Genomic DNA, 127,756 nt, shown 5'->3' on the forward strand with positions numbered 1-127,756 from the left:
CCTGTTCTCCAATTGGAGTGCTCGCAAGCTAGTGTTTCCCAGTTGTTAGCATTTATACTATATTTCTTCTAGATTTGCCTTGAGAGAGTCTTTGAACCTCTTTTGTTGACCACCAGCATTACGCTTTTCATTTTTAAGTTTTGAAAAGAGTAATTGCTTTGGAAGCCGATAATCAGGCATCTGCACATGACCGGTCCAACAAAGTTGATGTTGAAGAATCATTGCTTTGACACTGGTGATCGTTGCTTCTTCCAGTACACTGGCATTAGTTCGCCTGTCTTCCCAGGTGATGTGTAAAATTTGTCGGAGACACTGTTGATGGAATCTTTCGAGGAGTTGGAGATGGTGTCTATAAGTGGTCCATGTTTCACAAGCATACAGTAAGGTTGCTAGTACAATAGCTTTGTAAACAAGCATTTTGGTTTCCCTGCGAATGTCCCAGTCCTCAAACACTCTGTACTTCAATAGGGAGAAAGCTACTAGTGTTCTGCTGATGACATCTATGAAAGAACAAAGTACCAGTAATTGACAGCCCCTCCTTGCTCTGGCTCTTTCAATGCATCTCAGAGCTATTCTCCTCTAACTTTCCTCTCCACAACACCAGTGCTGTCAAGACTTCTTTGCCCCTGCTTGTTTTCTCTGTGATGCTGGAAACACAAGGAGCCGAAGATTGCTTGCTGGCATGAGAAAGGGAGTATAGTACCAGGGGAAACAGCATGATAGGAGGAAGTGCTCATTGCACCTGCATACTAAGAAGGAGGAAATGTTCAATGCCCTAAATGAATGAATTCAGAATTAAGACTTGGATGTGTCTCATAGCACCCAAGATGTAACTTTCATTTAAACAGGAATGGGCATGTGTGCAGAACCATAACCAGAAGTAATACTCAACACAAGTCAGATGAATATTAATAGGCCATTCCTCCTATACCCTACTGCAGTGCTTCTCAAACTTTTTTCTCTGGGCCACACTTTCAGAAGAATTTTTTTCTCACGCTACACCCGTTTTTTAATTGATAATAATAAATACAATAGAAAACAAAAAGAAATGACTCCCAGTAGTGCTTGATTTATAACTCAGAACACAACTACTTTAAAATATGATCACGGGACATCCAGAAAGTATACCAATGCAGCTGCATAAGAAGATGAATCATTCCCAAAATATAATTAGAAACAAGCCTCTTACATATGTACCTTAAGTATGTATACAGGCTCAATGAAAGGTGCGAACTTGCTTTTACCAGGTAATCTCATTTATATTAGGTCTCACTTGAGACAAACTCTTATCTCCTCATCAACACAAAGAAGCCTTTCTCTTTTCTGATATTTCATATTTGTCAGAGAATTTTCTGTTCACAACAATACGTCATAGAAGAATAGCCGATGCTCTTGAAGAAATATATATATATATATATATTATATGTGTGTATATATATATATGTGTGTGTGTGTGTGTGTGTATAGGTAAAGGTAAAGGTACCCCTGCCCATACGGGCCAGTCGTGTCCGACTCTAGGGTTGTGCGCCCATCTCACTTAAGAGGCTGAGGCCAGCGCTGTCCGGAGACACTTCCGGGTCATGTGGCCAGCGTGATGAAGCTGCTCTGGCGAGCCAGCACCAGCGCAGCACACGGAAACGCCACTTACCTTCCCACTATAAAGCGGTACCTATTTATCTACTTGCACTTAGGGGTGCTTTCGAACTGTACTGTACTATACTACACTGAAATGTTTAAATGTTTATTTGATTGTCCTTGAAACTTCCTGGCCCTCTGGCATACCACACCCTTTGAGAACTACTGTGCTAGTGATTTTTTCCCCACTGCCAGGCTGACTGCACCTTTCTCTGGCTCGTTTGATGAAATTAATTCTGCAAAGAGATTGATTTGGTTTGTGGCTTGGGCACCACATGTTGAGCATGTGGAGAAAAAACTTAAACACGTTGCAGAGTTCCCAAAAATAGACCAGAGGCAATTGTACTTCATCCCTCAGAGCTTTACTGCTACTGAAGGCAAATGAGCATAATGGCCACAAATCCAATACATTCTGGCTTGGCACAGTCCATAAAAAATCCAGTTTGCAGCAGACTTATCTTAAACTAACGAGAACTTGTAATAAGACTAAAACTGAACACTAAATACAGAACAGAACACCACACCAGAACAAAGAGAGAGAAAGAGTAATTGAAACCCAGGCTCCTTCTGGCCTGACTATTATAATCTGCATGATCTTGACTGAAAGATAACAGAATCAGTTTAAACCAGCTGTACTCAGCTTCTCAGAAGGAATAACCCAAAAAAGAACCTTCTTCCACACAGAGTAGAAACCTTTCAGAACCCTCTTGAACTAAGCAGAACAGGAAAGATCTCTATACATTAGATCAATACTTTCTGTACTAAGAAGAAGAAGAAGAGTTTGGATTTGATATCCCGCCTTTCACTCCCCTTCAGGAGTCTCAAAGCGGCTAACATTCTCCTTTCCCTTCCTCCCCCACAACAAACACTCTGTGAGGTGAGTGGGGCTGAGAGACTTCAGAGAAGTGTGACTGGCCCAAGGTCACCCAGCAGCTGCATGTGGAGGAGCGGAGACGTGAACCCGGTTCCCCAGATTACGAGACTACTGCTCTTTACCACTACACCAAACTGACATCACAGTCCTCAAAGAATGGGGATTTAGTTGGTTTTGGATGGACTAAACTGGCTCATATACATGCAATCTGCTCTAGCTTTGATTAGGCTTTAGACTAGGTGTGCCAGTTTAGGGGGTGAAATTAATTTATGCAAATTTCTTCAGCGAGCAGTCTTAAAAATATGTTTTTGAGTGTGAGGAATTCAAACATGCTATTATTTTTGTGGCTGGACAACATTTAACTTGGTAAGTCTACATTTGACGAAGAAGCACAAAAAATACTTTCGTATAGCCCCAAAATTTTAATGTTACCTTCTGAAAATGTCAGGTGATGATAAGTAACAACAACAACAATTAATATCAATAATATATCTACAAGTACCGAGCAATCATTTTTAATGATTTACTATGTGCAATATTACACACATTGTCATGAACTGGCAGGACAAAGAGTTGGGACGCAAGCAGGGGATGGGGAAGGAAGTACTCACAGGTGATGGAGAATTGCGAGGGGATGGAGGTCACTGCACAGGAACTAGAGCAGCAGAACCCACCACCAAAGCCAGAGGGACCTCTCTCAGTGTGGTGTAGTGGTTAAAAGCGGTAGTCTCATAATCTGGGGAACCGGGTTTGCGTCTCCGCTCCTCCACATGCAGCTGCTGGGTGACCTTGGGCTAGTCACACTTCTCTGAAGTCTCTCAGCCTCACTCACCTCACAGAGTGTTTGTTGTGGGGGAGGAAGGGAAAAGAGAATGTTAGCTGCTTTGAGACTCCTTCGGGTAGTGATAAAGCGGGATATCAAATCCAAATCCAAACCATAAACACGGAGGGCTCTGAGGCATAGGGAGCAGTGGGAGGGCCACTCTAGGAGGCTGAGGCAGGCAAGGTCCCACAGCTTAGTTCCCTAACTGACCAGATGGGACTTTCTAGCTCTGGGAGAAGGTGTGTGATTCTTCAGATGGAGTAGGCTTGGAACAGTTGAGGGCCACCTGCCTCCTCAAGCCCAGATGCTGCAATAAGAATGGAAAGTACAAGAGGGAAGCAGAGCTGAGGTGCTGTGTCTGCGCAACTGCCCATGTTGATGGATCTTGCCTTGGATGTTCTGGCACCTCAATGGGATTGTGTTTTGGGTTTGAATCTGGACTGTATCCTGACTGCTGGACTTCAGACTTGGCTACTTGGATTGACCCTGGACTGCATTTCCTGACCTTTGGACTTTGTTTGTGTGGATTGACACTTTTAACTTTGGGCTCGGCATACTGACTTGCTGCCAGTTAGGCCAGGCGTTCAGGACACACATCTTACTTGCCAAGCAAAGCTAAATTATATCAATCTAACTAAAATATCTTCCACATTCCCAAGTCACGTTACAACATTTTAGCACCCATCGTTTCTGGTATTTGAAAGCTGAAAGAGTGTGATTCTTGGCAAACACCTTGTGTTTTTTGCTCACAGAAATGTAGAACTTAGCATGCCGGAACAAGTCCCCAGTAAATAGACCTCTACTGCTGAGTCTCCCACAGGGCTCAGTGCCAGGGATTTCATATGACTCTGTAAAGCCCACACACTCTTCAGCTGTAACACAGCAGGAGCTCGCTTTCATCTTGACACCAGCAGCTCAGGTTTTTCTATTTTGACATCTTCTGGCAACCATGCTACTTTCTCTTTTCTTCTCAGCAAGAGCTCGTGTTGGTTCTCTTAAAAGAAAAACACTCCCAAAATGAGACTGGCAAAGCCATTTCTTACCTTGGGAAGAGAGGGTGTTGCGGGCTTCCCCCTCCCACACATGCGGGGGCTGGCCTTTTGCCCCCACGAGAATAAGGAATCCCTGGGCGTGACTTCGACCCAGCCCGCCAATCCGCGGGCTGGTGAGGCAGGGCCTAGCCTATTTAAGGCCAGTCACGCCCGGGGACCGCCCTCTTTCCCCCCCTTTCCAGCTGAGCGGTTTTTCTTTTCCCACCCCACCCACCCTTTAGGCTTAGCTAGCTATGACCTTGCTATGGACTTTGGTTGGTCGCCGCAAGGGGCCTGGTAGGAATTTTTCCAATTTGGCGCACTTCTAGCCTTTTGGTTTTTTCGCCTACCTCGTAGCAAACATCACAACTTCTGCGGTGTTGGCGGTTAGACATTGGCAGGGGGTTGATTGTTATGCAAATGAAGGGGGGAAGGAAGCGCCATCACCTTCCCCCAATGAAAAAAGGGGTAGTCTGGTAGAGGACTCCGGGGGGGTGTTGCCTTGTCCGAAACCTAGGGAGGTAAGGGCCTCCGGCACGCCCCCGAGCGGTGACACCCGTGGGATCCTAGTTGGCGTACTTCAACAGGACTCCCACGGCTTGTGGATAACCCTTCCCCGGTCTCCATGCCGGGTAGTCGATAGGAGCCAATGCCTAAGGCCAATACCTTTCAATTCTGTAATCAATAAAGTTGTGGCCTTTTTTATGCCCATTAACCTTAAATAATGTGTCCAGTGTCTTCATTTCACATGGGGGAGGGGATTTGCCACGCAATTCACATTTTAAAAAATTCATTATATTGGGATAATGGAGTTAGGCCAGGAAGGGAGAGAAGCACACTCTGGCTTCCATCAGGAGATGGATGGCCACTGGGTTGCTGTGTCTGCATGAAGGGGAAAGCTAGTCTGGATCTAGGACTGGCCTGCCCGTGAGGTATGGTGAGGCAATTGCCTCAGGCTTGTAAGTTACAGGGAACCAGGCAGAGGGCCTTCTCGGCAGAATTTCTTCCCTACACCTATATTGGGCAACCCTGTTTCCTTGGAGATACACTTAAAACTAAACAAGCACCAGCAGGTAAATGTGTTATACATTTGATGTTAGCCGCTCTGAGCCCGGCTTCGGCTGGGGAGGGTGGGATTTTATATATATATATATATATATATATATATATATATGCAGGTTTTGGTGTCCTCGGGTGTCTTCCCGTGTAAAAGTTGGGGTGTCTAGGCGACGTTTCGACGAGGTCTCACTCGTCATCTTCAAGTTTCTCGTAGGTTCTTGTCAGCTGGAAGGTTTCCTCCCCGTAGAGGTAAGATATTTGCTTTCGTAGATTTTCACGGGTAGATTTTCGTAGATTTTGAAGATGACGAGTGAGACCTCGTCGAAACGTCGCCTAGACACCCCAACTTTTACACGGGAAGACACCCGAGGACACCAAAACCTGCATTCCTGTACCCGTGAAAATCTACGAAAGCATATATATATATATATATATATATATATATATATATATATATATTAGTGGTGCCCTCCCTGTGGAACGCCTTCCCACCAGATGTCAAAGAGAACAACAACTACCAGACTTTTAGAAGATACCTGAAGGCAGGCCTGTTTAGGGAAGCTTTTAATATTTGATGTATTACAGTATTTTAATATTTTTTGGGAAGCCGCCCAGAGTGGCTGGGGAAGCCCAGCCAGATGGGCGGGGTATAAATAATAAATAAATTATTATTATTATTATTATTATAAAATAGGGTTGTATTTTTTTTCTTGATTCTCTTCTTTTCTCTTTTGTAAACCACTTTGAGGGTTGGTTTTTTTAAAAAAATAATAAGCAGTGTATACATTTTATTAACTAACTAAATAAAAATCTGAACCCTGTTTTTCCGGGTCCCAATCTAACACACTAACCACTACATCACTCAGACAGACCCTATTTGCCAGGGACATCCCTGATTTACAGAATCCGTCCTGGTATCTGAATTGATCCCGGAAGGTCCCACTTTTCCTTAGGCTGCCCCTGTTTTCATCAGAGAAATGTTGGAGGGTATGCACGAGCTCTGAATTTCTTCCCTATACCTATATTGGGCAACCCTGTTTCCTTGGAGATACACTTAAAACTAAATGAACACCAGCAGGTAAATAAATGCAAAAATCCCTGTGCAAGACCCTCACTATAGTTACAAGTCAGCGAATGAGCATCTGTGAGTAATACAATGTGACTGAGCTACTTCATCTCTGAAGTGACAGTCACAAATAATGCTTTTTAACAAAGTGTAGCAGCTTTGGGCTATCCTTTCATTATGCTGAATGGAAACAATTTGAAGTTGAATATGGGGTTAAGGCCATTGTGGGAAGCCATCCTTTGATAATAAGTGGGGAAGCTTGAGAAAAACTGTGATATGAAAGTCCTGACAAAAGGGAGAAGTGCGTACAGATTGAAATGAATCCTGTGCCCAGTGGCGTGGCGTGGGGGGTGCAGGGGGGCCCGGCCGCACCGGGCGCAACATCTGGGTGTTAGGGTTAGGGGGTGCAAATCCACGGGTTAGGGGGTGCAAATTACTTGCCTTGCCCCGGGTGCTGACAACCCACGCTACACCACTGCCTGTGCCAAAACCTGTTGTTGTTGTGTTTTTTTAATTCTCTATCAATTAACAAGAAAAGAAGCTGCATTTGAAAATTATCATAGAAAGTTTCAGTGAAATTTTCCTGGAAAGGGTGGAGGGCATTTGCTGCACTTTCCTTAATTTCAAAAGGTGTTTCTGAGCGCCCTTTCACTCTCCAAATGACCTCTCAAGCGTTCTGCATTCTGTAGCCCTGCTGGGTGACTGTGTTAAATGAGAATTTCATGATGTACTAAGCTGGGCTTTCCTGAAATAATGGGGAAGTGGGGATACTTCTGTGATGTAATTAACATCTGTTAATTTAAAAAAAATAAGTTCTTTTACTTTTAAAGAAATCAACAACGAAATATTTTTAAAAGAAAAAGAAAGCACTTCCCTTAAAATCAACATCAGCGATTTCATCGATCTCAGCAGCTCAATAGCCAGCCTTCCTGACCTCATGTACTTCAATTAAAGCTCAGGGGTTTATTTTCAAATTGTAGCCAGTTTTCAGTGAGATAGGGTTTTTGTTTTGTGTTTTTGTTTTTACATCAATTTCCTGTCTGTGTGCAGCCCACAGCTTTTTCCTTCAGGCTATCAAACTCTTTATAAGCTTTATCATCATGGTTGCTGTTAAACTAATAGAAAACCCACTGTCAGAGTGTGGATTCTTATATACCTGTCAGGGAACTGCCATCAGAGCTAGAGGCGGAGGGAAAGCTCCAGAGGGATGCCGGAGAGGGTCCCAGTAGGGAGAGAGGCAGCCCATCTGCTGGGGAAGGAAATCAGCGTAACACCAGTGGAGAAGGGGGGCAGATGGGGGAATCGGAGAGGAGGCTCCAGGACTCATCACCGGAGACCAGCGGGGAGAGCATGGGTACTCCGCTGCCCACATACTCCCTGCGCAGAAGACTTCCGCGCAGGGAGAGTAGGAGGAGACTTGGCGTCAAAGAACTTCTTTGCTGGAAGAAGTTCAAGAAACGCCCACTGGCGGATTCTGCCAGCGATTGAGACAGCCACGGGTGAGAGGCTGTCCAGACAGAAAGGGTTCAGCTAGGCAACCTAGCCAGGAGTGGCGGCAACTTACGCACGAGCAACCCCTAGAACCATTACAGCACCCAAAATGGTACTTGGTGGAAATGCCAAGATTTTGACAAAGCGTTAATTTTGACAGCTGAAGACCTCAATAACTGCTGGAACATCTCTCCAGTTTTAATGTACCCTGAACCTTAAATCTTCTTCTGATACGTTTCTCCAAGTCCTCACTCTGAGGGAATCTTGGAGAATGTGCTTCCCACCTGTGGACAGCTCTCCCCAAGGAGGTCCACCACCAGGTGCCTTCAATGACATTTTTTCAGCACCAGGTAAAGACTTACCTTTCACCAACCACCCAGAACTGAGATGATGTTTTGCTGTTAGCGTGGTGCCAAAGCTTCCTTGCGGCATTATGGAGAGGGTTGTACATATATTAATGATTGCAGCCATTTTGTATGTGTTACTCCAAGGGTATTGTACATGCCACTCCCAATAGCTGCTGAATGGTAACAAGATTCCAGGGGGTTCTAGGCGCTTACCGTTGGGAAATCAAGCCACTGCTGACACTAGTGTCTTTAAGAAATATGGTAGGTTTGTTTTTTTGACACATATTTACACCTACAGCCTTCAGTGGAGGGGGTGCAGAACATGACATCCCAAGAGTGTCCCTCATTTTTCCTCTTATAGCTCCAGCAAGTTTAGGCCCATAGTAACAGTCAGTCATGGCTCCCAGTCTCTTGGTGCAGAACTCCTCTGCATGGAATTCTCTTTACTTCCTCCTTCTTGTTCCCAGAAGACCTTGCCAAAAAACCTCTGTGTGACATCATGCCCTTGTTTCCCTAGCAAGCTTCCCCTCACCTGTAGAGTCTTTTGTCTTGTAGATGGCTTAATGGCATCGTCTTCCTCTTCCCCTCAGAAAAACAAGCCCAGACTTTCAGCTCTGATTAAACCCTGGCACCCAAGAATCTAGAGGGGGGAAATCTGGAACCCAGAGACCTAGAGAATCTCTGTTCCCCAACTGGTTATGGGAACCAGGGCTCCCCCCCATCTGGAACTCACCAGAACTCACATGTAGGATCCATTGCCATTCTAAAAGAACGAGGGAGCTTTCACAGTGAGTTCTGGCACCTCTTTTTCTAGAAACCCACAGTGCCACAGGGACTCAGTTATACAGCTGCAAATAAAACGTTTTAAATGTGTTGTAAAGTGCAATATACAAATGTGACAGTAAGCTATGCAAAATCCAATGTACTTTTCAAAACTTTTTTTGAAAAAGCATTTCCACAGCGCTTTATATATGTGTGTAGATTCCACCCTGGACTGCCTCATGAGGGAAAGGGTTAACCCTCTTCCTTATGTGCTGTGATCCCAAGATCATTTCCCCTCCCACATGACTGCTAAAACTCCCATATACATAAATTACATGATCACATTTAATGCAACGTGTAGTTTCATCTTAAGAGCTACACAGCTCATTGAATTATAAGCAACCTCCATTCCTGAGGAATTTGTAATTTCTATGTTCATGAAGAACATTTTCAGAGAGTAAGAGCAATTGCAAAAGGAATGTGGTGAAAGGTTTTTCAGAATCACAAACCAGGTAAGGATCTCTCAAGAGCCAATATAACTGTAATTGACTTTGCTGTAGCGGGATGTAATAGTAGCCTCCCCTTGCTGGAAACTTTTCCTGCACACTAGAATGACTTGTCAATTATTGAGCTCATGCCCATTAATGTTGTATATGAAGCACAGAACCGTTGGCAGGTAATTTCAGAGCAGTTTTATCCAAGAGTTCATTGTGTCTTCTTTTTTCCAGCAGAGGAGCTTCAGAGAACATCAAGTACAAGTGAAATGAATGCCACAAATATGTTATTAAAATGACAACTCCCCCAAATGCAATTGGGTTCCAGCAGAGCATATAGCAAGCAGGATCGCAATAAAGAATCTTAAGAATAGGGACAGCTCAGATTGTCAAAGAAGCCTTGTTTATCCTCCGTGAGCTGCTCTCCAGAGTTTCAGAAAGGCCTTTTCTAGCCCTACCTGGAGATGCTGATGATTGAACCCAGGACAGTTTGCAATCTAAGCATGTGGTCTACCACAGAATTGCAGCCCTTCCCCAAACAGTGATATTGATGCCCTGAAGCATTTGTGGAACCTGATACTTGGTGGTATCAGGCTGATGCCACGCAAGAAACTGCTATCCAAACCTTGCCCCATAGATCTCTGCCTCACAAATGTGCTCTTCAGAGGTTACCTATGTTTATGCGGCATATAAATTCTGTTAAACAAAGAAGCACTGCTGAGAGTACCACCACATGCTCCAGAGGTGCATTTAATTTACACTAGCAACAGGGTTTCTAGTGTTGCAGCTGCAGCCCTCTGGAATCAATTAGCAGGTAATTGGACAGGTAACTAGCCTCTTATCATTTAAGTAACTACTTATTCGAGAGAGCTTTCCCTCTGAAGTATTCAATTTATGAAAATAATAATAATGCCCCACATAATCGATCACATGACATGACCAGTTGAATGGCAATGTTCATTAACTTTGGGAGGGCAGCCCCTTTAAATATTTTAGTGGGGAGGGGCAAAGGGACCTCAGCCCCTAGGAGTTGGCTCCTATGTTTCTGGCTGTGAAATGGTTTATAAACATGTTAAATTAATACAGTTGATTCTAACTAAGTTTCACTCAGTGGAGACTCATGGGAATTAATAAAGATAAGTTTGTCATGCCTATTAATTTCAGTGGGCCTAATTTGAGTTATAATAATAATAATAATAATAATAATAATAATAATAATAATAATTTATTATTTATACCCCACCCATCTGGCTGGGTTTCCCCAGCCATTTTGGGCAGCTTCCAACAAAATATTTAAATACAATAATGCATCAAATATTAAAAGCTTCCCTAACTAACATTGAATACAACCCACAATATGGGATGCGGGTGGTGCTGTGGTCTAAACCACTGAGCCTCTTGGGCTTGCTGATCAGAAGGTCAGCAGTTTGAATCCCCATGACGGGGTGAGCTCCCGTTGCTCTGTCCCAGCTCCTGCCAACCTAACAGTTCAAAAGCATGCCAGTGCAAGTAGATAAATAGGTACCACTGCGGCAGGAAGATAAATGGCATTTCTGTGCACTCTGGCTTCCATCACAGTGTTCTTAGGGTTTTCTTTTAATTTGAAAACAGAAAATTAATTCCACCCCCCAGGAGGTAGGAAGGTGGGGCTGATTATAGAATCAGCTATGCATCAGTTTTCTCTAGGAGCAACTCTATGCTCCTAGAAATTCCAGCGGGTGCAGAATGCCGCGGCGAGACTCCTTATGGGGTCCTCGCCACGGGATCACATTGACCTGGTGCTATACCAGCTGCACTGGCTCCTGGTGGAGTACAGGATCAGGTTTAAGGTGCTGGTTTTAACCTTTAAAGCCCTATACGGCCTAGGACCCTCATACCTATGGGACCGTCTCTCCTGGTATGTCCCACGGAGGACCTTACGGTCTTCAAATAAAAACATACTGGAGATCTAAGGCCGTAGGGAGGTTAGGCTGGCCTCAACCAGAGCCAGGGCTTTTTTGGCTGTGGCCCCGATCTGGTGGAACGCTCTGTCATAAGAGACTAGGGCCTTGCGGGACTTGACATCTTTCTGCAGAGCTGTTCCACCAGACCTTTGGCTGAGGCACAGTCTGAACCCCTCCTTTTGTAATCCTCATAGAACTCTAGCCCAGTGGTTGCCATTCATTTGACTCTGAATTGATTTTAGAATGAACTGATTTTAGAATGTATTTAATTAAATGATTACGATTTTATGTAAAGTGTGTTATTTTTACTGTTGTTAGCTGCTCTGAGCCCGACTTTGGCTGGGGAGGGTGGGATATAAATACCGTATTTTTTGCACCATAACACTCACTTTTTTCCTCCTAGAAAGTAAGGGGAAATGTCTGTGTGTCTTATGGAGGGAATGCCTACGGGTGGCATGCCTACGGATTTTCCTCCTCTAAAAACTATGTGCGTGTTATGGTCGGGTGCGTGTTATAGAGCGAAAAATACGGTAAATTATTATTATTATAATTTATTATTCAGTTGTTGTCCCAAGAATGCATTGTCTTAAACATTATAATTATGTTTTATATAAAGATGGGGAACATAGAAGATGTTGATCAGAAGAGGTAAAAAAAATTACCTCTATAGAAGGGCCATAGCTCAGTGGTAGAGTATTTGTCTTGCACATAGAAGGTTCCAGTTTTCATCCCTGGCATCTCCAGGTAGGGCTAGGAAGGCTCCGCTCTTTCAATCCATGTAGATAATATAGAGATAGATGGACCACTGGATCTGACTCAGTATACTCAGTATAAGGTAGATTCCTTAGTTCCTATGCTACACTTATCACATGCTTGTGGGGGCAGAAAGTATTCGGTAATAATAATAACATTATTATTAATACCCTGCCCATCTGGCTGGGTTTCACCAGCCATTCTGGGATGCTCTCAATAGAATACTAAAAATATGACAAAACATATTATATTAAACACTTTTCTAAAGAGGGCTGCCTTCAGATGTCTTCTAAAAGTCAGGTAGTTGTTTATTTCCTTGACATCTGATGGGAGGGTGTTTCACAGGGTGGGTGTCACTACCGAGAAGGCCCTCTGCCTGGTTCCCTGCAACCTTGCTTCTCACAGTGAGGGAACCGCCAGAAGGTCCTTGGAGCTGGACCTCAGTGTCCAGGCTGGATGATGGGGGGTGGAGACGCTCCTTCATGGTAGCATGGATTTGTTCCTGCACTTTGTTACAGAGAACAAGCAGCTAAAGGGACAGCATTTTCAATCCTTATTGGGGGTTGCTACTCATATCCCTTGGGAAGTGGGTGGCACTTTGGTTTAAACTACCGAGCCTCTTGGGTTTGCTGATCAGAAGGTTGGTGGTTTGAATCTGCACAATGGTGGTGAGGTCCTGTTGCTCTGTCCCAGCTTCTGCCAACCTAGCAGTTCAAAAGCACATCAAAGTGCAAGTAGGTAAATAGGTACCACAGCGGTGGGAAGGTAAACAGTGTTTCTGTGAGCTGTGGCTTCTGTCACAGTGTCCCGTTGCACCAGAAGCAGTTTAGTCATGCTGGTCACAGGACCCCAAAAGCTGTCTGTCGAAAAACGCCAGCTCCCTTGGCCTGAAAAGTGAGATGAGTGCCACATCTCATAGTCATCTTTGACTGGACTTAACCGTCCAGGGCTCCTTTACCTTTTACCCCTTTACCCATATCCTTTCAAAGACAACTATATTACATCCAACAAGTGTGCATTTTGTTTAAGTAGGGGTGTTCACACATTGCATCCAACCAGTGTACAATTTGCGTACCTGTGTACAAAATAGCTGAGCTGAACAAGTGTGCACTCTGTCACACAGATATTTGCATACATGTAGAGACAGCTTGTGCCTGTGTTCACTGTGTACAAGCCTTCTGTGTACACAAATAGATGAGCTGCATGATCCTACAGTTATTCACATGTAACCTTCAATGAGTGTACAGTCCGTGTACCTGTGTGCACAATAATTTATTTATTAAATTATATTATTTACCATGCCATAAAATAGCAGGCCTGTGTACAACAATATGCATACAATAAAAGAGTTGAGCTGTACAAATAAACAGGTGTTCACTCTTTGAACAAGTCTACTGTCAGGGAAAGCTTAGCGAACACACCATCCTAGAAGCTAGAAAAGAACTGTGTTTTCTCTCTCTCTCTCAATAATGGAACAGCAATAGAATACACTCTTAGGAAACAAATGTGATCTCAGATTTGCTGGCATCCTTTAAGGAATTACAATGTTTGCAGGCAATGAGAGTTGTCACCTGACTGTATCTTTCTCATGTTTGTTCTGAGAACACAAGGATGAGTGCCTAAAGTCTTTTTCAACAGCAGTTCTGTGACTTGCTAGCTTTTCGTCTGTCTGGCAAAAAAAGTGTGGCATTCATCATACAGCCTGCTCCAGAGAAGACCTTTAGCACAGTGCATGCACTGAAAAAGCAGCAGCAGCAACTATGATTTGCTAGCACGTAGTAAAAAAGGATATTATTTACAGTGTAATCCTAATCAGGTTTACTCTTTTGCATAAAGAGTAATATTTACCCTTATGTAATGTTCATGGGACTGCAGCCAGGTCACACAGTTCTGTACGGTGTTCAAAGGAGCTCCCCCCCCCCCATATGTGTAGCTAGGATAGCCAAACCTTCAGCCAATGTTAGAAGTTTCGTAGATCCTTTTCATAGGTCCTTGTCAGGTGCAACTTGCCAAGTGCCTGCAGTGTCACACAACACAAGAAAGTATATCTGCTGAAATTTTATTATATGCAACAGTGAGAAGCACGGGCGCCGGGATACTGTAATTTACACCAGTTCCTCTCAAGTACTGCAATTCTGTGATCCCTACAAAAGTGCAAGCACACTGCATTAATGTACTCTTTTGCCATTTAGTTTTTAAAAACTGAAAGGTGGCAAGCAGCGAGGAAATCATAGCTCTTCCCCTGTTACCCTCAGTCCTTAAGCCTTTCCCCTTTATCATTCTTAGCAATGACACCTTCAGACAGTACTTAGGATTTTTGCCTCAAAGCTAGCCACCTAATGCCTTCATAGACAGCAGAAGGTTAGCACTTCAGAGCATGCACTGTCCTGAGCCTATGCCGTAACAGCAGCAGAATATTTCCTTGAACGTCTTTCGCATTTCCAAGCTCCGGAAGGCATAAATGAGAGGATCGATGACCGAGTTGCACATGATAAGGACCAGGTATGTGTTGAAATGTGAGGTGTAGCAAACACAGTGTGGGTTGGTTGGGCAGGAGATGATCAGAATGAGATGAAGGAAGAAAGGAGCCCAGCAGACAACAAAGACCCCGAGGAGAATAGTGATTGTGACTGCCCCTTTCATACAGGTACGCTGGTGGGGGGCTCCATCCACCGGGAGGGCTGCGATGCGCTTGACGTGCAAGCGCGCAAACAGAAACATGTGGACGTACAGCGAGGCCATGAGGAAAAGCATGGTGAAGAACATGGTGATGAGGCAGACAATGACAGTTTTGCTCTCGTAGTAGACAATGAACATGATGCCACAAAAGATGCAGGCGACCCAGATGAGCCCGATGAGAGCCAGGGCTTTCTTCACAGTCATGATGCTGTGGTAGCGGAGTGCATAGAAAATGGTAATGTACCTGTCGATGGCTATGACCAAAAGGTTGCATATGGAGGCAACCAAAGAGATGCAGATCATTGAGTCAAAGACATTGTCCATATGTTGGATGAAGCGGTCCTCCATGGTGAGATAGCCATTGCTCAGGATGGCAATCATGATGGTTTCCAGGGCATTGGACATACTCACCAGTATGTCTGCTGCAGCCAGGCTACAGAGGAAAAAGTACATGGGGGAATGCAGGTTGCCGTTTTTGATCACGGCAAGGATGACGAGGATGTTCTCCAGAAGGCTGATGACCCCCAGGGTCAAGAAGACCTCGGCTTTAATGAACACCTTTTCGCAGAATCCATTGTCGCTCCTGCTGTCGAGAAGGACCGAATCGTTGAGCTCTTCAGTGGCATTAACCAACACAGGCTGAAAAGTTAGAGCCCAGCGTACCGTCGTGTTCATCGTTAAGGGACGGCGTTCAGCTTTGCAAGCGGTTATGGAAGCAGCATCTGTAAAAAGAGAGAATCGTTCAGAATTGCTCTAGTGCTCTTTATCGAATGAGATCAAGGAATACTTGATTGGGGAAAAGTCCTCTTCATTCAATCCACCAGCTGGGGGATTGCTGGGGGAAGAAAAGCCCCCTCTTTCAGTGAAATCAGATGAAACAGCAAATGGTACAGAAATTTATGAAAGTTGAAATCATGGCAACAATAGCTCCCTTTATGATTCACCTGTTGAATTTATAGTGACTGTCCTTGTGATATGCTCCCATGTCCTGGGACTGCGGTTGGAGCGGAGATTTAAAAAGCACTTCACAGCATCTCTTCCTGATTCATCTGAGAGAAGGAGGGCAGGAACAGTAAAAGAGCATTGGGTTTTATACATTCATGAATGGGGGAAAAACACTCCTACTTAATCTTCTGTGTCTCACAATGACCATTGGAGAGCAAGTTCCTCTTTGACTGACAGTTACAATTCCCATTGCTCCAAGTCTCTGCTGCAAAACTATTTGGTGCCCTCTGCAGATCAGAAAGATAATATGTACACTTTTTAAAAAAGCCTGTCATTAGTCTATTACATGACAACCGAGAAAAACATTCAAATATAGCTGAGAAGAAAAATTACAGGTTCTGGGTGTATAATTAATCTACATTTAAAGTGCATTTGTGACAACATTCGCTCCTCACTGTTGTTTTTTCATTCCAAAAGGCTGTCAGTGGTTGTCAGATTTCCAGGAGGAATAATGCATCACATTTTTCCAATCGAAGGATATATGTATCAGAGCAGTAAGCTAAAGATGCAGTCTTAACTCCTAATCCATGTTGCTGGAAGAGGTTAGAATAGAATAGAGCAGAGGTTCCCAAGCTTTTTAGGCTACCACCCCATTGGTTCCATAAACTCATCCACTACCTTATTAGTAACAACTAAGCAGAGACATCACCTTGCCAACAAAGGTCTGTATAGTTAAAGCTATGGTTTTTCCAGTAGTGATGTATGGAAGTGAGAGCTGGACCATAAAGAAGGCTGATCACTGAAAAATTGATGCTTTTGAATTATGGTGCTGGAGGAGACTCTTGAGAGTCCCATGGACTGCAAGAAGACCAAACCTATCCATTCTTAAGGAAATCAACCCTGAGTGCTCACTGGAAGGACAGATCCTGAAGCTGAGACTCCAATACTTTGGCCACCTCACAAGAAGAGAAGACTCCCTGGAAAAGACCCTGATGTTGGGAAAGATGGAGGGCACAAGGAGAAGGGGACGACAGAGGATGAGATGGTTGGATAGTGTTCTCGAAGCTACCAGCATGAGTTTGACCAAACTGCGGGAGGCAGTAGAAAACAGGAGTGCCTGGCGTGCTCTGGTCCATGGGGTCACGAAGTGTCGGACACGACTAAACGACTAAACAACAACAAATTTATTTGAAATCCAATTTTAACTATTTAGTTTAATTCAACAAAATTAATGAACTTGATCCAGTGATATTAGCTTTTCAAAGTATGATAGTCATTTACACTTCAAGCACCCCCTGCCAACCCTTGTCTTCTTAGTGCCTCACTAGTTAATCTCCCTGTGGCCTGCAGGCAGCAGCACCCTCTTTAGGAACCCATAGAGTAGACCAGGGGTCAGCAAACTCTCTCAGACCTTTTGGGGGGTAGGACTATATTTTGAAGGGGGAAAAAATGAACGAATTCCAATGCCCCACAAATAACCCAGAGATGCATTTTAAATAAAAGCACACATTCTACTCATGTAAAAACATGCTGATTCTTGGACCAACCGCGGGCCAGATTTAGAAGGCGATTGGGCCAGATCCGGCCCCCAGGCCTTAGTTTGCCTTCCCATGGAGTAGAGATCCTTATGTGTTTCTGGCCTCCACCAGCAGAGGGCACCCTGCCACAAGGGAGGCCGCCCACTGCAGCTGCAGAAAACATGGCCCAGAATAGCTCAGAAAAGGAATGGTATGGGAGCGAGAGTAGAGCTAGGCTAACCATAGGTTCCTCTGGATCCTAAGGCTGTCTAGCTCCTGGCATGGGGCCACATTCAGGCATCATGGCTGCACCACCTAGAAGCTGGTGAAGCAGAATTTGTCAACAAAGCTTTCCCCTGCCCTCTTCTGCTGTGGCTGGAATAAGAGGCAAGACTTCAGATGTGACAATGGCTCCTCTGCTTCTGCCTTTCTGCTCCCTGGCCAGAGTTAGGATTGCTGTGTTGCTCATTAACCACTCATTATGTCAAAGCTTTCTGCATCATTCCCTGCTGAATGCTTTGTTATTATTTTCCCCACACTGCTATGATCATTTTCTTCACAAACTCTCAAGAAGCAGTTTTTTTTTAAATAACAAAAATAGTCCTCATCCCAAGGCTCTTCAGTGCATCTCATCTGTATCACTCCAACACTTCCTTGTCTACATGGCATTAGCTCCTTGGATATCTCTTGTGGTTTTCTTCTGAGATGTCACCTCAGCATTGGCTATTGATGGTCCCTGTAATTACAGTTAAGGCAAACTGTCATGGACAAAATACTCCATTGCATTTTCCCCCAAGGTGGGGGGCAGAAATTCCAACCTGTTGCTACAATGCTCTTGAGAAAAGCCAAGGAGAAACATATTTTTTCATTTCTCCACATGCCGAAAGTGGAAAAATCTGAAACGAAAGAAGAACGAAGGTTGTATAAAGAGCTGGTACAACTCTAGGATTCTTGACCCATCACCCTCATGAAATCTAAGTAAACCCAACAAGTGTTATTCAGTGCCAGTCATACTCAGAGTAGACGTATTGAAGCTAATGGACATGTACTTAGGTCTATTCATTTTAATAGGTCTACTTTGAGAGGAACCTAGTTGAGTACCACCCAATGTGTGCCATGGTTTGTGTTGTCCCATTTCCACCTTTTCTGGCTGTATCATGTGGAACCAGGAGTGAAACAACAACTCTGTGACTCCTGTAACATGTATTTATGAAGGGAGCAATCCTAACTCGCCCCCTCAGCTTGGTGAGGCCTTTGCTGTGCCCATAGCCCTGCCACATATGGTGGCTGCAATGGCAGGCAGAGAGACTGCTGTGCTGGCCTGTGACTGGACCCAGGTTAGGCCTGATGTCGTCTCGTGATGGCAGCAGGGAAGGCTTGGGATTCAATGGCTCTTGGGCTACCACAGCCCCTGGTCCCTGTTAGAATTCCTGCTCCATGATTGCAGTCATGGGATTTTTGTCTATCACATGACAGTATATGTTTTGACTCCACAGTGTGGGAAGTGATGGAGACAGGATGTCTGTGTTACTGTGTTCTGTGAAGTGGGACTGTTGTGCTTTGTTCTTTTTCTCTTTGCTGTCTGATGCTAGAGAGAGAGGGAGCCATGTTGCAGTGCTCCATGTGTGTTTAACTAAAAGTAGATTAGCCAAAATACTGAGTTGCTGAGGTCTGTTACACAACTGCGAAGACTCTGCGGATCCCTAAGTGTGCCGATGTCTGTTGGCATCGGTCGCTGTGATGTTCGGGCAGAAGAAAGCTTTTGAAGCTCCCGAACAATCGACCAGGAGGGAGGGAACATTCCAGTTGGGCATGTGTCTCTGCCAGGGTCCTACTCGAGAGTAGGATAAGCTCCTGACAGTCCCTCCCTGCTCCCAGAAAGGCCTGCATGTTTGGTAGATGGAAGGGGAAACTTTGAGCCAGCATCATTCCATAGGTGGTAACTGATGGGCAGCTGACTGAAACAGCCTGGGCTTGGTGGAGGGACAACTCCATGCCTTCTAATTCCACCCCACCCCAATCCAAAGGGGGTTTGCAGTGCTTTGTTAAATTTGCATTCCAACAGTTTGACTTCCTGCCTGTAAGGCACACTCCTTCATTGTATCACGAGGCAGATACAATGTTAATTCAGAATTAAGCTCTATCGATTTCATGTTTGCAAAGTAAGTGTCTACATCGGCCTTGGAATGGTGGAGAGTAATTTTATGGGTGGTGGTGGAGCAGGTTAAGGAATTTATATTCAACCCTTTAACTCCCTTCCTCCCAAAGAGGAATAGTTTCTGTGTGCTGACAGCCATCACATTTAATTTTTAAACACATATTGGATTTCCTATCATTTTAAACAACAACACAATTCAATCGTCAAATCATTTAAAAAAACCATAAACAAACAAGGCGCATAAGCAGCTCTCTCACACAAAAACACACTTTTGTAGCTTCCAATCAAGGAATAAGTATGCGAAAATCAATTGTTAAATGGCCCTGCTTAAATCCAATGGCTTTTATCCAAAAAAGACCAGTCACTCTCAGGTCCTGTAACAGACAATGAGACAAGTTAGTCACAATTAATTTAATGGATTTCAATGGGGCTTTGGCATGGACAATCTTCTTTTGATAAAGGGCTATTAGATTTACATACCCTCCAAGGACATTAATAGTATAATCCTAAATCCTAAAGCTTTAGAGAAAAGAATTCAATCTGCCAAGTAGGGGAAGCAAACAGTGCAGAGGAGACCCAATGTCCAATCTCCAAGCGGTGAGATTCCAGGGGTTCCAGGCACTTACCCCAGTGGCGTAGCGTGGGGGGCGCAGGGGGGGGGCCCGGCCGCACCGGGCGCAACATCTGGGGGTTAGGGTTAGGGGGCGCAAATCCACGGGTTAGGGGGCGCACATCCACGGGTTAGGGGGTACAAATTACTTGCCTTGCCCCGGGTGCTGACAACCCACGCTACGCCACTGACTTACCCAGAGTTTGGTTCCCTTGGAATGGAGGTGAGGTCACATGAGACTGTGGTGTCTTTAGTATATATGGTTTATATACAACCTGAACATAAGGGGCTCACTGCATCAACACCCCAAAAGGTCTTGCTTCTCCCTTGGATTCCAGCACAAATCGAGCCTGAGCCTGTGTCCCAGCTTTCAGCCTGCTTTCAGCTCACCTCACCCACAACTCCTCTCCTATAGTTTTTCTAGCTACCAGCCAGATGGTACTTTTACCTTTACTGCTTCCTTGGATCCAGCAGGGCTCCTTTTATGTTTTACAGTTTCCTTCTGGCTGATAATTTCGTTTTTAGGCAAATTGCTGGTTAATAGTCCAGAATGGTTTGCTGATGGAAATTAATGTTACAGAGGGTTCATTTCTTCATGCAAAGCAATAACACTGCCAAGGAGCTTTGGCACCATCCCTAAATGTCTGCAGTCCTCTGAAGACACTGTGGTTTAAATGTCTTAGTCTCAGACTCTGCCCTCCGCCTACTCTGGCAGCTCAGTTTTCACACCAGTTCTATTGACAGTAAAGAAGGGTTTGGTGCCATCTTCTGGCTTTCACAGTTATTTTAAAGGACAACTTCCTGGGAACGGATAATATAGTCACTGCATTAGACCCACAAGAGTAGAAAAACAGGGGGCAGAGAAGGCAGGGACTTCTACAGACCTACTAAGTCCCCCATCACAACATACCTATTCCTCCCAAACAAACTAGGGAAAATCCCCACAACAACAAACAGGTTTACACAGACCGTGCTTAAAGCACGGAAAGAAAAAGAAGGTAAACTGTCCCTAACCCCATCCCCACTAATACCCCTGGCAGACCACCTATTGTTCCACCACACAGCACAAAACCTCCAGATAAAAACCTGGCAGGCCAAAGGCTTATACCGCCTAGTGGACTTCTACAAAAACAACCAACCCTTATCAACACAAGAAATAAAAGACAAAGTAGGAGGCACCCAAATGCCCTGGCTAACATTGCATGCCCTCTTAAACAATCCAGTAGTAAAATCAGCAGCTAGGCCCTTAACCACCTCCGAAAACCTCTTCCTAACAACAAAAGGACATGGCAAAGGGATGGTATCTGCAATATATAAAATATTACTCCAAAATCCCACAGACCCCCTAGACATGATCAAAAAACAATGGGAGGACAACATAGGCTATGAGATTAACCCCATCCAATGGACCAGAATGTGGTCTAAACCTCCCTTTAAATACATATCAGTGAAAAGGAAATAACTCACTCTGAAACTCACAGATGATACCTAACACCATGGAAACTAGTGCTAATACGCCCAGGAACCTCAGCAAAATGCTGGAGAGGATGCACCTCCACAGGCACATACTTCCACATGTGGTGGGAATGTCCCCAAATCCAACTCTTCTGGACAGCAATCATAAAAGAAACATGCAAAATAACTAAGCATGTATTAGAAGTCATCCCAGAACTGGCCCTACTAAACATCTTTTAAGATAATAATGCCCACTCACATCATAAAGAGCTCATAACCCACCTACACTCAACAGCTAGAAATATCATAGCCAGACACTGGAGAGACACTGGAGAGACCTGTCAGGAGTAAGCATGGACCATTGGTAGCAAATAGTATGGGAAACAGTCTTATTAGAAAAACTAACCAATAAACTGAAACTGACATGGGGACAAATAGAAGAAGATGGCTCCTCTTTATAACATACACAGCCCAACAAGACAATGACAAGAATCCCCTGACAGCATACAAATCAATATGGCTAACCTGATACAAAAACACCTGCCCACCCCACTCACACATGAAAACCAAGTTTACCACAGCCAATCCCAAACAAACAACCATACCCTAGGCCAACCCCAACTTCTCTCACCACCAAAGGAACACAAGCAAATGGTAAAGAGAACCTGCACAAGCGACGATGACACAAAACCCCACACATAGATTAAGTAAAATAGAAACATCACCATCCGACTCCACCCCCACTCAACACTCCCCCTCCACCTCTTTCCCCCTTTTCTTCCTAATGTAACACTAATGTCTCAACAAATGAAACTGATCTGTAGAAAACGTAACTTGAAAAAAGAGATATTGCACATACTTTTGTAAACCAAGAAATCTGTAACAACAACAACAATGGTACAGAACAACTACATAGATAAAAATGCAGGCTTAGGTTTGAAAGCAAAAAATGAATGAAATGGGGGAAATAATTTGGGGGTAGCTGTGATTCCTGCACTCAAGGGGGTTGGACTACAATTCTATGATTCTACTTGGTGACATCTTGGGCTTCTTGAATGAACAGACAGAAGGGGAAGTGGCAGTCTTACCTGCATTTTGCTGATTTCAGCATCTGATTTTGCTGAAAGAACTGGGTTGCATTGCCTCCGGTGATAAAGTACTGCTTGTCACACAGGACCCTGGTCTCCTGACCCTAACACTTATCTAAGCTGGGGTGTCTCCTTCCAGTTCTATCCAAATACAAAGGGGTACTTAGAATGCCCACCTGGGATACTTGGCCTGCATGGCAAACTAATTCTGGCTCTCATTGATAAGAAAAAGCCAGAGGTCACTCCCTCCAAGGAGAGGTGAGAGAGCCTTTAAAAAGCCTTGGTCCCTGACCACTGAGCCACATTGTCTGGGGACTGCTGGGCATTGGAGTCCACAGGCTCCCCAGCTCTGTAATAGAGGGAATTTTAGAAACTGCAGCTTGCCATGCCACAGTGTTAAAAGGGGTGGAAAAAAAATCTGAACTTGAAAAAATATTGATGAACACATGCCTGGGAGCAATTCTCACTGAAGCCAATGCAACTTTATTCATGGTTAGGGCTATGCTGTGAAGCACTGGTGATTATCTTTAGCACTGCAGCCTTAAAGTAACAGGATTCCTATCTTTTATTATTTAAAAAGTGACCATCCTGAGTGATCTTTTTATTATTATCTAAAATGGTATGGAATGCCTTGTCCACTAGATGTCTCTATTGGCTTTCCATATTCATTCTCACGAGCTCTGCCAAAAGTTTATTCTACATTTAAACAAGACACACACAATAATTTAAATAATTAAATGCCAGGTTCTCTCCCCCCTCCTCTTCTTTATTCAGACATAATGCACAATAAAATCCCTCTGATTCAATCATCCTCAAGCTGTAATGCAAAATGCGGTCACACACACACGTGATTCCTTAAAAGTATATTGACAACACATGGTGTCCTCCAGAGAATCATGGGAACTGAAGTTTGTTAAAGGCATTGGGAATTGTAGCTCCGTGAGGGATAAGCTGTAGTTCTCAAGATTCTTTGGGGAAAATTGGATCATAATTTAACTGCACACATGGATGAACTTCCAAACTACATTTTCATTGACAAGACAAACGTGTGTGTGTGTGTGTGTGTGTGTGTGTGTGTGTATTTGTGTGTAAAATGTAAGATGTGATGCATGGATATCATACTGATCATGAACCAACTGATTTCAATAGGAAAGAGATAAAAGCAAGCCTATATTTCCCATTAAACTAAATGGGACTTGCAGCACAATTCTATACAAGTCTTCTGAATTCAGACTTGCTTCCAGATAAATGTGCATACATTTTCTAGGGCAGAAATGGGGAGCCTGTGGACCTCCTGATGTTGTGGTACTGCGGTTCCCATCATCCATGACCGATGGCCATACTGACTAGAGATGCTACGTCTAATGTAGAACATGGTCTATGTTCTGATTGCAGCTTTGATTTGCCTGGAATGTTGCATGTATGGATGAATGAATGGAACTGATAGTTGGGAGAATGTTTCATCTCTCCCCCCCCCCCTTTGCCCTTCCTAACGTTGGAATGTGGCCCTCAAAAGGTTGGCTGGATTCAAATCCAGCCCTTGGGTGGAAAGTGCTTCTGCATGCCCTACCCCAACCCAGTAGAAGATATAAACCTTCACAACTTGTGGCTTCCTAATCTGAATGCAGCCCATCTGTAGGTTGTCCATGTGCTCATCTTTACAGAGGGTTGTCCTCTACTCGAAGGGCTGATAGATGACAGTTGTATGTTTCAAAGACTATTCCCTCAGAAGGGCCACCCAGTCCAGGGCTGGTTTAAAGACAAAAAACAATAAGAGATACCATGGATATTTGTAGCTGCAGCTGGAGAACAAGCCAGCTACAGTCTTTCCCACTATGATAATAGGGACTGCATTTCCATTTGTTTCTAAATTTGCAGCTAGATATATAAATGGTCAGATGCATATTTTATGAAATCTGCATACTTTTTTTTAGCAGTACATAAGTGGTCACCTACTTTGTGACTTTGGTGGCTGATAATAATAATAATAATAATAATAATAATAATAATAATAATAATAATTTATACCCCGCCCATCTGGCTGGGCTTCCCCAGCCACTCTAGGCAGCTTCCAAAAAAAATATTAAAATACTGAAATACATCAAACATTAAAAGCTTCCCTAAACAGGGCTTCGTCATTCCCATCAGCTCATTGTGCTAACCCTTTTCCAGGTTCCTGACATACTACCTGGGCAGAAGGATCACCGCTGAAGATGGCTTGAAGCACAAATATTTCCAGGAGACGCCGCTGCCCATTGAGCCGTCCATGTTTCCAACGTGGCCAGCAAAAAGGGAACAGCAGCAAGTGAAACGTGGGACGAGTCCATGGCTGCCAGAGGGGGGTTTAGGATACAGTCAGCTGCTAAGTTTCCTTGTAGTCGGCGAAGCTCTGTGTAAAAATTCACCATCCTAGAAGGCCTAAAAAGTGATTGAATGCTTGTTCCTCTACTAAAGTCAAAACCTCACCACTAAAAAAAAAAAAGAGAACAAAGATTCTTCCTGACATGTCACCTTTCTATTTATTTTTGTATACAGATGAAATCCAGTAGTGTGATCACCAACCTGCATTCTGAAGTGGTAAAGCCGAGATCTGAATGAAGAGATCTGGGCCAGTGATTATCCCATTAGGAGCTCGGCTGCTGAACTGTGGCATTTAAGAACAGCAAACCCAAAGAGTGGGAGGATGTTCCTGCCGCCCTTCACACTCTCTCCTCCTGTAAATGTTTCTTGACCTGCCTCTTTATCCTGCCCAGGAGATCCATAACTGCTAAATGTATTGCTTTCCACTTCTTTGTGTGCTGAAGTTCAATGCAAAACCTCTGCTTTATTTGGTGCGTGGTCCATTGCCAGCCTTCCTTGTGATATTGCCGTCCTTGGAGACTCACAGTGTCACTGAACTGGTATCCTGCATCGCAGCAAGTACCTATTAGCCAGGACAGACTGATGGATTTTTTCTCTCCCCCCTCTTTTTGCAATATGTATCTGCTTCAGTACATGTAGACTCCCCATCTGATCCTTGTTAGCTGAGCTTTGTTTTTCCTCACTGGAATCAGGAAACAAAAATACAGTAAAACAGTCCGGACACCTCTCTCTCCTCCAAACCTCCCTCCCCACCCCTTTTTGGCTGTTTGAATAAATGATGCCTAGAGGAGGTGGTAGTGTGGGAAAGAGTCACATGACGTGCCTTTGAAACAAGGACTGCTCTTTCTAATAGGGCAGCTCAGCCACATAACCCTTCAGCTTATTTCTACTGTGGGATGTTTCTCATAACAGCCACCTCCCAGATGTATTTGCTTGGACTGAAGTCTGGAAACAGTTGATCTCTTCTTTTCCAGCACTCATCCAAGCAAACTGGGTGCAAACTAAAGTTAGTAGCCACCGGCTATCAATGCTATTTTAAGCAAGCATTTTATAATCAACTGTAGCCACCAGTTCTATGGAAGCATAGAAAGAAAGAGTCCTCTATCGACATGGAGAACAAGCAGTGGGGGTGATGGCTATTGGGAATGGTAGGAAGCTCAGAAGTAGAAGAGCCCATGATCCTGGCGGAGCCAACTATTCCTGGTTTTTGGCCCCATTCTCGCTGTTGAGTTCTGCAAGAGCAAGACTGACACTAAGGCGGGGATGTCTGACAGACAGTACCACCCAATGGACCGGTTGTAAAGAAGGAGACAAGGCAGGTGATGGCTGTTGCTGGAACAATTTGCCCTCCGGAGAACAACAAAATATAATTGATAAATATATGAATGATGCAATCTACAGGTGAACATTGCAATACTAAGTTTAGGAAGCTGGCAGAATTTACATTGACTTGAGCAGATCTTGGGTTTGGCTTGTGCTGCAAGACATTAAACCCTGACTGTTATAGAAAAGACGTCAAATATAACCCCATCTTGAAAGTCTTCCCTTCTTCAGCCTTAGCTGTGCATAAGTGTCAGGGACTGGAAGGAGACTGACAAGTGCGCACCTGGGGCAGGGGGGTTGGAGGCCAGTGATTTGTGGAGACCTGTACCAGCCAGGAGGCAAGAAACAGAGGCTAGGGGAAGCTTCAGAGCTGGAGTGTGGAGCAGAGGATGCGTCATAAGAAGAGGAGGAAGAGGCAGGCCATGCAGGTGAGGCCAGGTGCTTCCCCACCGCCTCCTGCATCCTTGTCTTCCAGATCCAGGAGGGGATTGAAGAGGGAAGAACAGACAGCTTCCACACATGTAATAGTAATAGTAATTTATTATTTGTACCCTGCCCATCTGGCTGGGTTTCCCCAGCCACTCTGGGCGGCTTCCAACAAAGATTAAAAATACATTAAAATGTCACACATTAAAAACTTCCCTGAACAGGGCTGCCTTCATATGTCTTCTAAATGTCAGGTAGTTGTTTATCTCTTTGATATCTGATGGGAGGGCGTTCCACAGGGCGGGCGCCACTACCGAGAAGGCCTTCTGCCTGGTTCCCTGCAGCTTAGCTTCTTGCAGAGAGGAAACCACCAGAAGGCCATCAGAGCTGGACCTCAGTGTCCAGGCTGAATGATGGGGGGTGGAGATGCTCCTTCAGGTATACTGGACCGAGGCCGTTTAGGGCTTTAAAGGTCAACACCAACATTTTGGATTGTGCTCAGAAATGTACTGGGAGCTAATGTAGGTCCTTCAGGACTGGTGTTATATGGTCTCGGCGGCCGCTCCCAGTCACCAGTCTAGCTGCTGCATTCTGGGTTATTTGTAGATTCCGGGTCACCTTCAAAGGTACCCCACACAGAGCGCATTGCTGTAGTCCAAGCGGGAGATAACTAGAGCATGCACCACTCTGGTGAGACAGTCCACTGGCAGATAGGGTCTAAGCCTGTGTACCAGATGGAGCTGGTAGACAGCTGCCCTGGATACAGAATTGACCTGCGCCTCCATGGACAGCTGTGAGTCCAAAATGTGTGTGAGCAGTCTGTCATGGGGAGGTACATAAGCTGGTGGAAGGAGAGCGGCTCCTTGTTGCTGCAACTGCTCCATAGATGGCAGACCAGGGATTATATCCTGGATGCTAGACTGGTGTGTATGGGTGTTCGGAGCTGTAGAAACCGCTGTAGTTGTCCGCATTTAACAATAAAGAGTTAACTATCTGCTGTGTGCATTCCTTTGGCTGGGAGGCACCCATGACAGAGATTGCCTTCCACTTTGATCAAAACAGAAGGCACTGCCTATGACCAGAGATGAAGTTCAGGTTAGGAATGAGGAAGTAAATGAAGATCTTCAGCAGCCAACACATAATGCTGTTTTTAGGTTCAGCAAATACAGGTTGAGCAGGAGAAAGCACACACACAAAGCCCTTAGGGGAAAAAAATCCAAGACTGCGCTTGGGGAAAACCCAGCTCAAGCTTTTTTGCTGCTCTGGAAGAATTAAAGCATTGTGTTCCACACACTGCATTCCTGGCATAGAGTATCCTGATGAACAGGAAATATATTTTATGTTGCCCTTTCAATGTTCCCTCTGCACCATTCATTTTAGACTCACAACAGCCCTATGAGACTGAGCTGGTAACTAGGAGTACTGTGTTTTTTTGACCTCAGGTGGTTGTGGTGAACTGCATTAAAGGACTCCCTGGAAGATACAATAGCCATCTTCAAATATCTGAAGAGCTGTCATGTGGAAGGTGGAGCAAGCTTGTTTTCTCCTTCTCTGGAGGGTAGGACCTGAACCAATGGATTCAAGTTACAAGAAAGGAGATGGAGACAAAGCATTAGGAAGAACTTTCTGACAGTAAGAGCTGTTTGACAATGGAACAGACTCCCTCAAAAGGTGGTGGACTTCCCTACGCTGGAGATTTTAAAGCAAGGATTGAATGACCATCTGCCACAGATGTTTTAGTTGAGATTCCTGCATTGCAGGGGGTTGGACTAGATGGCCCCTGGGTCCCTTCCAACATGGAATTATATGATCCATGTTTGAAGCTTAATTCTAAAGGGAGAGTCACCTTACCCTGTAGTATATCTATATATTCATTATTAGAATGATGCATTTTTAAGTCAGCAGCCAGGGCTGTCTTAAGCATATCTGGCGCAGTGGTGCGAAGATCCCTCTGGTGCCCCTCCTTTCCCAGAGTTGCCAACCTTTTTTAGGGAGGATGGTGCTGCCGGCGACGTGCCCAGCTTTGTGGGGCTGGAGGAGGTGAGCAGGGGCTGGATGGCAGCTCCTCCGGCGGGTAAGAGACAGGCTGGACGTGGCAGCTCCCGGCTCAGCTGGCCGCTTTGTGCCATGGTGGCCACGGCAGGCGGAGGCTCCGGGTGCGGCGCGGCATGGCGGAGGAGTGTGTGGGCTGTGAGCTGATGCCAGGAGGTGCCGTGTCCAGCCTCCGCGTCTTCCCTGGCGCCGTACAGAACTTGGTGCCCAGGCGCCCTGCGCCACTAGCCTCTATAGGTAAGACGCCCCAGTCAGCAGCAACATCAGAAGGGGGTTTGTTGTACCAACTCAGATTGTTAGTTCAGTTAGCAGTTACTACTATCTGCTTTTTCAGGTACTAGCAATCCAGGGTCTCCAGCAAAAAAATCTTTCCCATCACCTTCTACCTGATCCTTTCAATCAGAGATGCTAGACAATGATCCTGAGGATTTCTGCATGCAAACCATGTGCTCAGGTTAGGACTTGCCTAGACATACTAAACATTTTTTTTTGTTTTTATTTATTTTTTAATGGCAGCTCTAGTTGTAGTGAGCAGACCTTCTGGCTGAGCTGTGTATTCTAACAACACGAGCCCTGTTCCTTCTTACCTGGCTGTCTGTTTCCCTGAAAAACCAGAAGCCATCCCCTGAAGCCTGTTGCAACAGTGATGGGGCTGGGCTGTCCCAAAACATTTAGTTGCCTGAAGCAGAACAGGAAGGTGTACAATACCAAAGCCTCACTCAGTTATTCTGGCACCTGAAACAGAAAACCCCACAAGCCTCTTCCTTTCCCTGGTTGAAAAGGAAAATAGACTAAATAATTAACAATTTGCTGTCCCTTTGTGACACTCAAAATCATCCACCTGAGGATTCTGCCTCCCTCTGCCTAATGGAAGCGCTGGCCCTAAACAGCAGTCTGTAAAACCCAAGGTTGATAAGCATTTTAGTTCTTTTCAAGAGTTCATTAGCAAAATAAATAAAATAAAATAAAATAAAGGTGGAGATTTCCACCGAGATGTCCTACAATGAGAATCTGAAAAAGGATTTCTGAAAAGGGCTACAATATATGAATACAGTTGTGGTTGGTGGGGTGGAACAGCATTGTTTACCTGGCTTCCCAATGTGGAAGTTGCTATGAGAAAGAGGGGCGAGACAGCAGGGAGGTTGGTGTGGTTCAGGCACGGTGGGAGGAGCATTGGGTTGGTTCTGCCACTGTGTCCACACCACACTGACCTCCACTCCTCATTCCCTCCTCCTCTTTGTTGCCAGTAATGACTTCTGCATTGGGAAGAAAGCCATGCCACCCCACCGGCTGCTACTGTTTGAATGGTATTCTATACATGCCTAGGGCCTTTGAGTTTCACCTGCCTGGATTAAGTGTTCTCTAAAGTTTCTCCATCTCTGGGTCAGAGTTTATGAAGTTATTATAGTTTTTGCAATCAAATGATAATATACATTGGAGGAAGGTATTTCAGGTAGACTCAGAGGCCCACTTCTGGGGGACTTTGTCCTTCTTCCCCTAAAGAAAGGGTGTGTGTGTATGATTGTACAAATCAGGCCTCCACAAATACAGGTCTCATCCCATGTCCCAAACAGAAGCCAGACCAGTGAATATGATCAGTAATTGCTGTTCTTGCTTTCAGTCTGCAAAAGATAGCCACTCACAATAGATGCATGCTTCCCCTGGTGTGTAGGTCAAGATCTGGGCTACATGGCTTCTCCACAGCTGGAAAACAACTGTAACATGCCAGGCACCCACCGCTGAAGCCGTCAAACTCTTAACTATCTACCTGTTATGAAATAATAAATAATTTTGATGAAGCTAGAAAAACAAAATACATATATACCTAGGTATTACCGAAATGCATACCTACTGTTTTACTAAAGGACTTTCGACTTTGTGCACTCATTTACCAAAGACGTACTGTGCCAGCGGCGGCGCTTGTCATTCACAACAGCAGTGTTTGTCAGGCTCATTGGTGGTACTTGTCATTCTCAATGGCGCTGTGCATGCAAAATTAACTCTTACATCAAAATATTATGTTATGTATTGTATTGAGCTGCTATGCGGCAGTGAGGTCAGCAGCACCTTTGACACCTTGGGGGGCAGCTAAACTAAATTTGGGGGCACTGGGTGGATCTTTGCACCCTGGCGGCGCATATGCTAAAGATGTTAGTGCTCCTAGACCTGTATCTGTGCTTGGAGAACTGAGCAACCCCATAGATTACAGCTCTCCCTATTCAAAGGTTGCTCCAGCAACCAACAGACACTGCTTTCAAATAAACCTGGGTGTATTACTAGGTTATGTCTCTGATATATCCACTAAAAGGAAGTAACGAAAAGGGAAACCAGAAATAAAGCAAACAAGATTTGTCCTCCCCTCCCTTCAGAGGTAATTACCAGAAACCGCCTGGGTAACTTCCCTTTCTCGTTGAGATATGAGCACATACGAGGAAGAAATGGTCAATTAATTAATAATTGTTCTGGTCGAGAACTTCAGAGAAGCAGAGTGGGAAAAGGGAAAAGCTGTATTGTGGAAAAGCAAGTGTTCTTCATAAATAAACAACAGAATGGACTCTTGTGGGAAACTGCTGAAATAAGGAGAAGCGATGGAGAACGCAAAAGCTCTAGATGTCGTTCCACAGGTAAAGGAATACATTCTTTCTCCCTTTAGCTGCCAATGGCATTCGCTAGGCACAACTAATATGAGCCTGCTTGCAAGCAACTTGTAAACAGCATTGTCTGGGATTTTGTTATATGGAAGCCCCACACTCATGGGATGTTACAGATTGTCTAACATAGGAAGAGGAGTCCATCAATTAAGAATTAAGACTGCAATCCTGTGCACCTCACTTACATGGCTGCTGGGGGATAAGAAGTATCAGTTTGAGTTAGCTCCTTACAGAGCGATCATACAGACTTCTTAATGCAGTATACTTCACAGGATCCACTTTTGTCCCATTGTCAAGATTAAGCAAGCTTAAGTGATTTGGAGATAGCAGCCTAAGAGCCTAGATAATCATTAAGTAACTGTTAGGGACCAAAGTAGATGTGATGGGCACATGTGCATTTATTCCTGTGTCTGCTTCATTCATGTATCAAGTGAGAGTTGTGGGGTGTGTGTATGTGTGTATGTATGTTTGTGTGTGCGCGTGTGCCTATGCTTTACATTAAGTGGATCCTGCAGGCAAGTCGAGTGAGGGCCCCCTCTGCTTTCTTCCCTCACTGCTCACTGTTGCTTTGTATTTTCTCTGCCTTGCTTCAGTACAGTGGTACCTTGGTTTAAGAACAGTCCGGTTTAAGAACGCTTTGGTTTACAAACTTCGCAAAACTGGAAATAGTGTCTTGGGAGATAGATATAAGATATATGTTCAAAAATACAGTAAAGGTTCACTATCTATGCTAGCATTCTACTGATGTTGGAGAGAGACTGAGTTGAGAAATAAGACCAAGGGTACATACTGATATGAGAATGTATTAGATAAAATGTAAAGAAATATACAATAATAAGAGTACATTCATTTGTAAAAAAAGGAATATACAACGGGATAGACAGGAAGTCCAAAGTGTTGGTACATATATGATTTTGGAATAGTTTTTTTGTCCTTGTTTTTTCCCTTTCCCCCTTTTCTTTTCTTTTAGTATATAAACTTTGTATACATGTTGAAAATTATAGTATAATAAGTCTTGTGATGTAATATGATAATGTTTACCGATGTAACATAAGAACTTTAATAAATAATTTTTTTTTTTAAAAAAGGGAAATAGTGTCTTGGTTTGAGAACTTTACCTTGGTCTAAGAACGGAATCTGAATGGTGGAAGGGCACTGGTGGTGGGAGGCCTCATTAGGGAAAGCGCGCCTCGGTTTAAGAATGGTTTTGGTTTAAGAAAGGACTTCCGGAACAGATTAAGTTCATAAACCAAGGTACCACTGTACTCATTGAATCATAGAATTGTAGAGTTGGAAGGGATCCCAAAGATCCCTTGTCAGATTAAGGGCAGTGCAGGCAGTTTCCCCCGCATAGGGCACCGAACTGAGGGGGCGCAAAGTTGAGAAGATCCATAATTGAGAAGTTCCTTCTGGGGCGTCAAATTTTGGCCTCAAGCAGGATGCTGCACTAACAAAGATTGCCAAAGTCTGCCCCAACCAAGGATCATGGAGTCCAATCCCATATCTAAAGAATCCCTGACAGATGGTCATCTAACTTCTGTTTAAAGACCTCCAGTTGAGAGTCCACCGCCTTCCAAGGTAGTCCAACTCCACTGTAGAACAGCTCTGACTATCAGAAAGCTCTTCCTAACGTTTAGTTGGATTCTCTGACTAAAGTGAGCTGAGCTGGGGTGGGAGTGGGAGGTTACAATGCTTGGAGCACTCACATTTAGTGAGAGACACTTTTATCATAGACATTGGTTGGGAGAAAAGAGAGGGGCGGCAGATAAGGGGAAACTATGAATTGAAAGTGGAGATGATAAATGTACCTTTCCCTGTCCATCTGCTTTTTAACACAAAAAAATCTTTAATGATGATATATGATATATGATATATATGATATATATATATCAATGGACCTGCATCTTCCATTACATGTTTAAAAATAAAAGATACACTTTCTGCTGAACAGATATATGGATATGGCTGGATCCTCACATCTAATTTGGCCCCAAGAACACCATTAGTGCCTTCATCTTCCAGTGTGCAGATCCACGAGTGCAACAGCTGTAAGATCATCAGCAATCTTTGGTACTTTGTTACTACTACAACTAATCCAGAATGCGGCAGCTAGACTGGTGACTGGGGGCGGCCGCCGAGACCACATAACACTGGTCTTGAAAGACCTACATTGGCTCCCAGTACGTTTCCGAGCACAATTCAAAGTGTTGGTGTTGACCTTGAAAGCCCTAAACGGCCTCGGTCCTATATACCTGAAGGAGTGTCTTCACCCCCATCGTTCTGCCTGGATGCTGAGGTCCAGCGCCGAGGCCTTGTGGTGGTTCCCTCATTGCGAGAAGCAAAGCTACAGGCAACCAGGCAGAGGGCCTTCTCGGTAGTGGCCCCCGCCCTGTGGAATGCCCTCCCATCAGATGTCAAAGAGATAAACAACTACCTGACTTTCAGAAGACATCTGAAGGCAACCCTGTTCAGGGAAGTTTTTGATGTGTGATATCTTAGTGTATTTTTGGTCTTTGTTGGAAGCCGCCCAGAGTGGCTGGGGAAACCCAGCCAGATGGGCGGGGTACAAATAATATATTATTATTATTATTATTATTATTATTATTATTATTATTATTATTACTACTTAGGGTCTTAGTAGGGAGAGCATCTGATTTGAATACGGAAGGTGCCATGTTAGTTTCCACCATATCAGACTAAGGCTACAAGAGGCCTCTGTCTGAAGCCCAGGTGAGCCAATTCTGGTCAATGTAGACAATACTGCGCTAGATGGACCCATGTTTGAAATGGACCAAGTTCTGCTTGCAGAATGGGACTTTCCCCACTCCACACTCCACACATGTGCAGCACCCTCCCACAGAGCAGCTGTAGGGGGGGCATGTGAGGGGAAGAATATTCCCTTGTGCAAAGAGCTGATGCAAAGTTTCCCTCAGGGCTACTTGAAATATCATCCCTAATGCAGATTACTATTATTTGATTAATTGTGGCAGCGGGCCCATGATTTCATTAACCACGGATTAAAAATGAGAGCTTTAAAATTGGTTTTTAATCAGAAATGCTTCCCCACGAGATAGTATTTCATGTTGGAGTCAGTGTCACTAAAATAGAATGTTTCCTGGAGGAGTACTCCAAACCCTCTTTGTGCAGGGCTGGTTCTGGTTCTTGGGCCGCTGCCTTAGGTGATGCATTTTAAATGGTTTTCCAATTAACTAGTAAGAATGGGTTTTGTACTCTGTTATTTATTTATCTTATTTATTACACACACACACACACACACACATGTTTGATGGTTAGAAAACCTCTAAGTGGGTAACATCATATTGGTATGATGGAAAACATATTTGTGCAGATCAGCTGATTGGATTAGAAAACGCACTAATTCAAAATACCACAGCTAATCTGTGTTGCAATGCAAACATTTAATTTTTCTATTTTGTGCCGCCTTTCCAATTGTCATTCTGCAGTTCCCTTATCCACCAAAGCAAATGCCCCACACTGTCTGGATCCCCAGGTACAGGGATGGTGGATTTTCCCAGATTATACAGTAGTAGATTAATCAAGCTTTCAGCTGCCAATGTGTACACTGGCTGCTTAAATCCTATTGGTGCCAACAGTGCTCCCCCCCAAAAAAATATTTAGGTGTACTCTCATTTTCCTACTCATATGGAAATACTTCCCCTCAACTTAGATTCACAAAATGTTTAGGGGTATGTGTATCCCTGCATCCCCCTAGAAAAAAAGCACTGGGTGCCGATAGCTTTTAACCAGCTTAATTTAAACCAGGGTTGCAGTTTAACTTTTATTTATTTATTTTACAGAGTACTCATGTCTCTGAATTGTCCCCCCTTTTTTTCTTCTTTGCTGGATGGTGGAATCTCTGCTTCATGCTGGTTCATGATCCTGTCCTGTTAGCCAAGGCTACCTTTTTGCTAACAGTCTGTGATTTATTTTTTTAATTTATTTTTGCATTACTGGCTTACCCACTTTGTAAACCGTAGCATCCTTAACTTCTTATCTGCCATGATTTATCTTGAAAAATGTACACTCGCTTTAGTTGCGAAGACAAATATTAATTGGTGGGGCTGGGAAATAGGGGTACTCCGGTTTATGCTTTGATTCTATTTTGCTCCCGGTGTTCTACCATCACAGTAAATTGAAAAGGGGGAAAAAAATATGGAAGATGGTCTTTTCTTGTAACAATGAGTGGTAACTGGGCACATCCAAAGATCCTGGATTGCGTGGCGGTCACTCTGCCACAGCCAACAGTGATATAAAGCAATCATATATTGCACCAGCAGCAAAGTCAACAGCCAAACAATATCCATGGAAGCAAATATTATTAGAGGAACATGGACAGCATATCTACCATTGACCGACCACTGCTGAGCCTGCACAGAAGGCACCAATCAACGTTAACAGTGATACCTGATTGACCCATGGTAAACCAGATGTAAACTGGCTTCTTCATGTGAATCTGGAGTGGTGAGCATCCATTTAAGTTCACTACAAGACCTCCCTACTAACTGAGCTTTTCTGGAAGGTCTTATTTAACAATTTCTCCAGTCCCTGAACAAAATTACATTGAAATGTAACGTTTATGAAAAAAAGAGAGTCTATGAATCGAGCTGCGAAAGATCTCTTTGGAGTCCATGAATATACATACCAAGAGATATAGATTAATTTTGCCTTATTTAAATGCAATCGATCACTTGCTGTATATATACAGTGAAAAATCAACCCCAAACAACCTTGCCAAGGACCGGTGGGGGAAAATCAATTGCATAGGAGAGGTGGCCTTTAACTAAAAGTCTAACAAAATTGATAAGAAGCCTGGGGAATATGGTGCTGCAAAGTGGTTGATTAAAACTAAGTGAACTATTAAGGGAGGAGGAAGAGGTCATTTGGCTTACAGCCCTGATACCAAGAGCTGCGGTCTTCTCAGCATTCGCAAGATACAGAGCACTAGGGTTAAGGGAAGAGATCTACAAATTAGGCCACGAAATATCCAAATAATCTGTTGTGCATAACCAGGCAATCTGTTGTGATCGTGCGGATGGAAGCTTTGTCTGTGACTTGAGCATTGTAGGGGCAACCACAAGAGCAACCATCACCACAACAGTGAGGCCAAAGCTAGGCATGCTGGGAGATGTGTGGCTGATGCTGAAAGCACTGGACTCCCTCCCAGAGTAATGTCCACTGCAGGCTTTCCCAACCTTGTGCCCTCCAGTACTTTTGGATTTACAGTCTCAGGTAGGGTGGTCGATAATCAAGGATTATGGGAGTTGTAGCCCTAAACATCTGAAGGCCAGTAGCTTGGTGGAAGGCTGGTCTAGCATTACAAAATGAGCAATATCACTGTGTGGTAATCAGGGAGGGATGGATATGTCAATTTTTGGTTTCTTGCAGTTTCTGCATGGCTTTGCAATATTTCTTTTAAAGTCCTCATGAAAACTTGTAAGCATCATAGTGGAAATTTCTCCCAATGCACACATTTTGGTTTATCATTTTGCTTGCTACACCCTCTTTTTCCCCCATGCAATTTCCTGTAATATAATGGCATTCTTATGTGCTACTTTCACGAATGTATGCATTTTTATATTCCCCCCTCCAATATGAACATTGTTGTAAGCATTATTTGGTTGGAGAACTGTGTCGTAATATTTGGAGCAGCACGAAATTTGGCAAGATAGCTGTGTTTCAGTTTGCATATTGTCCTAGCATTTGGTAGGTTTGCATTAAAATCCAAACTAAACCAGATTTCTCCTGCATCCCAAGCTGCAAACTTTAGGATAAAGTGGAGACATTTCTTTTCCTATACATAATTCTCCAAGAAAATGGCAGGGGGCTATTTTGGGGTTGTATCGCTGACAGAAAAGCCCCCATGTGACAAGTAGATCATTCAACGCATAATCCCCTCTGATGAAAGTGCTTCTGTGTTGATGCAATTTTGGCAGACCGCTGGTTAAAAGCCATTTAGATAATTGTGGCTCCAAAGTTGGTTTGAAGCATTACACCTATTTCCAGAAAGTCTGCCCATGTTTGATTTAACTGCTGGAGATATAATCCTAAATACACTTGGAAGTACATTCCACTGACATAATGGGCGTGACTTGCATTTCACATGGAGGCTTTCAATTTATTAAACCCCTTGAGGGAGCTGGTGCTGACGCCAAACGGACTTATTAACTCAGAGAAGCAGCCAAGGCTGGACTGCGCTAAAGAGTCAGGTCTGGTGTGCTATAACAGGATGCTGGCAAAGCAGAGACCGCAGCTGACTGTGGCAGCGGAGCCTACATTGGGGAGAGTGTTGTAAATGAATGATGGCTCAGAGTATAAACTGGGGAGTCCAAATTTCACTACAGTCATGGACTTGTTAGCTTTTTAAAAAAGCCACTTTTTATTTTTATAAATTTATTTATTTGGTTTTTCAAATTAGAATTTTACAATCACATATCCAACATAGAAAGTAAAAACAATATTCCAAAGAATCTCCTGGACTTCCCTCCTCCTTTGTGGGTCCTATTATTAATCGTTTCCTCCTGCATCTTTTATAATACTCCAAATCTTTTACATCTTCATTATATCCAAAATCCACCATTAAACTACAAGTGTTATTCCAATCCTACTAACAATTTCAACTGTTTACAATGGTTTTTAAGGTAAATTATAAATTTCCCCCATTCCTTATTAAAGTTTTGGTCTTCCTGGTTTCTGATTCTTCCAGTCATTTTTGCCATTGCAGCATAATCCACCAACTTAATCTGTCATTCTTCTCTGGTCAGGACTTTGTCCTCTTTTCATCTCTGGGCCAATCACATCCGCACAGCTGCGGTCGCATACATAAATAGTATTTTCTGCTCCATTGGGATTTTGGAACCTAGAATTCCTAAAAGAAAGGCTTCAGGGGTTTTTTTTGTTCTTTTTTAAACAAACAGTTATTTTAAACATTTTCCCCTGGATTCATTATATATCATTTCCCAAAATTCTTTTACTACCTTACATGTCTACTACATATGATAGAAGGTGCCACTTTTGCCTTCCCCCCTTACATTGCAATAATACTGACCAGCTTTATAGCATTAGAATGATGGATGAAATAATGTATATGCAATGCACTGAAGATCTTTATCCAACTCCAGTTATCTTTTGTGGTACCTAGCTAGCAGCTCCAGATAGTGACAGAAGAACACAAGAGTCGTGTTGGATCAGATCAGTGCTTCTTCTTCTCCAACCAGATGTTTCTGGGAAGCCTATAAATAGGACACAAAGGCAGCAGATCTTTGCTGTTCTTGGTCCCAGCAATTGGTATTCAGTGCCATGCAGAATCTGAATGTGCAGGTTGAATTTGTGACCAGTAGCCATGGATGGGCTAGTAGTTGGTATTAAGAAACTCAGTTCAACTGGAGCTCTGCTGATGATCTCAAATAATGTCTTTACTTTGGCTTTGCTCTGAGCAATGAGCATGGCACCATTGAAGGGAACCATGTGATAGTTCAAGCTAAGTAAACTCCCATCCAGAGAAACTCCAGTGGTTCCTACAAAATTGCCTATCCATAATAGTTGGGGAATTCCCTGGGGAATTAGTGTGCATGGTTGATGAGATGAACTTTAGAAGTTTATGGTCCATGTCATGTGGGAGTAGGTAGCCTGTGTGAATTACATCCATTATCCATTTTGCTATTTTCACTTCCAGTATTGGTGCTTCAAGCTGATAAAGCAGTTTCACATGCAGATGTTTTGGAGATCTCAGGCCACAGGGAGGTTAGGCTGGCCTCAACCAGAACCAGGGCTTTTTCGGCTGTGGCTCCAGTCTGGTGGAATGCTCTGTCATAAGAGACTAGGGCCCTGCGGGACTTGACATCTTTCCGCAGGGCCTGCAAGACAGAGCTGTTCCACCAGGCCTTTGGCCAGGGCACAGCCTGACCCCCTCCTTTTGCAATCCTCACATAACTCTAACTCAATGGTTGCCATTAATTTAATTTGAAGTGATTTTATAATGAAATGATTTTAGAATGATGTATTATTTTACTGTTGTTAGCCGGTCTGAGCCCGGTTTAGGCTGGGGAGGGTGGGATATAAATATTATTATTATTATTATTATTATTATTATTATTATTATTATTATTATTATTTAGGTTGATCCTTGTTGCTTCCTGCTTATAAGAGAAATAAGCAAGGCAATGTTGGTGTTTCTAAACTAAAAATATGCATTGCAACTAGGTCCACAGAGTTCAGTCATCTCCAGAAAAGATACCCAGACCGATATTTCGTTGAAAGGATCTGTAAGATATTGGTTCACATGTGCACATGCACTAATAGTGTGGATAACAACATCCTCCAAGATGTCTACAAGAGACACATCCATTAAGTTCTGTAGGGACTGGATATGAATGACAATGCACATCTGCATCCATATGCATGTGAATGCACAGATATCACTTGCTAGAGTACACAGAAAGCTGTCTTATACAGAGTCAGACCATTGCTCCATCTAGCTCAGTATTCTCCACACTGACTGTCTGGCAATGGCTTTCCAGGGATTCAGACAGCGGTCTCCCAACCTTACCTGGAGATGACAGGGATTGAACCTGGAACCTTTTGCATTTAAAGCTGGTGCTCTACCACTGAGCTACAACCCTTCTGATTGTTGGAAGTAAAACAACAGTGCTTGCAGTAAGTTACATGAACCAGTAGGGGACCGATAGAAAAGGCAATCTAGGGAAGGGTTACCAGACGTCCCCATTTCCTGGGGACATTCCCCGGATTTGCAAATAAGTCCCCGGACATATTCCATCCCTGGAAGGTCCCCAGATTTCATCTAATGTCCCGGAAAATGCAGCAGCGGCAGTCTCAGCAGCCCGGAGCAGTTGTCTCTGGCTGGCTTCAGGAGCTGCTCGGAAGTCCCCATCTAGGGTGGATCTAAACACAGGAAAAACAGCTTTAAATAAGTCAGAAATTAGATTGTTTTAACAAAAGAAAAATATGTTGTTGTTGTTGTTTAGTCGTTTAGTTGTGTCCGACTCTTCGAGACCCCATGGACCAGAGCACGCCAGGCACTCCTGTCTTCCACTGCCTCCCACAGTTTGGTCATGCTGGTAGCTTCGAGAACACTATCCAACCATCTCGTCCTCTGTCGTCCCCTTCTCCTTGTGCCCTCCATCTTTCCCAACATCAGGGTCTTTTCCAGGGAGTCTTCTCTTCTCATGAGGTGGCCAAAGTATTGGAGCCTCAGCTTCACGATCTGTCCTTCCAGTGAGCACTCAGGGCTGATTTCCTTAAGAATTGAGAGGTTTGATCTTTTTGCAGTACATGGGACTCTCAAGAGTCTCCTCCAGCACCATAATTCAAAAGCATCAATTCTTTGGCGATCAGCCTTCTTTATGGTCCAGCTTTCACTTCCATACATCACTACTGGGAAAACCATAGCTTTTACTATATGGACCTTTGTTGGCAAGGTGATGTCTCTACTTTTTAAGATGCTGTCTAGGTTTGTCACTGCTTTTCTCCCAAGGAGCAGGCGTCTTTTAATTTTATGACTGCTGTCACCATCTGCAAAATATATTTATATGGAAAACTGCATTTAAAATTTCCTGCTCTCTGGTGCCATCTGGTGTTGCATGTTTATAGTGCATCCAATTATAGTTCATCCAATTCACCGTTTCTTTACTAATGAGCCGAGTAGCTATTCTTTCCTTGCTGATTCTTTCCTAACTTCTTACACATTGTTTTCTCTTTACTTCTTTCCTGCTTCTTCTTCAGCCTGTGAGTGTTGAGCCATCCTTTTATTAACCTCATCACTCCACGATGGCCATAGTTAAGCCTGTACTCAGAATGGCTTTCTTTGCCAGGAGTATTAAACCTTCTTTATTCTTTTAACCTGCAGTCTCCCCAGACTATTTATTTCTGCACTCCACTGCAATCTATATCTCTTTACCAAACTCCGATTGTGGCAACAAGGTCGAAATTGGACAAGATGTCTAATGAGACAAGCATTTAATACCCCTCGAAAATGACTGGGCTAAACTCAAGCGCTGGGCTGGCTGTTAAATCCATCCCTGTCTCTTTACTCACAATTCTACAATGCTCATAAGCCAGATGGACTGCGAATCTTGGTTAGGTGTCACAAGAACTTTTGCAACAGGGTCATTCCATGAGTGGAGTTATGATGCCGATCTAGTCGGCAGCTGCACTTCGTCAAAACATTTGGCAGCTAAAGTGCTCGGCCAAACGGAGCAAGAAATAATGATCAAACATCTCCAAGGAAATTGCTTGCCACTAGTGTCAGAAAGGCAAGCAGCGAGTAGCGGCAAACGGGGTGTTGTGAGTGTGTCAGGGCTGTGTTCCAGCAGATGTGATACACCTTCTGGTTTTATTACGCCTGACTAGATTATCCCAAGCCTTTATCAACTAAGAAAAGAGAGGGGAGACCTGCAGGTCCTTTGTCATTATTACTTTGCTCATAGAGCCAGATCGGATGTAGTGTTGACTGACTGCTTAAGAATTCAAAGAGGACACGGCGGCAGGATGGCAAAACCCCTCCCCTCCCTTTAGGAGTGCAAATTTCCCTGGCTGCTTTAGCCATGCTTAAACACTGCACACTTCCAGACTGTCCTTGCTTCATGGGTGGGATTCATGCCCAGCTTTGGGGTGCACAATTAGTGCGGATCTGGCACTCTCGGGCTACAAACCTGCTTCCAAGAAAAGAAAAGGGAAAATGGACTTTTGCAGTAAGGAAAGTGAGGCAGAAAGTGTCCTGCAGAATGTGGGACGGCCAGTGCTTGATGTGACATGACTTAAGCCTTCCCTGCCAAAAAAATCAGAATGACTGTGCCATAAGCAGCTAACTTAATACAACCTTTCTGAAAACTTTGCACAAGCAAATCAGAAGGAGTGCTCCATAAACAGGTTGCCTGGAAGCACCCATTATGTTGACAGTGTCATTGACTACTGATAAGGCTAATAAAGCATATTCAGCACACCTTTGAGTTTTAGATACTGGGAAGAATCACAGGTTCTTGAATGTGCTAGGCTGCTTGCTGTTGGATCTTTTCCAAAGGTTTGCCCAGTGCAGGTGATGGGATACAGAGAGTCAACTGCCAGGGATTATTTAGCTGTCATTCCCCATTGCAGGGAGTTCATTTGGGCTCCTTTGAACTCTACAATTCTATGATTCAATGAACTATGAATGAAATATTGGAGGGAGCTTCGTTTGGTGAATGCTCAGTAATTTCAAGGAGATCCTTCCTCAATCTCTTGTGATAAGTAGATGCTGAACTGCTAATCTGAACATTCAGTTTGATCAGTGAGCAATAGCTGATTTTGTAGAGATGGCTGGATGTCAGGCATAGAAAATAACATTTTTTCTCTCAACTCTGGCATTATACCAGGACTGGCTCTGGATTTGGGTGATTCTTGGACCTAGATAGGCTTTAAAGTGGTCTCAGGGTGAGAATAAATATTGGGTGCCCTGCCCAATTCCAAACACACTAATCTCTGCTGTCAACTGTGCTTTGTTGTCAGATCGGGATCTGGAAAATGCAGTTACAAAGAATCCTGCAAACACTGGTTGCTCAAAATTAGGATTGTCATATTTCAAACAGTGAGAATCTGAACAGAAAAAGTTGTTGAGCTTTTTTTAAAAAGCTCCCCAAAGTTGTCGACCTTTTTCTGCTGCTTGGTTATATGGGCATTGGGAGTGGTATGGCATTCTGACAGCTTAAGAAACAAAACAACGAATGGCCTTAGTTAAGAAGCTGAGCAGGGTTTCATAAGTGATGAGACTGTACAACAGGAGTCATGCACAGATAGGTTTGGAAAATCTAGAACAGGCAGGATCACCCAGAACAGAAATTGAAGTTCTTTTGGCCTGTAAACTGCAGTTAGTGCAAAATGCTGCAGCACAATTGTTTGTTTGTTTATTACATTTATAATATCCTTTACCTTCCAAAGAGCTCAAGGTGGTGTACATGGTTCTCTCAGGGGTGGAGGAAGGGGGTGGGGGTGGTCTGCCTCAGGTGTCACCACTGAGGGGGGTGACAAAATGGCAGGCGGCACTCACTGTGGGTCCTGCAGTGTACCTTAGCCACATGTTTCTCTTGGGAGTGACGTGGTAGCTTGGATGCCCGCAGGCCCTGCGCTGCCCCAAACAGTCTGCCTGCCACCTCCCCCTCAGCTATAGGGCGGCTGAATGGGAGGAGGCAGGCAGACTCCTCAGAGTCCCTGTGGAGTGTCCTGCCCCAGCTCACCCCACCCACAGGTGGCTGGCTCCGCCGCTGGGCACAGGGCATGTGACCAACCCAGATGCCTGATAGGCTTCCTCCACTGCTGAGTTCTCCTCCTTCCCATTTCATCCTCACAGCAACCCTATGAGGTAGGTTAGGCTAAGAGATGGTGACTGGCCCAAGGTTACCCAGTGAGCTTCATGGCTGAGTGGGCATTCGAACCCTGGTCTCCCAGGTCATAGTCCGACACTCTAACCAGTATGCCACACTGACATTTGTGCTCATATATATTCACTGCCTGCCAGTGAACTACTGGGCTGAGTTCAAGCTGCTATCATTGATATATAAAACAGCCTGGGATCAGTTTCTTTATAGATTATGTTAGCTATATACAGTGGTACCTCGGGTTAAGTACTTAATTCATTCTGGAGATCCGTTCTTAACCTGAAACTGTTCTTAACCTGAAGCACCACTTTAGCTAATGGGGCCTCCCACTGCTGCCGCGCCGCTGGAACACGATTTCTGTTCTCATCCTAAACAAAGTTCTTAACTGGAGGTACTATTTCTGGGTTAGTGGAGTCTGTAACCTGAAGCGGATGCAACCCGAAGCGTATGTAACCTGAGGTACCACTGTATGCTGATTTGAACACTTCAACAAGACTATTGAAAAGGTGATCTCCAGTTGATCATCTTGCAGTGGATAAACTTAGTGGCCAAATGAAAACTGGATTGTTGAGACCTAGTTAGGCTGGATCTTGTTCTTTTTCTTTTAAGTTACACAGGTCCTCCGACACTTGCCCAAGTAAGCTATACATTTACATCTCCTTATTTCTTCCAAGGAGTTCAAGATGTTGTATGTGGTTGTCCTTCTCCCTATTTTATTCTTGCAACAACCATGTGAGGTAGGTTAGGCTGAGAGACAGTGACTGGCCCAAGGTCACCCAGTGAGTTTCATGGTTGGGTGGGGATTTTAATCATGGTCTCCCAGGTTGTAGTCCATCACTCTAACCACTATGTTAAGTTGGAGGAAGGTCAGCACAATGCTTCCCTGTGGCTTCCTGATTTTGGGCCTGAAACTTCTGTTTAATGCCTTGAGTGAACTTCTAAGCAGCCCCTCTGTCTCCCCAGGAGTCCAAGTCTCAGAGCCTCAGCCAACACAGCCAACAGTCAGGGAACATGGGAGCCGTAGTCCAATAACATCCAGAGAACTGCAATTTCGCATACAGTATCTGTTTTAGTGCTTAACAGACTGGTTCTTTTCCACTGAACAAGGCAGGTCAAGTATACAGACCTGTGAGCTCAGAGTGCACCAAACTGTCTCTAAAAATAATTAGGTGCCACTGTTTAACAACCTGATAATCATTGTTTCAACACAAGGCTAATTAGATTATCATGTTAATAAGCAATATGATAATACAGTTCTTATTACTTTGGATAATTTTAATCACTCATTAAAAGGCACAGGGCATTATTACCTAGGTAATGAACAGATGCAGTGATATGTCAACAGCTTTCTATATTATTTTATGCATAGTTCATTAAGTAATAAACATTTGAAACTGCACAGGGGAACTCTGTGACGGCTCAAGGAGCCAGCAGCAGAAGGTTTGGCAGTTTGCAAACAATTACGGAATGCCGCTTTCTGCCTCGGAGATGGGGTTAAAATTTACAGAAAACGAAAACAAAAATAAAAATACATAAAGGGTGTTATAGAGGTATTGTGGCTGTTCCATCAAAATCAATGCAGATTGTGGTCTGCTGGCAAGAAAGAAAAAGATAGTAATCGAGTGTTAGGAAGCCAGTCATGCTGACCAGTCAATATTTTGTTAATTGAATGCTCAGTTACCTGTTTATTATTTGATCACTGCAAAATGCTCATCGTTATCATGAGCTGGATATATGTGGAGTTGTAGAGGCGATTATGGGGGCTACAATTTGTGCATTCTATGAACATCCACAGAATCTGTGCTGGTGGCTGCGCCACCCAGTGTCAGAAAGTGTGAGTGAACGTCATGAGAGCCAGCGTGGTATAGTGGTTAAGAGCAGTGGACTTGTAATCTGGTGAACCGGGTTCACTTCCCCATTCCTCCACATGCAGCTGCTGGGTGACCTTGGGCCAGTCACACTTCTCTGAAGTCTCTCAGCCCCACTCACCTCACAGAGTGTTTGTTGTGGGGGAGGAAGGGGAAGGAGAATGTTAGCCCCTTTGAGACTCCTTAGGGTAGTGATAAAGCGGGATATCAAATCCAAACTCCTCCTCCTCCTCTTCCTCTTGCAGTACTTAAAAGCAAGGGTTGATTCTGCCATCCCTAGGTTGCTACCTGCCAAACTCTGATCCACCTAACACAGAAATGGCCAACCAGCAACCGAGCATCGTGTTAATAATGTCTGATCTCCATTCATTTATATTTTGACTTTGTCTTGCCTACTGTGTTATGCCTGAAGCAATTTGCTCTGCAAGCGCTTTTTCTGACGAGGGCTTGCTCGTGGCACACTGCAGTTTGGATTGGGTAGCTCTGTCTGCTGAAGGGTGAGCAGTACTAGGGAAGGGGGTCATAGCTCAGTGGCAGAATGTGTGCTTTGATCCTTGGCACCTTCAGTTTTAAAGGACCAGGTAGCTCTGGAGAGGTGCTGTAGGCTGGAGTGCACAAAATACTGAATTAGATGGTAAAAGGTAAAAAAGGTAAAGGACCCTTGGATGGTTAAATCCAGTCAAAGGCGACTATGGGATTGTGACACTCATCTTGCTTTTAGGCCGAGGGAGCCAGCATTTGTCCACAGACAGTTTTCCGGGTCAAGTGGCCAGCATAACTAAACTGCTACTGGCACATGGAGGACTGTGACGAATGCCAGAGTGCATGGAAACGGTGTTTACCTTCCCACCACAGTGGTACCTATTTATCTACTTGCACTGGCATGCTTTCGAACTGCTATGTTGGCAGGAGCTGGGACAGAGGAATGGAAACTCACCCCAACATGGGAATTCAAATCGCCGACCTTCCAACCAGCAAGCCCAAGAGGCTCAGAGGTTTAGACCATAGCGCTACCCGCATCCCTTGAACTGGATGGACAGAAATTTGGATGCATTTTTCAGCAGTTTCCTACGCCTTGCAGCAAGGAGTCCATCTGAGGTTCTATTTTGTCATTTTTAACATGATCCTGGAAAAGGGCAAAAGAAAGATGGAGACAATTTACAAGCCACCACATTCTCCTTTGCAACCCTCCTCCCCATCCTTCTGCCTGCCTGTGGGGAGAATGTTTTTAAATAGATCACCTATATATAAATCGTGCAGCGCAAACTAGCATTGTCTTGGGAGCTTGTGCATGAAAATGCAATTTTTCAAAGAGGTTCTCCCCCTCCATTATTATTTTTTGAAAGGGAAGTGCACATCTTCTTCTCCCTTGCTCCCTATTGCCCAGGCTATATTTCATGCCATGTTCAAATGGGATCTGGGTCCATGTGGAATGAGAGTGGGGGGAACCTCAGCATATTTCTCGTGATGGGTCACTTTGCTGCAAAGGGCTTTTCCAATGGGCCTTGTTCTTTGCTACTTTATCATGCCAGCAATGCTGAGGCAGCGTAAAAGCCAGCCATGCCTTGTCAGCTCTGATGAAGTATTCTGTAGCTCCAATTGTAACAAAACTGTTTCCATACTTCTTCCTCCTTGTTGTTATTGTGGCAAAGCACACTGTCCCTTGCATCCCATTCTGACAGCACAGAGAATGTGCACTGGTATAATAAATGGCGATCTGCCAGGCAAAATCTTACTGAAGCTTTGCTTGGGGGTGGAGATGGGGAACCCATGGTCATATCTTAGTACGGTATTCAGGTCTAAGACTTAATTCATATGCAGAGAATGCTGCAAAGTGGGTTACTGAATGAGCTGCTTGTTGATCTCATGGTGTTGATTCATGCTGTCGAGGGCGGTTGCTGCTGGCTGGCAGATTCTCCATGGCAGGAGACAGACTGCAGTGTGCAAACCAAAGGTGATAGGATAGAAGCACCATTGTCCACGGAGAAGCATCAGTGTTCATGGAGTGAATCTTTCTTTCATATTTACAGGCTTTGCAGGCTTTTTGGGTAGCACTTCAAAAACCTGCCAAAACCATTTGACAAATGGAAATACAATAAACGCACGAAGTGAAGGGTGCATCACCTTAAAACTCTCCTAAATGTGGTGCCTCCAGCCTGGTTCCTTGCTGCCATCCTTGCGTGAGATGCATGTCTCTATATGTAGGCAAACGACTCCTCCATGCACAGGGGGAGGAAAATAAAATAAAACCTTTCTGGGATTGAAAAGTGGCAAGAGAAGTTAGAGCCAGAAGTTAGAGTGAAATGCTCTGCCCAAGACAGAAGGAGTGGAAGACACTGGGGCAAACCCAAAATGATGGTAAAAGGGAGTTCAGATGGGCAAGATGAGGATGAGGAGCAAAGTGCCTCGTGAACAACCTCCTCCAAAAAGGATTCGAAGTAGACTAAGACCTTTTGAGGCACCACCTTCAGGTGACCTGAAGGTGCACTGCTTCCTTGCTAGTTTTCTATATGCAGGGAGTTGTTGTTGTTTTTGCTGTAAGCAGGTGTGGACCTTGGTAATATGCCACCTTATTGAGGCCATGGGCTCTTGCTGCCGTTGGGGTTTAGGAAGGAGGCGTGAGGCTCTGACAGGGTCCTAGAGCCCTCCCATCTCCTTCCCAACGCCCAGTAAGCACTTGCCCTTTCTCCTTGTGCCCTCCATCTTTCCCAACATCAGGGTCTTTTCCAGGGAGTCTTCTCTTCTCATGAGGTGGCCAAAGTATTGGAGCCTCAGCTTCACGATCTGTCCTTCCAGTGAGCACTCAGGGCTGATTTCCTTCAGAATGGAGAGGTTTGATCTTCTTGCAGTCCATGGGACTTTCAAGAGTCTCCTCCATCACCATAATTCAAAAGCACCAATTCTTCGGCGATCAGCCTTCTTTGTGATCCAGCTCTCACTACATAGCTTGCACCACCCTAAATCCAGCTCTGCTGTAAGGGGCTACTCAGGGATGCAGTTTCCCAGGCCTGCCAGCAGCACCTGGAAGCTTATGACAGCTGCCTGGACCCCAGTGCCCTAGCAGAGCCCCCCAGTTCTGATGTGTGCCTTGAGCCCCTTACAGTGGGCAGGCTCCATTTAAATTTCCCACAATGCCTTGGAATGACATTGTGCTAAGCACTCTGAGCAATGTGGGAAATTAAGATGGCAGCCACCAGCCATTGGGGCCACCATCACTTGCAGCTAAGTCTGGTGGGGGGTGTCCCTCCACATAAGAGGGAGTGCTGATCCCCAAGTCCTTTGCCCCAAGGCGCACTCAGATATGGAGCCAGCTCTGCCACCTCCCACCTGGATTATGAAATAGAAGAGCAGACCTTGGAGGGCTTTTAATTTTGGAGGGCTCACTGTGGGCTTTTGCAACAATGGGAATTGGCAACTTCTGGAGCAAGGAACACACATATTGGTCTATTGTTGATACTCTCCCGTTCCATTAAAAAACCATTCGCATGTGTTTGCCTCTTACTTCAGTGACATGTTAGGATGTGCTTTGAATATTAAAAAAGGGTAAAATAAACTTTGCACATTTAATTCCTCTCTCAGCTGACACGCTGATCAAATCTACAAACAATTTCAGTGATAGCTTTGTAATCTAAATGGTTTTAATGGACTAAACTGGCTTGATGATCGCTGAACGGAAGATATTGTTATATCTACATGAGTCACACATTTGGCATGAATATTTTACATTTTATAGTCTTGGGATATGAAAAGCAACATTTATTAACATTTCTGGCACTGTTTATATACATGTCTGCTGGCTTCATCTGCTTGCTTAAAAAGCTGGTTGATATTAATGACGTTTGTTTGCCAGACAATTCCACATTTGTTCTCTTCTCATTGTCTGCAGTCTGTTGGCATCATTGTTTCTAGACTCATTACTTCTCCAGAGTTACAAAAGGACAGCAACAACAGGCATTTGCTCATTTGCATCTAAAGTAGAACCTCCTTGATCCATGGCAGTATACCCTGATGTAGCAGATGCCAAGGACAAACACTTCAGTTTTCCTGGTCTGCTTGTACGCTTCATGGAGGCAATCTGGCTAAGAAGCAAGTTGTGCAGTGGTACTGTCAGAGCAGAAATTCAGGGCAGAAGCCCAGGTCCACACTCAGCGGAATGACCTGGAGACCCCCCAAATGCAGCAAATAATTATCAAGTGTGACATCTGATGACTGAGGAGGGGACAATATGCATCCCTATCAGGACAGATTTAAACCTCTTATCCCAACTCAATACTACATATACTTTGATGGGGAGAAGGGTGGTCATCCAGCTCCTTGGCTGAGGATTAGCCGCTCCTCCTGTAATGGATATCATAGAATGATAGAGTAGGAACAGACCCAGGGGTCATCTAGAGCAACCCCCTGCTATGCAGGAATCCCAGCTAATTTCGTGGCCTTAGTGGTGATGTTGACTGTCGTGAAAAAGCCTGTGGCAGTGATTGGTTGGGTTGCCTGATTCTCACAGTAGGTCAGGCATGGCAGAATAGAAGGAGATGTTAGAGAAGACACCAGGCCCCAGACCAAGGGACAAAGTGCCAAAGATTAGAGGGTTGTAAAAAAGGCATGGAGAAACATGGACCACTTATAATATCTAACACCTTGAAAGATTCCATCAACAGTGTCACTGAAAATGTTTACACATCACTTGGGAAGATAGGCAAACTAATGCCAATGTACTGGAAAAAGTAAAGATCACCAGTGTTGAAGCAATGATTCTTCAACATCAGCTTCATTGGACTATTCATGTTGTTTGGATACCTGATTATTCTCTTCCAAAGCAACTGTTCCGAACTAAAAAAATGGAAAGCGTAATGTTGATGGTCAACAAGAGATTTAAAGACTTCTCAAGGCAAATCTAAAAATATGTAGAATAAACATTGGCAACTGGGAAACATTGGCCTGCGAGCACTCCAATTGGAGAACAGCCTCTACCAAAGGCCTCTTCAAAGACTTTGAAGATGCTCAAACTCAGGACGAAAGGGAGAAATGTGCTAAGAGGAAGGCATGCTTGGCAAACCCTCACTGTGATCCTCTCCTGCCCAGAAACCTATGTCCCCACTGTGGGACGTGTGGATCCAGAACTGGCCTCCACAGTCACTTACGGACCCACTGTTAAAACCGGGCTTATGGAAGACAATCTTATTCAGCTACAAGTGATTGCCAAAGAGATGAGGCAGAGAGTGAAAGGAATGAGGATCACACATCCTACTTTGCAAAGGTTAGCCCTCTTTTTGAAGGGTTGTGGGGTTTGAGTCTGGTTTAAAGGTAAAGAACCTTAGACGGGAGAGCACCTTGAAGTAATAATAATAATAATAATAATAATAATAATAATAATAATAATAATAATAATAATTTATATGCCACCCATCTGACGGGGTTACCCCAGCCACTCTGGGTCACTTGCAACAAATTAAAACACAGTAAGACATCAAACGTTAAAAAATTCCCTATACAAGGCTGTCTTCAGGTGTCTTCGAAATCAACAGCTGGCCTACAGGCCATTGCCTTCTACACATGGGAGGTACTGCATTTCTATTTGAAGGACAGCAATTATTACTAAATTTGCACCTGTACATATAAATGAGCAAAGCTTATGGGAAAGTGTGCCTTGATTTCTCTCCCCCTCTTTGTCTTTTTCATTTTGGTGAGGTGTATGACGCCATCCTAACAGAAATAAGTATTTGTAAGGAAAAGTAGGAGAAAGAATGGGCAGGGATGGGAAATGCATGCAGCTGGGAGCTGCAGAAGTGACAGATTGTACTGCAACATGGAAGATGCTTTAAATCGCCTGTCAGTTAATGAGGTTTGAGTGTGAGTCAGCCAGCCTCTGTTCCAGGGGTTGAGCTAGAAGACCTTCAGGTGCCTCCCGGCGCTACAGTTCAAGGCTTGCTCGATTGAAAACAAGTTGCCACCGAGTTCAGTTTGCGGCCCTGTGTCTGGTTCATTACATCTGGTTTCACCAGTCACATTTTGTTAGACCTCTGAACAATCATCTGTCTTTGTGACATTTCACTGGAAGAAACCTGTTATCCATTGAAGAACGGGGCGGTTAGGGGAGGAAAAGAAATGTTCTGAGCACAACAGAGAGGAGAGCGGAGAAGAAAAACACACCATCTAGTTGCTAAATGAAAAATGTCAGGACGTACTTCTTCCTTTCAAGTACTTGTTTTCAAGTTTTAAAAAGAAATACTGAATTAATTTATTGCTGTCAGAAAGATCAGTTAAATCAGAAGTCTTCAGGCAAATAATTCTGAGAAATCTCGCCAACAGAAGTGTCATTTCATTCTTTTATTTTGTTAAAAACACACACACACACCAAAACACTCTCTTATCCCTCCAACATCTGCTTACAGATGTGCAGAGATTGTGAACAAAAAGCGACATCTTTTAAGAGAACTCCCCTCTGCATTGTTTTCCTTTCCTCTGTCTCTGGGGAATGCCTCCAACAGCAGTAAGCAAACTTCATAACTAATCTTTAAAGGGAGGGGGATCTACAAAAGAGGGGGGGGTGAGAGACTTGTTTCCTTCCTGAAAATGCTTTGTCTTCATGCATTATGAAGAGAATTAAGAAGGCCATTCCATGTTGCAGTCACACCGCAGGGAAGCAGAACTGTTTTAATTAAACGTATGAGGATCTCCAACTAAGAAAAAAAGGATATCAGTCGCTGGGAATCAAAGTTGGGCAGTGTGCCACTTCACTGAGGTCCCGTTTCATAGAATCATAGAACTGGAAGGGACCCTGGCAATCATCTAGTCCAGACGAACTGCTTGTGGGCTTCTCATGAGCATCTGATCGGCCACTGTGAGGACAAGAAGTTGGGGTAGATGGGCCTTTGGCTCAGTTCAGAGAGCCAGTGTGGTGTAGTGGTTAGGAGCGGTAGTCTCGTAATCTGGTGAACTGGGTTTGAGTCTCCGCTCCTCCACATGCAGCTGCTGGGTGACCTTGGGCTAGTCATGCTTCTCTGAAGTCTCTCAGCCCCACTCACCTCACAAAGTGTTTGTTGTGGGGGAGGAAGGGAAAGGAGAATGTTAGCCGCTTTGAGACTCTAGGGTAGTGATAAAGCGGGATATCAAATCCAAACTCTTCTTCTTCTCTTCTTCATCAGGGACTTCATCTGTTCTCATCTGCTTTACACCAGAGCTAGCTCACCATTCTCCACTCCGACTTGCTGTGGATCCCAGGTAGAAGTGTAGGTGGGTTCCCACAAGACAAGACACAGTGATAACAGCAAGAACAAACAGAACAGGACAACAGGGGCAAAGCCACCGCTTATATAAATTCCTTAAGGCCTTGGACACTCCCACTCCCAACGTGATTGGCTGTCCAAACTTCCAAGCTGCGAATCATAAGTCAGAATCCTGAAATGTTCTGTGATTGGATATCATGTATCGAATCAGAACACAGGGGCTCAGAATCCTTAGTCCAGCCTCAAGCTTAGGCAAACACAGACCACTGAATACATAACACCCCCCATCACTTTTTGCACTCTAAGCATGGGCTCCGATCCCTCTCCAGGGAGGAGAATATAAGGAAGTGGCAATTAGAAAAAGAACCTTCTGTTTTCTTTGCCATTGTTGGTGCAGTGCAACTCCTTGGAAAGCCAAGTCGGAGCCCCTAATGCACACCTGGATTAATCCCATCCGGAACACAGACATGGACCGCCTTACACAGAGAAGGAGGGCTTTAAAGGGTGTCTCAAAATGGGACAGCTTTGATTTCTGTTCTTTTGCTTCATAAAGAAGGGACAGCGTACTCTATATCTTCCGGCCTGTCATGGAGAGGCTGTATGGGGGTTGACTGAAAGTAGGGTAATGCATGAGGCAAAGGATTCTTTCAACAGAATGAATCACAGCATGCACGAGAGCAGAGTGCTTACCAATATTACACTGGTAGATACTTTCCCTGCTTCTTTGCTGTGTTTTGCTTTGTATGGGCTTGCAACTGAAATGATTCTGCGTGGTTTTATATTTGTTGTTGGTAGTGTTTAATGAAAATAATAATAAATGGTTTTCTTTGAAAAAGGAAAAATAATGCCTTTATAAGCAGCTGTGGTTTCTTCATCCTCATCTGTTTGCAGGGAGATTAGATGATATTGCCTATTTAATGAGCATCTATTTCTGATTTGTTTGTGGGGAAGGTAGATGATGTTGCCTCAAACAAGTGCTATCCCATACTTCCCAGTGTGTTTTCCTGTCACTTAACTTACTGCAAAAAGTATGTTTTTGCACAACCTGAATTTGCCGGTATGTGATTAAATACCCGCTCCAAATAGTGGCAGCTTGGAAGCAACCTGTGTGTGGCTGTGCACACCATGAAGAATTGGCCTGCAGCCATAGTCTTGAGCTCCCTTTTCAAAGGCTGAAACCCTCAGTGATTATCAGATTGATACTTAGGTTTTACCAAACATAAACAAAAGGATTTCCCTTTGAGAGAAGAATTGAAGGAGGAGCAGGAAGAAGGGGTGCTTCTTTCCTTTTCAATTCTGCCATGGAAATGTTGCCCCCTGCATTTTCATACCTGCCTCCCAATGCAGGCTCCAAAATGAGACTTTCTTGCCTCTCTAAAAAAAGGTAAAGGGACCCCTGACCATTAGGTCCAGTCATGACCGACTCTGGGGTTGTGGCGCTCATCTCGCTTTACTGGCCGAGGGAGCCGGCGTACAGCTTCCGGGTCATGTGGCCAACATGACTAAGCTGCTTCTGGCGAACCAGAGCAGTGACGGAAATGCCGTTTACCTCCTCTCTATCCTTCCCTACATATGCTCCTCTGAGCCCCTGCACTGCCACCACCACTGGCAGAGGAAGGGGAGCGCACCGTCCCCGGCAGCGTGATCCCTGTGGGGTGCCATTGCGGCTGCCCCCCCACCTGTGCTGGGCACCACACCCCTGCAGATGCCTTGCCCCACCCCCAGGATGTGTGCCAGCCCTGCCATCACCTGCTCTCCACCCCCCGGTGCCGGAGCATGAAGCTCTGCCACTGGGCACCACATCTCTACCAATATAACATCTAGTTCCATCCGATTTTTTAAAAAATAAGCTGTGGGATGGACATATCTATCTATTTATGATCAGGACCAATTTTGCATGTTTCTTACTCATTATTCTGCTCCAATATGCTTCTGGGCTTTTAAAAAAATGTTTTGAAATATGTGTTTATTCTAATCCATTCTGCTTCAGCTCGAAATCTCAATTTACTCTACGAGATGTACTATATATATGTAATGCAATGTAAGACTATTAATAAAACTTGTTACATTGCAACCCCCCCCCAAATATTACAAGATGCCAGTAGCCCTCCAATGACCACCTTGCAGTGGGTACCCAACCCAAGTAGTCAGTTGGAGGACTGGGGACCACATGACAGGGTTCTTCCATATCTGAACAGGCAGGAATATTTGTCTCAATAAAACCTGAGAAGTGTGAAACCCAGTGGATATTGATTTGCCTATTAGTTTCAAGATGTGTAGATTAGAGGTCATTTTGCACAGGAATTGGCAAAGACTAAGTTCATCAAGGACTACTGAATAACCTTTAACTTGTTTTGTGTAATTCTACCTGGCTAGGAAAGGGGGAACTTGAAGGCAGATGACCCCCCAAAATCCAAAGCACTGCTGGTCTTACCATGGTAGACCAGAAGGTTAGATGGGGTGTAAGTTAGCCAAGCTGTTCCTTTAAAAAAAGATTTGCATTGTCTGCAAAAATCCTATTGCCCCCAGGATGCTCTCTCAGGGGCCATAGGATTGTGTTTGTTGATTTAAGAGCAATAAATAATATCCCTGTTGAGCAATATTATGAACAGCTTCCCCTGGCTTTTTGTTTCATTTACGTTCAACGGGCAAAGTGTAACATTCTCCGACAAGTTTCAGAGACAGCTAAAACCCGAAGCGAATGCATTTCCATACACAAAACTAGCTGTGTCCCCTCTAAATATCTGATGTTACCAGTTTAGCTTCTTGCTATTTGTTATGCAGTGCTTTGTGCAAGCAGAGAGAGACTCCGGCAGAAAGCATTCAGAATTGATATCCTTCCTTCTTGCTAGGCTCAGCCAAGCCAGGGAGATTTCCTCGGAGCAATCTGAACGCCAAATACTACCACCCTGTCTTTCAAAAACATACAAAGCCCTGTATATTTGATATCTTGTAGGCTCCTGCTTGGCTTCAAAGGGAGATTATATTTGCTGGGCAAGTTGTCGATAAAACATAAAATATGAATGAAATAGTAATTTTATGACCGATACACTGCCAATGCAGTTGTCACAAGCCTTGCTGTAGCCCGACTTGCCAGGTGGGTAGGGCGAACATTGTTCTCCCCGCTCAATGATTTTTTATTGTTCAAAAACATTTCTCTCTCTCTCTCTCTCTCTCTCTCTCTCTCTCTCTCTCTCTCTCTCTCTCTCTCTCAAGCTAAGCCAAGGAAAAATCTTGAAAATTATGAACATGGTGAAAAACAAAGAACTGAGCGTCGAAGAAGCCCTGGATTTAGCAGAAAGAGAGAGAAATGCAGAAGAAAAAGAAGAAAAGCAGATTGCATCGTGGGCGGTAAGGTACCCTACCTTCCTCCCATGTGCAATATGTTTACTAACAAAACATATTTTATTTATTTATATTTATGTATGATTTTATGCAGTAATTATACATAATCAGAAGCTGCCGCTTCTCTCTGCCACAGACTCTCCCAACTCACTAAGTGTCAAGGTGGTGTTTCCTCTTTGCAGTAACACTCCAGTACACTCAATGTGATATTTAAAGTCTTTATTACATATATACAAAAGAACAGCTACAGTTCAAAATCATGAGTCCGAACCTGTCGAGGCAAATTCAGGCAGTGGCTTCTTTCGATTCCGGTGCCAACAAAGTAGGCGTGGAAACCTCGCGAGACGTCTTTGATCTTTACGTTTCATTTCCCTCCTTGCCTCTGCTGATGTGAATGACCCCCCCTTTCTGAGTCTGAACTCGGCTCTGGTGGGTTATAGGGCTCTTCCCCATCTCTGACCCCCTGCTCCGCCTGACTGCTCTCCACCCCCTGTTCTGCTTCATGCATCATTTCCCTGTCTTCCTCTTCTGACAGTTCCTGCTCAGAAACCTCCCCTGCTACTGACGAAGCAGCGCGTTCTGGCTCTTCCCTGACACTAAGCCCGGTTACCTCTTCATCTTCTGACTCCTGCTCTTTCCCAACCTTCTCCCTCTGATTATTCATTGTCATCCTGGCCTCTGAGTCTTCTTCCCTTGGGGATTCCCCAGCTGACTCCTCCCACCTTTCCTCTGCATCCAACCATAATGGGACCCAAACAACTGCCCAAGAAATTCCACATGTTGATGGCAGGGCTGCATTCAACCCATCCAGATCTTGCCTGGTGAGAGAAGGAACACTGTCTCTGATGTAGAATCTCATTCTTCCTGGAACGTAGCCATTCCTCCCCTTTCAAGGTGCCTCTCATCCATCCATCCCTCAGAGGGGCTCTGAACAGTCTGAGATTTTGCTCTGTTTCAATGTTCTGTTCATTGGGAAAATGCTACACGGAAAGCCAATAAGGCATGGCTGCAATTCATACATGGCAGCTATTGTTCATTGCCTGTTCCTTTTCCTCCTCCCTTCTTTTTGCAGCCCTCTTTTCATTTCTGTTGTTGTTGTTGTTGTTGCTGCTGCTGCTTCCACCAATTGTTTGCTGCACATGCTGTGTGGTGTCGCCCCAGCTTACCTGATGATGAAAGTTATTGGTCGTGTTTGGCAGCTCCGGGTCAGCTTGAGTTGCAAGCACAGTACATAAAATTGCGCCACTGCATTGATACAGCAGCCACAGTAATTGGCTCCAACAGCAGCCCATGGAATCAGGAGCGCTTTCAATAGCTCTTAGGAGAGCTATTGAAAGTGTTTACAATTTGCCAAGTTACTCAGATTGCAAACATAAATAGGATTAAATAGGCAACTTTGATTTGTGAATATAGAACACCTTGTTTCTGCATTATTCTGAACTATCGGCCTGCCCTTTATCTGTCTTGGCTGGTTTGCTCACAGGTCCCTTCCTCTCCCTTTTATGCTCCAAGTTCCCACTGCTCACAAATCATTAGGATTTGTGGATGCTGAACACTTCCAAAAATCAATCCATTAAGGTGCTACAATTCATCCCAGGGCAGATGTGCTGCAAATCATGGAGACACAAAAGGGAACAGTGCAGTAAGATGAACAGAAGGAGAGCAATGACTTATTCAAGTACGCTAATCTCTTGCAGGATTCCCTGGACTTGCCAAACACCTCACAATTCAACTTCATTGTCTACAAATATAACCGCTACCGGTGGCAGAAAAGGATTTTGCAGGTAACTCTACAAATGTAACTTTCCCCCTTTTCTAAACACAACAGTTTATGGGTGAAACTCCCCATGATTTGTGTGTTCTAACTTGCAGGTTAGGTGATGGATATCTATGAGTGCTGCCAAAGTCAAAGGGCCAGGCCATTCCTTTCCACTGAATTATAAGTGGTAAAGTGTTGGAAGTGCAACAGAAGGGATTATTCAGTGTGTAACTTAATGGTTAATTGCCTTCACAATATTAGCCAACTACCCAAGAGGGTGGAGGTGGTGGTGTTTAGTGACCAGGCAGCATGGCATGATCTTCACTGAGGTAGCATGCACCTTGAGGGAGTTTTTCTTCTGTGTGTTTGGTTGAATGGCTGCCTGCAATGTAAGAATGTCTCCTCAAACCATACATTTTTGTCCAGATACAGTACAGTGTAACCAGGATTTATTTTCTCTCTTGTCTCCATCTGTGTTATTTAAGTGACTTTGCTAGCATAAATCTCTTCCTGGACTTCCAGTTGCAAGTGGTTTGTGTGTCTATGGAATTTCCCATCTAAAACATTTCAGCACCTACAGAACAGGCATGCCAATGAAAGCGTTTCTTCCTGGTTTTCTCTTTTTCTTTTTCTCTTTTTCTATGCAGGGATTTTATTTTTTCATGCATGCATGCAGTCAAAAGTGTTGATCCAAAAACAGTGTGCGCGTTTCAAGACATGGAACAGGAACTAAAGCAGCAAACCTCACACTATTTCCCCAGTAGTAGGAGAAACTGACCTGAATCTTTGCAACAAATTCATGCACAGTACAATTGCATCTCACTTGTGTTTAACTTGTGCAATTTCATATCTTGAAAGCTCTATTTGCACTGGGCCTGCTTGGGTTTACTGGTGCAGAAAGAGCTTTTAAGCCCTCTGCCTTACTTTGGGCCAGGGGGTAGGGGTGGAGTTCAAGGCTTGCTCAGCAAGCTAATTCTGTGATGCTTTTGCAAGATCTCAAGTGTGCTCAGAGTTCTTGTGAGAGCATCCCTAGCTTTCTCTCTCTCTCTCTTACCCCCTCATCTGCTAGCACTGGGGCAGCTCCAAGGGTTTGGATATGTGATTTTCATGTATATACAGAACCTTTGGAACTGAAAACCCATTTAAGATGCAATCATACCGTAATAATCAGGCATCTTCCACATCCATCTTTGGACAGAATCAGGCAGCTGCAAAATTAATTTAGCATTGTTTTGTTAAAGTTGGCATTCAGCACAGTGTGAATGTTCACTGTAATGCGCGCACACACACAAACAGCAAAAAAACTGAACCTTTCTCATCATTCATACTTTGACCCCTAATCAATTTCCAGTCAATGGCTTACCAACCAAACCTTTGGTTGCCACCAGGTTCATTAGAAGCTCTGCCTCCCTTGCTGCTGAAATTTGGAAGTATTTAATAATTAGTCGGCAGGAAATCACAGTGTGTAGGTTTAGTGCTACTGCTTAGCCGTCCAGCCTGGAGTGTGTTCTCTCTTTCAGCCACTTACTACATTTTCACACATGATTAGAAATCAATGCTGTGTACTGGAGTGAGACAGTCAATACTCCTGGCTGTGATTTTCATCTCTGACTGTATCCTGCTGTGCAAACAACTCACAGCACAGGGGAATTCTTTGTTTGAAGATACCTCCTTAGCTTGCTTTTCATTGGTCATTTCCTAACAGAATTACCCTGGTGGAGAGGTGGAAAGTACCTTAGGGCGAGGCATGATGTCATCACTTTTATTCAACACCGAAACAAGATATTCTGGCCCTTTGTGAACAATACATCGTGGATAATCTTCCAGTGAGCTGCCTTCAGATAATCAGATTGCTTCTGCATGGTATCTATCTTGGAAAGCAGAAGTCAAACTGTGGGAAAGTATAGCAACCGACTGGTGTTATAATGACTTGTCTAGCTATAAGCAGCAGCCTGCAAATACTACTGTCCTGGGAAGTACACTCATAATCAACTCCTTAACCTCTTTTCAGGTTCTGCATAGCAACTAGAGTCAGAATGGCTTGTCAGTCGGTACTCAGTGCATGTATCTGTTGCCCAGGAAAACTCAACCACAATAAATTCATTTGCCATATGTCAGAGCCACCCGAGGTCCCAGCTCACAAGAGACCAAAATCCAGTCCAAGTTATATACAAAAGGTTTTATTGAAGAACATTGTTGTCGTTACATCCAAGCTCCGTGGCTCAGCATCTGTTACCCTTAGATGTTAGAAGTCCCCTCTGAGTCAGTCCCGCCCCTGCACCAGCTTAAGAGGCTTGTACTGCTCCACCTTTTCCTCTCCTTCCTTTTCCGCAGGGTCTTTCTGCCCCCCTGTGCTCCCTCCCTCCGGGACTCCCCCGAGGCTGAGTCTTCTGACGCCTGCTCCCCCCTCCTTCGTGCTTTGGGACCAGGCTCCTCCTCAGGGCTCTCCTCATTTCCGCGCGCCTCCACATTTGAACTTGGCGCGCGTACGTTGCCTCTGACCTTCCTTTCGACCGTTACGCTACTCTCGGTACTACACTCCTCCCCTTCCGGCAGGACGTTCTGCTCCGAACTCCTTCCCCTCTCTGCTTCCTGTTCTGCTCTTTCTGACACACTGGCAACTCCACCCCCTTCACTCCGTTCCGACGGAGAGGCCGGTCCCGATCTCCAGCCCCCACTGGGGACTCCCCCTTCGTTCCCCTGCTTCTGACTGCCTCCCTCTCTACTGCCCCTTGGCCTGACCAGGGGGGCTCCCTTTTGGGAATCCTCGGATTCACTTGACGGACTCACTGACAACCTCGGGTCGTCGTCGTCCTCTTCCTCGTCGCCCTGGGACCCCTCCCCCTCGCTCTCTGTCCCTGAAACCCTGACACCATATAACAAGAAAAATGGAAGGAAGCCATTCTGGAGTGGAGCAGAGTTGGCAATCTCCTCTCCCTCTGGAAGCGATCTTGGATCTTTAAGCAGCTGCCCAGCCAAATTCAAGAGTACAAATTCAAGGGTAACTTTCCACCTCTCTGTCCCCCCCCCCCGCAAATTCCCACAGCAGGAAGAGTTTCAGATGCCTACCTCTCAAGGCAGTTGACGACATAAAAAATACACAGCTACAGCATAGCAAAAGAAGTCGTAAGCAATAAATTAAACTTAAAAAAACAAACAAAAACAAACTGAACCATTTCCACGTAAATCACAACTCAAATAAAGATGCAAAACCCCAATAGCCACAACATCTTGGCCCAAGAGTCTGTTCGGCAACCTCAGCTGTTGTAGTCAGTCAGTCAGTCAGTTGGGGTCAGTGATCACGGGCAGGAGGAGGAGTTATGCTAAGACCAGACCATGTCATTACCGAGGAGGCAGGTTTAGTCGTTGTTTGAGGACTATCCCTGCCTCCAGGTCTGGTCCTGACCGGAAGGATACAGTAATCAGCAAGGGAAACCCACATGACCTGAAAGTGTTGCTGTGCAATGCCAGGTCAATGATGAATAAAACCACTGCCATCCACGACCTGATTGTGGATGGAGGATTTGACCTGGCATGTGTGACAGAGACCTGGTTGGGTGAAGCAGATGGGCCTGTCCTTGCCGCTGCTTGCCCACCAGGTTTCTCTTACGCACAGCAACCCAGGTCGTGTGGGCGGGGAGGGGGGGTTGCAGTGATTTTTAGGAAGTCATTAGTCTGCACCAGGCGTCCTATTGGGAAGACCCAGTTTTCTGAGTGCATGTTCTGGAAGTTGGGCAATAGGGGCAGTACAGGATTCCTACTGGTGTACCGACCTCCCCGCTGCACCAAGGATTCCCTGCCCGAGCTGCTTCAGGTCGTGGCGGATATGCTCCTGGAGACACCTAGCTTGGTTGTCCTGGGGGATTTTAACATCCATGCCGACACGACCTTACAAGGGGCCGCTCGGGACTTCGTGGAAAGCATGGCCTCCATGGGGCTGTCCCTGAATAAGTCTGGCCCAACTCATAGCCACGGACATGCCTTAGACTTGGTGTTTACCTCTACCGATGTTGGTGATCTGACATTAACTAAAAGCGAAACAAAAGAAGTGCCATGGTCAGATCACTTCCTGGTGCAACTGGACTTCTCCGCAACCCTTCCCCTCCGCAGGGAGGTGGGACCGATTCGGATGGTCCGCCCCCGCCACTTAATGGATCCAGTTGGCTTCCAGAGAGTGGTAGGGGATGCTTTATCCCAAGTTGATGGCCTTTCAGCTGATTCCCTGGTGGCACGCTGGAATGCGGAGTTAACCAGGGCTATTGACTGTCTGGCTCCGAAGCGCCCTCTCCGATTGCATGGAGCCCGGACAGCCCCATGGTTTTCCCTGGAGCTGAGGGTGATGAAACAATCATTGAGACGGCTAGAGCGCCGGTGGCAGAAAACTCATTCTGAATCAGACCGGACACGGGTTAGAGCTCAACGTCGAGCCTACCAAGTGGCAATGGTGACGGTGAAGAGGGCCTTCTTCGCCGCCTCCATTGCATCTGCAGAAAACAGCAGCAGGAGACTTTTTCAGGTGGTTCGCAATCTATCGGAACCACCTGTACCACTGGGGCCTGGTAGGGACCCCAAGATCTCCTGCAATGCTTTTGCAAAGTTTTTTGCAGATAAAATCTCTCAGATTCAGAAGGAGGTAGACTCCACCGTGGGAGCAGAGCCAGGGTGGGAGAGTGCTAGAGTTCTGTCTGGTCCTGTTACATGGGATCAATTCCAATCTGTTACCTCCGAGGATGTGGACAGGCTGCTTGGACGAGTGAAACCGACCACCTGTCTCCTTGATCCTTGCCCATCCTGGCTGATAAAAGCGAGCCGGGAAGGGCTGGGCGATGGGCTCTGCGGGGTGGTGTATGCTTCCCTCTGTGAGGGAGCCTTCCCAGACCCGCTGAAAGAGGCGGTCATTAAACCGCTTCTTTAAAAAAACATCTTTAGACCCGGCCAATTTGGCCAACTATCGCCCAGTCTCAAATCTGCCATTCTTGGGCAAGGTGATTGAGCGGGTGGTTGCTGAACAACTCCAAGCACGCCTGGAGGAAACGGACCATTTGGATCCCTTCCAATCGGGATTCAGGCCTCACCATGGGACAGAAACTGCCTTGGTCGCGCTGGTTGATGATCTCCGGCGGGCTAGGGACAAAGGTGAGAGCTGTTTCCTAGTTCTGCTGGATCTCTCAGCGGCCTTTGACACCATCGACCATAACATCCTTCTGGACCGTCTAGAGGGGCTGGGAGCTGGGGGCACTGTTATACAGTGGTTCCGCTCCTTCCTCCTGGGCCGTGTCCAGAAAGTGGTGGGGGGGGGGTGAGTGTTCAGACCCCTGGGCTCTCACTTGTGGGGTGCCCCAGGGTTCTGTCCTCTCCCCCATGCTTTTTAATATCTATATGAAGCCGCTGGGAGAGATCATCAGGGGGTTTGGACTGGGTATGCAGATGACACCCAGATCTACCTCTCCTTTAAATCAGAACCAGTGAAGGCGGTGAAGGTCCTGTGTGAGTGCCTGGAGGCGGTTGGAGGTTGGATGGCGGCTAACAGTTTGAGGTTGAATCCTGACAAGACAGAAGTATTGTTTTTGGGGGACAGGAGGCAGGCAGGTGTGGAGGATTCCCTGGTCCTGAATGGGGTAACTGTGCCCCTGAAGGACCAGGTGCGCAGCCTGGGAGTCATTTTGGACTCACAGCTGTCCATGGAGGCGCACGTTAATTCTGTGTCCAGGGCAGCTGTCTACCAGCTCCACCTGGTACGCAGGCTAAGACCCTACCTCCCCGCGGACTGCCTCGCCAGAGTGGTGCATGCTCTAGTTATCTCACGCTTGGACTACTGCAACACGCTCTACGTGGGGCTACCTTTGAAGGTGACCCGGAAACTGCAATTAATCCAGAATGCGGCAGCTAGACTGGTGACTGGGAGTGGCCGCCGGGACCACATAACACCGGTTCTGAGAGATCTGCATTGGCTCCCAGTACGTTTCTGAGCACGATTCAAAGTGTTGGTCTGACCTTTAAAGCCCTAAATGGCCTCGGTCCTGTATACCTGAAGGAGCGTCTCCACCCCCATCGTTCAGCCCGGACACTGAGATCCAGCGCCAAGGGCCTTCTGGCGGTTCCCTCATTGCGAGAAGTGAGGCTACAGGGAACCAGGCAGAGGGCCTTCTTGGTAGTGGCACCCGCCCTGTGGAACACCCTCCCATCAGATGTCAAAGAGATAAAGAATTACCTGACATTCAGAAGACATCTTAAGGCAGCCCTGTTCAGGGAAGTTTTTAATATGTAATGCTGTACTGTTTTTAACACTGATTGGGAGCCGCCCAGAGTGGCTGGGGAAAATCAGCCAGATGGGCGGCGTATAAATAATAATAAATAATAATAATAATAATAATAATAATAATAATAATAATAATTATTATTATTCTGGGTCAGGTGGGAAATGGTCTGCAAGGCAGGGAGTAGGCCTTCAAGTATTCACAGCCAAATGGCAAATGGGTAATTCATTTGCTAATAGTAAGCACCAGCAAACACAGGGTTAATTTAGTTCTGGACTGAGCTCAGCAGGGGAACTCAGTGGGGAGGCTCAGCTTTCAACATCAAAGCAAAAACAAAGCAGCAAAAGGTTGCCCTTTAGCATGGCTGGTGGTGTACAAGCCCACTGGGCTTAGCAGAAGAGAGACACCCAAGATCTGAAGCACCTGGATTTCAGCTGATAGGGGCTCGCTTGGAAGCTGTCTGCTCAGCTGTAGTTTCTAAGCGGGTGGAGAACAGCACATTTTGCCTTCTTGCTGAAACAGGCAAGCAGGGGGCCTGATCCTATGTAAGGTGGAGGGAGTAAAGTTCCAGTGCATTCATTGAGGCTTGTGTAAGATTGCAGCCTAATGCAGCTCATTTCAGTTCAATTACGGTAAAAGCAAACAAACTTTCCTGAGTTACTAAGCTGAGATAACAACCCCCACCCAACCTTCCAATGATCCCTGTTTTCTTCACATCTTTCAATCTTTATTATTATGATGGCCACAGATCAGTAACTAAGTTACAGTCAAACAAATGCAATTTGCGATTTCCAGTTTACAGAGCAGCAAAAGAGTGTTAGGAATTAGCAGCACACCATAAAAAAGGACTAAGTAAAGTGTGTGTGTTGTCACTCTTAGAATGCACCACTGAGTGTTGGTTTGGTGGGTAGAGACATTTAACCATCCCCGGGGTTAACACACAGAATAGTGCCACTTGGTTAGTGATTTCAAAGCGACGAAAGGGGAGGGAGTTGTAAAAGTTATCTACCTGGCAATTTGTAAAATGGGTGTGATACATAAGGAATGAATGTCCTCGTAATAGAAGCAATATAGTAATATAAGCGCCTTGGTGAATATGTGAAGGATATTCCTTGGTGAAGGATGCTTTTTAGAAAATGTGCTAGCATGGGATACTAGAGTGATTCATTTTTCTCCAAGAATGAGCTGAATGTGTGTTCAGCTTTGGGGGAAATGAGACAAAGAGGAGATGCAAATAGGGTGTCTATGTGTGTCGAGTGCTTTTGCCAAATGTATTGCTCTGCCAAACTTTGACCACATCAGTGAGGCTGAGGGGGTGGGGTAATTTGTCATCTGGGCAGCCCAGGACCTCCACACACACTGCCCAGCCTCGTGCCTCAGGGAGGTCACTTTGGTGCTGCTAACATAGTGGTTTGACTGGAAGTGCACTCCATTGTCTCTCAAGACAGACATCGCTGATGCCAACAACTAAATACAAACAAGTGGGGGGGGGGGAGAGAGAACACAGAGGGAAGAGGGAATTGTGTGTTCTTCCTCACCATCTGCTCTCCACATCTTCAAGTATGTCCATGCAGGGCTGTCTTACCCATAGGCGCTAGGGGTGCGGGGCACCTGGGCGCCAGGCTCTCAGGGGTGCCAGGCCGAGAGTCTGGGGCCTGAGAGTTGAGTCCGGGGAAGAGCCCACCTGTTGGTCGAAGTGCCACAGTGGGCTCTTCTTCTACAGGTGGCTCTGCGTCGTGAGTTTGGGGGCGATTGAGCCAGCGAGACACTGAGGCGGCTGGCTGGCTCCACCCCCCTGCACACCTGGGACTGGGCAACCGGTGATGGATGGATGCCGGGCGGATCTTTGCACCCTGGGGCCGCATATGCTGAAGACAGCCCTGTGTCCATGCCACTCTTTGTGAAGCAGGGCATTAGAGTCTAGACTTAATAGTCTCCCTCTTTTAGATTGCAATGCATATTGCTTCACTTCAGAACGAGGCAAGCCAGCCTAACTGCATTTGGAGTCCTTTCTGTTAAAGGGCCCCTGGACATCTGCCCTCAAATCCTTCCCTGATGGTGCAAGTGAAGGTACTAGACTGAATCAAGCATTTGCATCTGGTTAATATCCTTCCATACAAGCTGAGGTTCTTGCCTTAGGTAGAGCAAGAGGCTGGGAAATTTCAAAGGAAATAACACTTCAAAATGATAAATCGATGCATATTTATCACAAGAAAACGGGATAAGGAAGCAGCAGACAGAATCAATCTCTATTCGGTCACTAACTTAAATAAATATGTTATGGTGACTAAGTGATGAAGAGAATGTTTGTCTTGATTATTATCATCAATAAAAAGATACATTTTCTCAGTCTTTTTTTTTTTTAAAAAAAACAACCCCAAATGGCTGCGCATCTTAATTTGAGGAGAGGCTGTTGGCTCTTCACTAGGGAGAAAAGACTGGCTGTGAAAAATACCTCACCAAGAAAAATCACTGTTTCCCCCGCAGATTGATCTGAGCACCGAGACAATTTTTAACATAGAGAAAGGGATAATCAAAAAACAGTTCCCGTTTCCCCAAGTCAAATCCTGTGCATACAGTGAAGGAAGACGTTTCAGAATTAACTTCCATGGACGCGAGGACTATATACTGGAAGCAGCATCGGTGGATGATAAAAATAAGGTAAGTGATGTTGAAAAGCTCCCAGCAATTCCATTTAGTCTGGCTGTTAACCAGAAGGTTGGTGGTTCAAGCCCACCCAGGGACAGTTGTGGGCAGAATTCCTACATTGCAGGGGTTTGGACTAGATGATCCTTGGGGTCTCTTCTAACTCTATAATTCCATGATTCTACAAACCCTGCTTCTTCCAATGTTTGCTTTGCAGATAACACATCTCCTGAGTAAGATTATACAGAGTAACGCCTGCAGAGGGCTGGCAGAACTTTGCTGTGGTGAGCCTGAAAAATGTGATGTGATCTACGAAGGAATTTTGGATCTACAGCTAGAGACACCAAAGTCCATTAAATGGGTGAAGTACGAAACTTAGAGATAACTGAAGTAACGACAGTGCCTTATTTAGAGTGCACTCCTATGCATGTTTGCTTGCAAGTGAGTCCCATTAAGTGCTCAAGAAAGGGCTCATTTACATTTCTGCTTGCCCTATCCCTACAACGCATGGGCCCAAGCAGTTTTCTGCTTATCGCATGCTTTCAAGGCATGGGTCCCAGCAGTTTTGCCTTTGCCCTGCTGTTTCCCCCTGGAAAACCTGCTCTCTAGCGCTAAATCGGAACAAACACCAATCTTTGGAAAACCCGATTCAGCACTGATGGTTGGGCTTCTCTGGGGGAAAACTGTGGGGCAAATGAAGGTGTGGATAATCCCTAAGTTTCGTCCTCAGTTAATTAATTTACTGAGAATGTTTTAAAACCCCATTTAAATTAATAAAATTCCCAAGGTGGCTTGTGGTTTTTTAAAAAAATCAAAATCAAATACCATTAAAACACTCATTTTAAACAACAGCGTTAAAAGAATAACGAGAACATATAAAATAATAAATCACATTGATAAACTGGGATAAAAAGCCAATATTAATTAGTGAATATGTTTTCGTTATAGGGAAGACTGTGACCAAGTGACATGAGTGTCTGTGGTCCAACTGCTAAACACTGATGGGTAACTTTGGGCTCCCCAAACACCCTTTTTATTGTGCACCATGATGCTTTATTCTCATGATGCTACTGGGGGGTCTCAAATGACCCCGCTTTCAGTGCTGTTTGCAACTGCAAAAGTTTTTGGGTGGTCACACTGCTTCATTTCCAATTTGTGCATAACCTGTAACTTCCAGCTAAAATCCTGTATCCTTTTATACTGCAGATGTTCTGGGGTTTTGTTTTTTCCTGCTTTTGTTGTGGTCCACAGGCCCTCTGAGCAGCAGTAATGTGGTAGCAGTGGGGAAGCATCCCAGAACAAATTGAAGCAGAATAAACCCACCACTAATGTGCTATTATTGTGTAAAGAGCATCTTGCAAAATACACCCACAATAAAGCTCCCATCTTCCCATCTGTAGGGACCCCGTTCTCCTTTCTTAGAGTAGTTTCGTCTTTAAATTGGACTTGAACCAGATAGCCCTTCAAATAGTTGACTTTCCTTTGTAAAGCAGGGCATATGGCCTCCTAGATGTTAAATTACTTACTGCATTTATATATCACCCTTTTGCCCAAGGAGGTTTACAATGTTATGATTCTCCCATCATTCACCAGCAGGTAAAAATAAAACCCAACCCAACCAACCCCTTCTCCCAGCCTTCCTTCTTCCTTCTCAAAGGGCAGATAATGTTCCTCCAGCCGTGTGGGGGAAGGGAACAGTATGAGTGGTGCAGGCCCTGCATTACAGAGGATTGGACTAGATGACTGCTTGGATCCCTTCTAAACCTATAATTCCATGATTCTACAGTGGTGTTTCTGCCTGCCTCTGTCACTCCCTTCTCAATGGTCTTTGCATCTCATGTGCAGGTTTTAACAAATGTAATTTCCCTTAATGTGTGTTTGTGTGTGAGAGACAGACAGACAGACAGACAGAGAATGAATAAATGGGATCTGAGCAGGTATGAAGTCAGGTGCCAATGGCGGATTTCCTCTGAAAGCAAATACTAGCTGCAGAAGATGGATTGTCTTCAGGACTGTGGCAGGGGAAGAAAGGGTTAAATTCCCCCTTCCCTGCTTGCTGTGGTCCCACTCAATATCAGCCCCCCAACAGCTGACACAATTCCATTTTTAAAAAATCTTGCATGTTAGATTCAAAGATGCATTCAACGTGTGTAGCAGGGATGAGCAATCTGTAGCATGCTAGGTGTTGCTGGGTTCCAGCTCTCACCCTCCCTGATCTTTGGCCAGGGTGATGAGAGCTGGAGTACAACAGCATCCAGACGACAACAAGTCCTCCATTCCTGTAGCTTGGCCTTGAGTTTCTGGTCCCTTTTCGCAGATCTGATCCAAAATGCAGTGGTTTCATGCACTGAAGCCAACTGTATTGTGTTTCTAAGATTCGGTTGGGAGCCAACCAGAGTGGCTGGGGAAAACCCAGCCAGATGGGTGGGGTAATAATAATAATAATAATAATAATAATAATAATAATAATGGCTAACGAAGGGCTGCAAGTCATGATGGCTGTGCATTGTCTCTGGTATCAGAGACAATGTGCATGTCTCAATGCAAGTTGCTGGGAACTGTGGGGAGCACAAGTGGGGAGAGGGATGTTTCATTCATGTCCTACTTGCGGGCTTTCCATAGGCACTTGGTAAGCCACTGCAAGAACAGGATGTGAGAGTAGATGGACCTTTGTCTCAAGCCAGTATTAAGCAGCATTATACACTATTGATTGGGAACTTAATAAGATCTGGCGAAATGTAGTTGGCCACTAAGCAGAGAATGTGAACGGCTGAATAAAGCTTGGCATGTTGTGAACGTGTCAGAGATTACTGAGATAGTAAGACTGAGAGGACGGCATAAGCCGGAGCAGTCTGAAAGTCCATGATCCATCAGTTATATGAAAACTAAATACAACTCAATATGATTTGATGCATTTTCATTGTTGAAATGAAAAATAAGCTCAGGGGGACATAGATAAATGGCTAAGCATAATTTCCTTGAGAGATGAGAGGAAGAAATCTAGGGTGGCATTCAACTCAGAGCAGAGCAGCTGGAATCAATGGGCCTAACACAGTCATGTCCATTCATTTCAATGGCCCTGCTTTGAGTAAAGCCCTCCATAAAGTTGAACACCATATACTGTATAAACATATGGCAGTAGTTGTAATTTATTATTATTTTATGTTTTCCCTCTTTTCTTTGTCTAGGTGTACATTTATATTCCTTTAATAACATAAAAGGAGCATTTGGTGAGATTACTTTTTAAAATATATAGCAATGCCATTGACATAAATTGTAAGAAAACAAAAAAACAAAAACAAAAGGGCTTCCCTCCCTCACTAGGCGGATTTCTGCCTTCCCTAATAGAAAGTGCATTTGTCATACACAGGGAAGAATTCAGTATAACCCTATGGCAATCATTCTGTTGGCACCAGAGTTACAGCCTGCCAGACCAAATGACCCCAGTCTCCTTCCCCAAGATGCTGTTCTCTGGACCCACTTGAGCTACTTTGGGGGGGGGGCACAGGGGAGAATGGGGGGAGAGTGCGGAAAAGCCCAATTGTGTTAGTGAAGGTCCTTGCATGGGGGCTTCCGCTAGAAGGACTTGCTACCTTAATTTGGCCCTTAATCCCGTTTGGCTTCTTATAACGAAGTCATTGTGCAGCGAAGTAGTGGCCTTGGGTGCTTCCAAATGTTTCTTAATTGTGGGATGAGCATGCAATATTTTTCACAGCATCCATGTAGCACCACTGGCATCAAAATGCCCACTCCCCTTCATGTGGATTTACCCTTTCTGGTTGAATATATAATACAATAAACAACAACAACATTATGCGTTGGAAGCGATCCATTTGCAATATCTCACCTTGGTTAAGGCCCCATCTAAAAGCACGCTTCGTGTGATTAGTGATGATGAATAATCATATAGTGTCTGAAAAGCAGAGGACACAATAGACCTATTGAGGTGTTCTCAGTTTCTCGCATGAGTGGGAGAGTGAGTCTATATTTGCTGGCCTCTCTTTCTCCATCACATCTCTGTTTCCCAGCCCAGCTGCCCTCCATGTGTTTGAGAAGAAGGGAGTTATGTAGCTCCCTGTGTGATGTAGCACCCTGGTTGCACAGGGTTCTACATTTACACGAATCCTACATATATAGAGCAGGCTCTTCATTTATTTATTTACTGCATTTATATCCCAGATTTCCTCTAAGGAGCTCAGAGTGGCAAGCACGATTCTGATTTTTACAGCAATCACGTGAGGTAGATTAAGTTGGGAGACAGTGACTGGTCCAAGGTGAGCTTCATGACTTGAGTGGAGGCTTGAATTCTGGTCCTCCAGGTCCTAGTCCAATGCTCTAACCATTGCACCACACCTCTCTCCCCATACATGGATGGCCATGGGAACACAATGGATTTTTGTTATTCACCTTGTGGAGCAAAGCCCAAGTTTGCTTCCTTCATCAAAGCAACTGTTTGTTAAACAGTGAACAATTAAGCTGCAAGTTCTTTGTGAAAGGAATTCGAATGCAATAAGACGGCCAGCTCTGTTCAACAATATGGAGAACTCTGACTCTGCACACAGATGTAGAGATAATGGATGCTTTCAGTTAGGAGTGGTAGCCAAAATGACTTGAATTCTTTATCTTTCAGCTAAGCTTTCAGGAGAGACACTAAATAAATCAGAACTAAACACAAAGGGTTGTATCTAATGCTAAATGTATTCAGACTAGACCCATTGAAAATAATGACCATGACTAACTTTGGCCTATTAATTTTTGTGAGTTTACTGACTTAATGCTTAATAATGCTTAGCTGGATAGAACCCACACAATCAGTAGTCAACTGGAGCCCTCTTGATGTTCCAGTGTTTGCCCACACTGGAGTGGGGCTTGCCAATCCACCCTTGAGCCCTAGACTTCATATCCATTTGTAGTGACAGGGCCTTCCTACATGTACCTGTACATGCACAGCATCCCATGTAATCCAGAACTCTGCATGATAGTGAGTCTGAGTTATGTGCAAATATGTCAAAGATGTTCACTTATGTGTTCCATCTCCAGAATGGAAATACAAAAATACAATCAGTGGTTGTTTTCATTCTGCAAATGGTGGTTAATTGATGACTCCTGCCACCTTCCCTTTGCACTGAATTTCCTTTGCACTGAAATGAGCCAGTGTGGTGTAGTGGTTAAGAGCGATAGACTCGTAATCTGGGGAACCGGGTTCACGTCTCCACTCCTCCACATGCAGCTGCTGGGTGACCTTGGGCCAGTCACACTTCTTTGAAGTCTCTCAGCCCCACTCACCTCACAGAGTGTTTGTTGTGGGGGAGGAAGGGAAAAGGAGAATGTTAGCCACTTTGAGACTCCTTTGGGTAGTGATAAAGCAGGATATCAAATCCAAACTCTTCTTCTTATTATTACTTAACTTTGTAAAATTCTGCCACGGTGGATAGCAAGATGAATAACTTTGTTTTTGTTTTTGTTGGAAGCCAGACTGCAGTGGAATGGAAGAAGCGCTGCATGTGACGAACACGGGTGTTAATGAAAACAAATTATTTCTGCTTCTGCAGTTGAACTTCCCCCTTTTCCCTGTATGTCCCCACAATCTGTTCTTGGGGTTCCCTCAACCCTCTGGAGCAGATCTGAGGAGGGGGTGGGTGTGGGGGAGGAGAAGCAGGGAAAGTTCAGTAACTTGAAGGGACAAGTTAGTTTGCTACCACCCATTATTTCATTAATTTATGAATCACCTTCCCATAAGTCCTAAGGTGAGTTATATAAAAACAACTGAAAAGAGTTTTAAAACCAGTACAAAATATAACAATTAAGAGAGGTAATAATAATAATAATAATAATAATAATAATAATAATAATAATTTATTTATTTATACCCCGCCCATCTGGCTGAGTTTCCCCAGCCACTCTGGGTGGCTTCCAATCAAGTGTTAAAACCAATACAGCATTAAATACTTCCCTAAACAGGGCTGCCTTCAGATGTCTTTTAAAAAGAAGATAGCTGCTTATTTGCTTCACATCTGAAGCGAGGGCGTTCCACAGGGTGGGCGCCACTACCGAGAAGGCCCTCTGTCTGGTTCCCTGTAACCTCACTTCTTGCAATGAGGGAACTGCCAGAAGGCCCTCGGTGCTGGATCTCAGTGTCCGGGCTGAATGATGGGGGTGGAGATGCTCCTTCAGGTATACAGGACCGAGGCCATTTAGGGCTTTAAAGGTCAGCACCAACACTTTGAATTGTGCTTGGAAACGTACTGGGAGCCAATGCAGATCTCTCAGGACGGGTGTTATGTGGTCCCGGCGGCCACTCCTAGTCACCAGTCTAACTGCCGCATTCTGTATTAATTGCAGTTTCCGGGTCACCTTCAAAGGTAGCCCCACGTAGAGCGCATTGCAGTAGTCCAAGCGGGAGATAACTAGAGCATGCACCACTCTGGCAAGACAGTCTGCAGGCAGGTAGGGTCTCAGCCTGCGTACCAGATGGAACTGGTAGACAGCTGCCCTGGTCACAGAATTAACCTGCACCTCCGTGGACAGCTGTGAGTCCAAAATGACTCCCAGGCTGTGCATCTGGTCCTTCAGGGGCACAGTTACCCCATTCAAGACCAGGGAGTCCCCCACACCCGCCCGCCTCCTGTCTCCCCAAAACAGTACTACAGTCTTGTCAGGATTCAACCTCAATCTGTTAGCCGCCATCCATCCTCCAACCACCTCCAGGCACTCACACAGGACCTTCACCACCTTCAAGGTCAGAGAAGGTCAGATGGGAGCTATCTTGAGTGTTATCTTTTAATGTAGGGATGGGGAACCTGTGCCACTCTGTATATTGTTGGACTGCAGTTTCCATCAACACTAGCCAATATGGCCAAGGGTGAGGGTTGATGGGAGTTATAGTCCAACAACCTCTGGATAACTAGAGGCTCCCCACCTTTAGGTTATATCATAACCAGGGAGCTGTCATTGAGAAGACCCCTCCCCACTTTTAATAGCCAGAATAAGAGTACAGTTAATCATTGAAAGAAAGACAGATTTGGAGGTAACTGAACACAGCTACTCTATTTTCGGGCTAGGGAACCTATAGCTATTTAGATGTTGCTGGGCTACATCCCTGACTAAAGCTAGGCTGGCTGGAGCTGTTGCTGTTGGCACCTGTCTGTCTTGGGAGATAATGGAAGAGTGTACCTTTGGGGGTAAAGTCAAACCATCAGAGACCCACAGGGTCTGCTGGTGGGCCGCAGGTTCCTCATCCCCAGGTTTGTGCAACAAAGAAAATGTTTTGCAATATCTCTTCTTCATTTTCAGTCTGACGCCTATCCCTGAATTTCTATCCTGAAGTTCTTTTAAAAAAACCAAACCTCTTATTAATTACAGTGTTAATTTCAATTAGAAAAACATAGTTCACTTAATAAATTTAATTGAGAAAGCACAGAGCATTATAGCGCCGTATTAGTGAAACCCCGAACACTTAAAATGTTTTGAATGCCATTAAGACAGACTAGTAATTCACAAACCCTTTTAACCTAATAAATTCAAAGCATAAAGGACCAAGATACATCAAAACACTGTAAATGTTTTAGGCTCCATTAATGAGGAATCTTTTAACCTCCTAAGTTGATTCGCAAACCATAAAACAACAAGGTCCTTCACAAATCCTTTTAAAAGAAATTATTTTCACCAGTATGAAATGTGTATTTTTGCATTGAATCAAAGGATCTACATGCTCCTAACTACCTGAGTGTGCCAGCACCTTTTCTTTTCTTTTTCTTTTTTTGTCCTCTAGACACTTTGTGCAGCTGAGCGAACGGGAGCTGAGCTTACATTGCATCGACCAACGCCAGATGGAGACGGTGGCTCCTGTAGCAAAAACAATTAACTTGTCAAGTGGAGATGCAGTTGTCAGTGAGGAGGATGGTTCTGGCACCTTCATGCTTCGAACAAAGGAAGCCAAGTACTTGTAAGTGTACCTAATACAGCGGAAACAAATGGAATAATAATAATAATAATAATAATAATAATAATAATAATAATAATAATAATTTATACCCCGTTCAGCCCAGAGGGTCTAAGTCAAGGTTGCACAAGTGGTACAAACCATGCTAAATGATGCTAGTGAGCTTTGCATAATGTTCTGTTGTGGATGCTGTGTAGGGAGGAAGAGAAACACACAGACATACCAAGATTGCTGAGTAACAAAAAACAGAAAATTACTCTGGCTAAATTTGCACCATACATTCTAAGCACTCGATACCACTTTAAACAGTCATGGCTTCCTCTGTAGAATTCTGGGATCTGTAGTTTGTTAAGGGTGCTGAGAGTTGTTAGGAAATCACAGAGCTACAATATGCAGATATTCCTGGGAAGAGAGATTAACTATTAAACCAGTCTAGAGATTATTGCTCTGGAAGGGGGAATAGGAGTCAGTGAGACGAGTCAGTGAAACAAAGCTGTGGGGAGTCATTCGTGAAGCCGTTTCTCCTTGAATTGTTGCATCAGTTTCACACAAGTTTGATCACCTTTTCTTGCCAGCTGTAGTCTGCACACACATCAATTACCACACATTAGATATCACATTGTGACATCCATATACGTGTACATCCATATACATTCAATAGGCTCTAATATTACCCTGAAGATTGTGTGAAAGAGCTGAAGGCTTGGGAATAAATGAATTGTTAGAAGTTTTGCTTTCTTAGTTTCCCTAAAAGTAAAGCTAGGCATGTGAGATTAGTCACTTGAATCCAGATACACAATTTCTACATTGAATATATGACTGGATGTGCATGTTTCATTTCTAAAATAAGAGGTACTAAGTTTTCATCACTTATTGATGTGGGAAGGACACTCTGCACATGCTCAAAAGCATGTTAATATGCTGGACATATTTCAGTTCCAGTTCCTAGTGGCTAGCCAAGTCGATGTATCTCAATGTCAAAAGCATTCTGTTCCTTGCTCACAAACCAAAGAAGGATTAATTAGTAAATTGGCTCACATGAAAAATCTAAATGCTGGAGACAGTGTTAAGCTGTAGCTGTGTCTTTGCAGACTGTAGAAATGTTCCATTTGACCCCAGAGGCCACAAAATTATACGGAAATTGTTCACCTGAGTCAATATGTTGCAATATATATCTTTATATCTCAGCACTCTTGTTTCCTTCAAAGTCTTAGCAATTAAGTCAGCCTGAAAAGGTCAGAGTCAGCACTGCTGGCCTTCTTGACAAGTAAAACTGTCTGTAACATCAATGGGCATGAAACAGAAATGGTTGTGGTTGTGCTTATTGGCATTTCATGTGCACTATTTTGGGTTCACAGACTCACCGTTTTTGAATTGTAGATTCCAAATACCCTTTACTGTCCAGAACAACAAACTAGAGGACATTACCAAGCTCCGAAATGAGTGGATGCTGCTCATAGACAGATACTGCTCATTGCCAAAGGCAGAATCCCTGACTCAGGGGAACGTCTCAGAAGCGGTGTGTGAGGAAGCTCACTGTTTAAATGAAGGGAAGATGGAACAGCCCATCTGTTTCGGTTTGGAATCTCCTACAGCTCCAGAGGCTGTGACTTTAGCCCACACTCTCCAGGAGAACCGTCCTTTGGTTTCAGCATTGGGTCAGCTTCCTGGAAGAACGGCAGGTGGGAAAGTCCCGCCTCCTTTCCCCAAGTTGTCCAGCCAGCCTCCAACATCAACAAGAACAAAAGCGTTCCACTGGGAAGTAGTCCCTCAGGAAAAGGTCTGAAATTATATTTTGCATAGAACAGGGCACATAAAATCCATGAGTGTTTGATTCTCTGTTGTTGCTGTTATCATCATAATCATAATGTGATTTAACACGAGATTGTTCATCCTTCTACAGAATAGAAATGCTGTCCATGTTGGAATTTAGCAACAAAATAGAGAAAGCAAGTAGTATACCAGGGTGACCACTGAGGTTCTTTCCAGATGTTTTGGACCAAGCTTCCCATTGTTTCTCAGTATGGGAGTATGGGATAAATCATCCACATCTGGAGTACACCAAGTTGGCTACCCTTGTAGTACATACACTATGTCCCCCTCACATGCCCATTCAGAGAACCCTGACAGCCCAAGTGATGGAAGCCTCCTTGCAAAGGAGAATATTGTGATCATGGTAGGCATTTAATGGAATCAAATTGGCGGGTGAGGAACTTATCCTTGCTGTCTTGAGTTCCTTAGGAGGCAAAATGGGCAAGAGACAAACACCATTGGTTAATAAATAAATGTTGGGAATAATCTATAACCATAGTCCCTATCCTCTTAGAGGAGGGCTGAGCAGAAGCAGCCAGCATTCCATAGATCACGTGACAGCTGGGTGGATCTGGCTACCAGCTGATGGCATCGGGTGCCAGGAAATGGTAACTTCAATATGCAGCTGCAAGATTCTTCCTTTACAGTCCCAACTTGAACTGCAAAGAAACACGGCCTGAATTCTAGAAGCCAAACCGCAGCTGCAAAAATTATACCCCTGCAACTATGGCTTGAATTGCAATGGAATATTCATTTGAATTCAAGCCAGGTCTGCAAAAGAAGAACCAGGGGTCCATTTAGAGTGAACTCCTGATTCTCCCTTTTGAATATGGAGCTTTTCCAAGTCATGCTTTTACCTGTCCCATAGCTGAAGTCATCTGATGCTGGGTGATGGACAAGTGGCTGTGGCTTGGCTGACATGGCCCTTGGGCCAAGTGGGAATAACTTGTGGGCCTAATTAGGACCATAGGCCAGGGGTTCCCCACCACTGTCCTAGATGTAAATGACTCATGATTCACAATCACCCTCTACCCCATTGAGGAATGTGGTAGCACCAAGCCACAGAGAGGTCATGGTCCTATTTCATGAGTCAAGCTCTTTTATGGCCTATTTAGATGGAATCTTCACCCTGCCCACATACAGTCCCCTGGTAACCATTCAGTTGGAGGAATACAGTGAAAAACACTATGATGGAATTCAAGTTCTACATGGATTCCTCAAGAAGAATCCCCAAACTCTTAGCCCCATGGGAATCTATTGTCTTTTTATGGTTACGACTGTCCATAAAGAATGTCATGACTACCATTTACACATCACAGGGTGACCTCAGGAAGAAAGTACTTGCAGTTCCTAGGACTCCTTCCATATGCTCAGTTAGGTGTTACAATACCCAGTCAGGAACATGGGATCCTACTCGGATGTCCTATAAGATAGTTATACATCCCCCTGGCTCACCAAATCCCATTTTCTTTGAATCATGGAATTCTCTAGTCTTGGGCTTCTAGGCTAATTATTAGCCAAGTTTGGTCTCCACTCATAATTAGTTTCGCCGCAGTTTCAAAACTGGCACATTACACTTCCATGGCTGACCCCTTCCCTTTCTGGCTGAAACTTACCTGGCAGCAGTGGTAAAGAGGGTTGTTGCAGCCTTCATTAGGCCATTATTAAGTGACAAGACTGGTGGGAAATGTTGTTTCTATGGGATCTTCACAAATATCCTGGAAACTACAGTTCACCCGAAATCAGCTACCAAAAGATACATAGGGTATCTATAAATCTGAGGGTTCCTGGGGCTTTTACTACATTAAGGCTACATTTCACCACTGCTTTTTTCGGGGATGGGGGAATGTGTCAGAGAGGAGTATGAAGGGTCTGCAGTACTTATCATATTCCCTAGTGGTTGGAGGATGTGTTGGGAGTGGGAATACTTCTCATTGCTTTGTGTGTTTATAAAAGCATCACTGAAAATACGACGAAACCTGGAGCTTGGAATATGTGAGCTTAAAATTATGGACATGAGCTGAACTGCGTGCAAAGTAGCTTGCATTAGGTAAGCTCATTCCAAATCAAGCCTTGGGAACTTGCCTGTCCTAATTATAGAGATGCCATGACATATTTACTTACAGCGTTTTAATATTTTTAGATAGAGAAATCAATCTGGACATCCTGCCACATGGGCCAGAAAACCATAGATGTGGCTCGGCTTTACAACCAGTTTCGTATTCAAGAAGTGGTGGGAACTCATGGCAATGAGCCTCTCCTGACACAACAAATCATGTTAAACCCCAAAATTGCGCATAACTTCAGTAAGTGTTAAAATGTCCCTTTGCTTACTAGGAGTAGCCCCTTACTCATGATTCCTAACATTTTCAAGAGGCTCAGAAGGAAATGCTGCAGAATTTCAACTGAATTTCAATAGTTGTAAGAAGAGCAGTCCATCAAATGTTATCCTGTGATCATTGACATAAGAGTATAAGGAGAGACCTCTTTATCAGGCCAAAGGTCTACCCAGTCTAGCATTCTGTTCTCCTAGTGATCAAACAGATGTCTGTGGGAAGCACACCAGCCTTTCATGAGTGCAATAGCTCTCCTGTAACAGATGTTTAAAGGAATACTATCTTTGATCCTAAGGGACGCGGGTGGCGCTGTGGGTTAAACCACAGAGCCTAGGGCTTGCCAATCAGAAGGTCGGCGGTTCGAATCCCTGCGATTGGGTGAGCTCCCGTTGCTTGGTCCCTGCTCCTGCCAACCTAGCAGTTCGAAAGCACGTCAAAGTGCAAGTAGAAAAATAGGTACCACTCCGGCAGGAAGGTAAATGGCGTTTCCGTGCGCTGCTCTGGTCATCATGCTGACCACATGACCCGGAAGCTGTACACCGGCTTCCTCGGCCAATAAAGCGAGATGAGTGCCGCAACCCCAGAGTCGTCCGTGACTGGACCTAATGATCAGGGGTCCCTTTACCTTTATTTTTGATCCTGCGGTAGTACACAGCCATCGTGACAAGTAGTCATTGATGGCCTTATCCTCCATTTCTAATCCCCAATTTAAGCATCCAAGTTGGTAGTCATAACTACATCTAGTGGTAGCAACTTATGTAGTTTAGCTGTGTGCTGTGTCAATGAGTGCTTTGGTGTTGTCCTGAATCTCTTGCCATTCAGCTTCATCTGCCGACCCTGAGTTAGGAAGCTGCCTTCTTCTGAGTCAGACATTGGTCCATCTAGCTGAGTACTGTCTACACTGACTGGCCAAGTCTCCACAATTTCAGACAAGGGTCACCCCCTGCCTTTTCTGGAGATGCCAGGGATTGAATCTGGGACATTCAGCATGCAAAGCAGATGCTCTACCGCTGAACCTTGGTCCTTTCCTCAAGTACCAATGGATGAGTCTGTCAACAACAGTTTCTCATTTTTCCAGTTTTTCCACAGAACCTAGGACTTGCCGATCAGAAGGTTGGCGGTTCGAATCCCCGCTATGGGGTGAGCTGCCATTGCTCGGTCCCTGCTCCTGCCAACCTAGCAGTTTGAAAGCAAAAGTGCAAGTAGATAAATAGGTACCGCTCCAGCGGGAAGGTAAACAGCATTTCTGTGTGCTGCTCTGGTTCGCCAGAAGCAGCTTAGTCATGCTGGCCGCATGACCCGGAAGCTGTACGCCAGCTCCCTCGGCCAATATAGCGAGATGAGCGCCCCAACCCCATAGTCGGACTGGACCTAATGCTCAGGGGTCCCTTTACCTTTTTATTTCTCCATCAAATTGTGATTTTTTTAATTTAATTTTTAATTTTAAAAAATCCACATGAAAAATTGTAGACATTTTGTATTCAGTTTTGACAAATATGCATATTTTTGTAAGCAAATTTCTCCCATATATTGCACTTTTGCAATTATTTTCACTGCTGTGTGCTTTTTAATGCACACTTTGCACACATTTTCTGGTTAGTGGACTGTACTGTAAAATTCAGAGAAGTGCAAAATTCAGAGAAATACAAATTTCAAAGGATAGTTCGTGTGTAAGCTTGAAAACTGCACCTTAGGTAGTTTCTCATTAAAATACAAACAAAACCAAGTTTCTTCCCCATGCCTACTCAAAAGTAAGCTAAACACAGCCAAAACAGTTCACCCTGCCTTTTATAATTACTCTAAATTTTCCTTTTCTCTTTGATAATTTTTGAATGCATTTCCCCTCTCAGTATTGGAACATGGTCAAGAAGAAATGGGGGATAAAATTTTGGCACAACACTAAGTGTATGTGTGCTTTATAGCACTTCCCAGGATCCTTTGTAACTCTTGAGGCAGCTGCGCAATGGGCCTCCAGCAAGCACAACTGGAAATCCTTTGTGTGAAGTATAAACCTGTGAAGGATTTGCATGAACTAAAATTGGAAGGGTGTAATCATTATGTTAATTGGGACACCTGGGTTGGGAAATTATTGCATCCATTGACTGGCACTAAAATGGTGGTGGTGGGGAAGTACATGTTAAGATGTTGTTAGTGAGGATAAAGACATCTTTAAACAGTGCTTTTTAATCCTCCAAATTAGTCTTGTTTCTTCCAGGAAACCACTCTTTTCTACTAGGCAAATTGGGCAAGCCCCTGCTTTTAGCAAACTTACAACTCAAAACATGCTTGGGGGAAAACTGGACATATTCAGGTGTGGGTAATTCAATAAGGGTATCACTTTTCATTCAGAGGCAGTGTACCCCTGTTTACTTGATGCTTTGATCACATGGCAGTGAGAGCGATTGTCACCTTTCCACCTTGTTTGTGAGCTCCCAGGGGGAGTTGAGTGGTCACTCTGGAGAACAAAACAGTGGGCTCTGTAAACTCAATCCCAGAATCAGCAGCACAATTTTTGTATTCTTAACCAAAATAATTTTCAAAGTAAGGTTTTGAGTGCCATCAGGAGACACTCTCTTGATTTATTCTTCTGACTAATGGATTGACTGCACTTCAATCAAATACATCCATATGGATACATCGATGCCATTCGTACTAGAATGCTAGGATACTATTTGTACAAGATATTAGAGCACTGACTCATCTTAGCTTTTAGTGGGCACAAGCACAAGCTAATTCTGTGGGCTGAACAACAGTATAAATGTCCCAGTGTTCTTTCTCTGCTTCCTCCCCCCCCCCCCGATCCCCTGTGCATTTATCTACAAGTAATCAAAGAACCATTCTCCCCCTCCAGACATTTTTCTTAAAAGTTTCCGCATAAAGCCAAGCCAGCTGAAAGAAAAATTATACATTATACATGAAGACAGTGGTGGACTTAGCATTGAACAGATTACAGCACTAAGAAGGTAACCTTTTGGATAGAATTCTTTATTTATGATAGATATTACTTTTTGAAAACAGCATCATTTTGGGCAAATGAAAGGAGAAGCGAAAGGATGTGTTTACTGAAGCACCTGATGTACCTAGCTCCTTGCATTGGAAATTAGGGATGTAACTTAAAAGAAATACATATGCTCTATTACTCATTGTTCTCTGGAGGAACCATAAGCCACCTTGCTGCTGGTAATGCTGAGCTTTAAGCAAAGTGAGCAACAAAACAATTCAATCCAGTTGAGCCAAATGGCTTGGATTTAAAATAAATTAATCCCATGCTTGACATGATTATGGACTACCCTTTTGCATTATTTCCCCCAACCCATCCAAAGACAGCTTGAAATAACTTTCCACAATGCCTTAGGGACATAGGAAGCCGTCTTCTCCTGAGTTAGACCATTGGGTCCATCTAACTCAGAATTGTCCACACTGATTGGCAAGAGCTCTCCAGGGTTCCAGGCAGAGGACATTTCTACCTGGAGATGCTGGGGATTCAACTTGGGGTTTCTGCATGCGAAGCAGTTGCTCTAGCACTCAGCTATGGCCCTTCCCTGTTCACCTCTCTCCACTTGCTTTGTGTGCTTGGACTGGGAAGATTCCATGGTGCTGCTTTGCAGACTATCCAACACAGGTGAAAGAGGCATGTGGATTTACAGTGGTGCCTTCCGGGTGATGCTAGACTCCAACTCCTGCCAGCATAGCCAGAGGTCAGGGATGATGGGAGTTGAAATACAGCAGCATCTGAAGAGCATTATGGTGGGTACCCATGTACCACAGTACCTACTCTAGCAGTCACAAGGGGAAAGGAGAATACAGAGACTGCTGAAAGAACTCTCTACATGTCAGAACAAGTTTGTGTTGCTTGGTCTAAATAAATAGGGAGGTTTGATTGGTGCCAACTCTCTGTGTTCTGAATGCCAAGCAAAGGGCTATTTATTCAACAAGACATTGTTTTAAACTCTGACATTTAACTGTGCTTTTATCTGCCACGTTTATGTTTGTATTGCATTATGGTGGGTACTGTGGCTTTTAAGTTTTGTAAACAGTGCAGGCAATTTGACTATGAGGCAGCATAGAAATGTATTACATCAAACGAACAAATGAACACTGCTAGAATTTGTTCCACCTGTGGGAAGGCCCAATGAAACAGTTCTAGCTGTTGTTGTTTTCCCAATCTGAATGTGGGCAGAAGAGGAAAAATTGACATATGGAATGTAGTTAATTATTCAAGATGGCAGTGGTTAATGGATTTGAAACAAGCCAATACAAAAATGCTATATTTCCCCCCAATTAATTAAAATAGGCAAACGTTCATTGTTGTTTACTCTGGTTTAGCATACAAATGAGCCCATGTTTTTAAGTATTCTGTTGAAATTGTTACCATTGTCTACAAAATGCCCATATTTGACACTGATGTCTTGGAACCAGGAATGCTAATTTGTATCGATTTCCCATAGATACCAGCCCACCGCGAAAGATATAGAAATGTACACGTTGTTCAAAGGGTCTCCTTCAGAATTGCATCTGGTGGATCAATTTATGCTAGAAGTAAGAAGTATACCTATGGTTTAAGTTGTGGTTTTGTACATGCCATGTTGTCTGCTTCTTGCTCTCTGTTGATTTTATGCTGAGTTTAAAACTTGGGACAATGCAACTCATTGAACTTTCTTGGAACAAAGAAATCCTTTGCAGCAGCTGGGTTGCTTTATTTATTCAAACATCCTTACCTGTCTCCTTAACACAGAAGACTGTGCAAAAGACACAGTGTTAAGTTCAAACTGAAATGTTAAAAAAGCATTTCTAAAATATTTCATTTGTGTTTTTTAAAGTACAGAACAGCAGTTGTGTGACTTAAGGTCAATGCATTGTTGAAGATGCAGGTCTAGCTGATATGCCCCAAGGTGGGAGCTTTTACCTAGGGCTATGCCAAAACGTGCCCCCAAATTTCTCAAAACTTTTCTTCCACTGCAAAAGAGGCTGCCTCATTCTCAGGACACTTTAGAATTTTTTAAAACATTTTGTGGCTGTGGAATCGAGCTTTCATTATTGTTGCAAGGTAGCTGTGGGTAGAATGGGCATACATGCATTTTTCCTTTCCATTTCTCCAGCACTTTATAGTCTCTTGGCTGTATATGGGCAAAGCTCTGTCATCTTACTCTGAGTAAGCTGACCATTGAGCAGACTTCAGGGGTTTTCAGGAAACACTCAGGAAGGCTGCAGAGTGCAGACCACTGGAGAATTAAACTGAAGACTGAATGAACGGGCACTCACAAATGCTGCTTCACTACCTTGTAAATGGGTGCCTTGAAAGTGAGAGAAATTCAACAACAACCCTGTAGCTCATGCATGGGAATTCCACCAATTTCCCCTCTCCCTTTCCATTTTGATCATTTTTGAGCACAATTTTTTCATGAATTCTCATGAATTGGTGGTATCAAATGAATACATTCCATTGGAGCAAGGATTTATGTTTGCTCAGTGGAACTTCCCTTCATCCCCTTCCTCCCTGCATACTCCAAACCCTCTTCAAATCTGCTTCAGAGGGTTGTGGGAACCCCTAGAACAGATTTAACAAGGCAGCTTAAAATTTTCTTATGTAGGACAACAGGAATCTTTTCTGAGTTTCCTTTCCTTTATGCAGATGTGTAAAATACCTAATTTATGCAAGAAACTTGACCTCTTGCATTCCATTCGTGAACTACCAGAATCCATGGCTGAACTGCGGCCAGTAAGTATCATACCTTGATTTTTGTGGGTAAGAATATTATATTTGTTTGTGTGTGTGCCTTAAATAAATTTAAACATTGAGCTTGTTGTAATCCTATCCATACTTACATTGGATAAAGTCCCTTTGTACTCAGTGGACTGGGATGAATCTGTCAAACTTGCTTTCTCTTGGTATTTTTGTTTTCCCCTCCAGTCGTAAGTCCACATTAGCACATCAGTTTGGATATGCTAAATCGAAGTTATCATTAAGGGAATCAAATGCATGTTATAGCCAAACATAAACAGGCAAATATAAAATAAACAGAAGAATTATACATTTCAATACTTCTTTTGTATATGTTACTTGGCTGGAGAACTGCATTGCAAGCTTTGGAGAAGCACAAATTTTGAGGGATGGCTGTATTTTGGTTTGCATTTTGTTCTAGGAAGTGAGAATTAGGTAGGTTCAGCTTTAAATGTGAACTAAACTGAATTCCTGCCCCCCCGCCATCCTTACTCCTGAGTCAACATGCTTAGGGATACACTATAAAGCACCAGATGCCCTCCATGTCAATTTTAAAAGCCGGCGTGTCTATCTACGTATGTGTGTGAGCAGAGATTTTCCTTGGAAAAAGCAACTCACCCGTCATGTCGTTGACATTCATATTGTAATAATGCGGGCAGCCTGATGTATAAGTTGTCATTTCACTGCATTATTCAAAAGAAATGTGGGGAAAGGTTTTGATGATCTATGTGTTGCTCCTGGATTTGATAGCCAAGAGAGTCATAACTAGCATGAAAGTAAATTTGAGATCGTCTAGATTTTGAAATACAATATGCGCTACCTGCTGGGGTATCTAAAATAGCCTTGGGCAAGTCAAAACCTGAGAGAGTTCATTAGCGGAAATAGCACCTCCAGAAGGTAATACCTCATGAACGATGACACAGTCCATGCCAATCAACACAGCTGATACCTTGTAGATATTGTTTGAGATTTAATTTTCGAGATATTTGTCATTCTTGTTTACCTATGGAAACACAGTCTAGGTGCCCAAGCAATACATCCAACATTGACTGTTTTGTTTTACATAATAATGAAAATCTGGTTTGGGGCTCAAGGTGTCCACAGTCTCAAAAAGACTGCCAATCATCCAGTTTGAAGAGGCTGCAGGGAGGGAGCTGAACTTAACCTGAACCACAAAGGCTGGTTCAAAGAACCTCCTGCATTGTGTCAATTGCAACTAAGCATCAATGCTAAAACCTCTCTGGAGCCTTGAACCTGAACTAGAGCCAATTGCTCCCAGATACTGGTTGAAAATAACAGCTCTCTGTTGGGTGCTCCCAATGTCATTCTATTTTTGGAAAAGCAGGTATGGGGCACCGGTTTTGATTGGGGTCACAGCATGAGGAGAGAGACACTTTTCCCCACACCATAGCCCTGGTCCAGATTACATACACCCCTTATTTAATTGGAGCTGCTATTACTTGTGGATGGGAAAATATGAAAAATTAATTTTTAAAGTCCACATGTTTCTCCCTCTATGGCTAATAGCAGCTCTAGGGAGGCAATCCTTCTTTAATTAATGAGCTCAATATAAGGAAGGGTGAAAAATATACATCCATATTGAGAGAGACAAAAGAAACAAAGAAAAAAGAATATCCAACCCAACAAGATCTGAACAAGTTAAAATTGCACATCCTTTTTTCATTATGGAAATCAGTTTTGAAAGAGCACACTGGGGTCAAAATATAAATGAGTTGGGATTATTGACAAGTGTGCACTGGGAGAGTAAGAGAGAGTAACCTTTTGCACCCTGTTTTTGCCCTACTGTGTAGTTGCAGAAGCAGTGATTTGCACAAACCCTCCATAGGGAGACACCTGTGTTCTGGGTGCAGGGGACATATGATTATGCACACAAGTGGCAGATAAGGCGAGCTACTGTCTGTATTGAATATTCAGGCTGCTATTTCTTCCTGCTGATTTTTGAAACTAACTGTATATCTCTTTGAGAACACAAAGCATGAAATGACTGGCATATTACCTGCCAATAATGTGTCAAGGGCCATCAAAGGCTGCTACTTCTAAGCAAAAGCAGCTTTGCAAAGGGGTAACATGAAGTGGAAAAGTTGCAGCAATGGTGGCATATTAACCCTTTCCTTGCCTGATGGTTTTCTGCTCAGAGTTGCCCTTTCACAGCTCTTATTCTGCCTGTGAGGTCCAAAAAGCAGACTTTTTCTTCACAGATCCTTCAATCTGTGTCTGTCACCCTACAGAGGAGGGAAGGGGAGGGAAGATTAGGAACATAGAAGCAGCACAAAGAGTCCAGTTACCCCTTCTCACTACTTTTACTGCTGCAAATTGCCCTTTCTGAAGCTGCTATTGTATGTAATTACTTTCCAAGTCAAGTGTAGCCAACATGTTGCCCACAGGACTAACAGAAAAGCAGCCTTGCAGGACAAATGGGGAGGCCTGTGGGGCAATCTTGGCCTACCAGTTTCCTCGCCTGTTGTAGCACAAAAGTGCCTCTCCACATAGCAATAAACGTATTAATATTTGGGAAGCATTGCAGGAACAACTAATAATTGCGAGCCAGTGTGGTGTAATGTTTAAGAGTGGTAGACTCATAATCTGGGGAACCGGTTCGCGTCTCCGCTCCTCCACATGCAGCTGCTGGGTGACCTTGGGCCAGTCACACTTCTCTGAAGTCTCTCAGCCCCACTCACCTCACAGAGTGTTTGTTGTGGGGGGGGGGGAGGGAAAGGAGAACGTTAGCCGCTTTGAGACTCCTTCGGGTAGTGATAAAGCGGGATATCAAATCCAAACTCTTCTTAATAAAGTGGTCCAGTATAAATCTACCACTAATCCATTATTGTTGCATCAGTGACATGTTGCACAATGTGCCCACAAGCGAATGCCGAAGATCCCTGCCATTACAGTGCGTGAGAATGTAGCAATCTTGACTATGAAGTCTTCATGGCAGATCCCTACAGAGGCCCCTTTTATGGCTTGAGATTCCCATGGTCTAGATTAATTCCTGACTGACCAAAACAATGCAGAGAGCCCCATTTAGTCACCCTTGACAATTTAATCAAACGATGCCTCCTTGTGTTCCAGCTCATAAACCAGAAGATCAGGGCATGCAAACAGCTGCAGGACAACCCGAGATTTGTTGCTGTGCTGGAATATATCTTAGCCATTGGGAACTACTTAAATGAAAATGCTGGGAGAGAGAAGGCCAAAGGCTTTCAGCTGTCTTCTCTGGCTAAAGTAAGTGGTTTTGCTGGGGAAAGGCTTGGATTGTAGGAGAGTACAATTTCCCTTAAAAAAAGTGTTTAAATCTCTCTCTTTTTCTCCTGAGTGCAGATAAATAATACAGCAATGTCATTCCCTTCAGATGAATGTTTTCTAGATGCTCCAAACCCTTCAAAGAAATGCTGAGACTCAGTGCAAACTACTCTGGCTAAGTCCAGACCCTCCAAGTGTCCCTATTTTCCAGGGACAGTCCCAGATCTACAGAAGCTGCCTCAGTTTCTGATTTGATCCTGGAACGTCCTGCTTTTCCTTAGGATGTCCCTATTTTCACCAGAGAAATGTTGGAGGGTATGGAGTTATGTGACCCCTGAGCCAAGAAGATAAGTAACTATACAACCTTTAGGAGACATCTGAAGGCAGCCCTATATAGAGAAGTTTTTTAATGTTTAATGCCTATATATATATATGCACACACACACACACACACACACACACACACACACACAAACACCATATTTACTCGAGTCTAATGCACCATCAAATCTAATGAGCACCTCAATTTTCAGACCCTTGAAACCAAAAAAAGTATTTGCTGGAGAATGTAAATGTGCCATCAAATCTAATGCGCACCCTAATTTTCACAATGTAATTTGGCCCAAAAAGGTGAGTACTGTATTAGATTTGAGTAAATACCGTATATTGGAAGTTGCCCAGAATGGTGGCTTCCATCTGGTAGTCTCCACATTGTAGGAATATCATTTAAAATGTGTGGACATCTGCAAATAACAAAATTTTGTCCGAAACAGAAATTAATGAACAACAGTTTCTGGCCAGAATTAAGATGCAATAGGATATGCCCATGTAAAAGTGACTTTTTGGTTGTATTATCTGTGATCCATTTGCAGGACTGATGATTTGCCTTTGAAAATGTTGGCAATAAGAGCAGTTTCCTTTGCCTCAAACTCTGTGTTTGGCTGCTCCTATTACTGACTGCATATTCTCTAGGCAGCCTTGAACCTTTAAGCATATTATCAAATTCTGCCACATCTCTAAATAGAAGTGGAAGTTATTTCCCCCCACCATGGCACTTCCCAGGGATTTCAGTATATTGAGTGAATGATTTATGATGCAAGCGACAATTCAGAGCCCCAATTTGGATGTTTGCCTTTTTTTATATTTCTGCTGAACTACCACATTTATCATTATGAAAAATATCTACAAAAACTTACTGTGCCAGACGACATCTTTCTCCATCCCACTACGGAGACTTAAAGCATTGTTTTACATGAACTGTTCTTACTGTTTTACACTGGAGTGTGGAACCTTTTGTCACTGTCTAGGAAATATATATGTCCCATTTTCAATGTTAAAATCGCCCAGTGGGTTACTCCCAAGACCACATTACCTGCTTTCCTTTTTGTACATGGGTGTACAGCTATTCTTGCCAGTCAAGCCCCCTTCAGACATTTTCCCTCTCTGTATTTAAAGCATGTGTGAGGGAGTAGCACCCTCAACACCTCCATCCCTGCTGGCAACACCTTAATACATTCAAGTTTTCTGTGGAAGATCAGAGAACCTGTGAAGCATCGGAAGTCAACTTGATGCCCTCCAGATATTGTTGTTCTCCAGCTTTCATCAGCCTCAGCCAGCATGGCCAAAGGTCGGGTGCAGAGAGCTGAACTTATTCAATTTTGGGAGGGTGCCCTGTTGCCAACTGGTGTGGAGGAGTAATTTCTGGAGGGGCCTTCTGTCTCTCTAGTGCATAAGCCCCCCACCCCCCAAAAAATTGAGGAATGGGACAAATACCAAAAGGTGAAAAATGCATAGGTTATTGTATCTATTTAAAATATAAAACCTTCAGAAGAATTATTCCCAGGAGTAATATTTACTCAGCAGAGAGGACCCTCTTGGTAGTTCCTCTGCCCTCAGAAGCTTGGTGTGTGTGGCAGCCTGGCAGAGGGCTTTCTTCAACCTTTTAAAGGTTTATCAGAGCAGCTCAAAAGTGATAAGAACATCCCCCCAAAAGCCCAAAATAGCAGAGTAGTGTAAAATAAACTTTAAAACAGAGGCAATGTTAAAGCAGAACCCAAAAACAAAATTTATAAGTCAAATAAAAAGGTCTTCATTTGGCACCAAAAATACATCAACGTCAACACCAGGGATAGAATCCAATGTGGTGCTAAGTCTGTTTCTGTCAGTGGAAGCCTTTCACAATGCAATGTTCCCCCCTCCTCCTGTGCCCCCTAAATTTAAGGGTTTCCCTAACCTCCTGGAGTGGGTTTGGGGAGGACACAAGTTGGGTAAGGAGACAGGGGGGAGTCCCATTATGAAAGTGAGCTGATGGAGCGAGTTAGCAGAATACTGCACATGGCAAGCTTCTCTGGAAAAGGTATGTCAGACATGGGTGTCACAATGGAGAAGGCCCTGTCTGAGATCACCACCTACCTCACTTCTGAAGGCAAGAGAAAACACTGAAGGGTCTCTGAAGAACGTTGCAATAGCCAGGCTGGTTCTTACCTGTGGTAGTATTTCTCAGCTTTAGTTCCTAAACTAAAGCATTGTTGGCACCTGTCTGTCTCAAGAGACAATGGAGTGAACCTCCAGAGGTAAAGTCAAACCACTGCATTAGCAGCACCAAAGTGACCTCCCCAGGACACAAGCCTGGGCAGGGTGTATGGAGGTCCTGGGCTGCCCAGATGACAAGAATTCTCTCAGCCTCACTGATATCTTCCCAGGGAAAGCAGAGCTATACATTAGAGGTGTTGGGTAGTGGTGGGGGACACCTCTGGTGGGGGACACATCATGCTCCTTCTGAGGTAGTTCACCCACCTTTGGTCCCAATCCTGAACTCAGCTCTCAGCACGCAACAGTGGCCATACCCTGGGAATGGCTTCAGCTGGCCAACTAAAACAAGTAAGGCTAGTCATTGGATCTCAAACCATCGATGAGTTAGGAACTTCCCTTGTATCCCTTGGCTCTGGCAGATTGAGCGGACAAGACCAATGGCCTAGACGGTGGTTTCTGCACATGCTGTAGAGGGAAGTAAGGGACAGGCGGGGCTTGCCAACCTGGGAAGGAAGCCCATCTAGAAGGATAATCTGATCCTAAGCCTCTGCTGCCTTGTGGAACATCTTCAGGAGAAGAAAAGGCTAAGAAGTAAACCCTCCACACAAATCCAGATTGGAGTCCCTAAGGTGGTACACCTTGTACACCTCCTTCTGGCAAATCCTACAGTGGTACCTCTGGTTACGAACTTAATTCATTCTGGAGGTCCATTCTTAACCTGAAACCATTCTTAACCTGAGGTACCACTTTAGCTAATGGGACCTCCTGCTGCTGCCGCGCGATTTCTGTTCTCATCCTGGGGCAAAGTTCTTAACCTGAGGTACTACCTGAGGTACTACCTAACGTGTTTGTAACCTGAGGTACCACTGAATTCACAACATCCTTCATGAGGATGCAGTGAGAAAGGTAGTACAGGCCCTTTACAGAAAGACCTCTGAATCCTGTTAGGTTGGATAGAAGCTTAAAGAAATCTTAACCCCACTTTTCTGCTCTTATTAAATTTTCCTTGGAGCTATAACATTTCCCCGCTGCCTCCATTTTTGAAAATAATACACCCCAAATCTAGGCAAGCCTGTCAATTACATTGCTGTCTTCTGTTTGTAGTTATCATTGCTACGAGGGAAGGAGAGGAATTTCACCTTGCTCCATGCCCTTGTGGAACAGATCTTCTTACATGAGCCTGATTTGGCTACATTTTCTCAGGAGTTGACAGAATTTAAAGCTGTTTCTGCTGGTAAGAGGATTGTTTCCCTTCCCTCCTTTCTTGCAAATATTGCTTTTCTCAAAACACCCATTTCTATATTAGATATGTGAGATACTTATCTGGGTTCACCATCTGACTTCCTTTCTGCTTTGCCACAGCTTCCATCAAAGGTCTCAGTGCTGAAGTTGAAGGTATGTAAATATGGTTTCAGAATTCACCGAAAGCATTTTTCACACATTGTGAAGTCACCTGGAACTGGGTTCCATCGTGTTGAGCTTGTAGGTCTCAAAGAGAAGAGCTTTTTGGGTTTGTTTGATTCTTTAAGAATAATAAAAAAACACATTCAAACTACCGAGGGGTGTGGTTGCCATGGCAATATTTTAACCTGTCATGTCTCTGCAAGGGAATTTGAGGAGAAATATCTAAGTAATGGCCATGAAGTTTCCAAATTGCGCATAGAGAAGTCAATTTCATTTTGCCTTAAACCAGTGCTCCATTGACCTTTAGAAGAGGTATGGGAGGCAGAAGAAACTTAGTGTGGTTGTGAAACAAAGACTCAGGAAATAATTTAAATCAAAACTTTGAGTTAGGCATTGAGATAATGGAAATATGCAGCAAATCATCCCAGATCTCTCCTGTCCCCTGGACTAACAGGTAACGTGTCCTCATCCTGGCTCCAGTGCTCTCTGCTAGGCATGTAAGGAAGAGATGCTAGTGTTGGCCAAGGATGCAAGGAAAGTTCCTGAGACATCTTGTTGGCTGCTGTTGAAAACAGGATGCTGGACCAGATGGTGCCTCCAACAGAGGGCTCTTCTTATGTCCTTACAGAAAATCTCTCTGGTCTCATTCTGAAGAAGGCACCCAAGTAGTGCCAATCCCTGCAGGAGGCCTACTGTGGAGGTTGAAGGAAGCACGGTCTTTACCGTATTTTTCGCTCTATAAGACGCACTTTTTCCCTCCTGAAAAGTAAGGGGAAATGTGTGTGCATCTTATGGAGCAAATGCAGGCTGCACAGCTATCCCAGAAGCCAGAACAGCAAAAGGGATTGTTGCTTTTGCTGCGCAGCGATCCCTCTTGCTGTTCTGGCTTCTGGGATTCAGAATATTTTTTTTCTTGTTTTCCTCCTACAAAAACTAGGTGCATCTTATGGTCTGGTGCGCCTTATAGAGCAAAAAATACGGTATTTTCCATTGCTCAGTAACAGAGCACCTGCTTTGCGTGCATAATATCCCAGGTTCAAATCTCCAGGGTACTGCTGCCAAAATACTTTGCCCATCAGAGTAGATGGTACTTCTCCAGATGGAGAAACTGTCTGACCGGCTGACATAAGGCACCTTCCTATGTAACTTTATGATTGTCCTCAAAATTCCACTCTCAGAAAGATCTACTAGCAACTTTAGTTTAGATTTCAGAGCCCTAAAACCTTTGAAGATGGAACAGTCAGAAAGAATTCAAAGAGGCATGTGTGTGTATCTTACAAAATGTATTACATGCAAGAAAGTGTAGTTAATTAACCAACCAACAAAATAATTTACCATTTCCAAAAATGCATCCTGCCAGATGCCGAGAATCAAATATACAATTACAGTACTTTTACCTTAACTATAAACTTCCTATAACGTATACCAACATATAATCAATTATTGTATCAGCAATATATCAAATTCCTTTATAATAATCTGTATTATTGGATTCCATTCACACATTCCAGCTGCCTTGTTTGGATGTCATATCCAAATTTTCCTTACTAATTCCTTTTTAATTCCAGCTTCTTTGGACTTTGACTTTTCAAAAAGTATTTTTGGAAGTGCAAGGATTTCTGCGTTTCATATTTTTGAATATGTATTTGGTCCCAGTGCTTATATCCAGTCCCAGTTGAAAAGGGACCAAATTTGCTGGCCAAATGCAAGATAGAAGTTGGGAGAGCTATGAAAGAGAATTTCAAACCAAATTGAAAAACCATAAGGTTTGATGGGAAGACTCCAGTTGACTGATTGCAGTGAGATATTGATCAGATGCTTGCAAGTAACCAAAGGCATAAAACTGTCAGAGAACTTCAAACTGGGGTGGGGTGGAAAAGATCAAGAAGAAAAAGCAATGATTTGGGGGAAAGCCAGTAGCCTACTTTATTGTGTTGTACAGAAGATATACTATGCATGTTATGAGAAGCCCACAATGGACAGTCCTTTTCCCATTTTGATGGCTACTGTCTTCAAGTGTTGAATAGGATATTGCAGGGAGAAGCACCACATGCTCAGAGGACATGCTTAAAGGTTCACATTAAGCTATCATTCTTCTCTGATTGATTGATTGATTGATTGATGAGTCCATGAGAAGTATCAGCTCCTGAAACAAACAGAATGAATAAAGTCAGAGCAGTGTGATAGGCAAAACACCTCATTTTCTTCCTCTCTGTTTTGTGATTAGTTTTACGGAAAGAATTAGACAGCATTGCTGAGTGCAGAAGACTAATCAAACCCAAGGTTATCAAGGCAGGAGCTGTGGAATCACAGTTCTACAAAGAGCTGAAGGTAACTGTGGTCCGGAGTATGTTTAAATGGGTATATACCATGCAGAATTTCAGAGATCAGATGTGAAGGGTTTTTTTGGAAATGGGGAAATTTTGAATGTGGCCCTACAGCCCCTTGCGACTCATCCTGGACCACCCACCCTCTCTCCAAGCCGCACTTCTCACAGTATATTTGCTTTCTGGAATGAATGAATAACTGAACTGAGATAATGCATTTTGCTTGCTTAAAGGTAAAGGTAAAGGGACCCCCGACCATTAGGTCCAGTCGTGACCAACTCTGGGGTTGCGGCGCTCATCTCACTTTATTGGCCGAGGGAGCCGGTGTACAGCTTGGTCATGTGGCCAGCATGACTAAGCCGCTTCTGGTGAACCAGAGCAGTGCACGGAAACGCCGTTTACCTTCCCACCAGAGCGGTACCTATTTATCTACTTGCACTTTGATGTGCTTTTGAACTGCTTAGATGGAGGATAAAGAGGCATGGACAGATTTGCATGGCTAAAATGTGTCCTGCTGTATGTAGGTATGGGTCTCATACACAGAGTTGCCTCTGGCTTTGCATCCTCCATGGTCTGTGTCCCCCAGAAAATTCCCCATGGGGGAATGCAAAGGATTCCCCACTCCTCGTTAACAGAAACTTGTCTTCAAGTCACCCAAAAAATGAAAAAACCAAGCAAGATCTAGACCATAGTGGATGTTCACTAGTGATATTTGGCGGTCCACCATGCACTCAGCAAACCTCTTGGATTTTGTCCCTGCCTGGGACTCTCTGCACAGAGGGGCCATCTGACTGGTCATGATCCATGTCAGTTTGATGCCCTTCATGTTACATGTTGTAGATTCCTGTTCTAGAAAGTTGCATGGCTACAACTCCTAGCATGACGTAGCAACAATGTTAAAGAGAAGGAAATAAATATCCAATCTCCGTTTGGCTATTTTCCTCATCCTATGACTAGCTTCAAGTTGTCACACATAATAAGAAAGCTTGAAAGCCTCACCATCACTTGCCAGAGCAAGGAGATGCTGTCAACTACCCTACTGCTCCAGGAGAACATGTTACTGCTATTGCTTAAAGTTTATGTTCCATCTAAGCCCACCATCCAAGACATCACTGCAGTGGAGCATTTTCCTTCTTTGTCCAGGATCTGAAGATGACCTGTCATGTAATTTGGTATAGCCAAGCCAATTGTCAGTCTTGATCAATAATCCTCTGCGTATGCTACAGATTCATGTCTATGTGATTGTGTGTTGCCAATTTCTCCTCTAGCTATAACCATATGCATTTCTTTGAATGCCACACCAGAGGGTTCTCTGACCTTGAGGAATAGCAATTCAGAGGGTTATTACTGGAATTGAATTTATTATCTATTTACAGCCCAGTTCATACTTATACCATGGTGAGATAAGCAGCTGGCTAGCATGTGTCAATTTGCTAAAATAAATATCATCATCATCATCATCATCATCAAATGAATACAGAGAAGAAAGATACACAGCATAACTGTTTTTTAAAAAATTAAAATACTATGGCTGCAATCCTAGTACCACTTACCTGGGAGCAAGCCTCATTGAGTAGAATAGAATTTACTTCCAAGCAGATGTGGTTGTTTTTATGATGATGATGATGATGATGATGATGATGATGATGATGATGATGATGATATTTATACCCTACCCATCTGGCTGGCTTTCCACAGCCACTCTGGGTGACTCTCAACAGAATATTAAAAAGATGATAAAATATCAAACATTAAAAACATCCCTAAAGAGGGGTGCCTTCAGATGTCTTCCAAAAATCAGATAGTTGTTTATTTCCTTGACATCTGATGAGAGAGCGTTCCACAAGGTGGGCGTCACTACTGAGAAGGCCCTCCGCCTGGTTCCCTGTAACTTCACTTTTCACAGTTAGGGAACAGCCAGAAGGCCCTCGGAGCTGGACCTCTGGTTAGGGTTGTTAGCAGATAACATGGTGGGCTTGTGCCCCTTCCTAGTGCTGGTATGAGAGGAGAGGTTCTCCACTCCTTGCTTAAGCCTTCCTCTCACCCCACCTCTATGATGGAGAAGTTAAAGGAGTAGAAGATGCCTGCATATATATGTGTGTGTGTGTGTGTGTCTGAGTGTGGTGCATGTGTGTGCAAATTCTGAACATTCAAGTTTGACTCCCTCCAACCCAGTGTTTGTGATCTTTTTTATTGATGTTTGTAAGTGGCTTTGAGGTCGCATTAGACTTTAATGTGACACTCATTCCAGATTGTGCTTTATGTTTCAGGATTTGATTCAGGCATATGAAGGCGACCTTTCTCAGTTATTTAGAAGCTGTCAAGAAATGAAAAAGGCCTATCACAACATACTGGTATGTTTTATTTTAAAATATAAGTGTCAAATAAGCTGTTTTCTTATCAACAGTGACCTCTAGAAATGCAGAGAAATACCACCTTTGACAAATACGATTCATAGTGCAGTGTTTAGGCTGCATTCTTAAACACCCATTCTAGGGAGCGAGCTCTTGAGAACAGTGCACTTTTGAGTAAATGTGCATTGGATTAGGTACTTATTGAAGGCAGCAGTCCTGCATACATGTATTACATGGGAGTAAATCTCATTGCATATAGGAGGCATTTCTTCTGTTCCACTAACTATGCTTAGGAATGCACCATCTGTATTTTAAATCAGATTGCTGCTGTTCATTTAATCAACTTGCACAGTTTACCTTACTGTGTCTCAGTGCTTTTTCAAAATAAATAAATAAATAAATAAATAAATAAATAAATAAATAATACTTAATTAAAGTAACAGCGACTTCTAGCAAATAACACTAAGTGACACAGACAAAAACCTTTATTGTATGGAGATTCCTAATGCATTTCCTGAATGAAGAGACTCTTTGCATCAACACTTATTATCTCTGAATTTCCTTTCACGGGTGATGAATCCAATTAAAAAAAATATGATGAATGCATGGCTAATGCAAAGTAGTATGCAAGAAGAAGGATGCCAGACAATTCTCCACAATTTTCCAGCTGCGATAAATCTCAACGCATTGCACTCTCTCTGCACATCTTGACTGAACATGCTGTACCTACTTTATGTTTCAAGTTCATGTTCTCGCAGTGGCAATGACTGGGGTGAGGCCACTTTGGATGTTGCCTTTAGCAATGTGAGAGCTGCTGCAGCAAAGCTCCAAAGCCAGTGTGGTGTAGTGGTTAAGAGTGGTAGACTTGTAATCTGGTGAACCGGGTTCACTTCCCCACTCCTCCACATGCAGCTGCTGGGTGACCTTGGGCCAGTCACACTTCTCTGAAATTTCTCAACCCCACTCACCTCACAGAGTGATTGTTGTGAGGGAGGAAGGGAAAGGAGAATGTCAGCCGCTTTGAGACTCCTTCGGGTTGTGATAAAGCGGGATATCAAATCCAAACTCCTCCTCCTCTTCTTCTTTCTGCTCTGTTTGTCAGTGGGGGAAGTATGGATGACAAGCTTGCCGGGTGGATGCTAGTTATTCCATAAAGAAGAAAAGGTGCTCTAAATATGCTCTCTTCTTTATTACCACTCCATGCAGCCCAAGGATGAACTCTGATGTTGTTGGGAAGAGGTTCCAAGGCTAAGATCTGGTGAACCCTGCCTCAGATCACACCCATCATGGATGTTCATGGCTTTTACTTTCCTCTGTAGACATCTGAGCCAGCCTGAGATGGCTAGATTTCACCAGGCCCTTGATAACCTCCATGGTGCTTGACTATTTAGACTGTGAGCCAAAGTTCCCAAGCACAATTCAACCCTTTGGGCTTGGAGATCAAACATAGCTTTCCAGGCCTCTCTAGTTGACTCCTTGAGTGTTGCCTGGCTGGAACATCTCCTTGAGCTCCAGTGATGTTTCTTGCTTGTTTAGATGGAGGACAGAGAGGGCTGTGAGAGTATTTGTAATAATTAGCCTACTGTAAGATTCACATTTGTTGCCCCACCCACTTTTGCCTCTCCCTCTGCCCACCACTGTTATGTGGCCCCTGGAAACCTTCACATAAGGCCCTGTGGCCTTCAGACTGGAAAAGGTCAGAGGCTATGCTCCACGTCCTTCAGAGACTTATCTGGTTGGGATTGCTCTTCTCAGTATGGGAACAAAGGTTATGAAAGGTGGGAGAGCAGGTGGATCTCATTACCCCCTCCCCCAGTCTCTCCCTAGTACCTGCAAACTCCTCCTCCTTTCCTGGGCGTTCTGCCAAGAAAAGACTATCCTGGTTCAAAATGTTTTGCTCTGGGGAGCCCACTGGGGCAAGAGTTTTCCCAAGAGGTGGTTACCTCCTGGGATTATGACCCACAGCCACCTCTTGGACCACAGCAATTCCTCGTGTTTAGGTGAATTCTCCCATCTGTGGTTTTTAATGTTGGGTAAGGTTTCCGCTCCCACTAAAGCTCTCCTGAAACTCTATGCATTTATATGGTTTTCCCGCTGCATGGGTTCTTCAGTGTAAAGTAAGTTGACTGTTTACACTGAAGCTCTTTCCACACTGCGTGCATTTAAATGTTTTCTCCCTTGTGTGGGTTCTCTGATGATGTGTAAGGCAACTGCTTACACTAAAGCTTTTTCTACACTCCATGTATCTCCATGCCTTTCCCCACATCACATGTACTGAGGATGCAGCCTTGGATCACAAATGATAACTCTCAAACCTAATTTGCTATGCCACTGTGTAGCTACACTTTTTAAAATAAAAGACAAGAGAGACACTGAAAAAGACCTTGACATATTCTTATGAAAAGGTTATTTTCAGTAAAACCTCACTAATTGCATTTTTCTGGGTCCAGCATTGCTTTAATCTTCTGCTCCTGTTCAGATGATGCTCCCAAATGCTTGAGGGGCCTCACCATCCCTTTCTGTAATGTTTTATGTAAAACTGAGAAGCAATCACCTCTCTACATACACATTCTCATCTGCACAGTGGCGTAGCGTGGGTTATCAGCACCCGGGGCAAGGCAAGTAATTTGCGCCCCCTAACCCATGGATTTGCGCCCCCTAACCCATGGATTTGCGCCCCCTAACCCGTGGATTTCCCTAACCCCCAGATGTTGCGCCCGGTGCGGCCGGCCCCCCCTGCACCCCCCACGCTACGCTACTGCATCTGCAAATAACATTAAATATGCTCTGCACCAGAAGTAGCTTCCTAGAGGAAGCAGAGCTGTTTTGCCAGCTTCCTGGAGGGTGGGTCACTGTTGTTTACTGAGACGAAAAGGGGACCATGGTGTGGACATCAGCATAGTGCACTGGCAGGAGTGTTGGATTGGTTCGGCTGGTGCATTTGCACCAAGCCAGACTCCCTGATGCCTCACCCATCCTCCTCATAGTAAGTATCAATAATTCACCTGCCAGGAAGCTACTGCAGGGTCTCTGCCTTACTCAGCAAGCTCTTTCTGCTCTGCACCTTAAGGTAGGGTTACCAGACATCCCCAGTTCCCGGGGACAGTCCCTGGATTTGCACATCTGTCCCTGGACAAATTCTGTCCCCAGAATGTTCCCAGATTTGCAAATCTGTCACCGGGAAATGTGGTAGCGGCAGCCTCAGCAGCCCGGAACAAGCCTGGTAGCGCAGTTGGCTCTGGCTGGCTTCGGGAGCTGCTCTCTGCTGTGGCACCCGCCATTTTTCCTCTCCGGAAGTCCCCGTATGATGTGTCTTTGTGCAGTTTTTCTGCCATGCAAGGTGCAAAGCAGTTCTTTCACATCCTGTGAAACATAAATGTGCAGGTTTTAAAAAACTAGGCTATGGCGCGCTGCCCACCTGTGACTCCCGAGCCTCCCCTGATCTCCTGCCCCCTTTGTAGGCTCAGGAGTCGCAGGCGGGCAGCTGTTGCCCAGTTTTTAAAAAACTCTGTGCATTTATGCTTCACAGGGTGCGAAAGAAGGGCTTTGCACCTTTATACAATATGCATGTGTGCTTGGGCCCAGGGTCTTTTGCCACACCATCCCCACTACTGACTCCCTGTTGCTACTCAGCTCCAAAAAACTCCCCCAAAAAACCACAACTTGTCCCCGGATTCATTGAAAAAAATCTGGAAACCTTACCTTAAGGCTGCAATCTTGCGCATGCTTGATAGGAAGCCAATGCTATGAAAATCAACAGAATGCAAAGTTGGATGGATCTGTTGATTTCAGTTTCTCTCTCATTTCCCCCTCATTTCTGCATCAGTTTATTTTAAAAATTCTCTCTCACACAGAAATTATTTGCTTTTTAAGGGCATTTTTCTTACTATGCGCATATTTGCAAGCAACGTTCTTGAATGATCACATTGTTTTCACTCAAATAATGGAGACCTTCTTCACAAAATTCGGAGAACTGTGAATTTCAAATGGTAGGTGTGTTTCAGTTTGTTTATTGGTTCAGGAAGTATCAGTCAGGCTGATCCAACCCCTTCGCATCACTAGTGGGCTGTATTTCCATCGAGTCTCACTGAGGTTTACTTCTGAGTAGCTGTGCCTAAGTCTGCACTATGAGTTATGACTAATCTTTGTTGGATTCTACCTGGAGGCTGTGATTTTCCACCCATTTCAAATGGGTGCTTAAAAATCTGTTGCAGAACACTGACACAGCAGCTGTTCAGAAGCTTCAAGCCATATCATTACTATAGCTTTTGAATTAAACTGTGCAACTACAGACTACTATGTTACAGCCTTTGAGGTTGTACTCTTCTGGCTATGGAACAGCATTCCCAGAACAGAATTACCTGGTGGTCATTTTGGTGACTAATGACTCCTTTTTTTAATTTTAAAAAATTCACCTTTTAAGCAACTAGCATTCTAAACAAAATCTGGATGGGGTTTGTCTAAATTGTCTTGCACAATTTTTCTCCACCTCCCTTCAATTTTTTAATGCTCAAATTTTTTTGATTTTTTTTTTGCTTCTTGGATTTGAACATTTTGTTCTGAGTGGCTGTGGAAACACAACCAGATGGGCAGGGCATAAATAATAAAATTATTAATTATTATTGATAGGATGCTCATAAGGAACTGTTTATAAAACAAGCAGCCAAGCAAGCACATGCATTGGTTGGATGTGCTACCCTTTCCACTGAACATCTATAGCAAACAGAGTTCCCAAGCCTGTCAATACTCCTAAGAGTATCCCACAGCTATTGGTAGCAACTGCATTATCAACAGTGTAGATAAATCTATTGGTTGCTGCACTTGTTACTCCCCAATTTTGGGGTATGTGTGCGTGCTTCATCATAAGGAGATATGATGGGATTAACATCTGATTCGCGTAGGATTGCCTTCAATTTACCCCGCTGGAGATCAACACCTTCTAGATGTTTGGTCGTTAGCTGTAGAAATAGTATCTTTTCTTCACTACTGCTTAATTATTGGTAAGCCTTTCGTGGGCTGTGTTATCATCTACAGGCTTCCATCACCCCAGAGGTGCAATTAGGAGCTCATTGTGAGAGCTATTGATTAGTCACTGATAGAGGAAGTTTACTTGATTGGTGAGTGAATTAGATTTGGAATGATTTGTGACTCTTTGCTCTGGGTCCCTGTAAGAGTTTGTTGTCAGATTATGCGTTTTATTGATACGCCAAAATAAAGAGAAACAGAGCAAATGAATAATCAATTGGCCATCAGAACAAAGGATAAGGAGACTTTGCTGAAACCATTCTGTGTAATTGATGATGGGCCATAATGCAACTTCGCTTAAACAGCAAAGGAACAAATTCCATAGCGTGAGTTTGCTTTTTAAGCAATGCTGTATGGTTATTTGATGAGGGATAAGTAGTGAGGTTCCAACTCGGTATGAAAGAGAAATTTGATTTCATCTGAAACAGAATCTATTAAATTCTCACTTTCAAAAAAAAAAAAAAAAAAAAAATTATGTGAACTGCTACCTTTCAAAATATGCACTCATCTGAATTTTGCTATGCAGTTCACCAAGTAATGTTTTAAAAAATGCATATATTAAGGGCAATGGTGTATATATTTTGCGCTCTCCTCTTTCACCCTCATTAAAAGGTTCTTTAATTCCTCCTCACTTTCTGCCATCAAGGTTGTGTCATCTGCATATCTGAGGTTGTTGCTATTTCTTCCGGCAATCTTAATTCCGGCTTCGGATTCATCCAGCCCAGCCTTTCGCATGATGAATTCTGCATATAAGTTAAATAAGCAGGGAGACAATATACAGCCTTGTCGTACTCCTTTCCCAATTTTGAACCACTCAGTTGTTCCATATTCAGTTCTAACTGTAGCTTCTTGTCCCACATAGAGATTTCTCAGGAGACAGATGAGATGATCAGGCACTCCCATTTCTTTAAGAACTTGCCATAGTTTGCTGTGGTCGACGCAGTCAAAGGCTTTTGCATAGTCAATGAAGCAGAAGTAGATGTCTTTCTGGAACTCTCTAGCTTTCTCCATAATCCAGCGCATGTTTGCAATTTGGTCTCTGGTTTCTCTGCCTCTTCGAAATCCAGCTTCCACTTCTGGGTGTTCTCGGTCCACATACTGCTTGAGCCTTCCTTGTAGAATTTTAAGCAGAACCTTGCTAGCATGTGAAATGAGTGCAATTGTGCGGTAGTTGGAGCATTCTTTGGCACTGCCCTTCTTTGCAATTGGGATGTAGACTGATCTTCTTCAATTCTCTGGCCACTGCTGAGTTTTCCAAACTTGCTGGCATATTGAGTGTAGCATCTTAACAGCATCATCTTTTAACATTTTAAATAGTTCAGCTGGAATACCATCACTTCCACTGGCCTTGTTATTTGCAGTGCTTTCTAAGGCCCATTTGACTTCACTCTCCAGGATGTCTGGCTCAAGATCAGCAACCACACTACCTGGGGTGTGTGAGACATCCATATCTTTCTGGTATAATTCCTCTGTGTATTCTTGCCACCTCTTCTTGATGTCTTCTGCTTCTGTTAGGTCCTTACCACTTTTGTCCTTTATTATGGCAATCTTTGTACGAAATGTTCCTTTCATATTTCTGATTTTCTTGAACAGATCTCTGGTTCTTCCCATTCTGTTGTTTTCCTCTATTTCTTTGCATTGCTCGTTTAAGAAGGTCTTCTTGTCTCTCCTTGCTATTCTTTGGAAATCTGCATTCAATTTCCTGTATCTTTCACCATCTCCCATCACCTCCTGGCAAATAGAAGGGGAAGAAATGGAGGCAGTAAGAGATTTTACTTCCTTGGGCTCCATGATCAGTGCAGATGGTGACAGCAGTCACGAAATTAAAAGACGCCTGCTCCTTGGGAGAAAAGCAACGACAAACCTAGACAGCATCTTAAAAAGTATAGTATATAGTAAAAGCTATGGTTTTCCCAGTAGTGATGTATGGAAGTGAGAGCTGGACCATAAAGAAGGCTGATCGCCGAAGAATTGATGCTTTTGAATTATTGTGCTGGAGGAGACTCTTGAGAGTCCCATGGACTGCAAGAAGATCAAATGCATCCATTCAGAAGGAAATCAGCCCTGAGTGCTCACTGGAAGGACAGATCATGAAGCTGAGACTCCAGTACTTTGGCCACCTCATGAGAAGAGAAGACTCCCTGGAAAAGACCCTGATGTTGGGAAAGATGGAGGGCACAAGGAGAAGGGGACGACAGAGGATGAGATGGTTGGATGGTGTTCTTGAAGCTACCAGCATGAGTTTGATCAAACTGCGGGAAGCAGTGGAGAACAGAAGTGCCTAGCGTGCTCTGGTCCATGGGGTCATGAAGAGTCGGACACGACTAAACGACTAAACAACAACAACAACAACATTTTTAGGGGGAAAATCCTTTGAACAAGTGGCATATACATTGGCTAAATGAATAAATATTTGTTGCCCTCCTTTGAGCTGACCATAAGTTCTACCATTTTCTCTTGAGATAGACTCTGCACACCCTTCAGCTGGTTTTGATGGTAATGCCAACTGGAGCATATGGGAATTGTAGTTCAAAACATCTGGAGGGCACTAGGTTGAGAAAGGCTGTTCTGGACCCCTAAGAGCTGTACCTCAATCCTCATTATCCCACCCTTATAATGCAATTGTGAAAAGCACAGAGCCTCCACCAGGAAAAAGATCGCAATATTTATTTCCACCTCCCTTTTCTTATCCTAAATGCTTGGGGCAGAAATTGCAGGTTAAGACATACAGAATGTTGTAGATGTAACCAACGACAGACAGAGATAGCTTTTCCTTATGCTGCATCCAAGAACTGGGCAAATTCCAAGTATGGATTTAATGGCTAACTTGTTAACTCTGGCCAAATTGTTCTTTATCCAAATAGCTTAAAAATGTTAATGTGATTTTCTCACTTAGGGCAGTGAATTGGTTGAACAAACTGTGAGAAACAGAGGAAGTTGACAAGTTAACTATCCTGATTTTAATTAGGGAATGCATTGAGGATACAGGTGTGCTTATATATTCAATAATAGTATCCTCTTTCTGAATTACTGGAATGATAATAGAAAAGGAATTTGGTGTGATTTAGAATTTCTCAAAGATTATATATTGCAGGTGTAATTCAAGAGTAAATCCTTGCATTTAATTTTTGTTGTGCAAGTGAAATAAGCTAACTACCCATTACTGTATTTAATCCCAAATAGTGGTGGAAATAATTTTTAAAATCTAGTATTCTTTCAAATAATGCCTGGGCTCAAATTAGGCTGCCTCTCAGGAGAAGGGAGTTCTATCATTGTGAAACAATCACCAAAATGACCTATACAATGGTGTGCGGTCAGTGAACCAGGAGGACTAGGCCAGTCCCCTAAATGTTTCCCTGGCACTTTGTTCCCAAAGCCTCAGAAGCTCTTGCCCAGCTTGGGAAGGAGGTGCGATGCTCACATACACAACTTTGTGACATCATGCACACATCCTCCCACAATCATCCTCACAAACTGGTGCCTCTGGCCCTAACTGTTCTGCTATGAAAAATTTCACCACATAGGCTCAGGTTGTATATATGTGTAAATAAACCATATATCATATAGACACCACAGTCACCACTGTGCCTCATTTCCAAAAGGAAACACAAGCGCCTGGGACCCCTGGAATCTCATACTTGCTTGGAGATTTGTGTGGCATGCATATCAATAAGGAATCAATACACGACATCTTAGAAATGTAGAGGCAATTGTCCTTGTTTAAGTGTGTTGGGCCCTGTATATTTTGGTCATAAAGAGGCCTGATTCTCACTTAAGATACATGTGGGAAATGCAGGAGAGAACACAGAGGATGGAATAGCATTTCTGCAATGTGGTGGATCTGCTTATCTTGATCTTCCTGCCATCGGTTGCCATCCTTATACCATTTGTATTCAAGGTGCTTCCAGCAATAAATTCTGCTTGTAAACCATTTGGGTTTGGCTTTTTGTAACAGAACCTTCCAACACAGTTTAAGTGCCATTTTGCTTCCTGGGCCTTCATTGTGACAAATCCTACACTCACATGGAGGAAGCAGGCTATATTTCAGCTCGTCACTCTTGCCTGATCTTTCCAATCCACAATAATCTTTCCATGGCTCATATGTGAATAACATTAAACAGCTAGTCATTATTATTGTTATTATCTTGCAGATGAAATTTGGGGAAGCAGAAGATCGAGACTCAGAAGAGCTTTTTGCCTGGATTTCAACTTTTATCAGTGATTTCAGAAGAGTCTCAGCCGAGATGATACCATGAGTGCAGTCACTGATTCGGCAAAACTGAATAGTGTTGCCTTGAGGGTGTCGGCAGAAATCAGATGATTTGTGGGGTTATTGTTTTAGTCATTTGTACATGAATTTTTGCTTGAATGTAACTTTCTTAATGACCTTGCAGACCCTGTGCTGAAAAACCAGTGCTGCCAGGAAGGCCCAAATGGGATTTACAATAGTTCTTCCAGCTAGAGGTAAAGTAAGGAGAACAGGACAGTTGATTTGTTATCAGGCCTGAACCAGTCTCTGAATGTAAGCCAAGAACTTCCTAACTTTGTGAAAGACCATGGACTATATGTGATTTGCCACTTTCTCCAATGTGCTGCCCTTCAGATGTTCTGGAGCTGTAGTCCAAAAACATCCAGAAGGCATCAGCTTGACAGAGTTTTTTTCAGACACAGAAGAACAGCGATGTTCTACTGTAGCCCTTTATGGGCCACCTTTGGTATAAATTATAGAAATCTATCACTTTGCCCTTATTGTATGTGGATATCAGAGCAGTGCTTTCTACTGACCTCAGGTATCCTGAACTAGAGAAAACAGTATCCACGTGTACAGGTGCTCTCACTGCTGGCCCTGGACCAAAGAGTGCCCCAGGTGAGGAGCATCCTCAGTGGCCCTCTACTGAATACCATTTTTCTGACTGCATTCATAGCACAGTTGATTAATGCATAGATTGGATGCATGGTTTGTCCCCGTCATCCTATCCCTGATCACACAGATCACTTCAATGCGAGCTGATTCCACTGAATGGGCAACTGTTGTTTTAAAATGTGCTCATAATAAAAATAAACAATGCTGCAATGCTGATCATGAAAGTAAGTATTTCCATCTTTTCAAATGAAGAAAAATTGGTTGAATTACTGTTGTTTTAGCTGTTGAGTTCCACCCCCAAGCCTAGCATCCTAGGTCAGGGGTGGAGAAACATATTCCTGGGGAGCAGGAAGATTTTGTGGCAAAGCCTACTGGGAAGAGTTGTTGTGCTCACTAAGCCTGAGCTCTTTTGTTCCTTGGAATAAAGAGTTCGCTTCACTGACATGTGAGTTATTGCTCCCGGCTCCCACCTTGACATCAAGGTGGGTATTTACAGCATAACCAGGATCCTTGCTCCTGTTTTGCTGAATACAGGCACTATTAGCACTCATGTCCAGGTCTAGGGCTCAAGACTTCCTCAAATCTCACTTGCAGCCATCAGCATTTGACTGCCAACATACAGCAGCAGTCAATGTGTGATAGATGTGCAATACATTTCTCATATCAGGTCAACTTAAAATTCACAAATACATAACAGTGAATTCCAAACTACAGTGGTACCTCGGGTTAAGTACTTAATTCGTTCCGGAGGTCCGTTCTTAACCTGAAGCACCACTTTAGCTAATGGGGCCTCCTGCTGCCACCGCATCGCCGGAGCACGATTTCTGTGCTCATCCTGAAACAAAGTTCTTAACCTGAAGCACTATTTCTGGGTTAGCGGAGTCTGTAACCTGAAGCCTATGTAACCTGAAGCCTATGTAACCTGAGGTACCACTGTATGGCATTTCATTTCAGGTTTGTTGTTTGCTTAGTCATCTCATGCCTGGAATGGAAATCAATCCAGTGAATGTGATTGGTTGCTGTTGCTTTCTGTCTGCAAACAGTATGTAACTGATGACCTTTCTTTGTCCATTGGCATTGTGTTTCCTTTGCACTGAAATGAATGGAGTGGAAAAACGCAACAAGGTCACTTATGCACTTAATCATGTAGGTTACATAAATTCAAACCAGTAGGCAGTGAGATGAATAGCATAGTTTTGTGTGGAAGGCGAATTGCAGTGGAACAGTCACAGTGTCACATGCTATGGATCCAGGGTGGAACAGAAAAAAAGCTTGGAGTGGAATGCCCATCCTGGGCTTCCATTTAAGAGTAAGTATCTGGATGAGGGCATGGCTGGTTGGAAGGAAGAAACCTTGAAGAGGAGCACCTTGAAACTAAAGATACATTGTAATGTCTCATTGTCGGTTCCAATTGCATGATATTGCCCTACCTTTTTAAATTAAAAAGAGAGAGACGCTAATACCAGTTTTAGCGTAGTTCACTGTCGGAGTGATTCAATATACTAGTATTGTGTTGGTGGAAGGGGCAAAATGTTAGGAACAGAGGCAAAAGTTACAAAAGCAATTAGTTTCACAGAATCGTCACAATGCATTTTACAGCTAACTAACTTGCCTCTCTAAAGAAATTTGCACTTCCCCCAAATATTCGGCAGTTTGAGTGTTGGTTTTAATAATCACACAATAAATGGAAGGTTGGCAAATTGCCTGTGAGATCAGGGGGAGGGGGCATAGGACTTGCAAATGAACAGAGAAAATTATTTTTATCGTGTGAGTGGAAAAGGGTGTTACATGTGCTATTTATAGAGACTGGGAAAGGATAACTGAGAAATGTTGTTCTGTCTTGTCTTTCTACTCTGCTCCTGAAATAGGAAGAATGAACCTCAGCCGAACAATGGGGCAGCTGCTAACCCCAAGATGTTCATGCAAGAACATTGATTTGGTGCCTATTGGGATGGTTGGAAATGGAGACTGCAATCTTCATATTACCATCCCAAACCCCCAAAACATAGAAATTCAGCAGGTGCCTTCTGTTTCAACTTTTAAACCCCTTCTGAAAAACTGTCTATTCTATCAGGTAATGAAGAATGCATCTTTTCATAATATCTGATTTCCAATTTTGACTTTCTTACATGGTTTTTATTGTGAGGTTTTATATGTAGCTGTCATGAACCTCTTTGATATACACTGTGATAGATGGACCAATGGACTGACTGAGTCCTACTCTTTGGAGAAGTTCACAGAACATTTCCAAGATAGTATGAGGCAAGCTTGGGAGAGGTTTTATTTTTTTAAATAAATAAATAAATAAATAAATAAATAAATAAATAAATAAAGGTATTGAGAAAGTGGTAGGTTTATAGTTTGATGGAATCCAATAATACTATTCTGTCTAGCCAATCACCTACCATGTATTCTCAACTTTTTATACTTTTGCATTAGAATACAAGATTTACTTGAAACAATCTGGTGGTTTTTTTTCCTACTAGGAAGGGTTGGTCATACCTGGATTGTTAAACCGCACTGCCATATCCTTCAACATTCCTCAGATGAAAATAGGAGTATTTCTCACTTTGCCCCACAACTGGTCCTCCTCCACCCCCCATTTTTGTGTGTGTCCATGCCCCCCCCATAGAGAATTTCCAATCAGAAGAAAGTTGAGTGTCACCACTGCTACACTCATGGGACCCAGCACACATACCCTCCCCTGCCCTGAGAAAACTCCTTAATCCCCAATTTTATTCTTTGGTAGATTTACAAAAAGAAAAGCACACACCAATAAATAAATTTTAGAAAGGGGCAAAATTATATGTGGATGCACAAAGCATTTTTTTAAAAAATAAAAAAGACTCCTTGTGCCCTGCTCCCCCTTTCTTCCCACCCAGGGTGGCCTTGCCCAGAGCCGTCTTTCTATTGGGCTAACTGGCGCGTTGCACCAGGGCGCTGGCCTCTCAGGGGCACCCCAGAGAGTGGGAGAGCTGCGTGGCTTTGCCAGTGGCTTCCCCTTTCCCTGCACGCCTGCCAGCTGTGCCCCATCAACCATATGGCTGGGGGGCGTGCAGCTTGCCTCCCAAGCCTCCGTGGGAGGAGAGTAATCCCTGCAGAGGCTTAGGATGGAAGTTGCACCCCACCAACTATATAGTTGGCGGGTGTGAAGCTTGCCTCCCAAGCCTTCGCAGGAGGAAAGCGATCCCCGCAGAGGCTTGGGAAAAGGTCAACAACACTGGGAAAGGCGGGGGGGGGGGCGCTGGAGGGATCTTTGCACCACGGCGCCGGATATGCTTAAGACGGCCCTGGCCTGGCCTGCCCCTTAGAGCCAGTGTGTCATGTGGGGCTGGGCCTTGGCAGGGGCAGCCTCTCCTCCTCCCCTGCCCCTCCCAAGGGAGGAGACTCCCTCACAGCCTCTGCAGCTACCATCGTCATCGCTTGGGACAAGCGCTGGCTCATCCTCTTCCCCAAGTTTGGCACTGGCGGGGAAACTAGGGACATTTTGGGATCAATCGTTTTCCAAATTCCAGTGTTGCTTCAAAACTACCACTCAGCGCGCCCAGGCTTCGGGATAAGAGGCAGCTCTGGGCAAGCCGTGGGAGGGCTCCCATGGCTTGCGCAGAGCTACCCGAAGCCCAGGCGCGACTGCTCAGTGCGCCTGGGCTTCAGGGTGCAGGCAGCTCTGCGCAAGCCGTGGGAGCCCAGCAGGAACTCCCGCAGGCTCCCAAGGCTTGCGGATAGCTTCCTGAAGCCTGGAGAGCGAGAGGGGTCGGTGCGCACTGACCCCTCTCGCTCTCCAGGCTTCAGCGAAAGCCTGCATTCGCCCCATAGGACGCACACACATTTCCCCTTCATTTTTGGAGGGGAAAAAGTGCGTCCTATAGGGCGAAAAATATGGTAGTTTATGTGATGCAGCTGGACTATTTTTTTATTATTATTATAAAAAAAATCACTTTGCCAAACACTAACATTGTTGTTATGGTCCAACACATTCTAACCACCTTTTCTTGTCGCTTTCTTCTTTCCCTTCATTGCTGTTTTATAGGTTGTAACAACCCACAATATTCTACTTATGGCTACCCATGATGTCACCGCATAGAATCGTGACATTATTGGCAGTGAAGGCAAGCAAGGCCCAGGGGCAGTGAGGGCATGGAAAGGGGGCATCAAGAAGTGGCAGCAGGCAGAGTAATAAAAGGGTGCTGAGCAGCACCAAAGCAATGCTAACATTTTAAAAATGAACTTGCTAAACTTCTGAGAACTGAAGGATCCTTCCAGCTTGCGACCATGAATATGACGCAGTGAGTAGTTTTAGCTCAGCGCTAATTTTCACTTAGCTGTAATCCAGCCTGAGCCCTCAGGATAGAGTAGCAAGTAAATCTTAACTAACTAAAACTATCATTGGCTGCGAACCTATGCACTTTGTGGAACAAGCCGCTTCTTGCCAGCTAATTAAAATGAGCCTAAAATGAGCCTCAATTGCTAAATTATATCAAAGTTCAACTCTCAGCGGAGTGTTAATTAAACTTCGCTAAACTTAAGAAGATAGCTGGATAGGTTGGCTCTATATCCGGTAGACAGATTTCGGAAGACCTTAGTTCATCTACCCACGCATTAAGAAGTAGCACTACTCTGTGCTTCACCCGTCAATTTTTTAGAAGCTTTCTTCCCCTGAGAAATGGCCTTTGTTTTTCTGCCTCATTTGCACGGTGATTTAGATTTTATTTTTTTTAAAAAGGGATGGGTGCAGGGTTCTGCTTTCATTAGTGGTATGAGATGGCCAAGGGGTGTGTGTGTGTTATTTTCCATTAAGAACATTGCCAGCTCCCTGCAGCCTCCGCAACTGGTTTGGAGGTATGGTTTGAAGATATAGGAATATAAGCAGCCCTGGGTCTCATCTATCTCGGATGGGAAACTGCTTGGGATGGGAACCGATCAGTGCTCAGATGGGAACCACAGGTCTTTATTTATCAGATTTCCTCCAAGGAGCTCAAGATGTCAGCAGGCATGGTTTCCCTGCCTCTCCATTTGATCCCTGCAGCAACCCTGTGAGATAAGGTAAAGGTAAAGGGACCCCTGACCATTAGGTCCAGTCATGACCGGCTCTGGGGTTGCGGTGCTCATCTTGCTTTTTTGGCCGAGGGAGCTGGCATACAGCTTCCATGTCATGTGGCCAGCATGAGTAAGCCACTTCTGATGAACCAGAGCAGCGCACGGAAACGCTGTTTACCTTCCCACCTATTTATCTCCTTGCACTTTGACGTGCTTTCGATCTGCTAGGTTGGCAGGAGCAGAGACCGAGCAACGGGAGCTCACCCCGTCGTGGGGATTCGAACCGCTGACCTTCTGATCGGCAAGCCCTAGGCTCAGTGGTTTAGACCACAGCGCCACCCGCGTCCCTACCCTGTGAGGTAGGTTCTGCTAAAAGACAGTGACTGGTCCAAAGTCACCCAGTGAGCTTCAGGGAAGAATGGAGATTTGAACGTTGGTCTCCCAGGTCTTAGCCCTAGTCCAGCACTCTAACCACTACTACCACATTGGATCCCATGATGGGAAATAGGTTATGTTCTCTAAGCTTTAACTGAGGGATGGGAAGCCAGGGAACCTTTTTTTTTTTAAAGTGAAGTCCTTTGTTTTAAAAACAAAAAGGTTACCACTGTGATTTCTTTAAAAGCAAAGAAGACTTTACTCAGGGACAGCTGTTGGGTACGTGGCAAACAACTTCTGTACCTTCCAACCTCTACAGGTAACCTTAGCTGAGGAATTGACAGGGTTTTCATTAAGTGGGACCATCAAGGATGTAGAGAGATGATTTGTAGAATGAAAATGAGGGCACTGCCACCTCAAGAGTAAGGCCAGTGCAACAAAAAAACTCTCACACCACCCGAGAGAAGTTATCCAATTTTTTCTTTTCCCTTTGCAAATTTTAGAATTTAATTTCTTTCTTTTTTAATTCACTGATAGATAATGGTTTGATAGAAGAAGAAAAATGTGGGGTGCTTTTTTTTTTGCACAGCATTACTAAGATGACTAGATTCAAATCTTCAAGCGCAGCAGAGTTCTGAAGACCTAAAATTAGCATTCAGCCTTAATGCACATAGTTATCTGAAGCAATGCAATGTTTTGCTTTTCAGCATACATTTTGAAATATGTTTGGCATAAATACAGATATTGAATAATCTTCCAGGATTTTCTAGGCTTTCCTTTTACTGTGGGTCATATTCCTCATCAAATGAATGAGGAATGCTATGCTGTTGGGTGGGGGAGCAGAATTAGATATCTTTATGCAATCCTACTCAGAACTAAGCCCTATTGAATTCAGTGGGACTTACACTCAGGTAAAGTGGCTCTAGGACTGCAACCTGAACACGTTAAAAGTTTGAAATCTTCATATGCTTACATCATGCAAAGATAGCAAACGACCTTTTCCTTCAAATATGTACCCTGGGTAGCCACTGATGGCTAGAAGGTGCTTGCTTACATGAACGTTGATGGCTGGTGGCAGCTAATTAGATAATAATATTTATTATTTGTACACCGTCTCCCCAGCCACTCTGGGCGGCTTCCAACAAAAATTAAAAATACATTTAAATGTCACACATTAAAACTTCCCTGACCAGGGCTGCCTTCAGATGTCTTCTAAATGTTAGGTAGTTGTTTATCTCTTTGACATCTGATGGGAGGGTGTTGCACAGGGCGGGTGCCACTACCGAGAAGGGCCTCTGCCTTCACTACTGATGAAAGCTGAAGCACAAAACTTTGGGTGCTATTCAGCTAGGTTTTACTCAGGAGTAGACCCACTGAAATGGATGAACATGAGAGAATTAGGTCAATTACTTTCAGTGAGACAATTACTTTCAGTGAGTTGAGTACAACCCTTTGAGTTATTTGAATGTGATGAGTGAAGGAGAAAGAGGTAGGACTTTTGCAGCTGGAAGAGACGGTTGTGCTTGCAGGGTGCATGTGTGATACAGGCATAGTGTCTATCTTTGAGGAAACAGGGGTATTTCAAAAGTCTAGGTATTTAGGCAGCCACTTTCCCCCAATGCTGCACTTGCATATTTTTAAGTAAACAGAAACTGGAAAGCACAACAGTTCTCTGATACTCTTTCCTCCCAGGGAGCTCCCCACCAGGTTGGGATGACACATCACACAGCAATATGCTGAGGCCTTCTTTCATTTAGTCCTTCATTGCACGTGATGTTTCTTTGCCAGCCAATTATATTGAATGGCAATGGGAGACAAGGTAAGATTTAGGAAGCTGTCTTCTAAAAGTCAGACGATCAGTCCGCCTGGTTCAATAATATCTACCCTAGCCAGCAGTGTACGCATGGACTGCAACTCTCCAGGGCTTCAGACAACCCCCCTATCTGCTGGGGATTGAAATTGGGACGTCCTGCACTGCCATTGAGCTACAGTTCTTCTCCAGCACTTGGATCAAGGTGGGGAAATGTGATGAGCAAGAGAACAGAGAACTTTTCAGGAAGATGCTATTTTCAGGTGGTTGCCTACAGTCAAGAGTAATGGATAGTATTACCTTGGAACTTCTTAACACACAAAGAAGTGGAGGGGAGCCATGGAAGTATGATGCTACAAGTTGCGGCAGGGGGGTTACTCCAGATGATCCTCTGAGTCCCTTCCAATTCTTGGGATCATGTACCTGTGGGGGGTAGAATGCATAAGAGCAAGGTTGGCTAGCAAGCTTGGATGAACATCATAATTGGTTAGGCACCATGATTAGCATAGCCAAAGAAGATGCCCTGTGCCATACAGCAAGTGGGTGGGTCTTTCCGCCACCCCATCTAGTTGCTAGGTAGGAGAACTATAGCCAGAGAAGTGTGTGAAAGCTAGAGACATGCTTGTTCTGTGCTGTGTTTCAGGGTGTTAAATGCTGTGAGCCCCACCATCTTATACTCAGCTTGTCTATACAGTTATACTTTGGTTTTTGAACAGCTTAGTTCTCGAACGTTTTGGCTCCCAAATGCAGCAAACCTAGAAGTGAGTGTTCCGGTTTGTGAACTATTTTTGAAAGCCGAATGTCCGACAGGGCTTCTGATTGGCTGCAGGAGGTTCCTGCAGTCATTCAGAAGCTGCGCTTTGGTTTCTGAACGTTGTGGAAGTCGAATGGACTTCTAGAATGGATTCTGTTTGACTTCCGGGGTATGACTGCATGTGTAAACGAAACCACACATCCTAAAGACACACCCCAGTCTCTGCTGACCTTCATTCCAAGAAAGCCAAACCTGGAACCCCTAGAATCTCTCCCAACTTGGAGATTAGGGTGACATGTAAAAATATGTTGGTTTGGCCAACAGAAAAACAAGCAGATATACAAAGGTTTTGCCCCGCACCAGGGGTCTGAGTAGTTATTCCCCTCACCCAGGACCATGCCTTTCACTTCCCAATATTTCTCCTTGTTTGTGGCAATATGCCACCTTTAATCAAAGTTAAGCTGATTTCAGCATGCACATTATTTTCTGTGGCTCATTAAGTTCCTCCCATTTGAAATGCTCTTCATTTATATGTGAATCATGTAAAACTACACTGAGCACAATTGCTATTTCCATGGTATCCGGATTCCCCACATCCCCAAACAGCATAAGCTATGGTCACGATCATTTTCTTTTTCTTCCTTCCTCTGGGTTATCAGGACCACCAGGAGGCCCTTTAGAAAAGGAGGAGGGGGGGTTATTTATTTTTAACAGTTGTAAAACCAGTTGGCATGTTTTTCTACACACACACACACACACACACACACACACACTGGCAGAAAGACCCCTGCAAACAAAAAAAAGGCATAAAGGAAACAGGGAGCAGGCAGGCTATAGAAATTCCTATCAGTTCATTTGCAAATGAATTTAAAAGAGCTTCTCTGTATATTTAAAGCAATGTAAATCACGCAGCAGCAGGTCACTCTCTTGACTCAAATTCCGCGAGAAAGCCACTTGTTGTGAACATAAACTGCTTTCTTACAATTTAAGGTGTGTCATGACATAAAACTACTACTTCCCCTTAAGAGGCAGAATGGGGGCCAACAGAAAGCATCTCGGAACTGCTAGCCAATCAAAAATGGATACCAACGGCTGCTGTTGTGCAGGGGAGAGAGGGGGGGGGGGAGTGTGTGTAGGGAAATATCCCTAACATAATGCAGAGTTGAAGGACCCACTCTGAAAAATGACGCAAGAAAGGAATCCAGCGTTCAGTGTTTGCCTCACTTTTTTCCAGCATTGAAACCAGGCAATGGAGAAACAATGAAACTATTTCATTGGCATATAGTCAAGGCTGGGCATATCAGATGTGAAAACTGGAACCTGCAAAGAATAGTATAATTGGGGGTTGTTTTTTTCTTTTTTAAAAAATTCTATTGGAATGCAAATGCCTTAGGCAAACCAAAGCTCAGCTCAGGTGGACCACTCTCCCCTTGACTGCATGAGTTGCACATGGTAAAATATTGCCTGGGGGTGGGGATTGCATGCAGAATTTTTATGCTGAGCACATGTAAACCACCTGAGACCTTCAGGTATAGGGCAGTATATAAATTCAATAATTAATAATAACAAGAAGAACATAAGAGCAGTCCTGCTGACTCAGACCTAAGTTCTAATGAGTCTAGCATTCTGTTCCCTCCAGTGACCAACCAGATGCCTATGGGAAGCCCACAAACAGGACCTGAGTATGAAAGCCCTCTCCTGTTGTTGCTCCGCAGGGACATATTCAGAGATACTCTGGGTGTTCTGGAGGTAACAGCACCACCACCACCACCAATTATCTGCCCTTCTTCCAAAGGTCCCATGGAGGGTTGCAATGTTAGAACACAGTATTTAAAAATACAATTTAAAGCAAGTCACATTCACAAAAATAAGGTGGGTCCTTCCTAAAAATATACACCCCAAGTGTCAAGGGGGTAAAGAGATACACATCTTCTGGAGAATACTGAAGACATAAGGAAGGTGCCAGATGTGGGGAGGATGCTCCATTACCTAGGGCCTGCCACAGAGAATTTCATCTCCCAGGCAGCCAGCCCCCTGAGCCTCTGAGGGTGAAGGAACTAACAAAATGACCCCCTCTGCTGTAGAGAAGGGGGTGGTCTTTCATGGCAAGTAGCAACTGATAGTATCGTTCCCCATCAATTTGTCCAACACCCTTTTGAAACCATCTAACTTGACAGGAAGTGAGAGCTGGACCATAAAGAAGGCTGATCGCTGAAGAATTGATGCTTTTGAATTATGGTGCTGGAGGAGACTCTTGAGAGTCCCATGGACTGCAAGAAGATCAAACCCATCCATTCTTAAGGAAATCAGCCCTGAGTGCTCACTGGAAGGACAGATCATGAAGTTGAGGCTCCAATACTTTGGCCACCTCATGAGAAGAGAAGACTCTCTGGAAAAGACCCTGATGTTGGGAAAGATGGAGGGCACAAAGGAGAAGGGGATGACAGAGGATGAGATGGTTGGACAGTGTTCTCGAAGCTACCAACATGAGTTTGACCAAGCTGTGGGAGGCAGTAGAAGTCAGGAGTGCCTGGCGTGCTCTGGTCCATGGTGTCATGAAGAGTCGGACACGACTAAATGACTAAACAACAACAAACTTGACAGCCATGGCTACCTACATCTTGCAATAGTGAAAACCATAGTTTATGCGTGATGTGAAGTAGCATTTAATTTTGTCTGCCCTGAATCTCCCATTGGCTATTGGATGACCTTGAGTTCTATGGGAGAAAAACATTTCCCCACCCGCTTTCTCCATGCTGTGGGCATAATTTTATACACCTCTCCACACACCCTGTATCATTCTCCTCACCCTCTTTTGAAAGAAAGGACACTCACAAACGATCCTCAGCCCCCTCAAAAATAAAGCAAGTGCAACTAAACCTCAGCACCTGACCTGAAATTTCACTAATTTTTTCTCGCCACCTTTGATCATTTTGAATGCAGTTTCTTTTCTCATTAACTGATGGAGAATGATTAAAGTAACGAAGGAAGATACAATCTCAGTACAGGACTAATAACAAATGGACAAAGTACATTAGGAACCCTTTCTTGAAATAAGGGGCATATGTCTCTCACATGATGTTCCTCTGTTTTCTTCAGGTGAGGAAACTGCTCTAGAGAAGAGAATCATGCACATGCTTTCCTGGATGCATGAGGTTCCTTTAACTGGAGATGCCAGGGACCTTTTGCATCCAATTCACCTGCTCTATTCCTGGGTTATGCCCCTTCCTCTATTTATCTGCCTAGCAACATTGCTCTCCCTATCCCTTATTTCTCTGTCTTTCTTTCCAGTATGCTTGGGAAACTTCTTCTCTCCTCTTTTTCTACAATCTGCACGATATAATCAAACTTAGGCACTTTTCTGTCCCATTGATTTAAGCACATGCTTTAAACTCTCTTAGTGAAATCAATGGAACTTAGCATTGCTTTAGTTTTGTCTAAATCCTGCTTGTAATATTCACTATAGACTTGACAATGGTGTAACCTTCATTCATCCATGACCACATCAGAGAAACTGCCTCATTTCTCTTGATCCCCATTTTCTGCCCTGCCGTGGAACTTGTGTGTGTTTACGGAAAAATGGAAGCAGACCTGGGTTACCAGTTCTTGTGTTCCCAGAGGTTCTGAATCCAGTGTTGTTATGCTTCTTGTTTACATCAGGTTTTGGTTCAACTGGTGCAACCAAAAAAAGAGTCTCATTTGAAGGTCCACTATTGCCTCCCCCATTCCACCTTTAGACTGTGAACCAATGCAGGCACAAGGGTTTCATTTTCCATCCACTCATCTTGCCTGATGAAGTGTTCCACAGCTTGCAGATTATTTTGTCATATTTTTATTGGGCTACCAACTATGCTGTAGCTATCAACTCTGCGTTCCAAAGATGTCTGCAAATGAGACATGAAGGCTGGCGATATCAACTCCACCATGTGCAGATGACTGCAGGGCCTGGAGACAGACAATCCAGAGGAGGAATGACCACTGGGAGGAGGGCAGAGAGAAGAAATGTCATGGTGCATCTGCAGCACCACAACTGAACGCCTTCATCTGCCCTAGCTGTGACAAAGCATGTCTCTTCGCATTGGTCTCTACAGGCACTATAACTCTCCAGCAGTTTGACTTCATCTTCAAAGGCACACTCCTCCATTGTCTCCCAAGACAGACAGATGCCAGCAATATATCAGCTAGGGATGTATGGATCTCCACTAGCCATGATGGCTATGCACTGCCTCTACAACTGGATGCAGCAGTGCTTATGAATACCAGTTGCTGGAAACCACAGGAGGTAAGATTCCTCTTGTGCTTGGGTCCTGCATCTGAGTGGCCACAGTGAAAATGGGATCGTGGACTAAGATGAGCCATTAGCCTGATTCAGCAGGCTCTTCTTACATTCTTAAGGATCTGTTAGGCCCCCCACTCTCAGTTTCTCATTTGCTGAATTCTTCACATTTTTATATCACTCTGAGAATTTTTTTTAAAGCACCAATAAAAATTCACCAGTGCTTAAGTGCAAATTTCTCTTAATATACACATTTGTGTGTGTGTGTATGTGCAATTTCTACCCGTATACAGTGGTACCTCGGGTTAAGTACTTATTTGTTCTGGAGGCCCGTTCTTAACCTGAAACTGTTCTTAACCTGAAGCACCACTTTAGCTAATGAGGCCTCCTGCTGCCGCCGTGCCTCCGGAACATGAGTTCTGTTCTTATCCTGAAGCAAAGTTCTTAACCTGAAGCACTATTTTTGGGTTAGCGGAGTCTGTAACCTGAGGCGTATGTAACCCAAGGTACCAATGTATTCATTTTAATGTATATTTGACCCCGATATTTTTGCACACATTTCTTGGCTACAAATTGGAGAAGTGCAAAGTTGTCATCGATTCATCTACTGTGCGAATTAGATAACTTGCTTTGAATGTGAACTGATTCAAATTTCTCCACCATCCCTACTCCAAGCACACTCTTCAAGTCTGTTTCATACTGCTGTTTTCCTATGAGAAAAAGCAACATGCATTAAAATGAAGGAAGGGGAGCTGCAAGTGCTAAAGCCCTTGTATTACTGCAAGTCTCTGCATGTGGATGAAAAGCTCAAAATATGCATATTATTTGCCTGGATGCTAAATGCTTCAGCTACAAAAAGTTCTGCCATTTTATTAGTATTCAGCAGTTGAGCTAAACAACGCTCTGCCAGTCTTTAAGGGCTGCCAGGGGCTAGTTCACTTTGGAAAGTCTTGCTTTGCTTTGCTTTTTTAAATAATTTCAGCAGATGAGTCTTCTTGCTAAAAAGGGTTGGCAATTCTTTTTCACTAATAATAATAGCAATAATAGCAATAATAATAATACATTAGGCAGAAATGTAATAATAATACATTAGGCAGAAATGTTGGCTGCAGACAAAGAGATGGAAAGGGAAATTTGACAGTTTGTGAATATTAAAGGCACTTTCTTGATCTAACACTCAATAATTGCTAGATAAAAGTAATGTACATTGAGGGGAAATGACTAATGCACACATACTGTATACTATTGATAGCAGGTTGTATCCCATGCTAATCATACTCTGAGCAGGCCCATTGGAATTAATGGTCATGACAAATTTGGCCTATTAATTTCAATGGGTCTAGTCATGTAGAACTTAATTGGAAATGACACAATGCTATGACACAATGGAGTGGGTCATCATGGTATGGCTCCTTTGGATCAGGGAAGGGAAACAAATGCATTGATTGTTGTAAACTACTCTGGAAACCAAGCTTTCTATGGAATGTTTGAGGGCAGAGGCAGTTTTAGGATAGCATGACTGGTGCTTTTGCACTGGGCGCTGCACTGCAGGGAGCTTCACAACAATGCTGTATAACAGAAGTGGTGATGGTGGTGCCACTGAAATTTGAGAGCCCAAAGTCTGCCGCTGATTGAGGGAGTTGGGTATGTTGAGCCTGCAGAAGAGAGCACTGAGAGGTGATATTGATAGCCATCTTCAAATATCTGAAGGGCTGTCACATGGAAGGTGGAGCAAGCTGTAATATATGTGAGTGCCTGCATTTGAAAGCTTCTGCTGTCGTTGATAGCATTTCAAATTTCCCAGCTGAGGCAGTTGTGCTATTTTGCTTCACGTTAGGACCTAGAGTCAAGTATTGTAGGAGGTGGGGATACAAAGGGAACCAATTGTCTTGGACCCAAAGCTCTGGAGAAAGATCTCAGAAGAGATGACCATAGTCAAAGTTTGTGCCTCTCAGTCCCACATCCAGATAGTGATCTGGTCTGAGAACCTCCTATTGGGGGTCCTCCTGGGCTGCCTGTAGACATGAACTACACCAATGAACCCTTTTGGGTCCTATGTGGGAAGATGCTTTATATTGAGTCAAAACATTGGTCAATCTAGGTCAGTGCTTTCTACACTGACTAGCAATAGCTCTCCAGAATTTCAGACAAGGAGACTTTCGCAGGTCTACCTGGAGATGCCGTGGACTGACCTGTGACCTTCTGCATGCAAAGTAGATGTTCTATCACTGTGCTATGACACATTCCTACTGGAAGGCTGCCCAGATTTCAGAAATGATCTGGCAAAATTATACTTCAGGCAGGCCTGCAACTATGTCCAGTTTCCAAATAAAAACAGAATGGCTGTAGTTCTCTACTCATTTGCCATGTACCTGCATATTATCACTGGTGACGGCAGCTGCTTCGGCTGCATCAGGGTTAAGAGAAGGTTGTGTAACTTGGGTTTCTTTACAGCCTAACTGAAAAACCTGGAAGAAACATCTCTATAAATAAAATCTTTTCCAATTTACTAAGCACCACAGCATATTTCATTTCACACAAAATGTGTCAAACTTATCAGGTAACTAATTTGTAAACACGTATAGATGTAGGGCAAATTACAAAGGGAAGAAGTATGAAGCCCAATGGAATTCTGTTTTTATAATTTTAAAAAAATACCTAGCAACACAGGAATATAGAAAGCCAACCTGTATACCAAGTCAGACCACTGATCCACCAAACTCCAGCAAACAGAAGAGAGGTTTTTCTACAGTGGTTCCCCTAATTATGGAACTCAGTTCTGCATTATGTCAGGCCAGCTCCCTCTTCAGTCTTTTTAAAATGGGCCTTAAAATTTCACCTCTTTACCTTGGCTTTTAGGGATTAATTTAGGATGCTGGATGTTATGCTGCTGATTTAGGTGAATTACTTTGTATTGCATTGTATTATGTCTGTCTGTCTCTCTTTATCTACCTGTCTTAGGGGTAATGTAATTTGAGCAGTTAATGTTCATAACAACCAGCCATTTATCAGTTCACATAGGGAATCTGCTAATGAAGATGGCATCTTCCACATTTCCTGGTCGTTATATGTACTCTCCAAAGGACTTTGAAGAATCTGCATTGCTTGACCACATTTTATATATTCTCTGGCTAATATGCATAATCCCCAACCAGCCTCAGTGGAATGTGCATATCTCAACATTCCCTAGCCATTATGCATAACCCCCACCTCTTTCTTTCACTCTAGCTTTAAATGTTTTAATGATATGTGCTTATTTGATTGTAAAACTGCTTTGAGAAGGAGTTTTGTTGACAAGAAGCAATACGTAAGCCCAATCAACCAATGAGCAAACTAGCTAGCAAGCAATAAGCAAGCACCCAGCAGCCAACCACACATGGTCAGTGAGGAGATTGCTTTTGGCTTGGTGGGTCCCGGGCTACACAGGCCTCTTCTCAGATCATCAATGACAATAATCTCTTTTAGCATTAAAACCCAAGTGATGTGATGGTCAGAAAATTGCAGTTAGGACAAAGACACCTATTCAAATTCTTGCTAAGACACACAAACCCTGCCTACATGACCTTGGGCCATCTAACCTACAGTGTTACTTTGAAGATAAAAGGAGGAAGGAGAAATCTACTACATACTGCCCAAACTCTTTGGAATGAAGGTTCATACAAATATATGTATGCTAGCAGAGTAAGTGAGATCAGGACTGCTGCTTCAGTGCTCATCTGTACTACAAACTGGAACAAGAATTCAGATTAGTTTGATTGTCCTGAAAATGTCCCCCCCCCAATTAAATCAACATCAACCATGGAGATGCTGGTTTTCTGAGGGTTGTTGTGACTCTTATGTGGTAGGAGGCCCTTTCTAAAGTCTTTTGTTTGGGATGAATGCCGGTGAAACCAGTTTGCCCTACTTTAAACACATGGCATCTTGGCACATCTCATTATCAGCTCATATTTACAAAGTAAACTACATACATAAATGTGTTCAGGATGGAGATCTAACGAGCAATATTTGCTTAGACAACATTACCATCTGTCCAGTGATATTAGCCACTAATCACTTTGGCTTGGGGAAGTAATATTCTCCTTGAAGTGCAAGCCAAACTGGGGAAAGTGCTGAATTTCACCTTTGGCAGATATACTTAACTAAAGTTGATTGTCAATCAGGGAAGATTCAGGGCGGGACATTATAAGCCACATAGAAGAACCAGAGTCATTCTGTGCTGCTTTTTTTCTTCCTGGTAATGCTATTCCTGCTCTTTAACAGGGTTGAATTTGCTTCTTTCTCTCTCTCATAGGGAAAGGGTGTTGGGGAATCACATGGGCAGGAATGCTTAATGGGAGGGGAGCAATCTGGATGTCATGGAATCCTGCTCCACCCATCCACCTTCTTTTGCAGCACCCAGCCTCGCTCCCTCTACAATGTGGGCTTTTCCAGGGGCTAAGAATTAATTTTTTTTGGAGGCGGGGTGGGGTGGGGGAAGAGACCTGATTGGCTTTTGTGGTGTTCCCTTTTCCTTTGCTCCACACTGTAGGATTCTTTGATTCATATGCACATCAACACCCACCGCAAAACAATTTAGGGCCCAAAATCATCATCTTCATCACCATTACAGTACATCTGAAGGCAGCCCTGTTTAGGGAAGTTTTTAATGTGTGACATTTTAATGTATTTTTAATCTTTGTTGGAAGCCGCCCAGAGTGGCTGGGGAAACCCAGCCAGATGGGTGGGGTACAAATAAATAATACTACTAATAATTACATAACCTTCTGTTTCTTACAAAAATAATATACATCAACAATATTATCACTATGTTCCAGGCAATGATGGAGTTTGGAAATCTTTGGTAATATGGCACCCTGAGCAAGGTCAAAAGTTGGTGACCCCAAATGGATCTTCTCTGTTATAGGTTGTCTCAATTTTTCACCCCCTCAGCTTGTTCCAAGAGAGAAAGTGGAGGTTTAGTCAAGGGTATCTAGAACATTTTTTTGATGCATCAAGATTTGAACACACAGTTCCTACTTGTGCCACCTATTCTCACGCATGTTTATGGGAAATAAGTCCTTCTGAGTCTAGCGGAGTTGAGTCACAAGTAAACACACACAGGAATTTATGAACTACAACACCTATCATCTCTGACTATAGGCTATGCTGGCAAGGGATGATGGGAACTGTAGTTCAAACCACGTGGAAGGCCACAGGTTCTTCACCCTTGCCCTTCATCTTCCCATGCACAATGTGGAAAGCCAACTTCTTGAAAAACCAGGTAATTTCATCTAACTGATAGTGAATAGTCATGTAGCTAAGAAAGTTAAAAATTCAGCAAGGCTAGAAACTTGCAACTCAAGACGAGAGAAATGTGATGAGATGAAAGGAGCTGGCAGCTTGGGAATGAGAAAGGAACCAAGGTTTGTGTTACCCAAAAGTAAGCAGAATTGTTAAGGCCCTTAGGAACAAATTAGGATCATAGAACACAGAGGGTAAGTTTGGGATTGATTCCTCTTTAAAAAAGAAGCAAACTTCAAGCATCTTACTCAAGAGCCATCCTCTGAAGCCAATGGGATTACTTTAAAGGAAAGGTGGTGTTGGGGCTGCAACCTTTGAGGTTAATGTTTCAAAGCACTTCCCCAAGTGATTTAGAAATCTCCCTGAACACTATTGATGCAAAGCTGTATTTTATTGTAAAGTTGTAAAAGGGAACAGTTGCTGGGAAAGAATTTATGGTAAATTGAAATGTGTCCTTCTACCCTTTGCTTGTTCTTTTGTTAGCTGTATACTGAAAGTTTTGAAACAGTCTGCTTGATGCAGAGAATGCATTGATCGTGTATTTATGGCACAAAATTATTTTTGCTAGACCCCAACTCAATCTAGTCCCTGATTTAGGTTGGCCCATGAAACATTTGATCCAGCTTCAATCCAGTCTAGAATCTATTTGTGGGATCAGGTTAATATTTAATTACAGGTGTTTAAACCCTAAATAAACATATGGTCGGGCTGGGGAAGAAGGATATGAAATAACTCCTTATCCCAACCACAACACCATCCTGAATGAGAGCAAGAGGATTCAATCCTGTGCTTTGAAAGCACATTTCCTGCAGTGAAGGCACTTGTGAAGAAGCATGCTACATTCTTCAAGACTGAATTCTCCCCAGATCTCTCTGGGCAGAGGAACTCAACATAGGGCAATATGGATACCACCAAATTGGCCCAAATAGGCGGTGGGGCAGAGTCAGCCCAGAGATTGTACATTGCATGCTTCTGAACAAGAAATAGAAACAAAGATATGTTTCTGGGAATCCATGCATTCTGATTAGAGAATGTGCATATTGCCCAGAGCATGTACAAAATGCTGTCAGAATATGCACATTACTCAAGGACTGCTGGAGATTATGCACAATGGTCAGAGAATGTACAAAATTCAGCTGAGATATGCACATTTCACAAAGTGTGTTGGAGCTTATGTATATTGACCAGGAAATATATATAATTCCCTCTTCATGTAAGAATTATGTGCACATTATCCAAGAGGCCTGTTGAATGTGCATAATGAGCAGTTAAGCACATAAACTGCTTAACTTTCATTGCATCTCTCTCTCTCTCTCTCTCTCATCTATCATCTATCTATCATCTATAAACACACACACACACACACACACACACACACACAAACGTATAGTGTATGATAACAAAAAGTTCTCTGGACTGCATACAATAAGTGAGTGTGAAAACAATTCAAATGTAAAATACAACATTAAGCCAATGATGCAGCAAGAAAATAAAACCCACACGAACCCAAAAGTTAAAATATAGATTTGAAAACCTATAGAACCAGACTACATGAATTATTTCATGTAGTCTGTGAAACAAAAAGGCTTCACCTGATACCAGGTGAACCTCTCTGGGAAGCTTATTCCATAACCAGAGTACCACTATTAAAAAGTCCTCTCCTCGGTGGTTACCCACCTCACTTCATTCAGCAGTAAACCTTAGAGCAGGATGCCCAAAGAAGATGTTAAGGTTCAGGTAAGCAAATGTGGGAGAAGGCATTCTTTCAGGTAGCCCAATCCCAATTCATTTGGGACTTTAGCAGTCAAAACTAACTAGCACTTTAAATCAAACCTGGAAACAGGCTAGCGCCCAGTGAGGCTGACAAAACACTCTATTCCACAGCTACAGTTTCTGAATCATTTTTAAAGGCCATGTAAATTACAATAAGGGACGCGGGTGGCACTGTGGGTTAAAACCACAGAGCCAAGGACTTGCCGATCAGAAGGTCGGCGGTTTGAATCCCCATGACATGGTGAGCTCCCGTTGCTTAGTCCCTGCTCCTGCCAACCTAGCAGTTTGAAAGCACGTCAAGTGCAAGTAGATAAATAGGTACCGCTCCTGCAGGAAGGTAAATGGCGTTTCCGTGTGCTGCTCTGGTTCGCCAGAAGTGACTTAGTCATGCTGGCCACATGACCCGGAAGCTGTACGCCGGCTCCCATGGGCAATAAAGCGAGATGAGAGCCGCAATCCCAGAGTCGGTCATGACTGGACCTAATGGTCAGGGGTCCCTTTACCTCTACTATATTACAATAGTCTAAATAAGTTGTTACTGAATTATGGGTAATTGTGGTCACAGCTAGCATATTAGCCTAAGCTGATAAAAGGTGCTTCAGGCCTGCAGAGGACACTTGAACCTTTAATGGTAGTTGTGGATCAATAAGCACCTCAAGACTGTGAGCATGATCATTTAGGGGAAGTGAAACCCTAGCATTTAGGGGAAGTGCTGAACATCTGTTTCCTAGCACAATTCCAAAGAACTGTCCTCTACACCTAGGCCTAGACAGCCTCTGCCTAGTACACTTGTAGGGTTATCTTCTCCAATTTGAATCTGTCTAACTACTAAGTTCCTCTTTGGAAGTCTTGCTCAGAGTACCCTCATTTTCGGAGGCACAATAGGTAGCAATGAAGAGTTGGGTCTTTTCAGATTTGGCACCTCATCTTTGGAATTCCTTCCCTTATTCATTCACCAGATGTGTTTGCTGATGGTTGCTTAGCAGACATGTAAAGATCTTACGATATTGGATCTATGAATTCTGTCATTCTGTGTTTTGTTTGTTTTATCTACCTGCTTGCTGCATTTGTATCCTGCTTTTCCCCTAAGTTGCTCAAAGTGTTGTACAAGGTTCTCCTCTGACCTCCATTTTTATATTCACAACAGTCCCATGAGGCTGAGAGATAGCCCAAGATGATTCTGTGAGTTTATGGCTGAGTGGAGTCTACTACCCTCATCTCTGTCACCTTAGTCCAATACTCTAACCATTGCATTGCACTGTTTTCAATTTCACTGTGGATCTTAGTGTGTTATTATTTTTACATAAGTATTTAACCACCTTGGGAATCTTTGAACGAGAGGTAGGCCATAAACATGTTAATAATAAATGAACACTCCCTGTTGCCTCTTTCAAAGACTTAAACAGATGTTAACCTTATTTATGTCAGTGGCTGGAAGGATGTGATACAGAAAGACTGAATAATTGTTCAGATATGGGGAGGGGGGGAGCTAAACTAAAAGAGCCAGCCTTGTAATGCAACTGTAAGCGCAAAGATTGCCATTGTCAGATTTCGTCAGTAGCTCTTACAGTTCTCTTACACAGCACACATTAAGGAAATAAATTCCTGCATCACCTGGTAACATTTCCAAACAAGAGCCACTAGGCAGTGCACTAAGAGTACAACCTCACCAAGCCTGTTCCAAAAGTGGGAGAACACTGGAACTCCGTATTACTTTTGTATGACACAGGGCATTCTGGGGATGTTTTACCAAGAAGCTGAAGATTTTTAAGTGTAATGTTCCTCATCTATTTTTAAATGAGATAGACGGTGTGCGTGCTTCTCTTACGCATGTTATGTATT

At 43.9% G+C, this 127,756-nt stretch overlaps 2 protein-coding genes across 4 annotated transcripts; one reads left to right on the top strand and one right to left on the bottom strand.

Moving 5' to 3' along the window:
- Nucleotides 1-14,177: 14,177 nt before the first annotated feature.
- Nucleotides 14,178-16,074, bottom strand: MC3R (melanocortin 3 receptor). Its single transcript, XM_083745958.1, has 2 exons — nucleotides 15,902-16,074; nucleotides 14,178-15,679 (listed from the first exon to the last, which is right to left on the bottom strand). Exons 1-2 carry the CDS (start codon nucleotides 16,053-16,055, stop codon nucleotides 14,649-14,651), a joined length of 1,185 nt encoding a protein of 394 aa, XP_083602084.1. The 5' UTR covers nucleotides 16,056-16,074; the 3' UTR covers nucleotides 14,178-14,648.
- A 15,111-nt stretch (nucleotides 16,075-31,185) lies between these two features.
- LOC310846980 lies at nucleotides 31,186-106,833 on the top strand. 3 transcript variants are annotated; one of them, XM_083744255.1, is made up of 17 exons: nucleotides 31,186-31,516; nucleotides 56,240-56,374; nucleotides 58,066-58,152; nucleotides 66,872-67,045; nucleotides 67,248-67,396; nucleotides 74,802-74,975; nucleotides 76,353-76,752; nucleotides 78,928-79,090; nucleotides 81,972-82,083; nucleotides 83,569-83,659; nucleotides 84,753-84,839; nucleotides 87,933-88,085; nucleotides 91,740-91,869; nucleotides 91,998-92,030; nucleotides 94,267-94,370; nucleotides 96,637-96,720; nucleotides 105,897-106,833. In XM_083744255.1, exons 1-17 carry the CDS (start codon nucleotides 31,481-31,483, stop codon nucleotides 105,999-106,001), a joined length of 2,217 nt encoding a protein of 738 aa, XP_083600381.1. In that variant the 5' UTR covers nucleotides 31,186-31,480; the 3' UTR covers nucleotides 106,002-106,833. The 3 variants fall into 3 exon arrangements, with proteins under 3 accessions (XP_083600381.1, XP_083600382.1, XP_083600383.1); XM_083744256.1 differs by lacking the exon at nucleotides 105,897-106,833 and adding an exon at nucleotides 104,642-105,827; XM_083744257.1 differs by lacking the exon at nucleotides 56,240-56,374.
- The last annotated feature ends 20,923 nt before the right edge of the window (nucleotides 106,834-127,756 follow it).

Source organism: Podarcis gaigeae, assembly GCF_964106915.1.
Source record: "Podarcis gaigeae genome assembly, chromosome: 6".
Lineage (NCBI taxonomy): Eukaryota > Metazoa > Chordata > Lepidosauria > Squamata > Lacertidae > Podarcis > Podarcis gaigeae.

Coding starts and splice junctions, on each gene's coding strand:
- MC3R (XM_083745958.1), bottom strand. CDS start 16,055: ATGTATAAAACCCAATGCTCTTTTACTGTTCCTGCCCTCCTTCTCTCA. Junction 15,680..15,901: donor AGTCACTATAAATTCAACAG/GTGAATCATAAA, acceptor CTCTTTTTACAG/ATGCTGCTTCCATAACCGCT.
- LOC310846980 (XM_083744255.1), top strand. CDS start 31,481: ATGGAGAACGCAAAAGCTCTAGATGTCGTTCCACAG. Junction 79,091..81,971: donor CAAAATTGCGCATAACTTCA/GTAAGTGTTAAA, acceptor CTCCCCCTCCAG/ACATTTTTCTTAAAAGTTTC. Junction 83,660..84,752: donor TGGATCAATTTATGCTAGAA/GTAAGAAGTATA, acceptor TCCTTTATGCAG/ATGTGTAAAATACCTAATTT.